This window comes from Ambystoma mexicanum, chromosome 3q, assembly GCF_040938575.1.
Source record: "Ambystoma mexicanum isolate Mex_15411 chromosome 3q, UKY_AmexF1_1, whole genome shotgun sequence".
NCBI classification, from domain to species: Eukaryota; Metazoa; Chordata; class Amphibia; order Caudata; family Ambystomatidae; genus Ambystoma; species Ambystoma mexicanum.
In genome coordinates, this window is record NC_090926.1 from 1,102,397,596 (window position 1) to 1,102,541,774 (window position 144,179).

Below are 144,179 nucleotides of genomic sequence, written 5' to 3' on the forward strand. Positions count from 1 at the left end.
TGTTCACCTATCTTTATGTCAACCTCGGTGACGCCTATAATAGGCAGCTCCTCCCCGTTAAAATTATGCACTGGACCTTGATTTTCCTTCACTGTGATCTGATTCTGTGGGGATCTCCCTTCATTGATACTCTTTACCAATTCTTTAGACATAATTGTGGCCTGTGCGCCAGTGTCAATCATTGCAAATGTATTGCATTTTTCTTCTACAGTGATGGGAGCATGGGTCTTCAACTTCCTCTAACACACATAAGAAGTGTGAATTCTTACTTATTTCACGGCTCACCTTTCTCAGGCCTTTTTCACTTTTGGCTAAGCACATCAGTAAATGGAATGACATTTTTTCCTCCTTTTTGCCCATTTCTGTGTGGGAGACTTTATCCTTTTCTCTATGTTCAGAGGTTTTTTGGAGTGTGGCCACTGTTCGCCCGTCCATCCAGGTATCATCAGAGGTCACACTACAATCCTCCAACTGAACATGTGTAACAACATCATTTAGCAATTTGTCATTGTCTAATTCTGTGCATTTGTGATCATTTAGTGTGGTACCAGCCCTTTTAACCTCTTCAATAGTATGTGGCTGAAAGAATTCTTGAGGTGATTGACATGTACCCTCCTTTTGAGTATTTCTTTTTTCTGCCTGTGTTTGGTTATTGCCCAGGGAAAAAGTTATAGCATCCCAACTCACTCCCTGCTCACTAGTATTCCCCATATATGAGTCATTTTTCTTAAATCTGTCTCTTTGTTCCATTGGAATTTCAGGTTTTCCTTTTTTATTTGTACAAATCTCCAATGTTGATTTAGCTCTAGGTTAAACCGAACTTCTTTCATAAGGGTATTTGCACTTTCTGTCACATGTTCATTTACCGGTATCTTTATTTTTGAATCTTTATACATCTCAGAGTCATTATGGAAAATCACATCTTGGCACTGCAGGTATCATAAGTACTTAGTCACTTTTCAGAAACGCCCCGGTCATTGCTATGGCTTTCTGCCCCCTCCTTTGATGACTGTTTTTGTGCTGTACAGAGCTTTCCTATTTGCTCAACTAACATTTTCACTTGGGCCTCGAGGCACTGGAATCTTTCCATCTGTCAAGAATCCTCTCTCTGTGGCCTAGATCGATATTGGTTGTTTTCTCCCTGATTGGATCTATTCTGATACCTCTCAGGAGAATTATTTCTATTGGGATGGTTCCTGAACTCTTGATTCATTTGCGGAGGGGAGCGGGGTGCACCCATCCTATGGTTGTAATCCCCTGGTGGGGAATCATTGTACTGACATGGAGCATAATTCATATTCTGCCTCATGTCCTGTCTCTCATGTTGTGGGTATTGACCCCTATGTTGATTCCCATTATCAGCAAATCGATCCACATATCGGGGTCTATCTTGATTACCATATATCATGGTATTGGGATCAAATCTGCTCTGTGTCCCCAATGTCTGGTAGGGACCATCATTTCTTTGATCCTGATTTTGTCTCTGGCTATTGTTCATACCTGACATATCAGGCCGATATCCTGCCCGGGGCCTATCTCCTAAGTACCTGGGGCTAATGTAGCTCTCCCTATTACTAGGGTCATGTGATTGAAACATTGCTACAGGAAGTGATGATCTTTGTTTATTACCTCTTTGTTCAGGTGTCAAATTATTTTTACCTGGACTTTGAGCAGACTTAAGGGGCATTTTGGCTGACCTGATTTCCATCACTGTTGCTGAGGGTTCTTTAGATTTTGGTCTAGTGTGTTTCATTTTATCACTTTCTCTACCCTGACAATAGAGTACTTCATATAATTTTGTACTTTGGTGTACACTCCACTCAAGGGACTTGTCACGATCAAATTCACGGACCAGTTGTGATATAATGTCTTTCTGTAGCCCATAGAAGTAGGCAGTTTTAAACTCATTAGAATTGGGGTCAAAAGATACATCAAAACGAGAAAATGCCCTTTTTAAGTCTTGTAAGAACTGGTGAGGGGATGTATTAGGCCCAGCAGTGATTGTGTAAGCAACTTTCTTTGCCTCCTGCAATGACTGGAAAGGAGAAAAATGACGCCTAATCTCTTTTTCAAACTCTGCCCATGTCATATTCTGCTGCTCATTCAATCCCCTTATGATACTGGCTGTGGGAGCATCTAAAGTTAAATTAAAATACTGCCTGTATTGTTCCTTAGGTATCTGGAGGGCTTTAAAAATGTCATGAACCGCTTCTAATTGATCCTCTATGCAGCATTCCCCTCCCTTTTTAAATAGTTTGATCAGGGCCTTGATAGATTTCATTATCTTTATGGGGCTACTTGTTGCAATGCATGGAATTGCACTACTTGGTGATTCAACCCTGGTTCCAGGTGCATGGGATTGGTGGCGGCCCCCACTGGGAGTATCAAATCCCCCAAAGGCGCTGCAAGCAAGTTCAGTCACCGGCCCAGTCACTGGGGCACTAGCTCTTTGGGTAGAAATAGAATTCACCTCAACTCCATTGAATGTGGTGCTCTGCCGTCTATCCTGGGACCTGGGAATGCACATTTGTTGTTCCAAATCCTTACACTTCTTAAGGAGCCTGTCTGCCTTGTTTTGCAAGTAATTGTTTGCATCACTCATTTTATTAATAACCTCCTGCATGTCGCACATTTGCATTTGGCATTCATTGAATTCTTTGTTTCTCTTGTCTCTTTCTTGAAACATTTTAATAATTTCCTGTTCTGCATTTTGAAGATCACTTTCCTTTTCATAATGTTCTTTTTGTAAAATCTGCATCTCTGACACAACCTCATCTTTATCTTGTCTAATGTGATCCACCAATGCTTTTAAGTGTACAAATTCTTGTTCACTGTCCTCAAACTGTTTCTTGCTTTTGGACAATTGAATATCAAAATCTCTGCATTTGAACTGCATGTCTTTTTGACATCCTTCTAATTCTGCTCTTAACATTTCCTCCTTTTTACTTGCCCCATCTAGGTCAGCTTTTAACCTGTTAATCAGTTTAGCATCATTTTCTTGCATTCGCAGGGACCTATTCAAAATGAACCAGATCTTGGCGCATAGCCGTATCAGACAATCTTTCTCTGCCTGTTTATCAGCTGCATTTAATAACCTCAGGAGAGAGACCTGAATTATGCTGCCTTCTGCAAAAATATTGTCTAATTTTTCTTTCTGCACTTCACCATGAATGCGGTCATGCCATTCTGTGGCACTGTTCGATGACCACGTCCCACGTGCATATAACTTTGCCTCTAAATATTGCACTAGTTCTAAGAATGGGGCTTCCATTTGACACATTATGAAATTCGTTTTTAGTGATACACTGCTATTATGAAATGGATTCCCTTTAATGTACAGATGGCAGTGTGAGACATGCTTGCCACGCCCAGTAGGTGCTCTATGATCACTTTCCCGGCCTGCAACGCACCATTAATATGTAGGGTATTTTGTGTAGATTTGGGGCCTAGCGGTATCTTCTGTTTGCACCCTCCCTGTCTAACACATGTAAAATAAATAAGACAGACACTCCCTGGACAGGGAATAAGGCACAAAAGCGCAGGCTGCGAGAGTTCCAAGGAAGGTTTATATAGATCTCTGAGAGCGCTCTGCCACATACAAGTTACAACACACTTATATAGTGTTTCTACAAGTTTGACATTTGATGCTACGTTGGACCAGGATTGGTCAGCATTGGTGGTGACTTAGGTGTGGGCATCATCTCTTCCTCCAGGTTGGTTGCTGGGTTGGCAGGAGGATTGACGTCAGACATTGTGCTCCGGATGGGTGAAGGTCAGGTCGCTGTGAAACACGGTGGTCACTATCTAAGCTAAAAAAATACATTCTGAATAATGCATGCACTAAATAACAGTTGATCAAAAGACTCTTAGTAGTATCTCATGTCGTTATACAAATCACTCAAGGGTTTACACCATCTACACATTTGGGTTACACAGGTCACAAGTTTAAGGGCCTTGACCACTATAATACTGTCATTGAACTATAGGGTTAGTCTCACAAGAATCTCAGGTATGTGGCACTTGTTAGTATTGGGCACGATATACTGCACAAGGGTCTGATGTTAGTTGGGGGGGTCTGTTGGGTGGGCTTCATAGCAGGTTGGCAGTCTGGCACATGAAAGGGATGCCTTGCAAGGACACAGGGTTAGAACGGCAATAAGTTTCAACTGGCGAGGGTAAGAGGGCAAGGACACTTTTGTGGAGATGGACGAACTATGTGCTTGGCTCATGTTGGTTCACAGGCAGGACAGTGATGTCAGAGGAAAAGGGATGTGTTACATTTATTATTTGTTGCAAGCAGCTCCGGCATCAGCGTGAGAATGGAGCCGCAGAGTTTTCCAGTTGGAGTGGGGACGAGGGTGGGGGCCATGTGCTCCGAGCTACAGCGGCAGGCAAAAGGGAGAGATGCATTTTGTACTATCGCAGTGAGGCCTAGTTACCAAGATGGAGTCGAAACGGGGTACAGAAAATGGATGCCCTGTGTCCTGCTCGGTGGTCCCATCTACGCAAATATAACCAAAAGTTAATATCGCATAAGGGCGAGGAGCGTACCCACCACTAGAGGCACTCAGTCCAAGTTTTGTACTGAGAAGTGATGGTAGAGAGGGGCCCATTGGCCCCTCGCTCCCACACATTCCCCCCTTTCGTTACATCTAAAGTACCGAATACTTCTACTTTTTATTCTTTTCATTCTCCCTTCGTTAGAACTCAACCTCTACCACCGCCTCGTCCCATGCGGGGGTACCTTTTATGGGCATCCAAGCTCCGCAAACACTTCTAAGGCTGTTCACTCTTCTGGCATATTCATCTGGGGTACACGTTAAGTAAATACCTCCGTCCCCATCTAGATCTACCCATACTTCTTGGTACCATTGCAACTCTCTTGGCTCCTTTATTGTCGTATAATGCAAATTATCCACTATGTCCCCATATTGCCTGTAAATTGCTGTCATCCTGTACTGTGTTGTACTCCCCTGTTTGCATTTGTGCATCTATCATGGTAGCTACCGTTGTCGTTCGGCCCATTGTCACCATCATCATAGCCGAGGTTGGCATGCTTTTCTCACAACACCGTAGTCCCAGTTGGCACACACAAAAGAACAGGAGCACAAAAACGATGATGGGGATCAGTATTTTCATTGCCACATTTACCCATGATGGTATCCAGCTGAACAAATTGTCAAACCATGTACTTTCCTCTGCTCCTCCTTCCACTCTCATCCTCTCCCTTAGGTTGTGTACTGCACTTATCACATGGGAGAGTGTCCCGTTATCAGCGTCTTCAGTTGGCACGAATGTGCAAAACGCCCCCCCCCCCAATTTTTCAGCAAACACCACCATCCATCGCCGTGAGGAGATCAAGGACATATTGATTTTACATTGTCATTAGGCGCAGTGCCCGGAGTTCTATCTTTATCACGTTGAACCCCTCTTCAGTGTCGTTAGCCAGTTGAATGAGCTCCCAGCACACGATCTGTAATCATTTGATGTTTGCTCGTGCTTGTAGTCTAGGGGCGAGAAGTGAGGCAAAGAATGTCTCTGCTGATGAAAAGAGCTTGTATTTCTGCGGGATCTCAGCAAGTAGTTTCGATGATTCGGATGAGATGTGATTGGAGGATCTTTTACTTAATGTCAATCTTTTCTTGAGTTCATATTCTGACAATAGTTCATATGCTGGACCTTCTGTTAGCGTTAGTTGGGGCGCTGTCGATGGTTCAGCCGATTGCCTTGCTGCCGATATGCCAGCTGATTGCTCTGCTGCCGATATGCCAGCCGATTGCTCTGCTGCCCCTTGGATGCTGCTCTCCAGTATTACCACCAGGGCTGTGTGTAGGGTCGCTAAAGCACAACTTCCTTTCCACGATGCGGGGAGGTGCAGGTAAGCTTGTTTGCCGCAAACCCAATACATGTCCATTAATGCAGCTGTGCCTTTCTTCATGTCGGGATTATTACCGTATTGTTACATCTCCTTGCTTCTCCCATGTTTACCTTTCCTTCCCCGCGGAAACACAGTTCATGTGGCATTTCTTTTTGTATTTTGATAGGTTTTTCTAGTGCTGTGACCCATGTTAGCTTTGCGACGTGTTGTCACCAGATGTGGTTACATGCCCCTTTTATCCATTGGAAAGTGTCATTTGGTAGGCCTCGAAGCGCTTCTGCTTTGCATTGTATTGTTTCTTCGTGCTATTTATTGTCTGCAAATCGTGTCCCCTTGATGACAAGAAATGGTTCTTCGAGGCAAACTACTCCTTGGCGTCAGCTTGTGCATGTTTTCTCGTTCTCCAGCTTTTCCAATGTGACAGCGTTCGCCTGGAATGTGCTCCTTATTCTGCATAGAACCAGATGAATCAGACATTGGGCCTCCGACAAGGGCACTTCCTGCCGTACTAACATTTTAGGTGTTCCTGATGCGTACGGGATGAGTGAGCAGACGCAGCAACTCTCATTTGTTGCTTTCTTCGCCGTGGTACTCATGTCAGAATACCATTTATTCGATTGATCATGGTGGCGGGGATCTTCTATTTCATCTAATCCCAAATCGTGATAAATGTCGTATCGTTTCCCTCCCACCCCCCTTTTTCTCCTCCTCCTCCCTTCCTGATCATTGTTTTTCACCCTTTTGTAATGTATCGGAAACATCCCAGCCCATGTTGTATCATTATTATTCAATATGGCATATGTATCATCATTGGTAGCAGCAATTTTGTGCGAGGCAGAGTGTATGGTTGTTGGTGCATTAATACTAGTGTTAATTAAATCATTCGTCCAATAATAATCTCCATCATATTCGTTATATCCATAAGCATTGCTCGTATTTACATTGAAATGTGACATTGACACACTTGTTGATTCCACAGTTATGTATTCTGAAGGGTGCATTCCATCTGTTTGGTTAACATTAAGTCCATGTGACTCCTGCCATATTGTCCTTACCCCAGTCCATATCATTTGTGATCCTTCTCTTATCAAGTTAGCCACGCTCCCTCCCCTTTGCATGTCATCAACAAGAGACAAAAGGGTGTAGTACCATGCTGCAAAGAACAACATTACCAACATAAAAATTGCAGCATATTTCTAAATGCATTCAACATCACTGAACCTTTTAGCCCTAGTGGCGACCCTATCGCTATCTAACATTAATTCGCTCTCTCCGATAATGGGTCGTTGGGCCATTGTTTACCTGGAGGGGCGATACAAATTTGTTAAGTCAAGATAATATATACAATTATTTACAGTCTTCCTCAACTTCACATTTAATCATTATTTTCAGTCAGGCTTGTTCTGTTACTCTGTTGTTCATGTTCTTTTACTGTAGAGACAGCCATTAGAAAATGAAGGTTGGAGATAGAGGGGGTGAGGTATAAATAATATGCTCGGCCAATTGAAGAAGAGAGTGGGGAAGAGGAAGGAAAGAAGGAAGGAGGAAGTAAGTTGTGCAGAATAAAATACATATCATCATTTTTATCTCTGCATGTTCTTTTAATGACTCTTTTGTTATTTTCCTACGACCTTGTTTGTGGTCCCAGTGGCGCTGTCTTGCTCCTCTGGGGGGATTGTACTACTGTGTGCCCTCCTCACATCAGATAAGTGCACCCAATACTTCAATCCCTTAACTTTCACCACGGTGGGGGTACTATAAATGACTTCGTAGGGGCCATGAAACCTGGGTGAATTCCACCTTCTCACAAAGCTGCGGACATACACATGTGCCCCCAACATTAGTGGCCCGCTGGAATTATCTGTGGCGGGTGTAGTAGTGTCAGTCATCACATTTTTAGTAAAGGGTGGTGCTATTTGTCGAGATATGCTGCATACTGCACATGTTAACTGAGTTAGGTATTCCTTGAACTCTTCCCCCAGCACTGTGGCAGCCCTGTGCGTATCCAAGGCTTTCCTGATTGGGGATACTGGTGTATGTATTTGCCTCCCAGTAACAATTTCGTGGGGGCTTAGGTGGTGGTCTTTGCACGGCTGTGTCCTGAGTTGGTTCTAGGGGCAAGCAATAAACCCAGTTCTTCCACTATGTGTTACAAAATTTAGACAACTTACTCTTCAGTAACCCGGTGATCTTTTCTACCATCCCATTCACCATTGGGTGATAAATCGAGCATCATTTGTGCTTTACCCCCAAAAGTGATGTCACTTCCTTAAAGAGTGCCATTATCTGATCTGATCACATCGCATATCCCCCATCGTGAAAACACCTCCCACAAAAGGAATTTGGCCACACATTTAGCGTCTGGGTGGGGACAGGGGCCTGCACCACCCACCTTGAAAAGGGACACACCACCACAATCAGATATCTCACTCCGTTACACTGCTCTCCCATATCAGCATAGTCTATGTGGAGCTCTCTAAACGGTCCTGTTGGGCGCGGCAAAGTGCCACGCAGTGTTCTTAATGTCATTCCAGAATTATATGTTTGGCATGTTATACATTCTACAATGAATTTTGACAGGTGCTCTTGTAAGTTGGGAACGAACCAGTGTTCTTGGATATCTGCAGCAATGTGTTGTTTTGCTATGTGGCCGGGGAACTGCAACTGATGGAATGCTATTTCCAGTAACTCTATGGGCATTACAACTTTCCCTGTCGTCTCTTGTCTCCAAATGAGATAGGATGCACGTTTTTGTAACTCTATTATCTGTGCTATTGAGGTATTAGTGTATGTTGCTTCTTGTGGCTCTACTGTAGTTGCTTTTGTGATACACTCAAGTGTTGGTGTCATATCGAAATGCGAGGCCTCCTTCGCAGCTGCGTCGGCTGCCGCGTTTCCCAAGGAGATTGCGTCTATGTTGCTGGTATGGGCTTGGCACATCACCACTGCCACTACTGATTGTACTGCTAATGCATCTATCAGCTCATTTAACAATTTTGCATGCTGTACTGGGGAACAATCTGCCCTCCTGAATCCCCTTCTACGCCACTGTGACAGTCCTGAGTGCACTGTGGAAGTTGCATAGGCTGAGTCTGAGTATATTGTTACTGCACAGCCTTTAGCAGTGCGCAGTGCTTCAATCAGTGCAGTTAATTCTGCCGCCTGGGCTGAATAATGGGATGGAAGGCGCTTTCGCACAATTGGTTCATATTCATCTTCATCCATGCGCACTACCACCATTCCAACGTGTTTTTCTTCTGTCTCGGGGTCTATTGATGCTGACCCATCTATGAAGTATATTTCTCCCTCCTGTAGGGCATTCTCACTTGCTTTAGGGATATCGTCACCTTCCCCCTCATACGTGGCACAATCGTGTTCTTGTATGTCCTCTGTCGTGCATGGCTCTGTAATAAATGTTGCGGGGTTTACTGTCTTGCACCTCACTACGTGTACGTTGGGGCTTGTTATTATTACTTCATACGCTGTTGCTCATTGGGTTGTTAGTGTTGATTTTGTTCGCTCAAGGATGGCAAACAAGGAACGCTCCGCATATAGCGTTACCGAACATCCCATGACAATGGTGGCGCGTTTTTCAATCGCAAAGGCTGAAGCTGCGAGGGCCTGTTCGCACGCAAAATGACCTTGCATTACTGGATCTAGTGTCCCACTGTAGTAAGTCAAGGGTTTGTGACCCAGTGATGTCTTCTGTGTTAGTACTGCTGTCATCAGTGTCCCATTGCAGTGTGAAAATAAGAAAAACTCCCACTCATAATCTGGGTTCGCGAGGACTGGGGCGTCTGCGATAAGGTCTTTTAATCTCAAATACTGGGTTATCTTTTCCTGCGACCATTTTATTGCGGCCCTACTTTCCTGTGCCTCTTTTAATGCTTGCAGTAAGGGGCGTGTGTATGCCGCATAATCAAGGATCCAAGCTTGGCAATAATTACAAATGCCAAGACATTTTTGCATGTCTTTCACAGTTTTTGGCATGATTATGTTGCGTATAGCAGCTGCTCTGTCTGGGATTATTCGCTTCCCATATTTTGATATTAGCTGTCCAAGATATACAACCTCGGCGAGGAAGTATTGCAATTTCCCTTTGTCCACCTTGTATCCTTTGGCTGCTAGCACATTCAATAGTGTTATCAAGTCTTCTCCACACCTTTCTTATGTATGGCCACAAACGAGCAAATCGTCTACATATTGAATGATGATACTTTCTAGGTCTATGTTTCCAATGTCTTCCCGCAATACCCTGTTAAAAATGCTGGGGCTTTCGCAGTATCCCTGTGTGAGTCTGCAGTGTTCATACCTGTTGCTCCCTAATGTGAATGCTGTCAGATATCGGGATCCTGGGTCAAGGGGTATTGAGAAGAAGGCATTTTTCAAATCAATTACAGTAAAACATGTTGATTCTTTTGGCACACTGCACAGTTTTGATGCCGGGTTAGGGACTAGAGGGAACTCTTTTTGAATGGCGTCATTGAGTGGGCGGAGATCCTGGATCATTGTCCACGCCCCTCCCTTTGCTTTTTTGATCAGAAAAATCGCTGTATTACATGGGGAGGTTGATGGCACTATAATGCCTTGTTTCAGGAGTGCATTTATCGTTTCTTTAATTCCCTCCTCTGCTTCCTTTGATATGGGATATTGTTTTACTCTCGGCAGCATAGCACCTGGTTTGAGTTTTATTTTTATTGGTGTCACCTCATGTAGCAGCCCTACATCGTGGGGCCCAGTAGTCCAAATTTCAGGTGCTACTTTTGTCATGTCTTCCTCAAATATAGTCAGTGACGCTTTAACGCTAGCCATCAATGGGTTGTGTACCTCTCTGTATTGGACCATAATATCACATGGCATGCTTATTTCCATTATTATTTCTCCATCATCCTCACCATCAGTGAACAATTCCTCATCTGTTATGTCTTGTAGCCTTACATTTGGGTCTATGCATAACACAGTCCTCCACTCGCACCCCTGCGCGTCCAGACCTATGACCACAATGTGTTTACTGGATACTTAAACTGCCTCAATGTCTATGGACATTATCGTGCCTGGTACAATGTCTGTGTGTGCAATTGGGCGGAATATGAAATCTGATGGTGTTCTCCATTCTTTAATCGTTATTTCTGGCACCACCCGTGCCAACACCTTGATACCATATATGAACATGCTTGTATCAATGGGTACCCCTCGCACCACAACTTCATTCATCACTGTGCTGATCATCAACATTGCTCGTACTGGGCACACTTCCGGTGTTGAGCACACTATTCCTCGTTCTCGTCATATTCAACTTACTTAACAAATCTCTACCCAACGGATTTATTGGCGAATATTCGTGGTACAGTAAGGGTGCACGCACGGTTTTACCCCCCACCATTATATCAAGATCTTTAGTGTAAGGAACTTTTAAAATAGCCCCAGAGAACTCCTGCATCTCTAAATTCCTGCCTGAGAGTGGAAACCGGCCTTCCAAAAGGCATGATTTCTCTGCTCCAGAGTCTACCATGAAGATGAACTGCTTATTTCCTATCTCTGCCCCCACTAGTGGTTCCTCTTCTGCACATAGGGTGGTAGATAGGACTGGACACGCAAGTTTTCCCTGTGGGCTGTCCTAATCTGATTTCTTTCTTGGCCTGGCATGGAGAAGACATTATCTCAGATCACTGTTACGCCGCGGTATGGTGCAGGTGCACCGTTTGCAGACGTTGCATAACAATTACTGGTCGCGCTTCCCACTGCATTTTTCCTTACCATTTGTTGTGGTGGTGGTTGCTGTCCTTGCTGTACCTGAGGTTCGCTAAAGCAGTAGTCTTGTTGTCTCCCACTTCCCATTGGTAGCCGATAGGGGCTACCTGGGTGCGGACATCCCCAACCTTGTTCGTTCTCCAAGGGCTGTTGCCCCTGGAAATACCCTGAAGGCCACATTCTACAATCTCTAGAATAGTGTCCCCATCTCCCACAGTTCCAGCATGACCCTTGTGATCCGCCTCTCATTCCTTGGCCGCCAAATCCCCTATTTCCCATACCTCCAAACCCCCCTCTCTGTCCGCAGTACCCACCTCTTCCTCTTGCTGGTCGGTCTTGCCACTGTTGTCCACCGTATTGCTCTTCTCCGTTCCACTGTCCTGGCCCTCCTGTAGCCCGTAGTGCTGCTATTGTGGCTGGTCTGTTCCCTGCTCCTTCGTCCCCCTCATTTTTTCGGTCTGTGGTTGCACTGGCGTTGATGGTGGCGACCTTCACTAATTTGATCTGTACCAGCTTCGCCTCGTCTGCCAACCTTTTTTGTGCTATCTCCTTTTCTCTTTCTTTGATCCTCCTGCAGTGGTGCACAATTATACTCTGTATCTCAGGCCAGCCCTTGGCTTCTATCCCAGCTATTTTGTCCAAGGCCTTCTGCACCTCCTTCGGGAGCCCCTTCTTGATGATAAAATAAAACAAGGCGGTGGACTGGTTCCACGCCATGTCAGTTTCACTTCTCCATAAATCTTGCACCCGTAGTATGAATTGCATAGGATCCTCGTTCTCCTCCATTGTACACTGCATCACTAAATGTAAATCCGGAATATCGGGAAACTTGCGCCTCAATGCATCCAATACTTGTGCTCGAACATTATTGAACGCTGATCCATCGTGGCTATCACAACTCATCGTTACTCCAGGGAATCCGGCTCTTTCCCATACTGCGTCTGCTTGGTCACCTATTGCTGACACTAATAAGCTCTTCACATCCCCTATTGCTAGCGGCACTCCCGCTGTGTTTTTCTCAAAGGCATGAATCCATTTTCCAGCCCCTCCCGAAAGTGGGGGGAGGACCTTGAGCAAGTTGTTTTTGTCCATTTGTGCCCACCGAATGTAGTGTGGCCTACCTGCTCCTTTATGTATCAATGGCATTTGCAACTTGTGTTTCTTCCCTATCTTACTTACCGCACCTTTCTTTGTCTTACTTATCATCATATTTCCCTCTCGCTGTCTTAACCTACCCTGCCATAGTGGTGGCGATGGTGTGTCTGGGTACCAGCGGTTTGGCAGTGGGGACCCTGTCTCGGCAGCTGCCTCTTCATACTCGTCTAAGTCACTCCACACTTCTTCTATTTATGATACCTGTTCATTGTTCCCTTCACATCCTTCTCCCCTCTCACTTTCTGGGGTAGGTGGGCATATAATTCTCACTGGCTTGTCATTCAGATGGAAAAGGAACTCCCCCGACCGCCACTCCTTCTCTTGCCCTTATGGTGTGCGTGTTTCTTGTGATGCTACTGACCGTGTTGGCTCTGAGATTGCTTGCACCACTTCTCCTGCTGTGCTTAATGTTGGTGTTAGATCCGCTATAGATAATGATGGTACCTCTCCTCCTCCTGGAAGCATCTGGCTCCTATCGCATAATGCTCGTATCCCCTTTATCTCTATCTGTGCATGCGCTAGCTGGCGGTCTAATTCTCCAGTGATATGTGCTAAATTCACGGGGGGTGCGCTTGTTGGGCCATACAAACCTCCTTTATCATAAGGGGGTGGTGCTGTGGCAACTGCTCCTGTTGTAGGTGTAGGAGTTGGACAGGCTGGTACGTACAGGGGCTCACTATATCTTACTGCTGGTCTGGACATTAGAGGGTATATTTTAGTTGTATCACCTTCTGCTGTAGTAGTTGTACACTCACCCTTTGGCGTTCCACTTACCTCTTCCTGTGTTTTCTGTGTTTCATTCCCCTTCTCCTTGCTTACATCTGCTGCAGGTGCAACTTCCTCAAACATTCGCCATAGGTCTAGTACTTCCCTTCTGTTTTGCAGTTGTTTCCCCTTATACCTTGCTAACAAGTGTGTAGATACTAGATCCAATACTCTCTTGTCGAATGGCCCACCCTCTGGCCATATTGGCGTCACACTGTCCCCTTTTATCTCCGTCAACCATTGATCATGATATTTTTGTATTTTCTCACTGTATAACGGAAGGTGCTGACAAATATGTTCTAGTGGTGTTATTCCTCCCATGTTAATATGTTTCCTTCCCCCTCTGGCTGTATTTACCTTTTAACCTGCCTTTCCACTCAATCACTTCTTCACCAGTTGAATAATATATCACAAACTTTGCCACTTACTGGTAAATTGTATGTATATATGTGTATCAGGATATATATATCACCCCCCCTTTCAATCGTTAACTCTTTAATTATTGCATGTTCAAATTCAACAGTTCATTTTGCATATTTTGCCACTTTAACCATAAATCAACCACAGTACTTGGATTTCCTTGACAAAAAATGGACAGAACACAAAAGCACATATAACACTTATCATGCACATGCACTGCCTGTGTGCGTTTTCTTCCCCATTGCTCCCCTTTTTCCCACTCCTTTTCCCGTTTTACCTACACTTATCATTCACTCCCCACCTCTTCCACTCTCTTACTCTTCTCCAAGAATCCTTTCGTACCCAGAAAAAGAATATTCTAAATAACTACTCCGAGTCTACTCAATATACAAGACTCCTACTATTTTCTCTGTAACTTCACTTATTTATTCTGCACTGGACGAGACAATGCTACGCGGCGCCGCCTTCTACCCCGTTCGGGGTAGGATACCACTTCTCTTTTTTCTCTTCACTTCTTAGCAAAACCTAATGGCGATATAAAGGATAGATCTGAAAAGCCTCATCACCACTCACACAGGCCCTACTCTTTCCCTGCTACCCGTTACCACCTGTCCCCCCTATTTCCCCCTTACCTTTCCTTCGTAACCTTCGCAACCGGCACTCACGTGTTCAGTCAGGTGACCCAAGGATCGCCGCTCGCAGTCTGACCCCAGTCAGGCTCGCACCCCAACCAAGCCGTGGCCCGCCTCAGCGAGCAGTTTTTCAGTCGGGCATTCGTCAACTGGGAACCCTTGACCCTTCTTCGTAGTGCGCACAGGCTGGTCGACCGTGGAGGCGATGGCTTTGCTGGGGGCGTCCCGGATCTCGCCGCTCAACGCCAGCCTCGAGGCACCTCGCTGATCACGTCACAGGGGGTCACCAAATGTTAGCGCCCTCCCTGTCTAACACGTGTAAAATAAATAAGACAGACACTCCCTGGACAGGGAATAAGGCACAAAAGCGCAGGCTGCGAGAGTTCCAAGGAAGGTTTGAATAGATCTCTGAGAGCGCTCTGCCACATACAAGTTACAACACACTTATATAGTGTTTCTACAAGTTTGACATATGATGCTACGTTGGACCAGGATTGGTCAGCCCTGGTGGTGACTTAGGTGTGGGCATCATCTCTTCCTCCGGGTTGGTTGCTGGGTTGGCAGGAGGATTGATGTCAGACATTGTGCTCCGGATGTGTGAAGGTCAGGTTGCTGTGAAACACGGTGGTCACTATCTAAGCTAAGAAAATACATTCTGAATAATGCATGCACTTAATAACAGTTGATCAAAAGACTCTTAGTAGTATCTCATGTTGTTATACAAATCACTCAAGGGTTTACACCATCTACACATTTGGGTTACACAGGTCACAGGTTTAAGGGCCTTGACCACTATAATACTGTCATTGAACTATAGGGTTAGTCTCACAAGAATCTCAGGTATGTGGCACTTGTTAGTATTGGGCACGATATACTGAACAAGGGTCTGATGTTAGTTGGGGGGGTCTGTTGGGTGGGCTTCATAGCGAGGTTGGCAGTCTGGCACATGAAAGGGATGCCTTGCAAGGACACAGGGTTAGAACGGCAATACATTTCAACTGGCGAGGGTAAGAGGGCAAGGACACTTTTGTGAAGATGGCCGAGCTATGTGCTTGGCTCATTTTGGTTCACATGTAGGACAGTGATCTCAGAGGAAAAGGGATGTGTTACATTTATTATTTGTTGCAAGCAGCTTCAGCCTCAGCGTGAGAATGGAGCCGCAGAGTTTTCCAGTTGGAGTGGGGACGAGGGTGGGGGCCATGTGCTCCGAGCTACAGCGGCAGGCAAAAGGGAGAGATGCATTTTGTACTATCGCAGTGAGGCCTAGTTACCAAGATGGAGTCGAAAGGGGGTACAGAAAATGGATGCCCTGTATCCTGCTCGGTGGTCCCATCTACGCAAATATAACCAAAAGTTAGTATTGCATAAGGGTGAGGGGCGTACCCACCACTAGAGGCACTTGGTCCAAGTTTTGTACTGAGAAGTGATGGTAGAGAGGGGCCCATTGGCCCCTCGCTCCCACACACTTCTTACAGTCAAAAATAAAGGTAATTTAGCAATGGCTACTCCTTGCATTTAGATTGGGTTTGGCTTCATAGTGGTATAGTGGCTATGCATTATTTCAGTACACAGATACATTTTGTTGGTATGCATTTTGTTGGTGGTATTCTGGTGAGCATACTTTTCTGATCTATTTGTGGCCCCAATATACCAACCCCCTTCTTTTTGCTTACACTGTTCGTATGATCACTAGAGGCCTCGGACCTGCATTCACGGATACCACAATTTTCACAAATAGCATTCACAAATCCCTGTGGTATTATCACTAATTTATTTACATTATTGAGATTATGTTTCCAGAGGCCTCTCTTTGCTGATTCATGTACGCTCAGCAGGAACTATTGTATTATATTCCACTCAGAAGCCACACACACACATATACTGAGTGGAAGCACGCCCACAGCTATTTATAATTGCTAATGGCATTGCTTCATCTGTATAGAAAACTTGGCACAGGTATTATTTAAATATCATTCCCTTCCCTGTTGGATATTATTTAGATGCACCAAAAAAAAACAGAAGCAAAAACACCCTTACACAGGCTGTGTGTTATAATAGTTTCATTTCAAAATAATACATTACCATTCTGGTAAAACAGTTCTTTCTGAAATAAACAGAAGAGAAACAAATGCAATAATACAACGAATTTCACTTTACATTTGCAACAAGAAAAATGAAAGTTACATCGATATGACAGCATTTGGATTGCAACATTATAACGTAGCAGTTAAACACAGTGATTCCCTATCACTATCTTTCCTGCCTGAAAAAGAAAGACTTTATCCACACTGCATTCCCTCAATTTTACGTGATAATTACCAGTTATTTGTAGCTCCCCAGCACGCGAAATCTCCTGGCTTGCCGCTTCCGAGATGTGACCCAGGGCTGCCCTCGTAAGCTTGCACTTTGAAGAGCACGGCAGAAACACACAGTGTTCCCAGCCTGTGCCAAGTGTGACCAAAATAGCCAGTCTCTGAAGGGCAGCAGTCGGGCTCCTCAGAGCAGCCCAGCAAATGCCACCTCACTGCAGCTCCGCAAAATGATTTCTCCCCTCAATTCTGTCCCAGCTCGCCCAGAAAGCCTCTGTTACCTCCCCTAGGCTTACGTGTCACCAATCAAATTCACAATATCATATCCTCCTTCCTCAACAATAGCTCACTTTTACAGTAAGCAACTGTATCTAACTAATAACTAGTTAGTAACTAGTAACTAACTAGTATGCAGATTCTGCTTCCTGCAAAGACAGTGAACAGAGAGCAAAGAAAAAATAAATAAATCTAAATGCACGTTTAAAAATGAATCTCAGCCTGCCTCCTTTTTCTACATGGAGAGCACATTATAATGTTAATAAGTTAGAATCAGTGTTAGTATTTGTTAATTAAGTCAGTCAATTAGATAACCAATGTGGTCTCCTGTGAATGAGGCATTTCAAGTGAGAGAAAAAAAGGGTGTACTTTTAAAATCTGTAGCCTGTCTTCATTTGCATATCCATATGTTAAACTGGCGACATCTGGCTGGCTATGTGTGCCACATTATAGCAATAATGTAATCCCATGCAGTTGCGCTGCACTCCAAAACACACTTAATTATGCTACAGGCCCCAGAAAGCCTTGTGGACAATGCAGAGGGTTTTGAATTTAATCCTTGCATCCACTGGGAGCCAATGGAGAGATTTCAAAGCTGGAGAGATACGATCCCAGGGCTTGAGGCCAAGGACAAGTCTTGCAGTCCTGTTCTGGATGAGTTGCAGAAGGCGAAGAGTAGAGGCAGGTAGATTTAGAAAGAGGCTGTTACAATAGTCCAACCTGGAGAGAACCAGAGCTTGGGATACCATGAGCTTCTGGGGGAAGGGAAGGAAAGGCAGAGTACCTCTGAGGAGGTTGTAGGGTATTTTGTGGAGATTTGGGGCCTGACGGTATTTTATTACCGCCGAAAAATAACTTAGCAATAATCACTCTTTGTATTCAGATTTGGCCATGTGCAACAATAATACAATGGACATGCATTATTTCAGCACCCAGACCTGCATATTTGGTATACGTGGTTGGTGGTATTTTGGTGAGCATAATTCCCTTGTTTTATTTGTGGCCCCAATGTCCAGAATCCCTTATCTTTGCTTAGATTTTTCGTGTGATCACTAGAGAGACCTCAGACCTGCATTCTAGGAAGACCACATTTTCCTGTGATAGTGTTGGTGTGCCACCATGGGCGAACTCACTGACTTATTTACGACAGAGAGCTATATGTGGTAGTCTTGTAGTAATTTCCACTACCTTATATACGGTAGGGAGCTATGTTCAGAGAGTCTCTCTTCCCGTTGGCTCATGTACCTCCAACAAGCTATGCTACAGTCACTCACAATTATTCATACTGATTCTGACATGCACACATCTGTCTTAAAATGACCATTGCACTGTTTAAAAATCTCCCCACATCATTGGCATTGTAATGGTAAATAGAAAATAAACCACCCGTCTGTTTTCAAATATTTTCTGTATTATAAAAGTTGCATTTAGACATGATCTCATTCTTTACAGAAATAAATAAAATGGTACAGTAAAAGCATTTTCTATGTCACACTGCAAAGAGCGTGGCGGAGAACAGAACTCAAATTGCAACACTGGTATTTGATTAAGACACGCACAGGAATCCTACACTGACTGCATATTTTCGTGCACACACCCGGCTCCCACGCTTAGGTAATTACCTTATCTGAGTGTTCTTCAGTTGTTCTCTTTGTGAATGTGGCTCTCTTGGATTAACTCCAGCAAAAAGGAACGCTTGCCTTCTCAAGCCGGGGTCATTGCCTGGAATTCTCAGCTTTTTCAGATAGGAATGCCTCAGCCAGTGGAAAGGTTTTTCTTTCAGCTCTCCCCAGTCTCGACTGCAGCAGGACACAGGAATCTGCATTCAGTCAGGACCCCACAGCCAGGTCTTCTCCCCAGTAGTGCAGAAAGATGTCTCCCTGTCTTTTTCCCTGATACTGCCCACTAAAACTTTCCTCTCAGCCCTCTGTATGACGTGTCCCAATGAAATCCATCATCTCTCATCCGCCTACTCTTCAACAATAGCTTCGCTTATACATTTGCAATTGTTGCAAATCTGACTTCCTTCTTCCTGCAGTTTACTGTGCACAAAAACACGGAGAATCAGGCAGAGAAGAGAAGAGAAAAAAAAATCTGCACACACATTTAAATGGTTTTCAGAGTATGCCTAATTCTGCAGTGGAGAACACATTTTATTAGTGGGTTATATTAAATAAGGTTTTATTAGTCAGGTTAATTGTTAATAGGTTAGCTGTTAATTTTCAAATGTGTCTCTAGCAATATAGGCATTTCAGGTGAAAAATAGTGTGCATTTTTAAATGAACACGTGTGCTTTTAACTGTAAAAATAGATTTGCATCTTATATGTTAAAATCGTTTTTGACTGAATAGCCTGTCTTTCCTTGTTAATCTGCTAACCCATATAGCAATGCACCGCACCCTTGTGGTGGTGGTGCTGCAAAAAAATGTGCTACTTGTGCAGTATTACTGTACTCTGTACTGTAACACGCCAAATATCCTTACATATACCCTCCTTTTGTTTTTAGAACTTGGCTATAATCCAAGCCAATTCCTAAAAACAACTTGTTCTATTTTTTTTACAATATAGCAATCCAACAAAATGAATATTCATGTGCATCAATGAAAATTTGCAATCAACATTTCATCTGAGTCCATCAGTTCATAAAATGTTCCACATTTGCCTTCTCAGTGGAAGTGGCATTACTTTAAGTTTAAATTTTCCAAGTCAATCAAAAACAATGAAATAAAACAACTAACTAAAACAAATAAGTAATATAACAAGTTAAAATAAATAATTAAAATAATAAATACGTGGAACTTCATATGCCGGAACTTTTGTTTTGTCTCTTTTGGTATGTCCCGACCAGCGATGTTATTCGGTTCATTCGAGTACTCTTTCATCTTGGCAATCTTGAATCCACAGTAGTCATCTCTTTTGGCATTCCGGTTACTTTGTCTTCACCTCCACCTGGAGGCAGGCATCTTTTGGTCTTCATCCAGGGGACTCCAGGACTCCATCGTCTCCCGTGGCCTCTGATCCCGGAACCTCCGACCAAATAATGTTAATTGTCTAAATCAAAATAGAAAATAAACAGATTAAGTACATAGCACAATACTAACTTCATCCTTTTGCCAAAAATAAAACATGCTTGGTAAAAATATTTCGTTTTTTTTTTTTCTTTCTTCTGAAATTAAACACAAGTTAAAAGAGAACAAACACATATAAAACAGCATTCAATATTTAATACACTTTCTCTCTGCACACCAACCATGAGCTTCCATTATATGTGCATTTATTTATTTATTTATTTATTTATTTATTTATTTATATTTATTTTATATTATATTTTACATATACTACAGTGTTTATGTGCCATCATAACAATCAACTTTTTAACTTCTTTGTCACTGCCTCCTGATTACACCCATTTATTTTCTCAAGGGACTCTATCTGTTTCTACATGCTCAAGCTGCCTGATCTCATGCCTGGGATGGCATGGTTTGATTTGATTTACATGGACAAACTGCTCTATTGCTGTTTCACCTTCATTTTTCAAAATTTTATACACTACAGGAGAAACCTTATCTATAATTCGAAATGGCCCCTGCCAGGCTGCTAGAAATTTAGAATTTTTCTGTTTACTTTTTCCAAAATGAAACTTGTACACCTGATCCCCTACATTGTATTCCTTTACTGATGTCTTTTTGTCATAATATGACTTAGCACTGTCAGCAGCCCTTTCCAGATTTCTCTGCACAAAAGCAAATGCATGTTGCAAATGCCTCCTCAGTTCATCAATATATTCATGAACCGTGGATGCACTCACTAGAGTTTGCTCATGTGTTCTGTATAGTAGGTGTTGTGGTAACACCATTTTCCTACCTGTTAAGACCTCATGGGGGCTAACACCTGTTGCTTTGGCAGGAGTCGACCTGATTGCCATCAGAACCAACGGTAAACGTAAATCCCAGCTGGAACCTGCTTCTGCCACAAATTTCTTTAAAATATCCACAACAGACCTATTGCTTCTTTCAACTGTACCTGAAGACGCCGCCCGATATGCGATATGTAGTTTCCTTTTCACACCTAGTATTTGCCATACCTTGCTCATTAGAGTACTTGTGAAATGACTTCCTCTGTCTGACTCAATTCTTTGCGGCAACCCAAACCTTGAGAACACATGGTTCACCAGCAATGTGGCTGCTGTTTGCACACTACAATCTGGTGCAGGAATGCACTCAATCCACTTTGACATCAAACATACCACACTCAAAATATAACGGTGTCCCCTGCTCGACCTTTTTAAAGGACCTACATAGTCTATTTGCAAATCTGACCATGGGAGAGTTAGGCCTCTTTTCATCAATGGTGCTCTATGCATTGGTGAAGCAGGTTTAAATTGGGCGCATACTAGACATCCTCTAGTATATAATTCCACATCTTGGGACATATGAGGCCAGTAAGCATAATCTTTTAGTATTTCTAATGTTTTTTGTGAACCTCTATGGCCTGCAGTTATGGCATCATGTGCATGGTGTAGCATTAGTCCTCTGAATGAAAGGGGTACTACCCACTGTATTTGCCCTGTTATGGACTCTCTAATCATGAGTCCATCCTGTAATCTGATTCGTGTTTTGTTCTTTAATAACACCCTCAACTCTTCTTTTCCCATGCAATATTTTTCTGTTAAAGGATTTTGTTCAGGATCTATCAAATGATTATAATAGATTCCCAAAATTTGATCATTCTTTTGTGCCTCAATCAAATCTTGGTCTGGCGTGTCATGACTCCACTGCACCACCGGTTGATCTACCTCCTTTGGTGCTTTAGAACGTGTGACTGCATCAATTTGTATTTCACCCATTAAATAATCAATATGTAGCAATTCTCCCATCACAGCCCCAATCTTAGCCAGATGGTCTGCCTTATCATTTCCCTCCTTATCCTCTCCTGGTGTTTTTAAATGCCCACGAATTTTTCTCCAGTATATTGTTAAATTATTTTCTGACACCAATTTGTCTATGGCTTGTATCATTTTTCCATGTTTAAGTGGCTTTTTGTTGTATGTAACCATGCCTCTTGCTTTCCAACCAGGCAAATACTCCACAAAGCTATTCCGTGCATAGTCAGAATCAGTCACCAGGACAATTTCACTGAACTTTTTATCAACTGCAGTAGCAATTGCTTTATAGATGGCTGCCAATTCCGCCACCTGACTGCTCCTATCTCCAATCCTCATCCCTATACTAGGAACGCCTTCACATTTCAACCAGACATTTCCTATTCCTGCCACTAATTGTTTATTACTGTCATTTTCAATGTGAAAAGCACAACCGTCCACATATACAGTTGGCAAATCCTTGCATGTTTTTTCATCAAAAGCTTTGTGTGGTGATTGTTCAAATTCCTGTAAACTAGCTTCCACTTCCATTTCATTTGGTATTTGTTCAGCTGCACAGTCATGTAAGTCAGCTAACCCTTGAGCAATTGGGCTCTTTTTATTTTGTCCATATCTCACTTCTACGGGAAAACCTTGTAATGCCAGCGTCCATGAAGTGATTCTGGATTGCGCTAGATTGCCTGATCTAATTCTTTTACTCTCTAAAAATTGCAACGGTTGATGATTTGTTTCAATAATCACCTTTTCTCCCTGAACAATGGGGCGGAAATGTTGTAGCGCCCACACAGTGGTTAATAGGGCCTTTTCACATTCATTAAATTTCATTTCAACTTGGGAAAATGCCTTACTTGCATATGCAATGGTTTTGTGATTCAAATCGTGTTTTTGTGATAACACTGCTGACATACAATGTTCAGAAAAGCCTATTTCTATAAAGAAATCCCTGTCCTTTATGGGGTATGCTAAACATGGTGCCTTTACAAGACATTCCTTCAATCTAGCCACTGCAACAGACTGCTCTCTTTCCCATCTCCAGGGAGTATTTAGTTTAAGCAGTTTAGTCAATGGTTGAGTGATTTTTGCATAATTCTCAATGAACTTTCTGTTATAGCCTGTCATCCCTAATAAACTTTTTACTCCTTTCACATTTTTAGGATCTTTTAATCTTTGTATGGCCTCTATTTTCTTCCTTTGTGGATTTAGCCCATGTTCAGTCACTTCATGCCCTAGAAAGTTCACTTTTTTCTTGCACCATTGTGCTTTTTGCAAAGATACTTTGGCGCCTGCTTTCTGCAATTGGCCAAGCACATGTCTTATTTCATCAAAATGACTTTTAAGGTTTTCATTTTTTATCAGGACATCATCCACATAAACTATTGTTCCTCTTTCCGCTGCATCTGGCATGGCCTTTCTCAAAAATATGCCAAATTCACTCCCACTATTGATGTACCCGAACGGAGCTCTAAGCCAGGCATATTGAGTCCTGTCAAATGTAAAGGAAAATAGGTGTTGTATCTCCTCTGCCAATGGCACACACCAATATCCAGATGTGAGATCTAATGTGGTAAATACATTTGAACCATGTATCTGAGCTAGGCCCTGATCAATGAATGGTAGTGGCCATCTAGATACTGGTACTCTTTTATTTAACTCTCTTAAGTCTGCACACAGCCGCCATTGACCATTTGGCTTTAACACACCTAAAATAGGCGTATTGGATGTGCTATGAATGGGCCTAATTATTCCCCGTGATTCCAAATTTTTAATAATCTCTGCCAATGATTCTAAACATGCCAGCGGTAGTCTAAACTGGCGTACAAACACTGGATTTCTGCTACAACCTTCTGGTAGTGTGGCCACATGTAAATCAGTTAAACCACAATCATAAGCATCTTTTGCAAATACATCCTTAAACTCCATAAATATTTCCCTCAGGTCGTTTCGATCCCCATCGCTGTCACATGCATCCGCTAAGGAGATCTGCTCTTCTACCATTCTGGAAAATTCTGGAAACTCTTCTGGTAAAGGAATCTCAGCGCTTTCCTCTAACTGTGTGGCTGTGTCTTTTTGTAGAGCTGCCACTTTTAAATATTTTGGCATATCAGCTTCCACTTCAATGGGCTGATTTCCTGTTTCATTTTCATTTAAATTAAATATTATGCAATCCTCTTGATGGCAGCACACTGTCTCATTTGAATCATAAGGATACACAGAATGAATTTTAAATATTCCTTTGGGCTGAGAGTCCAGGTGTTCTGGCAACTCGCCCTTGGCATCTACATATTTTTCAGGAATATTCCCAATCACCATGTTATTTAAATCTGCCGTATAATGTGATTTTTGTATGGCCATTCCTAATGGGGAGTTTTCCTCTAAATGAATATCCTGACAACCTTTATTATTTACCATGATTTTTACAGATCCCTCACCAATGTCTACCAATTGAATGTATTCATAATCCAGGCCTTGCTGTTTTATGGATTCATTCAGGCATACAAATGCATCAGAGCCTTTCATCTGCTGTCCATTTTTGCATTTCAGTGTTATTGCAAACTGTTTTGTAAATGCAGGAACAATAGTATTTTTCCTCATTTGTAATTCGACTGCATAAGGAACTAGTTGTGCACAATGATAAGCCCTTCTTTTGTCTTCAAATTCAGGTGCCGGACCACCTAGGCGTGACCATATTTTTTGATTAAGGAAATCTAACACCATACACATTCTGTGCATGATGTCATTGCCCATGTAAAATTCATTTTGTGCTCCACTCACTATCCATACATTATGGTAAATTATTTTCTGCCCAATGCTAATTTTAAGCATGCATCTGCCTGCAATTCGGTTTTCAAAGTCTGGACTGTCCAACCCAGAAACATATTGGTTTTTAATCCTAAATTTCGGGATTTCTTCCCTCTCCATAATTTTTTGCAACAATTTCTCATTAATGAAACTCCTTTCATGTTCAAGCGCTAAAGTGGCTTTTATTGTTTTAAGATAATCATTTATACCAACGTGAACCCATGGTTGCTCATCTTCCATGTGTATTTCTGCCAGAGTGGTAATGTGTTTTTCTGAATCTGTTTTAGGAACAATATTCTGTTTGCATGTATTCTCTTTTAAGTAAAAACGTAATGTGTGCTCATCTATAGCAGTCTGCCAATCTTTCCTTGGGTCCAAGTATATTTGTACAGGTAGTTTTTCATTGTCGCTCTGATCTTTGTCTTGACACATTAATATAACAGTGACACTAGGTATGCAGCTATTCTGGAGATATACCTCCACAGCATCATTTGTTTTGGCAACGGTGTGACATTCATTTATATTGCTGTTTTGTGATTTTAGTTTCTTAGGCCTCAATGGTTTTTTGGTTAAGGACCACAGCACTCCATTCACCCCATCTATGAGAGGAGACAATCTTTTCAGGCAATCTGTCCCCATCAGAAATGGAATTTCACAAATAGATGTGATCAATACCTCTTGTTTCATTCTGTGCTTTCCTATTTTTATGTCAACCTCAGTTACACCTATGATGGGCACCTCCTCCCCATTAAAGTTATGCACTGGGCCTTGATTTGCCTTCACTGTGATCTGACTCTGTGGAGGCCTCCCTTCATTGATACTCTTTACCAGCTCCTTGGACATAATTGTGGCCTGTGCGCCAGTGTCAATCATAGCGAAGGTGTGGCATTTTTCTTCTACAGTGATGGGTGCATAATATCTGTCCTCAACTTCCTCTAATACACATAAGAAATGTGAATTCTTACTGATTTCAGGGCTCACCTTTCTCAGGTCTTTTTCACTTTTGGCTAAGCACATTGGTAAATGAAAAGACATTTTTCCCTCCTTTTTACCCATTTCTGTGCGAGATATTTTATTAATTTCTCCATGATTAGAAGTTTTTTGGAGTGTGGCCACTGTTCGCCCATCCATCTGGGTAACATCAGAGACCACATTACAACCTTCCAACTGAACATGTGTAACAACATCATTCAGCAATTTGTCATTTTTTAATTCTGTGCATTTGTGATCATTTAGTGTAATACCAGCCCTTGCAGCCTTTTCAAGAATATGTGGCTCAAAGAATTCTTCAGGTGATTGACTTGTACCCTCCTTGTGAGTATTTCCTTTTTCTGTCTGTGTTTGGTCATTGTTTTGCTTGCCCAGGGAAGGAGCTATGGCATCCCCACTTACTCCCTGTTCACTGGTATTCCCCATGCATGAGTCATTTTTCTTAAATCTGTCCCTTTGTTCTTTTGGAATTCCTAATGTTTCTTTTTCATTTGTGCAAATCTTTACTGTTTTATTTAGCTCTAAGTTAAACCGTACCTCTTTTTTAGAAGTATTTGCACTTTCTATCACAATTTCATTTACTGGTACTTTCATTTTTAATCCATTAGGCATCTCAGAGTTGTCATGCAAAATTATATCAGAGCAATCTGTCATTTTGGCACTGCGATTATCATGAGTACTTAGTCACTTTTCGGAAGCCCCCCGGTCATTGCTATGGCCATCAGCCCCCTCTTTGGAAGGTTGTTTTTGCGCTGTATAGAGCTTTCCTATTTGCTCAGCTAACATTTTCACTTGGGCCTCAAGGCACTGGAACCTTTCCATCTCTCTAGGATCCTCTTTCTGTGGCCTAGGTCGATATTGGTTGTTTTCCCCCTGATTGGATCTATTCTGATACCTCTCAGGTGATTGATGCCGGTTGGGATGGTTTCTGAACTCTTGATTCATTTGTGGAGGGGAGCGGGTTGCACCCATCCTTTGATTATAGTCCCCTGGTGGGGAATCATTGTACTGGCGTGGACTGTAGTTCACGTTTTGCCTCATGTCCTGTCTCTCAGATTGTGGGTACTGGCCCCTATGTTGATTTCCATTATCAGTAAATCGATCCACATATCGGGGCCTATCCTGATTACCATATATCATGGTGTTGGGATCAAATCTACTCTGTGTCCCCAATGACTGGTAGGGACCATCATTTCTTTGATCTTGATTTTGTCTCTGGTTATTGTTCATACCTGCCATATCAGGCCGATATCTTACCCGGGGTCTATCCCCTAAATATCGAGGGCTGATGTAGCTCTCTCTATTACTAGGATCATGTGTTTGGAACATTGGTACAGGAAATGGCGATCTTTGTTGATTACCCCTTTGTTCAGGTGTCACATTATTTTTACCTTGGCTTTGAGCAGACTCAAGGGACATTTTGGCTGACCTGATTTCCATTACTGTGGCTGAGGGTTCTTTAGATTTAGGCCTAGTATCTTTCATTTTATCACTTTCTCTACCCTGACAATAGAGTACCTCATATAGCTTTGTGCTTTGATGTACAATCCATTCAAGGGACTTGTCACGGTCAAATTCACGGACCAATTGGGATATGATGTCTTTCTGTAGCCCATAGAAGTATGCAGTTTTAAACTCATTGGAATTTGAGTCAAAAGATACATCAAAGCGAGAGAATGCTCTTTTTAAGTCTTGTAAAAATTGGCGAGGGGATGTATTAGGTCCAGCAGTAATTGTGTACGCGACTTTCTTTGCCTCCTGCAATGACTGAAAAGGAGAAAAATGACGCCTAATTTCTTTTTCAAACTCCAGCCATGTCATATTCTGCTGTTCATTTAATCCCCTTATGATGCTGGCCGTCGGGGCGTCTAAAGTTAAATGAAAATATTGTCTGTACTGTTCCCTAGGTATCTGGAGTGCTTTAAAAATGTCATGTACCGCTTCTAAGTGATCCTCAATGCAGCATTCACCTCCCTTTTTAAATGGTTTGATCAGGGCTTTAATGGATTTCATTATTTTTATGGGGCTACTTGTTGTAATGCATGGAATTGCACTATTTTGTGATTCAATCCTGTTTTCAGGTGTATGAGATTGGTGGCTGCCCCCAATGGGAGTATCAAATCCCCCAAGGGCGCTGCAACCAAGTTCAGTCACCGGCCCAGTCACTGGGGCACTAGCTCTTTGGGCAGAGCTAGAATTCACCTCCACTCCATTGAATGTGGTACCCTGCCGCCTCTCCTGGGACCTGGGAATGCACATTTGCTGTTCTAAGTCCTTACACTTTTTAAGGAGTCTGTTGGCTTCATCATGCAAATAATTATTTTCATCGCTCATTTTATTAATCGCCTCCTGCATGTCGCACATTTGCATTTGGCATTCATTGAACTCTTTATTTCTTTTGTCTCTTTCTTGAATCATTTTAATCATTTCTTGTTCTGCACTCTGGAGATCACCTTCTTTTTCACAATGTTCTTTTTGTAAAATCTGCATTTCTGAAACAACCTCATCTTTATCCTGCGTAATGTGATCCACTAAGGCTTTTAAGTGTGTCAATTCTTGCTCACTATCTTCAAATTGTTTCTTGCTTTTGGATAACTGAGTATCAAAGTCTCTGCATTTTAATTGCATGTCTTTTTGGCATACATCCAATTCTGCTCTCAACATTTCCTGATTTTTACTTGCCCCATCTAATTCAGTCTTTAACCTGTTAATTAGCTGAGTATCATTCTCTTGCATTCGCAGGGACTTGTTTAAAATAAACCATATTTTGCCGCATAGCCGTATTAAACAGTCTTTCTCTGCACTTTTATCGGCTGCATTCAATAATCTTGTAAGGCAGACCTGAATTATGCTGCCTTCTGCAAAAATATTGTCTAGTTTTTCTTACTGCACCTCACCCTGAATGCGGTTACTCCATTCTAACGTACTATTCGAAGACCAATTCCCATGTGCAAATAACTTTGCCTCTAAATATTGCACTAGATCTGAGAATGTGGTTTCCCTTTGTGACATTCTGAAATTCGTTTTTAGTGGCACACTGCTATTATAAAATGGGTTCCCTTTAATGTGCAAATGGCAGTGTGAGACACGCTTGCCACGCCCAGTAGGTACTCTGTGATCACTTTCCCGGCCTGCAACGCACCATAAATATGTAGGGTATTTTGTGGAGATTTGGGGCCTGACGGTATTTTATTACCGCCGAAAAATAACTTAGCAATAATCACTCTTTGTATTCAGATTTGGCCATGTGCAACAATAATACAATGGACATGCATTATTTCAGCACCCAGACCTGCATATTTGGTATACGTGGTTGGTGGTATTTTGGTGAGCATAATTCCCTTGTTTTATTTGTGGCCCCAATGTCCAGAATCCCTTATCTTTGCTTAGATTTTTCGTGTGATCACTAGAGAGACCTCAGACCTGCATTCTAGGAAGACCACATTTTCCTGTGATAGTGTTGGTGTGCCACCATGGGCGAACTCACTGACTTATTTACGACAGAGAGCTATATGTGGTAGTCTTGTAGTAATTTCCACTACCTTATATACGGTAGGGAGCTATGTTCAGAGAGTCTCTCTTCCCGTTGGCTCATGTACCTCCAACAAGCTATGCTACAGTCACTCACAATTATTCATACTGATTCTGACATGCACAAAACTGTCTTAAAATGACCATTGCACTGTTTAAAAATCTCCCCACATCATTGGCATTGTAATGGTAAATAGAAAATAAACCACCCGTCTGTTTTCAAATATTTTCTGTATTATAAAAGTTGCATTTAGACATGATCTCATTCTTTACAGAAATAAATAAAATGGTACAGTAAAAGCATTTTCTATGTCACACTGCAAAGAGCGTGGCGGAGAACAGAACTCAAATTGCAACATTGGTATTTGATTAAGACACGCACAGGAATCCTACACTGACTGCATATTTTCGTGCACACACCCGGCTCCCACGCTTAGGTAATTACCTTATCTGAGTGTTCTTCAGTTGTTCTCTTTGTGAATGTGGCTCTCTTGGATTAACTCCAGCAAAAAGGAACGCTTGCCTTCTCAAGCCGGGGTCATTGCCTGGAATTCTCAGCTTTTTCAGATAGGAATGCCTCAGCCAGTGGAAAGGTTTTTCTTTCAGCTCTCCCCAGTCTCGACTGCAGCAGGACACAGGAATCTGCATTCAGTCAGGACACCACAGCCAGGTCTTCTCCCCAGTAGTGCAGAAAGATGTCTCCCTGTCTTTTTCCCTGATACTGCCCACTAAAACTTTCCTCTCAGCCCTCTGTATGACGTGTCCCAATGAAATCCATCATCTCTCATCCTCCTACTCTTCAACAATAGCTTCGCTTATACATTTGCAATTGTTGCAAATCTGACTTCCTTCTTCCTGCAGTTTACTGTGCACAAAAACACGGAGAATCAGGCAGAGAAGAGAAGAGAAAAAAAAATCTGCACACACATTTAAATGGTTTTCAGAGTATGCCTAATTCTGCAGTGGAGAACACATTTTATTAGTGGGTTATATTAAATAAGGTTTTATTAGTCAGGTTAATTGTTAATAGGTTAGCTGTTAATTTTCAAATGTGTCTCTAGCAATATAGGCATTTCAGGTGAAAAATAGTGTGCATTTTTAAATGAACACGTGTGCTTTTAACTGTAAAAATAGATTTGCATCTTATATGTTAAAATCGTTTTTGACTGAATAGCCTGTCTTTCCTTGTTAATCTGCTAACCCATATAGCAATGCACCGCACCCTTGTGGTGGTGGTGCTGCAAAAAAATGTGCTACTTGTGCAGTATTACTGTACTCTGTACTGTAACACGCCAAATATCCTTACAAGGTGCAGTAGGAAGTTTGACTTTTTAGAGACCTCTGAGATGTGGGCGGGGAAGGAAATGGTGGAGTCAAAGATGACCCAGAGGTTCTTAGCCTTGCAGGTGGGGGTAGGAGGAGGGCCAAGGGAAGCCGGCCAGAGAGTGAGGGTAAAGGATGGTGAAGGTGTGCCAATGAGGAGCATCTCCGTCTTGCTGGCATTCAGACAAAGATCATTGGCGGCACACCAATCTTGAATGGCAATTAGGCAATCAGAGATGAAAGAGGGAGAGGAGGTGGTTGAGGGCAGCCTGAAATTGAGTTGAGTGTCATCAGCATAGCACTGGAAATTTGAGCAGAAAATGGCAATGCAGTGGGCGAGAGTTGCCAGGTATTGGTTGAAAAGCCAGGGCGAGAGGTTAGACCCCTGGGGTACACCACATGTAGAGAGGAAGATAGATGATAGGAAGGACCCAAATTGGACCTGGGAGGGTTGGAACAGATGGAGTGGATGGAATGGATGGAGTGGATAGAAAGGATAGAGTGGATGAAATGGGTGGAATGGGTGGAGTGGATGGAACGGATGGAGTGGATGGAACGGATGGAACGGATGGAATGGATGGAACGGATGGAGTGGATGGAATGGGTGAGTGGATAGAACAGATGGACTTGATGGAACAGATGGAGTGGATGGATCAGACGGAGTGGAAGGAACAGACGGAGTAGATGGTAGGGATGGAATGGATAGAAAGGATGAGTAGATCGAACGGATGAGACAAACGAGCAGATTGAACGGATGGAAGGATGAGTAGATTTAACAAAGGGAACAGATGAAAAGGATGGAATAGATGGAACGAATCGAGTGGATGGAACAGATGCAGTGGATGAAATGGATACAGTAGACGGAACAGATGGAGTTGACGAATGAAATTGAGTGTATGGAACAGGAGACGTGGATGGAACAGATGGAGTGGTTGGAACAGATTGAATGGATGGAACAGATAGAGTGGGTGGAATAGATGGAGTGGATGAAACAGAAACAGATGCAGTGGATAGAACAGATGGAGTGGAGGGAACACATTGAGTGGATGGAACACATTGAGTGGATGGAACAGTTGGAGTCGATGGAACAGATGGAGTGGGATGGTACAGATGGAATGGATGGAACAGATGGAGTGGATGGAACAGGTGGAGTGGATGAAACAGATGGAGTGGATGGAATGGATAGAACGGATGGAACGGACTGAGTGGTTGGAACAAATGGAGTGGGGGAAACACACTGAGCGGATCGAATGAAAAGGAAGGATGGAATGGATAGAACACATTATACGGATGGGAAGGATGAAATGGGTCTACGGAATGGATGGAGTAGATCATGTGGATGAAGGATCGAGTGGATGGAATGGATCGAAGGACTAGTAGATTCAATGGATGTAACAGACGAAATGGATGAACAGACAAAGTGGAATGAAGGACAGAGTAAATAAAACAGATAGAATAGTTGGTACAGACGGAGTGCTCGATCTCAAGCGCTTTACTGATAACCACCATATCACACTACCACACTTACTCTCTCCTATACTCCACCACTCAACTAGAACACAGCGATACTATGACACATTTGGTATAGCTGTTCTCATACTAACACCCGCCACATACTCCTCATCATCCTAATTAAACACAGCAAGCTGAGCACACACGGCTAGCTTAAACATCTCCTCATGCCAAATGCCGCCAGAATCCAGTGTGGGTGTCCATCCTCCAGAATGAACACACACAACTGACCTCCCCACCACCACACCTACCGCTAAGAAGCAGCTATCATGCAACTGCCACACCGGCTGCACACAGATCCCATGCACCCACGCACCCTATGACTCTCTCTCTCTCTACTCACTTGAACTATGGTTCCCGAGGGCGTTCAACCTACCAGCGCTTTGAGATCATACTAATGATACATAAGGCGCTATATAAATGCCAAGTAACATAACATAACACACTCAGATATCTGGGTCACCAATTTGTCCCACCGTCTCTATCCACGGCCATTTTCTCTTCATCTCCCTTCTCCATTTTCTAACTCTTCTAGGTAAGAAGATACTAGAACACTACACATCTCTCTTCCTTGGAATATCCCATATAGATATTATAAGAGCTGATCCTAATAAAAGTGATATGCGATTAGTTTCTAAATTTGACAGATCTCACCGATTATACCTGACCAAATAATAAAGGTGGATTTAAACCAAATTGAGTAATGTACAAAATAGGGAAGCATGAAACTGAACAATTTAACTGGATTGTGAATAATACTAAGGAGGGTTAACAACAAACTAAAACAGATTGGCACATTCATGTTAGGGTACCTATGTACATTGGCGTGACACTTTAGAATGTAATTATTATTCATGATATTTAGGCTTATTTGCAGACCTTTTGGTTCTCATAGTTGCAACACTTTTGGCATTTGCTCTATATGTTTCCTTTTTATCTTCAGGGATATGTCTGTTTCTGGCTGTGTTCTTCTCACTCCAACTTTCCGTGGCCCTAGTCCTAGTTCCCTTCACACTTGCACAATCACATTTTGAGGATGGTGAAGGTTCATGCCATTTACACACCTCTTGGTGTTGTATATTTTGCTGTCAGTTGTCCTTACTGACCCAGGGAGGACCTCTTGTACCTGAATGATCTTAGTCTGTTTTGTGAGAACGTCTGCAAATTTCAGGGAAGCTTCAGTCGCACCCATTCACCCTTTTTGAACGTTCTCTCACACACAGCTTTGCATATACAAAAGTACAATTGAAGATAAACAAAGAAGTAACAAGTTGATACTTATTAATTCTTTGCTTATCTTCAATTCTCTTATATATTCCCAATCAATTCCTGATCTATGTTTTGTTATGTTATGCTAATCGTATTTGTAATGGGCACTTTCACCCGACGGCATCTTGGCGCGAGGAAAAACAGCACACAACCTGTCCCCCATGCTACTAAAAAAGAAAAGGTCTTCAGCGCCCGCCAAAACTGAAAATGATTGATGGTGCCTCAAGGTCAAAAGGTAAGCCATTCCACAATTTGCTAGCTGCATATGAAAAGGCTTGTCCACCCACACGGGCCAGGCGAACCCTCGGAATTGCCACCAAATTGCATTGTGTGAATGAAGTGGCCATCCCTGGATGTAGGGGTGAAATTTGTCCTGGAGATACTCAGCCCCTGCCGATAAAAGGCCCGGTGGACCGAGGACAGAGATTTAAATTTAATCCTCTGGGCAACCGGGAGCCAATGAAGGGCCCAAAGCACTGGACTTATGTGGAATCCATAGGGGAAATTAGTTGCCACCCTAGCTGATAAGTTTTTCAGCAGTTGTAGCCGGTGTATGGAACCGAGGGGCTGTGCCAGGTAGAGGGCGTTGCAATAGTCAATACACCTGGTAATTAGTGATGCTACCACCCATGGTCATAGGTGTACAGACAGAAAGGGAAGTACTTTCTGCAGCACTATAAGGAGCAAATGTCCAGTCTTGCACACAATGCTAACTTGCGGTGTCATCGATAAGGAAGGCGACATGTGCTCTATCTGCTCTACCTAACCATGGAAGGCACAATTATGTGTTGGGTTTTCTCCCTCACAAAAATCTTGTAACAGGTGACTCCTGCCGTTGTGTGAGTTGTGAACCTATGTGCAACTAATGTATTAGTGACGGCCTCTTGCCAATTTCAACCCTCTATATTTATTTATTTGTATTAATTTAATTTAATGTGTTTAGCTCTAATAAATACAATTAATCTTGACATTATTCAGCAATTTTTCATTGTATAACAAATTTACTTAAAAATGTATAAAAAGCTGTGTTCACATATATCACATTGATGTCCATATAGAGGTAAAATAAAAATGAAATACATTACACTACATTCTGACTTTAAAAAGATCATTATCTTTCACCACCTATGATAGAGGGCTATGTGCCGCAGTTTATTTTCTGTGTTCAAGCAGTTAGTCCAGAAGGCATAGCTCTTAATAGCCAAATATTTACTTACATATTTCCCCAATAAGCTCATATATAGTGGGCCATTCACTCCACATTCAGCCCAGACATTCAGTCCATTCAGTCCAGACAATTTGCGCTGTTTCCATTTCATCTTTAATGCCACACATCCAACAAAATCTTCTCTCTTGATTGATACTTCCGGGCCTATACAAGCCAGCACTGGTCATTTATTGATTCTTAACCTATATCTAATGTATAGTAGGCATCTTCTTTTGATCGCCTGAGCAGGCAGTGAAATTAGGCCTAGTTCTAGCCTTAGTAGTTCAACTGGCACACTCGGGCCTAACCCCATGATGCTCCTCCAGAATGTACCTTCTATAAGCTTTGACCATGTAAAATCTTGCATACGCAGGGCCTCAAGACCGTACAACATGGTTGGACAGAAACACTGCTTATATGACAGAATTATTCCTAAGGGAGGAAAGCCTGAGCTCACTCTAGTACATTTTGTAAGCATAGCTGTTAGCATAACAGCCTTTCTTTTGTTTGCTCCAATAATCTCTCCATAGTCTCCAACCAGTAGTTAGGTCAAGTTCTAAGTGGCTGTAACTTCTCACCTTCTCAATAACCTTACCCATTATCATAATTTTGGGAATGCTCTGTACTTTAAATGCAAAATGAATGCATAACTTTTATTTCCACACTGTATAAACACATTTTGTGCTTATTTGCGCAAATCTTGTAACAATCTTTTGATTCCCGAATAAGTACGATTACGTATTACCAGATGGTCTGCATAAGAGATGCATGTCACCCTTTCCCCATTGATCTTAGAGGGGCAGTTGTTCACTTTTATCAACTTCTTCGGTAGGTTTGCTAAATAGATGTTAAAAAGCAGGGGCTCCAACACGCAACCCTGCTTTACCCCCTTACAAATAAAAATAGGTGACATGAAGGAACCTCTACTGTCTAGTCTCTGATCACTCTTAATAGGTACTCAGGGCAACTAAAGGCACGCCCCTGAACGCTCACACCATAGAGAATACAACCCGCTAGGGATCAAAGGCCCAAGTCGATCTTGAAAGGATAACAAGTTTAATCTCAAACGCAGATGAGAGCAACAGCAAAGAACTCTGCTGCCAAGAACGTTCTGCCAAAAAGAGGTACTAGTAGAAACTTTTAAAGGTACACAGCGTCATAGTAACGTAACAACATACAGTAAATACCCGCACGGCTGAGTGGATGGACCCTATACAGGTACTGCCTTTATCCATATGGGATGGCAGCTTATTGCTCCCAGTCCGTCTGTCTTCCATCACGTGGGTGCTGCGAGGCTCATCTTCTCACATTGAAGGCCAGAAAACAAATTAATTAAACTCCTACTATAGCGCTTGTTTTATCACTCATACTGTGCACTTGGCAGGCCTTAAGACGGACACACAGGAAGTTCTGAGGCACTCTAACATTCACAACACAAATTTCACTCACTCCCGCTGCGCAATCCGGCTCCAAGGTCTACGCCCTCGTTTTGAACTATAATTTATCCCTCTCAGCACCTCGCAATACAAATCACATGATTGCCGCTTCAGCGATATACCCTGTTCCTCCTCTGTGAACATTTCAGAATTCGGGGATTTTAGGGTTCAGTCAGTTATATGGGCTATAACTCGTGGTCACTTGGGAATTGGGTGGGTCATGCTATGGCCAAAGTGAAATAACATGCACACCAGGCGCCGGTCTCTGATCACGGCCTTGTAGGGCACATCATTTTTGGGTGAAAGACACATTTTTGCAACACTTTCAAGAACAATGAATAAACCGTGTGGTTGGTGGGGGTGCGAACGGTCCTCATGGGAGCTTGTGCATGACAGGAGATTTGTGCGGCCTCGTGGATTTGGGCCTAGTGCATGTAATGATGCATTTACTGCGCAAACCTTCTCTTCTACCTCTGATTAATAATATCTACACAACATAGTGATGCCGCCCAAACCTTGGGCCACACCATATGGTTACATTATAATTGGCTATATTAGCATGGGGTGCTGCTGGACGGGAAGGCGTCCCTTTCACTGTCCCACCTACCCCTGGCTCATCACAGTGCCTCAAATGCATCTCTCCCTTTAAAGCGCCTAGGGGGCCAGCCCCCTTCCCAACACAACCATAAGTAAATAAGGGCCATTGTTTGTCCTAGACTGCGTTAGTAGTCTATCCATCAGTCTAAGACAATGAACAGTGCCAAACCTGCCCTGAAAACCATTTGGAATGTATCCAATATGCTGTTAGAAGTGAGCCATTTTGTCAGAAGTTGTAAATCTAGTGAGCAAAGATTTTCCCCGTACGTCTACCATTGTTTGGATCTCTTTTTAATACTATGTTAGCAAGTCTGTTGGGGTCTGGCACTCTAGAATCTTTAAGTTTTCTAATTACATTTTCTATTTTTTCAATGTCATATTGCAATTTAAGATCTTTTATATTAAACTTATCAAATTGCGTCCCAACGTCTGGAAATCCGAAAGTGTGACTGATGTATTGAGACCATTTGTTCGCTCCAATGATTCTGGTTAACTGTTTTGTTTTAGAGGCTTTGTAACTGCCAACAAGGTGCAACATTTTTCTCGAGTTCTTAGACATTACAGCCAATATTAATCACTGCCATTGGGCGTTCCTATGGTGGCAACGCCACCACTTGATCCATCTGTGAAATTTATTTCTGATGGTATGAATTACTTTATCTTTTTTTTTTTCTGGATTCATTGTTTTCTAGCCGCAAGCAGCTTTTTACAATCAGATGACACATTATTTAATACAAGTCTATTACAACTTTAACAGTAAAAAAAAGGAATAGAATGATTTCATTGTTAAAATACATTACATTGTTGTTTGTAGTTATTTACATCCTTTTTGCTCAATAGACCATATGTTAGCCATATCTGATTTAAATTTACAATCTACATAAAATGTAATCAGCCAGTTTAACTTCAGAGAAAGTTCATTTTTGGCTCTTCTCCTGTATATTTCTTTCAGGAAATAGATTCAGTTCTCTGAGAATCTTCACAATTTTTTATCGTCAGCTTTGACTCCTGTCCTGACACTAGTCTTTCCCAAAAGGAGTGAGTTGTCAGCGACCAACTACTATGCACAAATCTGGTCAACCTCAAAGTTCTGAGTGTCGCTGTTCCTGAACACTCCATCAATACATGTTTCAACGTTTGAACTCTTTGTGTCGTGCACCAGGGGCAGATGTTACCTGGATAAACCGCTTTATGCCTTATATGTAATATCTCTTGTGTCGGTAAAAGTTTAAGGCGGAATCTTCCGAAGTCCATTCTCCATTGTGGATTGGGAAACTGTCTCATGTACCTAGCACGCCAACCTCTGGGCTTATCTGGAGAGTATAGAGGGTGGTATATATTCATTCCCCTCACCATGTCAATAGTTTTGATCCAGTCAGATCTTTTTAGAGCTTCTTTAACATTCAGAGGGTTCTGTATCAAATCCATGACATCTGAGTCACATTTTAGAAGGATGAGGGAAACTTGTAGCTTGAGCTTTTTAGAAACGGGTTGACACAATCCATTAGCTTTTCATTGATATTCTCAAATAGTGAGTTTTTCCGCAGATCTACTATCTGTCTGAAGAGGGACAACACTTTCCACTCAATCTTTGACTTCAATGACTCTAAACCCACCTCGTATCGAAGTACTGTAATTGGTAGCGATTGGGGCAAAACTCCTTTCCACAGTTTATACTCTAATCTGTTCCAGTCAATACTCTCTCTCATTGGATTTATGCCAGTTCCATAGGTGATAGATGGTATATCTTACCTGTATAGAATTTCACCAATGGAGTCAGGGAAAATGTGCAATAGGAGTTGAGCATCTTTTTAATTTGTGCCCCCAAATGTAGTAGTTTGGACTCTAGATCTTGCCTCAAGAGCCCCAAGAGCCCCAATGTGGTAAAGCTTCTTAGTTTAAAGCTCAAGTATATCACATCAGTGACTACTGAAATTGGCTATAGATCCAGGTACCATCTGAAGTTTACTTCCCGTTTTCTAAGATCTTTACATTTTATGATGTTAGATTTAGTGGGGTTAATCTGCAGGTCATTTTGTTTAGCGTATTTCCCCAAAGCCCATAGTAGGCGTTGTAGCCCTATCAGCGTATGGTCTAGCAAGACAATGTCGTCAACATAGGCCATCCATGAAAGTCTCTCCTTCGCCACTTTTGGACTTGTCAGTCCCATACCATCCAAGCTTCTCGACAAATCCGCTACATAAAAAGTTGAAGAGACAGGAAGCCAACATGCAACCCTGCTTGACTCCTCTTGCAGTCTCAATGTTTTTGCTCAATCTTCCAGCCTTGTCCAGTCTAATTTGTAATGTAGTGTCTTTATGGAGTTGAACCACTATTGCTGGCAGAGCACTTAGTATTCCCCAATTTTTTAACTTGTTCCATAGTAGATTTCCATTGACAGTGTCAAAAGCTTTGGAAAAATCGTTCCATGCTGCATATTATTACCACCCTTTTGGAAGGACTTGCTAGTTACTCGACTCATTAAAACGCTGTTAAGTGTCATTGATAAACAACTCTGAAATCCAATGTGTTGCTATAACAAGAAGCACTTATCTTCTGGCCTGATTTCAAGTTCTTTCAGCACCATCCCCGTAAAGATTTTACTGTCTGCATCTAATAGGGAGATTGGGCAATAATTCTTTGGATGTTCCTGATCACCCTTCTTATAGATGGGAATTATAAGTTATTTTCTCCAGGAGTCTAGAATTTGCTTTCATTTTATTACTTCACCAAATAAGACTGTGAGAGCTGCTGACCATACGAAAACATTGGACTTTAATATTGAGTTGGTCAGGCCATTTGACCCAGCAGCCCTTGATGGTGATGAATTTTAAATTATTTCTGCTATTGTGTTTTTGTCAATGGCTAACTCCCAGTCTCCGTTATGTGAGATCTCTTCCACTATATTGCCAGCCAGACTTGTAGTTTTTTGTTTAATGATTCCTCAGGTAAGTCTGCCACACTTCTTAATGGATTACATTACTTTGAACATGGCTTTTCTCAGTTGACATTGAGTTGATTATAGACCAGAATGTCTTGAATTGGTTTGATTTACTGCCTGCAGCATGTGTTTCCGACCGTTCAGTAGACGCATTTGTTTGTTCGCCTTCAACCAGTGTTTTGTATTCATTTTTCAATTTCTGAAGCGCATACTCATGCTGTGTTCTGTTGAGATTCATTTCTGTGAGTTCACTCCTCGCTCTTTTCATTTTTCTTTTCCTTGCCCATGTCGCTTCATCAAAGTCCCACAAAAAGTCTACAAAGTTCTGAGGATTGCATAGTTTAGTGATCTCCTCGTCACATAGCAGATCAATGCAGTTTCCTAGTTTCTTGTTTAATGTGGCCCCCCTTTTACTGAATATGGCCAATCTGTCTTTCCCATTGTTTACCTGCATCTGTGGGCTCTTCTATGCCACCAGATAGCATATTGTGATCACTATTTACATCTTCCTTGATTTTGAAGGGCTGACATTTATCAAACAATTATTTTGTACAAACTCATTTAATGACGACGTCGCAGGATTCCACATCAAGTTCATAACTGTTATGATTTGTAAATGTCTATTATTTTTTGTCTCCATTTTTGCATCTAATATTCCATTTATATCGTTACTCAACAACCAAACATTTTTGAAGGTTGAGTTTTGACATACAATTAGTAGACCTCCTGCAGGTCACCCCTCTCCCTTTCTTGTTGAAGTTTGTTCTACGATTGAGTATCCATCAACCTTGAAGCATGACATTAACCACGTCTGCTAAAATATGATCAAGTCATACAGATTAAATATCACCTCCTTGGTAGATTTGATTTTGAACAAGCCGGACCCCCTTGTGTTTCATCCAACAAATTCCAAGTTTATTTGCTAGAGTGTGTCTTCCGTTAGATCCAGCTTCTTGAAGATTTGTGAGAGGATTTCTGGGAGCAAGGCTCATGCTTTCGTTTTCTGATTAGGTGGTTGATTTTTAATTAATATCCAGTCTTCCTCTTTTCTACCGTTATCACTTCTCTCAAGGTTTTTTATTTTGCTCCCCTCATCACTCGCACATCTATTATCTGTCATTTCCGATTAATTCAGCATCTGATCCAAGACAATGTATCCCAGCTTCTTTAGTTCTAAATTTGCTGCCAGTATTGCACTGGCTCCCACTCTAAATTTCAATCCTATCTCCATGACATCCATAAAGCTGTGAATAGGGAATTTGACATATTCAATGTCTGAAGATGAGAAGAGAAATAAGTCTGTGACATCTTTGAATATTTGGTGAATTGTACTTCTGTTGAGGGCTTTCTCACCTCTGCCTTTCCTATTTGTTCGCTTCATCCATACTTTTGGCAATGCGAATAGGGAGGAGTTGATTAACTTTTCATCCTGCTTTTGCATTGACGTCTCTTCTTGTGCCTCCTGCAGATGCAGTTTTGGTTCTTTTGTTGGTTTTGACACTCCAATACTACAGGTTGAGCACAAGAAACTGGCGCCAGAGTACCTGGCTCCTCTGTTGTTTCTCCATTTTTCTTCAGTCGGTTCACCTACTGTAGAACTTTTCGGCTGTGAGGACTTATCTCCATTTAATTTAGTTCTTTGTAGGAAAATAGGTGCTATTTTTTGTGGCACTAGATGGAAATCTGTCTGAATTCCTATGGTGAGGGCCCCTTTATCTGGTTTCCTTTTGCCCTGTCCTCATGTGTAGTAGTAAGATTCTGCGTATTTCTCAGGATCATCAATCACCTCAATTACAGTAGTATCCTTGTTGTTATGTTTTATCTTGCTTTTCTGTCCCTTTTCCAAACTCTTTGTTGATGGTATTTTTAGTGTTTTAATAAATTCTGCTGTATCAGTGTAACGCTCACCTGGTATCCACGAGGACGTCACTCAGCCTGTTCTGACCTCTTACAACCTCAAACCCTCCCCTGGAGTCTACTCGACTGGGGACTGGGCCTTGTTTTCTTGGAAAGTGTGCTCTCTGTCCTGCTTTCAGCACAGGGGCACGTTGATTGATGCGGGCTTGTTGCTGCCTAGTTACTTCACTGGCAAGAGTCCGACAGGTAAGTATAATGAGTCTTTTGAACAGTTCTCTAACTTCGCTCCTTTCCTTCTTTAGATGATGGCCGGCGTCCGGGGATGGCGACGTGCTGCTGAAATGAGAAGCACTGAAGGTGAGTGAGAGCGCGATGCGACCCTTTCGTATTTGTATTGAACTGAGTTCTTTTTCTGTGTCTTTTAGGTGCCGCGACGTTTTCAGCGTGGATGCCTGTTATGAAGAAGAAATGCAGTGAGTAAGCGCGGTATGCAGCGCCTCTAGATGTTTCCACGCTAACCTGGAGTGTCTTTTCCCTCTTGCAGATGGATGAGAAGTTCCGGAGACAGAATTCCTCCAAAGCGGCTAAGATTCAGGTAAGCGTTTGAAGCTTGTACAGTCTTTAAAAATAAGCGAAGATTTGCTGAATGCTTACTAATGCCTTTTTTCTGTTCTTTTCCCTTTTCCTTAGGAAGTGGTGTGCCGGAATGGGAATGACACCACCGAAGATGCCCGCAGAACAGAAGAAGCGATGAATGATGGGCAGAAGCGCCGCAAGGTAAGGCTGTTCCTAACGGTGTTCTTGTTCTTGCAGGAGCTGAGCGCAGAAGAAAGATGCAGGCCTACTGGAGACCGATCCGAACACGGTGAGTGTCACGCTGCAGGTGCAGAAAACACAAAGCATGTTTTTCAGCCTGGGCGTGGCTTAAATAGTCTCTGGGTATCCTAGGTGTCTCTGGGCTGAACCACACCCAAAAGACTAGACTGCATATGCAGTTCTGGGAACCGAAATATGTGGGGGCATCCATCTTGTCCCCATCAAAGCACTACAGGTCCAATCCCCAATGTTATCCTATGGGAGCTAGTGAGTCTGGTGCCACAAGCGCCAAGTCTGACTCCAAGTGGGTCTTTGGGGGGATGGAGAAGCCCTTGAGAGCCATGTAGGTGATCGTGGCCTGGCTCCAGCCTGACATCTTCGAGGGCTGGGGACATGAGGGGCAGGAATCATGACAATCAGTGTTGTGTATTTTCCTTTATTTTCAGATTTTTAGTTTTCTGTTCATGTATGCCCTTTTGAATTGTTTCCATTTCATGTGTTTGTTTCTTTTTTGATTCTCTAACTAGGTTGGAACATCCTTGCTAACTTGCTTAACTTTTCAAGTAATCCTTCACCTGATGAAGCCAGATAATTTCCGAAACATGTGTCACGCAGTCTCATGGTCATGACACTTGACACAATGTCCATCTTGAGCACCAGACTTTTTGAGATTGGAATCCGAAGTGGCTGTTTGTCAGTGCGGCTTGATTCCTGCTTGATTCGATGTGCACTGGGTGTTCTCTGGGTACTACGTGCAGGTCCTTTCCTCTAGTTAGGGAGTGTGGATTTGGTCGCAGCTGCTGAGGAAGACTGCTGATGAAGACAGACATATGCCGGACACACGCCGGTGGAGTTTTTTTTTACCCGTTTTTGACCCGTTTTGACCCGTTCTTTGGGTTTGCCCTTGCATTACTCTGAGGTGCCTGAGGTGCCTGACATGGTGAATCGTGGGTGAAATCGCGGTGCCTCGATCAGAGCAGCTGGAGCGGCTGGAGCGGCTGCCGAGTGCTGTGGCCGATGATCCGGTGTTCGCTTGGCGCCCTGAGATTTTGCTGATACTGATGCTAACCTTCCCATAGCCGCCTCGTGGAGTGGGGAAGAGAAGTGGGTATCGTTTGCTCTTCCATCCGCATTCACGGAAGGGTTGGTAACGGCTGGTCGTTGCATGTCGTTCCTAGTGGGAGACTGCAGAGTTGAGTCTCTTTGATCCAGTGCATCCAGTGCAGCTGTTACTGCCGCCGTCGGTAAAGTGAGAGCGGCTGTGAGCAGCGTGCTGTTCCTTGTGGGAGACTGTGTCTCTTTGATGCTGCATAACTGCTTTCGCCTTGATATAAGCCGACAGCAGCTGCCCTGTTTGTTACATTTATCCCCTCGTCTGCTTCAATTATATGCCGGTTGAGAAATAAGGAAATAAGAGTAGCCCCTGATTAGACAATCTGATCTGTACACTCGTCCCCGAGTACAAGGCCTTGATCGCCTCTACTAGGTCCATGCGGCAGCCCCAGGCTAACAGTTTTCCCCACAACCTCTGCCTGCTGACACTATCAAAGGCCTGCTCTAGGTTGATGAATGCCAAATATAATCTTGATATCGCTTTAAATGTTCTAGCCTTTAATGCATTCAGCAGGAAGAGGTTAAGGCTAGTCCCTATCCCTCGAACAAATCCAGTCCGTCTCAAGTCCAGATGCCCACCATCTAAGCAGATGCCGCAACAGAATGCAGGCAAAGATCTTTCCCAGTGTGTCCAGAAGGACGATCGGTCTATAGTTTTTAGCATCTTCTCGGTCCCCCTTAAACACTGGGAAAAGCAAGGTGGATTTCCAGGACTCTGGAACATCCTTGGTCCTTAGAACTTGGTTAAACAATAGAAGACATAATTCTGCCCACATTACATAGTTCTGCTTCAGTATGTTGTTATTTAGACTATCAGGTCCAGCCCCATGCGCGGTATTTAACTTCTTTATCAAATCAATGATGTCTTCCTTATCAAATTCAATGGACCATTTCACACCTCGATTATCAATTTTGAGCTTTCTCTACCGTCCCCACTTGCAAAGAGCTGGGTAAAGTGCCTAAGCCAATTGGCTTCCGTTACTGCCGGTATAATACTTGCCATTTGATATGCTTCATTATTGTTTAGTAAGGCCCATAGATCTCTCTGATTTTCTTTTTTATCAATTTCGTTATTTCCTGTGCATCATATTGTAACCTTTGGGCTTTAGTAACCATATGCCTATCCTCCCCATCCAGGAGGTTGAGCCTTCTTAAACCAGCACGAAAGATTTTCCTTTCCTCTACGAGCTCTTTACTATAATGGAGTAGTCTTTTTGCCCCATGAAGGGGGTGAAGACTAGGCTTTATTTGAAACTGCAATAATACCCTGGCATAGTTAAATGTAACCCCCGTAGCTAGTACTGAGTGTCTCCGTCCCTACGGAATATCAGGTACATCCCCAGGTTGACTTCTAAGCCTATTACTGCCCTGTTTAACCTGAATATTCTCCACTCTCAACCTAAACTATGAATCCCTACCCTGGCTCCATTTTAGCTCCAAATGTTCGTGATCGCTATTCCCCATCGGTCTCACACACAACGTATTAATACATTTACTTGCATTAAGGGATATAAAGTAGTAATCTAAGCAGGACTGCTGTTGGCCTCTAGACCACGTATTCTGAGCTGGGATGTCCCCCTTTGTTTGTCCATTTAACATAAAAATGTCACGCTCTTTCAATTCATTTGTCCATAATAAGGCTTTTTCTCCCAATCTCGCCAAGGGTAATATCATCCCCTCAGCGTCAATGCATTTAGGTTAAGGTCACCACAAATTACAATATGGGAATTGGTATTCTTCATATACACCTTGTCAATCAAGGATGCAATCATGTTGACAAAAGAGGCATCCCCCATAGATACTGGATTCCAGTATAAATTGAATATCATCTGAGACACTTCTGGTTCGCCCACAGATCTTTCCCACATCACACTAACAATTTGCTCATAAGGATTAGGATTTAAGGTTTCCAGGATTTGTAGGCCCCTATCCAATTTTACCAGGGTTAATAGCCCAGATGACGGGCGTCCCACTGCATTATATTGGGCCGGATCACAGCTGACCTCAAAGCCATCACAAATGGGGGGAACACAAAGCCAGGTCTCTTGCATACAAAGAATGTCGTACGTTTTTAGATACCAACCCTCCTTGTTAAAAGATGCTTGTGACCCCTCGTGTTCCAGCAGTCCCAAAGACGGGGCACTGGATACTCCTTTTTTTAATATTAATTCTCCCCCCCTCCCATTGAGCCAATGCCGCCGCCAGCCATGACCAGTCTTGTCCAATCATTTCTTGCATTTTCCAATCACAGTCTATCCTTATCTTCCACTTTCCTTGTATAGAGCAATCCATTGTAATTTTTATCCATGGAAAATCTCTTTCCCCAATAGCTGTGGGTGATTCTTTTCTGTTGGGCCTCCACATAGTCGGAACTGGATCGAAGTGAATCTTCCCCTTATGGAATTTGACTTCCACTCCCAGCCTCTCCTTTCCAGCTTGGGCACCCCCAGCCACCTCTTTGATGGGTGAGCCTAAAAAGGGACTCTCAGATTTCTCAAATCCCAGAGGGAGCAGATCCACCACTGCTTCCAGCAGGATATTTCGCACTAGGCCAGAATGTAGAAGGAGGATAACCCAATCCAGCTGATTTTCATTAACAAACTGGACTATCTTCAGTTCGTCAGATGTAATGTTCCTTAGCTTCGGGGCCCAATGTAAGAGTCTGAAAATATTTTCACGGTTTAAAATTAAACCATATTTAGTGGAACTTATTTGTTTGATTATCACTGATAATAGGTGAGTTTCTTTATTGCCTAGAGACTTCATAGATGTTTCTTTAACATATTTTTCACTTAAAGGTAATAGTTTCTTTCCATAATGAAACCTCTATTCTGATCTAACTTTTGCCGTCATCTTTTGCATTCTTTCCTCTAACGTACAGAAGTCTCGGCAGTCTATTTCACTTTATATTCGTTTTTGGAAGAGATGTACGAGGTCCTGCGTGAAGTTAGAATATTTTCCATCGTCTGAGGCTCTTCAATCCACCTCACTGACATAATTTATTGCTTCTAAATAATTCAATAGATCCAAACAGTGGAGAGTCTCCTCATCCAGATCAATAATTGAGTGGGTCTTAGCTCCTCTCTTTGAATGTCCAACAGGTTCTTCTCTTTCACCTGTCTGACCTGCTTTGTTTTTCACCCTTGATCCATTAGATTTGGTTTTATTGGAGCATTGTTGATCGTTTCTCTTCTTCTGTAAAGTTCCATCCACCTTTTATGTTATTTCTTTCCTTTTTGCTTTCTCAAATATCTCAAAGGTTTTTGAACAGGTGACAGTGTCATTTAACCCATTAATGAGATCACTCCTAGTCATCTCTTCAGCCATCACGCCATCCCCAATCATCCAAATTGTTGGTTATTCTCAGATGACAGTGTAATCTGTGGATTTAAGTTAAAATCCTTGGGCTCTGGGCAGGGATTTACCTCTGCGTGCTGCAATCTCAAGGGGAGATTCCTTGGGTTCACATCTCCATCATCACGGGTAGTATCTTTCTGTATCTGGTCTTTCCCAGGAACAGTCGCCTCACCCGGTGGTCTGCACGTGTACTGCTGGAACTCTGTTGGCTCAATCCGGGGAAGCTTCTGCATCATAGGTCATTCTTTAGTCAGCCAAACCTTCTCATTGGCCACTCTCACCCATTTCAGAGTCTCGAGGAGAGAAGTCATCAGGATGGTTTTATCAGCTACCTCCCCTCTTGTGAGATCAAACAGTCTCCCGTGTCATTGGGATGATAATTCAGCTTCTTTATCCAGTCGACACCGGACAGCTTCTGAAAAGGACTCTAGAAATATGAGTTTCGTATGAACCATGGACAACAGGGTCGCTTGATCTTTAACTGTTTCATTCATAGTCTCATATAGTTTGATGAAAGGTTTTAGCAAGGTTTGGATGTGTTTGACCGAATTTCTTTTGTTCACAGGAAAATTACCATAATTTATCTGGTCGGGCCCAAGTTAAACGCACCCTTGAAATTGCAAAATATCAAACATTGAGTGCAGGGAGCACCCCCGCATCCCCTGCTCTCTAGGGTTGGTATTTTGCAAAATATGCAACCAAATTGCTGAAGGCTAAATCACCCATGAAAAAAACAATCAAATTGGTCATTTGGTCAAATGTTGTAGGTCAAATATGCTAATACTGTTTAGCGCCACTGTTATACCAGACATTAGAATATTATGTATATTTTCCAAGGGCGTGGTCGCCTGTTGATAGTCCATCAAAGCCCTATTATGCAAGTGCACTGAACGACTCATGGATTCGGATCCCGAAGATGACGAAGAGAATAACCTCTGTGAGCATGGACCCCTTCCCTCCATTGTCTCTTGGAGTTTAGGAGTATAATAATCACGCATTTCCAATGCAGCCTCACAATCTTCCACATTCATTAGAGGGGTAGGGTTAGGTTCGACCTGTATAGAGAGCGACTTATCTTTAAACCAAGATGCTGTCGTTCTTCTTTCACTTTAGCTTTCATCTTCCGTAGTTTTGTTCTTTATTTCTGGGGTCAATGAGATATTGTTGTTAGCATCACTAAGCCTTCTCTGCCATTCCATTGTGGTCTTAATATATGCAATACCTCGTGAAAGTCTGGCGGCTATAGCAGAATGTTGCCACTCTAGGCTACTCCTGTTTAAATTCACTGACATCCCTACACCTTGGGTTTTCAGGAGAATTCATGTGTGCATAATCTGGAGAGTCTGGATGTGTTGACAGCTCCTCCAGCAATGCATAATAGTCCTCATAACAAGAAACGTCCTGCCGCAATGGGAACGTTTGTTTGTTCTCCTCATCTTCAATCTCATTAAAGCCCTCATTAACAGGGCATGTCTCCGTCCGCTCCAAAATTGGTGGAAATGTCTGAGGATTCCCTGTATTTCCCATGAAACCAGTGATGCCTGACATCCCCGCAACACCCCCGCCCCCCACTCGCCTCCGGCTACTTTTTCCCAAGTTCGAGCCTCTCTTCAATTGGTGGATTTGAATCAACACATACTGTTGCATCCGTAGTATCCATTACGTCTGGAGTCTCATAAAGCTTGGTAGCGTTTTTTTACACCCCCAAAAGCAGCCGAATCAGAACCAGAAATGGATGCGGGCGGGTGAGGTTCCAGAAGTGGGGTGAAAAACTCTGGGGGAATAGGTGGCTCTTCCTAGTGCTAGTTTCCCTGCTGACAGGTACAAGGACCTTAACCCGCCCTCACCACCTCTTTACGGCCAAATATCCTATTAATAGGGTAATGTCTATTGGATGTACACACGTGTTCATTGTTTTCAGTTGCACTTGAATTACTCATGAATGTGTTCAATGAAATGTCCATATGAATTAAAATAGATCATGTAAATAAACAGCAAAGACAATGTGCTTAGAATATGCATTCAGCATAAAATGTGCTTTGAATTGTGAAGACGTGAGGTATGCATTATGCTTCAACTTCTGTATTTCTACTCTTCACAGCAGATTTAAATCTTTTTATTTGCTTTCATTTTTTTCAACACAACAATAAATAAATCAAACTGAAAACTACACATCCCGTGAACCCCAAGGTCTCTTGTAGTCCCTTGCAATGCTTCCAGCCACTGGGTCTCACTAGTCACTTCCTGCACAGGACCCTTCCTTTCTTTTTCTGCACTTCCTTCAGATAAGTACCTCTTCACCTCAGCTCTCCATTTTGAGCATATTACATACGTGTGTTTTACATTTAAAGTAACCGTACAGGGTACATACAAATTGTTAATGAGTAATGCGAACGCAGAGTCTTTTTGTAACATCTTCGTAGTTAGACCAGCGTTCGCATTACTCCAGGATGGGCAGTGTTAGCATTTTGTGGGTGGCGCAGCCAGACCCGTGAGAAGCTAGCTCACATCTAGGCATCCGGCTGAGCACCTCAAATCTTACATGCAGCAGAGCATGAGTGAGCAGAGTAGGCCTCAGACCTCTCCTTGCGTCTGCGTTTTTGGACGTTGCACAGTGCACAAGCTGCTGGTAGGTTCATGCACGCATGTGGGTAGCTGATCACGAGATAGCAGCTGCTTCCTCATGCAGCGGCAGACGGGAAGAGAGCTCCAGAGCCGCTAGCGTGGAACAAATAGTGCCAGCACAATCTCATTAATATCGGACAGTCCAGGAAATTAACGGTTCTTAACCGCTGGCACAGTGCATGCATCACGCACTGATAAACCAGTACAACTCGAGTTCCATGCACTGCTTAAGTGCAACAAGATAACAGAGTGCAGAAACTACATGCCCTACATGGGCCCACACTTGATACTCTCTACAAGGATCAGGTGACAGCCCAAGAGGTGATCTGTATCAGGCCAAGACCAGTAACATCCACCTCCTTTTGATTTTTCCTCATCTAAGAGGACGTGCCATTCAGCCTGCCTTTTTCAGGCACCCAAGCACTTTGATTTATATTGATGGAGACTGGCATCATGGAGTTTGATGGCGGTAGTGAGGGAAATCAGGACCAGGTGATGCTGGAAGAAGACACAGACTTAACTCATCTCTTCAAAAGAGTTTTGGGGGAATCCCTGGTAGATGCAGTGGCCCAAGGTGTGCAACCACTCCAGGAAAGATTGGAGGCACTTGAAGGCCTAATTGGGGATGGCCTTAAGAGAAAGGAACATGATGTAAATGGTAGTACATCCTCTAGCCAACCTCATCAGGAGGAGTCATGTAAGGGGAGAGAGCAGACCCAGAAGAGAACAATCTCTTCGACTCCCCCAGTGAAGTAGGGAAAAAGAAAGCCTCCCGAGGCTGTCGATGCATTCGAAAAGCTTTAAGGGGCTTTCATGAAGCAACCGACCGTGCCGAGCCTTCTAACCCCTTCCTCAGGGGCACACAATAAAGGGGATGGTGACTCCTCATCAGAGTCAGATGTGCCAGACTCAAGATCCTCACTGAGATCAAAGATTGGGAAAACTAAGTGTAAAGAGAAGTGCCCAAAGAAGAGCTGACAGACATGTTCGACCCCGAGTCCATCGTTTACCTCCAGGTTGAACGACTGCTTGCTTGAGTAGCAGCGTACATGATCTAAAGACTAAATTAACCGATCAAGAAAGAAGTAAGGCTGTGTATGCGATCGGAGTGCCCCCACATGGAACACCAGGGAAGGTGGCAGAGATCACAGAGATGGACCCCAATATGAATACCTTCATACATAAGGCCTGCAGAGAACTTGGAAGGGGCATGGACCAAGAAAAGGCTCTAGAATTGGCGGGCCGAAAGCAAAGATCATGGATCTGACTGAAAGGTTCAGGGACATCGGAGAGCTGGTGGATCCCAGGACCCTAGTTAACTGGGTTCAAAGAGTGGTGTGCCTTTTAGGGAATGCAAACTGTGCCCTGTCGTCCGAGAGAGGGAGAGGCCTGCTGTTAAAGATTGACTCTAAACTCGGAGACCTAGCATTTTACAGGGCAGGTAAAGCTGCCCAAAGCCTTCTTTTTGGTGAGGCTTTTGCTAAAGAGATGGGCAGATTTGTAGGCAAGTACACGGCCCTCTAGAAGGCTCAGAACTCTGAAGACATGGGCCCAACACCCTTCTTGATGGCATCTCTGGATCAAGCATGCATAGTCTGGACACAACAGGCAGAGAGGGAAAGAGGAACGTGGACTGATTTTCAAACATCTGCTTTATTCAGACATCAGAAATAACAGCACTGAGTTCTCAAATTCATTGCCTTTTTTTTCCAACATCAATATTTTATTAGTTTTTTAATAAGTAAACAGTCGACATCAGCATTAGAAAATCATAATACAGCACAGTTCATTAGCTGCATCATGGCGCTTGGATTATTCAGGGATTAGGGGAGTAGGGATGTCCCTTCTGAGGGCAGTGCAATCCCTGTGTGGCAACAGTCCCTCATCTCGAAGGTCAGTCCATCCAACGGGTCATTGGGGGCCTGTGTGTAAGTCAGGGAAAGTGCTCTGTGTGGTCCATGAAGGGAGCCCATATGTTCCGGAAAAGGTTTAGGTTACCCATAGGGCTGTAATCCAGAGTCTGGCGAGGGCTATCTTGGCCGCTGTTAGCAGTTGAGTACACAGACGGGCCATATTGCCCGACAAGGGCAGGTCCCCATCCCCTGTGTCCCCCAGCAGAATAACTCTGGGGTCCCATGGGATGGAGAGACCAGTGATTGATTGAATATGGTTCAAAACACCTCTCCAGTAGTGTGCTGCTTTCGGACATTCACAGAGGAGGTGGAATAGCGACCCCTCTCAGGGACATCTTCTTCAGCATTTCGGGTAGGGGTGGAGACAGATTTATGCAGCTGAGCCTTCATGATGTAGTACCTGTAGCATACCTGTACCCTCCCTCCCTGTTGGTGATGCATTTGGGTACTTTTGTGAAGCCTTGCCCATATTCTATTCCATGCCGCTACGTCCAGAGGGCGCTCCAGGTCTTCTTCCCAGCTAGTCATAGATCTTTCCTTGGTATTACCCAAATTGTTGGTTTACAATTGTTCGAATGAACAATTGACTGAATTTAAAGGGTCAAAATTGACCTTTTCACAATTGACCGTATATATATATATATATATATCGCTTTGGTATATATGGGGTTTTGGGCGGGTGTGGGTTGGGTGGGGGGTTGCGGGGGGTTTCCCCCCGCATATATGTTACAATTGACCTTCACAATTCGGTCAATTGTGAAAAGGTCAATTGTCATTCGAACAGTTGTAATACGAACAATTCATATACAACCCTTTCCTTTACTTCTGCGTTCGATTTTTCCAGGAGTTTGTAGAGGGCGAAGGTTTTCACCCTCTGAGGAGTTGTTAGTGTGTGCTCTAGGGGTGTTATGTTTCTGGAGGCTCGTTCTTTAATGACTCGCTGGGAGATCCAATGGCGGATCTGTGAGTACTGAAATCTTTGCTCCTCATGGATTTTAAATTTTACTTTGCAGTCCTCGAGCGAGAGGGGATGGCCTCCCTCAAGGAAGTCCGAAATCATCCGTAGGCCGCCAGCCTTCCAGATGGCAAAGCTGTGGTTACAGAGGCCTGGGGAGAATCCTGGGTTGTCCCATATTAGTCTCAGTTGGCCCAATGAGCTCGTAATTCCCCATTTCCTCGCAGCTGCTTTCCATCTTTACACCGTATTACATGATGCTGGTAGTGGGTTTAGGGCGGGGGGGCTTTCCAGGTTTGGATGTGTGGTAAATCGGACAGGGGTGGCTTACACCATGCTTCCTCTAGTTGCAGCCAAAATGGGCGGTTCACGGGGCAGGACCAGGCGAAGGCGTGCGATAATTGGGCCGCTCGCCTGTATCGGGATATATCTGGGGGTCATAGGACACACAGGTGTCGGCTTCGGGTCATCATTTTCTTGGCAATGCAAGGTCTTTTTCCCCTCCATATAAACTTCATGATTTCCCGCTGTAGGGAGTTGAGGTCTACCTCTGGAATGTGGGTTGGGAGTGCCAGGCATTGATAAAGTAGCCTGGGGAGCAGGTCCATCTTTTCTGCTGCTACTCGGCCCAGCACTTCAGGTCTGCCCAGAGATCTTTGAATAATTGTTGAAAATTGTGTTTATAGATCTGGGCGCTGGCTTTAGGGATGTGGACACCCAGGTATTCAATCGCGGCCCCGGCCCATGGGATGGGAAGTTCAGGGCTGAGGATGTCCCTTTGACGCTTCGTTAGATTGATCGGCAAGGACTTATCATAGTTCACCCTAAACCCAGAGGCTGCCCCAAATTCTTTCAGCTCCTCTAACAGGGGTTACAGGCATGTGTCCGGATTGGTGATGGTTAGCAGCACATCGTCCGCATAAAGTGCGGTTTTATATTCTGTCCCTCCCACAGTGATCCCTTTGATGTTTGGGTTTTGTCGGACACTCTTGGTGAACGGTTCCATAGACAGAGCGAACACCAGGGGGGATAGCGGGCAGCCCTGGCATGTGCCCCTAAATATGGGAATGGCCTCTGATTTTATACCATTGATTCAAAGCTGTGTAGATGGGATTGTGTAATTCGCCATAGTCCATTTTATGAAATTGTGGACCAGCCCCATACGTGTAGTAGCTCTACCCCCATTCTATTGGCAGATTCTATAAGATTTAGTGTTCTCCTGATATTATCGTGTGTGCCTCTGCCCGGTATAAAGCCTGTCTGATCTTTAGATATTAGTTCCGGGAGAACCCCTCCGAGTCTGGCTGCCAGCACCTTGGAATACATTTTTCCCTCTGTATTCATGAGTGTTATTGGCCTGTATGAGGTTGCTTGCTCAGGGTCCTTCCCTGGTTCTAGATTAGGATGGTAGTTGATTCGGCCATAGATTTTGTTACACTCCCAGTGTTCAGGAAGGAGTTGAATAGCAGTGTTAGCTGGGAAGTTAGGACGTGTGCAAATGTTTTATAGAATTTAGTCATCAGCCCGTCCGGGCCTGGGGCGGTATTCTTTAAGGATTTTATGGCTTCTACGATCTCCTCTGAGGGGATAGGGGATAGGGGTTGTAGATAGTGGCGCTGGTGGGCTATCTCTTCTGGAGACGAGGGCAGGCCTTGCATAATGGATCTGTTATGTCTGGGGTGGTATATTTGACTTTCCCGTCCAGCCCTCTAAGGCAAGCGATATTGTTCCTGCTGTGTGTCTTCTGTAGTTTATATGCCAGTATCCGGTTTGCCTTATTACTTTTGTGATAATAAAATTGCTTTGTATATGCAAGCTCCTTAGTGGTGCGGTCGGCTGAGTGCATCTCCAGGGCCCTCGTGACCATTTTTAGTTCCCTAGCCACCCTCCTGGAATACTGGGCCTTTAGTTCCTTTTCTAGTGTGGAGACTTTGGATTCCAGGGCCGATGTGTGGAGCTTGGAAATCCTGAATTGTTTGGCGGCAGAGCTGATGAGCACTCCTCTTATTACCGGCTTCATAGCCTCCCATACTATCCTTACTATAGTTTTGGGGTTGGCGTTCTCCTTGAAAAAGTTGATCTAGGTGTTTCCACCTCGCCCCTAATCAACTGGTCTAATAGGAGGGAATCATTAAGCTTCCAGTATTTAGGGGGTGGGTTGGGGCCTCCCAAGATCGAGAGGTCGGCTGAGACTGGTGCGTGGTTAGATAACATGCACGTGTGAATCTCGGCTTTACTTAAGCAGGGGAATAGTGTGCTCATGGTTAATAGGAGGTCAATTCGGGGGTGTCCCCCATGTACGTTTGAGTAGTAGGTGTAATCGCCCTCTCTGGGTTCGACACTCTCCAGGCCTCAACCGTGCCTGATTCCCTTAATAATCTACCTAAGGCCAGCACCCGGGTGAAGTCCGAATTGGACGGGGGCAGCGTCTTATCCCACAGAGGGTCAGGAACTGTGTTAAAATCACCCCCAATGAAGAAGAGGTATCCCGTAGTGAATGTTAGCAGTGTCGGGAGTAGCTCCAATAGAAACTTGTCCTGGCTTGTATTTGGGGCATAAATCTCTGCAATAGTGATTGGTTGCTTCGCGATTTGCCCTCAGAAGAGGAGGTAACTGCCTGTTGTGTCCTTTTTGAATGAGGGATTGTTTAGAGCGAACTTATCGCTTAAGAGGTCACCCCTTGCTTTTTCTCACCACTGGAGAAGAAAGCCTGTTTAAAGTGTTTAAATTTGATTTGGTGCTCATCAGTTGCCAAGAGGTGAGTTTCTTGAAGGATTACTATGTCCCCATTTAGTGCTGCTAACCTATTCTCCCCCAATTTGCGCTTCCTAGGAGAGTTAAGACCCTGGACGTTCCAGTTCAGGGTACAGACATCCCTAGCGTTGTCCGGGCTCATGAGCTATGGGAGATAGCTTAACTCGGAGCGTCAGAGCTGTGCGGTTGGGGAGGGACCTTAGAGGAGTTCCCTCATATACATGTCGGTGTGCTGTGTCTGATGATGTCTGTGTGCAAAACTTAATTATTAACTGGGAGATCCAGGATTCTGAACTGTTCCTGGTCCCCTTAACTATGCCTCCTCCCCCTCCTAAAACAATAGGAATGAGACCATAAAGCTCATCCATGGGGTTGCTGGCCAACCCTGCTGTCTACTAATTGCGGTTTGAGAGTAATGAAAATTACACCTGGAACCCCAATGGGGACGAGAGATAGCTTGGACTGTGCCCGGGGCTTAGGGAGTGCTTGGTTAAGGTTAGTGTGATTTCATGCTCCCAAATGCGTGCATAAGGGGCCCTCTCGTGGGTATATGATTGCCCCCCCCATACTGGGTCAGGGCTCTGAGGACTGTAGGAGAAGTACTCAAATGTCCAGTGGACGCGCAGACAGGTGTGACACTAACCTTCCATATGGAAAGAGAATTGATCATCAGGTCTAGCGGAGTCAGCTTGGGTCAGGACGCTTCTGGGGGCCACGGAGCCTGCGGAATCTGCTGGCCTGTGACCAAGGGCCGGATGATGGTGATCTGGTTTGTGACTGAGATTGTGTGTCTGGCTCAGAGCTCTCGTCGCAAGATCCTTTTCCCAGGAAGCGGTCCACCTTTTTTGGGTTGCGTATATGCCTACGGGTCTGCAACTGTGGGGAAGCTCCATCGATATTGCACTTTACGTTCTTGCAGCCATTTTGTTAGGTTTGGGAGGACTCTGCATTTCTGGAGCGTTGTGCTCGCTCAGTCATGATATATGGAGATGGTTGCTCCTCTGAAAATGATTTACTTTGAGGATCTAGCCTCCCTCACAATCTCCTCCTTGACTTTGAAGAAATGAATTCGGACAAGGACGTCCAGCGGTGATGTTGTTGCTTGTCTCGGTGCAGTGCGATGGACTCTGTCAATTTCTAAGGGGGCGCTGCCCGGTAGTGTTATTATAAACCTGAGCAGGTCTTTGGTGAAGCTCTCGAGCTCAGGGACGGTTATCGCGGTGGGGATCCCGCAAAGGCGGATATTATTTTGTTGTGAACGATTCTTTGCATCCTCCTGCTTGGCTTCGAGTGCATCATATCTGGCTTCTAAGGCTTTAATCTTGTCCAGCAGGCGCTCCAGCTCCAATGTGTTGTTGCATGAGCTGTTCTCGACCCCTTTGGTGTGCTTTTCCAAATCCTCTACTCATTTGTCCAATGATGAGATTTTTATGGTTACCTCGTCCGTGCCTTTTTCGATTTATTTGGTGAGCGCCAGTAATAGGTCTTTGAGATCTGATTTAGTGGCAAATTGGCCAGCCTCTGGCTCCTTCATGGCTTGGGTGCTCCCTAGCGTCGATCCTGCTGTTTGATCAGACTTTCCAGCTTTTCCCTGATTGGAATTGTTCATCATTGTTGCAATGTCCGCTTGCTTTGCAGCTTTACCACTTTTTGCCATGGTGCCCTCTGTGGTAAGGTGAATCAACTGTGACGGGACAGAGCTCCCAAGTGGTGTGCAGGGTTCAGGGCCACCTAGACAGGGTGTATCCTCGGGTGATGATAGTTGCAATTCGCACGGAGGGGCTCTCCCGGTTCAGCCCCAGATAATGCTCCAGCCAGGGTGGGAGGAAGGGGCTTATGTACGTACCGGGTCCACCCGGCTTTCGGAGGTGGCGTGGGTGCTGCTTTCTGTGCGTGCTGGTTTGGCCTCTGTGTCTCCTGACGAGGGGCTGGCCGCTCCCTGGGGTCTTTGGCTCACTAAGAGGGCTGGAGGTGCTGCAGGAGGTGGGTCCGCACAGGGCGCAGGCTGTGGTCCGGGAGCTCCCACCCGCTCCAATGGCCCCACCCCTGGGCCCCGAACCACCCCCAGCTGAAGCTGCTGACTTCACGTGTCATGTCTTGGTGATAGGAATCTGCAGCCGCCTCTAATAGCGGATCAGAGTTGCTCCATCTTTGTGCTTGCGTGGCTGTGATATGCCCCAGGTAATAGTCAATTCTGCGAGCATATTAGGGATGCTCCCCAATGCATGTCATCAAGGATTTGTGCTTATTCCCCTGCTGGTCTGGTTGGGTGTAGGCCTCACTCTGGGCTGGCTGTGCAGACCACTGCGTCACAGGCGTGATCAAGTTATGGCACTGTACATCAGTATTTCAGCCTCGTGTCACGTGTGCCTGCAGCACCGTAGCCCTCCCTGCCTCGGGGTTGTGTCATAGCCGGGTCGGTGGAGCTGCTGGCTGTTGGTGCTCCCAGACCCAGCTCCGCAGGATGACAATGCAGGCTGGTAGTGCAGGTGCCGGGGCGGAAGGGGCGGCCACAACCCCTCGGCGAGTGGCGCCGTGCCCCTCAAGCCTCTGTCCGGCCTTGGGTACTGCAGGGGTGAACTTTTTGCGAATGGCAGGAAGGGAGGTCAAGTGTGTCCCCAGGGAGTCCCAGGCCAGAGCGGCATATACCAGGATGTTGAAGTGCACCGCCCAGGGGTCGCCGCAGCTCCAAGCGACACGGCCAGCTTTTACAGCCCAGGGGGTCCTGCCTCAGTGCACTGCTTTCTTTCTTGTGCCACCAACCAGGAACCCAGGGGCGTATGAATAGATGGCATGCACCAGCCAATGGAGAGATGGCCCCGGAGGGGGTGCTGGTCTTGCGATGTTGGGAGCGCTGTGCGGGCCGGCATGGTCCACGAGCGTGGCAGCGGGTGACTCACCAGCTGGGGGTGATCTTCAGCCTCTGGGCTGCTGGGCACTCGTGGGGAGCGGAACGGGTTCTGTTGTGAGCTACATACAGGGCAGGCAGCGAGTGGTCCCCTCCTGGGCGCTCGCTTCAGCAGTGTCAGGTATGGAAGAACCTGCAGCATGCCCGTCAGTTCACCACAAATATGGGCAATTTAGCAGAGGTTCGGGCTGCAAAGGAGAGCGTGCCCTCCCTCCGCAGCCGCAAGCGTTCTGATCAGCCGGTCGCCATCTTGGTTTCTCATTCACAGGTCAGGCTCAGATTTTCGGTGTGAATATTGACTCGGGGACCACATTTTTCCATTCCATTCCCAGTGAGTCAGAGGTAGCAAGTGTTCATAACTCAGTTGGTAGGTGTACAGGGTTCATTGTGGGCTCCAGCTTGCAAAGGTTTGCTTCAACGGCGAGGTTGACCAGGAGCGTTCACTGAGCCATGCCAGTCAGTCGGCTCATGGCCACGCCTCCACACTGCCTTTTATACATTAAGCAGTTGGCACAACATCTCATTTTATGATGCAATACATTTTGATTGGGCCTGACAATTAAGGACACGCTCTCATGTGCCTGTGATTTGCTGGCTTAACTGTCACTCACCAGATTCCTATGATATCACTTGCCATACAGGTTAATTCAATTTGTTTGAGATCCTTCTGACCTTTATTATAAATCCTTTGATGTCTAGAGAAAGAAAAGCCTTGGCAGCCTCTTCAGGGTCCTTTTGGCAAGCTATACCTTGTTCTTCTGCCAAAAAGTCTACAGTTGCAGTGGACTGCCCATGAACCCAACACAACTGTTTTTAGTTTAACAGCTGTCTGCTCTAGTTGCCACCTTCCCGGAACACTACCTGGCCTCCCTCAGCTCATCAATGTCAGAATTGCTTCCAAGAAGTCTAAAAAAAAGTGTTCCAGACATGTCCTTCTTCAATTAACTTTTAATGAACTTCTATGAGAGAATTATTTAATTATTTCATCATGACTATATAAAATTCGACCATTTTGTATTTCTAGAAGCCATTTTAAAATCTGCCTGACCTTATCTCAATCAAAATGCCTGACCACTCTGCTTTTTAAGAAGAACTCATTTTCTACTCAGTTTTCAGCCTAGGGTTTTGAAATTCATAATATATGTATAGTACCTGAGATACCCTCCACTGAGTGGGGCATTCTGACCCTAAAAATATATATATCGCCTTCAAATGTACTTTTTGCTTTCAATGCGCTACAATTCTAATTTTTGCAATACTGGAACTATTGATCAGCCTGGTAAGTGGTCAGTATTCAGTTTGTCAGTTTGAGGGGGGTGGGTCTAACACCTTCTCTACACCTCCATTTAGAAAATGTTCCCCGTCAACGTTGTTGCATGGACTAGCCGCGGTAGAGGTTGTGTGTCCAGTTGTTTCCACTCACAGAGGATGCCTCAAAACCTGAGATAGCACAAGTGGGAGTCTCACCAGCGAGATGCCTTTTTCCCAAGTGCGAGGGCACAGCGTTAGAAGACCTAGAGGGTGAGGCTACTACCAGCACCAAGAAGCCCAACCAGCTGAGGAGTGTGGCACACTATCCTCCAGTGGGAGGCAATACGCTGTTATGCTTAGAGGTCTGGTAGAAGCTTTCCAGCGATGCATGACTGCTGCAAGTAGTAGCAGGGTTCCGGCTGGTCATTACAGCAAATTCAGTTCAACAAGGCAAACCGCAGCAGTTAGTGCAAGCGCAAAGTAACACAAGCTCTTAGAGAAGGATCTGCATCAGCTGGAGAGCAAGGACGTGATAGAACACAGCGACAGCATAGCAGAAGTATTCATAAGCAGCATGTTTCTGGTACACAGGAAAGAGAAGACGAGACCAGTTATCAACCTGAAGGAGCTCAATGGGTTGCTGGTTTACATACACTTAAAGATGGAGGGAGTACACCTCCTCAGGGACATTCTCTGGAAAGGAGATTGGCTAGTGAGTGGATCCGAAGGGCACTTACCTAACCATCCCAGTGGCCAAGGAGCACCGCAGGTTTTTGAGCTTCCGGTGGAACCAGCGAGTGTGGCAGTTGAGATGCCTCCCCTTAAGTCTTGCCTCAGCGCCATAGGCGTTCACGAAGAACATGAGACCGGTGGCTGCTGCCTTGAGGGAGTACCAGATCCGTATGATAATTTACCTGGACATCATTCTCATGCTAGTAGACGACAGACAAGCTCTCATGGAGCCTATGCAGTGGGCATTGTATCTCCTGGCATTGCTAGGTTTTCTCATGAACAGAGAGAAGTCTGAATTCATCCCTAGGCAGCACATGGAGTTTCTGGGGTTCATCATGGTTTCTACGAAAGCCACCCTAGGACCTCCAGCTCTCAAGATAGAGTTGAGAGCAAGCCTAGTGAAGACCGTTATATGATAGGTTATTCATAACGTGCTTAATACCCAGAGGTTTATAAGCGCAGATCGAACTTGTGGTGCTCCGTGTCGTCTTGCTTCCAAAGCGAGTATTTTGCCCCTGAGCTACCCTCCTGAGACTTATCCTTGTGAACTCTAGCGAGGATCGTAGGTCTCTTAGCAGCCTCAATTCAGGCGATCTTTCCCGGCCATAGCACTACAGGGCCCTGCAGAGGCTGATGATTCAGCACTTGCGAGAGGCCCTAGGGTACCACAAACTAATTCCCCTGGATCAAGAGGGGAGGTTGGAACTGGAATGGTGGCTCCAGAATATGGAAGCCTGGAACAGGTGGGCGATCTTCTGAGACACCCAGGAACAAGTCATAGAGTCTCACGTAAGCAGAGCAGGCTGGGGAGCAAGATACGGCCACCCGGAGACATGCGGCAAGTGGTCACCAGAGGAGCTGTGTCTCCACATCAACTGCAAGGAATTACTGGCAGGATTATTCACGATAAAGGCATTCACAAGAGACAGAGCAGAGTGTTGCATTCTCTTCAGGATGGACAACATTTCAGCAGTGCGCTACATAAACCACCTAAGAGGTATCCGGTCAAGGATGCTAGTGGAACTAGCAAAGCACTTCTGGCACTACTGCCTAGACCAGAGGATATCGGTGACAGCGGATTACCTTCCGGGGTCCAGAACATAGTGATGGATTGGAACTCCCACTACTTGCATGACTCCAGCAACTGGATGCTGCAAACAGAAGTCTTTGCCCAGCTAGAAGCCCCCTGGTGTCCTCTAGACACTGACCAGTTTGAGACCAGGTTGAACAGACAGTTAAGTAAGTTCTTCAGTTGGAGACTGGACCCAGAAGCATAAGGTGGGATGTTTTCCTACAGTCGTGGTCCGGTGTGATACACTGTGCCTTCCCCCCTTTCATGATGTGGGTCTGAACTAAATAAAAAATAAAAAAATGAAAGTTGTGAACTAGAAATCGCAAGCGTAGAAAAAATGTCAGATTTACAGCAAGTGATTCCTCACAGGCAGGATCCCCTGTCAAATCTGTCAGGAAATTACCATGACGACGGGGCAACAACAGCTGCTAGCATGCAGGGTGTCCGCAGCAGATAGAGTCTGCCAGGCATTTCGGGACAAGCTGCAGAATTCATAAATAAATCTTGGGCCCCCTCTACCCACAGGAACATTAATGCAGCATTGGAGAGATGGTGCCTATGGTGCAGCCAGCACAGTAATCATCTCATTTCAGCCCCTCTAGTGCAAGTTCTGAATTTTTTGGCCTCCCTACCAAAGGGAGGCAAGGCTGTTAGAACGATAGCAATATACAAGTCTGCAGTTTCAGTGGATCACAAGTCGGTAGATGGGGCTAAAGTGGGGGAACAACCAGCAGTAGTAAGATTACTGTGAGGGGTAAAGATTTGCAAGCCCCCATGCCTAAATATGCACAGATGTGGGATGTCAATGCAGTGTTGCAGATATTCTGGAGCTGGCTGAGAACCAAGACTTATCGGACCAGCTGCTGTCTGGGAAGCTAGCCATGCTACTGTGCCGAGTGCCCTGTAGAAGAGTGACAAACATAAAGGCTCTTGAGGTCGACAGGAAGACTTTCTGTCTGGAGGGTGTATCTTTTGTGAAGAGGACAAAGTGCCATTCTAAGATTATCTCTTATTCCAATTTTCAGAGACAGACATAATTGTGTGTAGCAAACTTTACAAAGGTGTACGAGGCTAGGACAAGCAAGTTCGGTCCTTCAGGAGTTTCCGAACTACTCATTATGCGCAGGACACTGTTTAAGGCGGTAGCGGCAGCCACCTTAGCCAGATGGGTGCAGGAAGTCATGACTCTAGCAGCCATAGATGTGACACGTTTTGGGGCACATTGGGTGAGGGTGTCATGGCATCCAAGGCACAGGTGCTGTGATTATGAATGTCAGCTACTTTTGTTGTACAGTGCGTCTTCATACCTTGCCTAATGTGTTATCTGGCAGGTGAGGACCAAAAGGAGGAAAGAACACCGGAAAGCAGGAGTGGCCAGTGTCTTTTGATGGAGTGAGCAGCACATGGTGAGGGAGTTTTTGTGCGGTCCTGTTTCGATTCCATCTCAGCTTGTGCGCCACAGGAGAGTGGTTTGTTTTTCATGTGCCGGATGTCAGTTGGAGGGCATCAAAAGAAGAGGAAGGGACCTGAGCAGGAAGTTACTAGTGAGACCAAGTGGCAGTACGTACAATGGACTACCAGAGACCCTGGGGTTCATGGAATGTGTAGTTTTCAGTTTGATTTCTTTTTGGTTGCTTTGAGAAAAAAATGAATGAAAATATAAAGATTTAAATCTGCTGCAAAGAGTAGAAATAAAGAGGTAGAAGCATAATACTCACCTCCGTGTCTTTAATAGAATCAAGACTTGCTGTGCTATAGCAGGGTTAATCTTTATTAACATGCTTACATATCCACTAACACACACCACCAACACAACAAACACACACACACACACACAATAGATGCTAAATTGTTAGGGACTCTGAATAATAGCCCTCCTTTCAGTCAATCCAAAGGTCCTTTAGAAGGTGGTCTATAAATCACACCACAAGGGTTTCATGAGCCACGTCTCGTAAATTTAAAAGATGGCTAGTTTTGTCGACTGCTGTCTAACAATCTAATTTCACAATAAGTTTGATTGTCTCCTGGAATTACAATACAACAGTTGTAATTTTTCAGTCACCTTATCGGGGAGGGTCTTTTCCCTATATCTCCAACTCTTTGGCAGTGCCAATATGTTAGACTCTTGTTATTGGGCTTTTAGGCAGGGTGCACAGCTTTCTTTTCCCTTAATCTATATGCTTAGCGGGTAATCTGAATATTCAAAGAGACAGCACAGGGCTTTTCAAGCATACTTAGGTAGTAATCCCCTATCTAGATATCAGGATACCATCCAGTCTTAACCAAAATCGGAGACCGGCTTTTTCAAATCAAATAAACTGATTTTTTTACTGTTCTGTTTATGAAATTTCAGATTGTTTGGATTTTGAAAAATTATGTAGAACATGTAATACTTGAAAAATGCAAATATTATTTATGTTGAATCGTTTTGTAAATATGATGTAAAGCACTTTTTTCATTGGTGAATATAATTACTAATGATGAATATTATTCAAACTCTCATGCAAATTCTTTTTGAACATTTTTGATAGCTTATTTAGTTGTTTAAGCTGTGCCCCTGTTTGTACCTCGAGGAGTTTGCGGTACCACTCTTTTTTTCTCATATGTTCGATCTGGTAGCACAGATCCAACAGGGAGCACCACAGAATTGATTTATTTTGGGTCTAATTATACCTACCATTTAACTCTTTAGGCGAATAACGAGTGCACCTCTACAACCAAACATTTCTAGTTGGAAGATGTAAGCCTGGGTGGTGGGAGCCAGTGGGCTCTTGTCCTGATTTCCTCTTAAAATCCTTTTAACTGATGGTATCTGATTGTAACTGAAGAGATAATAAAAGTAACCGTGAAGAGTACCTGACAGTGTATCCAGAGTATCCTTTATGTGTGAACCCAATGACTGAGAAGCAGTGATAACAAGTGGCGACAAGGATGGATCAAGGAGGACCCTGGAGTGAGCAACCAGTGAGCAGGTACCTGTGTGATGTTGAAGAGGGGAGAGTACAGACACTGCTACGGGGGTGGGGGGGTGCAGCCAAGAGGAAACAGAGTGACTGCTGCAAGAGAGGGAGAGCCCACTGCCCCCCATTGACTGTGTAGCGCCCACTACCCAGGGCTGTGTGAGGCAGCCTGCCCCAGTAGTCTACCTGGGAGAACGGAAGAGGGTGACCTGCCAGTGCCCAAGCAGGGTTATAAGAGGCTGCCCAGGAGTGAAGGAGAACTGAAGTACCCAGGACTGAGTGAGGCAGCCTGTTCCAGGGTTATGCTAGGGCATGAGTGGCCTGCTGGTGCCCAGGCAGGACCAGAAGAGGCTGCCAGGATCAAAGGAGGCTGCCCATCATAGCGGGCTGTTGTGCTAGACAACCTGCTGGCTGCAACCATCCAGGGCAGATCAAAGCAGCCTGGTAGAGACCCGGGGAAAAATGAAAGTGAAGTGAGAGACTAGTAATATATCAGCCCCCATTGGTAGCGCGAAGAGTGACAGCCTGCTATGCTTGGATTCAGCGTTGGGGGATGACGTTTGAAGCTGTCATTTAAAGGAATCATTTGACTGGGCACATCATGAGCATTTCATTTGCATGAATACACTGTATGCTGTGGCGTCGTCCAACTGTTGTGACAGTTAGCCAGGAGTGCTCTTGGCTGTTGGTGCTCAAGCGAGTCTGGTGACGTCACGCACGCCTGTTGTAGAGTAGAGCACCTTTAAGTCATGTGACGTGATGAGGTTTGGGTCATCGGAAGAAAAGAAGTCATTGATTGCTGGAAATCGTTTCGGAGGCATGAAGTGAGCGCGGTTTGGGGCAAAGAGAAAGTGGTGGTCAGAAACAAGTGACTCTTCTGCCGAATTGGAAGCCGCATGTCACCGTGAGCAGCATGCCACCACCATCCACGTGAAGTAAGTGCGGTTGGGAGTGAAGCCAAAGTGGCCATCATGTAGGTGTTTTCATGTCTAAATGGGTTAGGAGCATGCCAAGTGGACTTTCATTGAAGCGATGCTGCATTGGAGAAGGGTCACTGTACTTGTCATCACATATTGCCATTGTTGTTCTTGTTGCAATTTCGACGTGGTTTGGGCCATAGTTTTGTGGATGCTATGCTTTTGGATGAGCATGTAACTATTTCAATGCATGTTTCAGTTGTTGTATGCTTTTGCTGGGCACCTTTTGTAGATTTTCAGTACAACAAATGTCTTGGGTATGTTTACTTGGTGTTGGCTAGATGAGTGAGTTCGCATGGGTTTCGGCGTTGTACTGAGAACCTGGAGTAGTCGTTAGATATTACATTGATGCTTATGAAGTTAGATGTAACAGCCTTTAAGCTTTACAGCTTTTAGAGTTGCTTCCAATGGGACAACATGGACTTTTAGGTGGAGCTAAAGTTGGTTACCACTCTAGCATGTCGAAATATTTTGCTTGAGTGTGAGTGGTTCGTGTGAACTATGTGGCTTTTTTGCACTATTAAGGTGACGTGATCCAGATTTTGTTTAGTATAACTATTTTGAAGGCATTGCAGTATTTAGAGTTGGCCTTTTACAGGCAATACAGACTTTTACAAAATGTGAACTGCAATTTACAATGTATTAATGTATCTTTCAATGCTTTGTATGACAACTTTGCAACTTTGAGGTATTGTGGGATTGGTATGTTGCATGTTGTTTTTATTACTGTCGCCCCAAGATTTCTGTCGGCGCGACTGCAGCGCTGATTAGCATTTTGACATTCTATGTAGTGGTTCAGTGTGTTTTGTGTCGTAGTGTATCTTTTGAGAAGTATTTGGTGCATAACCAAGGGATTTGTGCGAGTCATGTGGTGTGAATTGATCAGTGTGTCTGGTCTGGTGGTCATGAAACTCTGTAGAGTTTGGATGTGTTTTGTGTTACAACTCTGTTGAGTCAAGTTCTGGAGCAACTGGTAGGAGACTAGTTGTTGAAACTCTGCAGAGTTTTCAGGGGTTTCGCTTTATGGTATGGATTAAGGTTTGGAGCAACTAGTGGCAGGCTAATTGTTTGAAACTCTGCCATGTTTTGAGGTGTTTGTTTTTACGGCTCAGCTGAGTCAGGTTTTATATAACGGGTGGAAGGCTAGTTAGGTAGCTCTGCAGAGTTGTGCATGGTCAGGGATCTCTGAGGAGGACCTGAAGATGCAGGTGCACTTCGTTGATTGTTGAGTTTGGCAACATAGCATTTTTGGCTGTTTCACTCGGTTGTGTAAGTTTAATATTGATGGGCTGAAGTGTCTGGCCAACACTTTCAGCTATGTGCTGGTGGTTTGGGAGACTGGCGTGACAGTTGGTTGCAGTTTTATTATTGGTGTGTTTGTGTGAGTGATTGTCCAGTTTAACTGTGTTTGTTTGAGGATCTGTTTGGGATGAAGTGGTGTGTGTGTGTGGGTGCATCGTTCCGTTGTTTCGGTCAGATCTGCCTGAGTAGATTGTTAGGTAGTTAGGTAGTTTCCTCGCTCAGTTGCGACAGGATCTGTGCCAGTCCCGATGTGGGGAGTTTGTACTTGGGGGCGGCAGCCCCATGATTCACCCGTGGCAGGGGTGGATAAAAGGAGGTCAGAGTGTTTTGCGGGTTGTGGTTGTCTTGTTTGTTTGCCCAAAGTGGGGCTGGAGGTGCTCGATGGTGGCACTGTTGAGGTTCCCTGGTGGCAGGGGGGAGCGGAAGGAGGCATGTGTTTATGTTGGTTAGGAGTGTAGTTGTGGTGGTCAGGTCCTGTCCGCGTGTATGTTGGTTACGCTTGATTGTACAATTTGTCTGGGTGTTTGAAACTGGGGAGAGTGTGTGTTCTGGTGAGGATGGGTCTTGTTGTGGTATGTGGGTGTGTTTGTTGTAGTAAGAGAAGGAGGTGTTAGGGTTGGTCTTCCTTCCTGCTTGTATGAATGGACTGATGTCTCCTCTTGGAATGTATGTGGTGAGCTTGGAATGGTGAGTGTGAAATGTTTGTGGATGAATAGGTTCCAACCCAGGCAGTTGGAAGATGTAAGCCTGGGTGGTGGGAGCCAGTGAGCTCTTGTCCTGATTTCCTCTTAATCTCCTTTTAACTGATGACATCTGATTGTAACTTAAGAGATAATAAATGTAACCACGAAGAGTACCTGACAGTGTATCCAGAGTATCGTTTATGTCTGAACCCAATGACTGAGAAGCAGTCATAAAACTCTGTTTACTTGAAGTACAGAGGATGAGTAAGGGCCGCGTTGATGCCAGCAAAGATCAGACATCTGTAAGGTGCGCATATCTGTTGACAGAATACCATGGGAACATGAACAGTCCACCAATCTCTTTCTGATATTTTCCTCTGAAAAATCTGTACATCCGCCAGTTGTGGCCAGCTCGCCTAACCAGATGGCCAATATTGACAATAACAATTCTCTGTTGAACATGTACCTGAATCTTAGATGCGCATCACTGTCAAGAATGGCCTGTATCAACGGATTTCCTACAACACCACACCCTAAGAATGTGTCTGCAAAGCCTGATCTTGAAGATATAGTAAATAGGCACGTGCCTGATGCAGTTCATTCAAGCCTTGATAGTTCATCAATAACAGGACAACGACAGCATGGACCACTCTAGCTTCAGGCCTAGCTTGAATACCATTGCAGTCACAATGGACCCTATCTTTGAACTATGTTCCATGCTGGCCAAAGAAAAGAGAGCAATTATCGACAGGGTAGTGGATGTGATACTATCTGATAGTGTGGCCGAAAGGGTCCCTCCTGGGAAAATAGTTAGTGGATGTGACTATTGGAGAAGGTATGGGCAAAGTCATACCACAGCCTACACAGGCCAAAGCAGCTTCTAATGCCTCATCAATGGCAGTGATTACCAATGTACCCAGAATTGTGCCACTGTCGAATAACACAAATGTAAATCATGGTCAATCAAGTAAACCTAAATTGCCCAGTTGCAGGTGTGGCACTTTGGATAAATAGCTACAATATCCTGAGGAAGATAAACCATCCATTGAAGCAATGCCATCTGCGTAAGGAGGTAAAGACCAGCCCATGGAAGTTCTCCAAATATACAGCCTGATTCATGGAATTATGTGCGTGAAAAATGCTGATTTGCGCGCCTTTCTGCCCGAAAATTGCTGTTTGAAGTATGGGGATTTTCGGGCAGAAAGTCGTGCAAATCTGCATTTTTCACACAAATAATTCCATGAATCAGGCAGAAAATCTGACAGGGGTATTCAATGTAGGCTGAATTTGCCGACTGAATCCTCTCAGAACATTGCAGACAAATCGGTTGTGAGGGCTGCCCCCTTGACAGAGAGTAGTATGGCCCATGCATCAACTGACCAAATGGGGACAATTGCAGAACAACTAGGCTCTAAACAAATGCATCTATTGGATAGTCCTTGCATGGGGAATCAACCGGCAAGAAGATAAACAAGAAGCAGCAAGAAGATAAACCACCAAAAGCTTCATTACGTTATCCACATTGTGTGTGCAGTGAGGAAATTGAGCCTACCAGATACAGCCCATTTCTAAACAGAGGAAATATAATGACATTGTTTAAATAGACTGAAGAGTTATCCATCATGACGCCTCAAGACATCGAAAGGGTGGGATTCACCATCTTTTATAGACAAACTAACTGGGTATTGGTTCCATTTGTCAGCTGTATGGTTGTTGGAAGCCATGATATTTGTCAATTAATTTTACACTACGGACTATCATGTTCAGCTCTATCATGGCTTAGTTAATGAGGAGCGCTTTAGATTCCCTCTGTAAACCAAGGAGGGAAAAGTAATTGCCAAATCTACATGGAGAAAAAAAGAGGCCAGGCAAACAATCCCTACAGCCTCGACTCGGGCCAGCAACTCTAACCCAATGAGTATTGGAGACCATTTGTTGACAAACAAGTATATTGACCGTTGGTACAACATGCACTGTGACCGATCCTATCATGGAATACAAGGGGATTTAGATAATTTACCTGACAGATAGCCGGCCATGTTTCTCTGACTAACTCAGACATATTTCTCATGCAAGAGACTTGGTTGACGACAACCCTAATTATAGACAGTTACCAAACAATTGTCCAACCAGCAACTAGAGACCAGAAGGGGAGACCTAAGGGTGGCTTATGCATTGGCCTTTGCCTTGGTTATGAGGTGGTGGTTTACAGCATAGGAGTAGAGTGTTCAAATGGACTAGCAATTGAAATTAAGAATTTCCCGAAGAGGGACTATAGCCCCTTGAAACTCAACATATATGATCCCCGAGATAGATCACAAACTGATCTGCTGTTGAAATGGGTGTTAGAGTTGCTGCATGGGTGGAAGCTAACCAACCCTAAGGGAAATATAATTCTAGCTGGTGATTTTAATGCACTATGTGTATTAACTGACGATCAGTGGAGTTCATTAATGGAAAACACTTGAGTACTAATACAGAAGGGTCTGAGGTGGTCAAAAGCACTGTTTGAATTTGACATCATACCTTTGTTGCCTTGTAAGCATGAATCGATACTGCAGGTTGTTATATGGACTAACGGCACCAGTGCCTCATGCTTGGATTGTATCTTTGTAACTGATATGCTGCACTGTAAAAAAAACTGAAGCATGAAGTTGAATTTTCATCACTTAGCGACCATGCAATGCTGAAGGTTATGCTCCAAGTGTCCAATCAGAAGAATAGGCAGAAGATTTGGCAGAATGTTTTGTATTGATAAAGCCCACGCTTCATATGGCAGGCAAAACGTCAGTAGAAGGAAGGGACAATTTCATAACTTTTTATTATAAAATCCATACAGAAAAGTGTGAGTTTCGTAGGAAAGTGAGGGTCATTAAGACTAGCAAGATTTTGACCTATCAAGAAAAATAAATGGAGATTGGGATGATGTACTAAACACGAGAACTGGTTACACAACCATAAATCCATTCTAGAATCAGGTATCTGGAAAATGGTATACGGTATACGGACTGATCCACACACATGATTATCAGAAATGTTGATACCTTTATCAAACTTATTTGGCAGCAACTGTCTCTAAGGAAATTAGTGCCATTCCAGAAGCAGACTGGAAGGTACATGTAAAGGGTCTATATTGGGTCCATAATAGCCACCTTCAGGAATTCGTTACCGTGTATCCTGCAGGCTCTGATGAGCTTCACCGCTTGAATTCTGCTGCCTGCTTCTAAAATGGCGACCTCCCGCGTTGCCTAGCAACCATCCCGCATTTACAGGAAGCCGTCTAACCGGCAGGCGGAAGCCGGGCCGTTGGTGCAAAGGCCCGTGGGGTTAAGGCCCTGTTCTGCGCCTGTTTGGCGCATGGAGGCGCGGTGCGGCCCACCTACTAGGCACTATTAACTTATCCACTTTGAGCCATCACGAAGGAGCAACTATACTAAGACTAACTCATACACAGTACTTGGATGTATACCACATGATCTTTGCACCCATCAACTCCAAGGTGCGAACGTGGGACTGCACTGTAAGTACTCTATCTGCTTGACATGACTCACTACCAATATAAACCAACGTGCTGGAACAACACTTCATATTAATGCCATGCTTAACTAAATTATCCCTCTTTGCGTCATATACGTTGGATTAGGAACAGTTAACTCTAGATGGCACGTATGCATTTTAGTGTACTGTGCTTTAGAATTGTCAAATCTAGATAGCAATTGCATTTAGGTTGCCTGTCCTAGTAACTGCATTTAGGTTGCCTGTCCTAGTAATTGCATTCAGGTTGCCTGTCCTAGTAATTGCATTTAGGTGGCCTGTCAAAGTAACTGCATTTAGGTTGCCTGTCCTAGTAATTGCATCTAGGTTGCCTGTCCTAGTAATTGCATTTAGGTTGCCCGTCCTAGTAACTGCATTTAGGTTGCCCGTCCTAGTAATTGCATCTAGGTTGCCTGTCCTAGTAATTGCATTTAGGTTGCCTGTCCTAGTAACTGCATTTAGGTTGCCTGTCCTAGTAATTGCATTTAGGTTGCCTGTCCTAGTAAATGCATTTAGGTGGCCAGTGCCCCAAGCCAACTACAACTGCCTACTATGTATCTACCACTACTCTTCACAGTTCTACCCAGAACCATCCTCTATTTGACCACCCTTCAGATCTTGTTTTTATCCCAGCCACAGACCCAGCTACCTCACGGAAGTGCAACCCAGGAGCAAACCAACATGGCCACCATTCCTTGTAGCCTCCAACAGCGTAACCTAAGACTCCGCGCCAGACTCCCAAGAATGTATGACCCGCTATCTAAGACCAAACCCATCTCCAATCACAATAGGCACACCACCAATACCCCACTATACTTAGATACATTGGCCAACACTGACTACAACTCAACAGTCGAATCTTCAGAGATCCCATCTCCCTCCCAAAATGCCAACACAAAATCCAGCCCCCTTCTATCCCAACCACCTTACCTGGATTAAAAGCCACCCTAATAAACGCCCGCTCCATGGTAGCCCATGCCACTGAAATAGCGGACATCATCCAAAATGAGAACCTAGATCTCTTGGCCATCACAGAATCCTGGCTGCATCCCGCAGCTGGTCCAGCTATCATGCTAGCCATCCCAGATAATTACACTCTTATTCGCATGGATCGCACCACGTCTAGAGGCTCCTTTGAATCCCTCACAACTAAACTCACTATTGCCAACAACCAAACCATTACTATTCACATCATATACCACCCACCAGGCCCTTAGGTTCCTTTGAGGAAGACCTTATGAACCTATTATCTGACAATCTAAAAATTTCTACCCAATGTCTCACCTTAGGCGACTTCAACCTCGGATTCAATGACCCACGTGACCCCAATGCACTACAAATTAACAGCACCCTCGAGGAACTAGGATTTTCCCAAAAGATTACTGATCCTACACACATCAAAGGAAGGACCCTCGATTGGATTGCCGCACATAACTGCCCAATCACCATCACTTCTATAGTGCCTTTGTCTTGGTCCGACCACCACATGGTATCTTTTACCTTAGATGCCACCACCAACAACAGTATCCTAGCCCCCACTGCGCCCACTAGAAACAAGAAAAATATTACCCCTGAAAACCTCATCCCCCTTATTCTACCCACCCTAAATTCCATCTCAGATCAGTCTGACCCTGCCTCCATGGTAGAAAAATACAACAAAGTGATGCTGGCCTCTCTGGACACCATCGCACCACTGAAAATTAGGAAGAGCAAACCTCGCCAACATTTAAACACCTGGTTCACTCCCCTACTGAAAGACATCAGACAAAAGAAACGCCAAAGTGAAAAAACCTGGAGATCAAACCCATCCGACATCAATAAAAAGAACTTGAAGAAATTAGCCAACCTCTACAAAAAAGAAATCATCCTTGCAAAACAAACATCCTACAACACCCCTATCACTCAAGACAAATCCAATACCAAAGAATTATTCGCCATCCTAAAAGAAGTAGAATCCCCTATCCAAGCTCCCGATTCCTGCCTCAAGGATAAAGACTGGTAAACAGGCATACAAAATGCCCTTGCTAATAAGATCACTATGCTTCAGGCGAAGATTCACAACAAAAAAGCTTCCATAACCATCCCCAATACTGTCAACATAGGCACCCCCCTCAAGACTACCACGAATCCATTACCAACTCCGAAATCCACTTCTCCTCCACCTACATCTGCCACCCCGCCCTTCCATTTCCGCAAAGTTTCCACCAAAGAAGTCAAGAAAGTCATCCTCATGCTCAAACCCTCTAACTGCCAGGGCGACCCATGTCCAGCCCAAATCATAAAAGACGCTGCTTGTGAACTCTCACCCTTCATCACAAAACTCATTAACGCCTCCTTCACTTCAGGTACCATACCTAGTAATCTGAAACATTCCTGGGTCCTCCCCCTCCTCAAAAAACAAACCCTGGACTCCTCCATCCCCACCAATTACCACCCCATAACCACTGTACTGTTCCTACTGAAAATCCTGGATAAGGTAGCCTATCTACAAATTCAGCACCGCTTGGAACTTAACCACCTCCTTGGAGTCCGACAGTCCGGCTTCAGACCACAGCATGGCACTGAGACTGCAATTCTAGACCTCAAGGCACAAATAGACACTCTAAGAGATAAAGGCACGACCTCACTCTTACTACTCCTCGACCTCTCTGCTGCATTTGACCTGGTGGACCACGCAATACTTTGCAACCACCTGGTCACGGCAGCCTGCTTCTCCCACGAAGCAGTCGCATGGATCCAGTCCTTCCTAGACAACAGGACAATGCGAGTTTTCTCCCCTCTAGCAGCTGCAGACCCTGCACCTATCTCATGTGGCGTACCCCAAGGATCATGTGTATCTCCTACCCTCTACAATATTTTCACAAAGCCCCTTTTCGATGATCTAGACGGTCTTGGTATCACCTACACTAACTATGCAGATGATACACAGATCCTCATCCCGCTGATGGGAGATTATGACAAGGATTTGGCCTTTGTGAGTCTACCTCATCATCCAGGCATGGATGGCCTCCCACGGTCTATGCCTGAATGATGACAAAACTGAACTCCTCATTCTAGGCACTTCTTCCAACATTAAAAAACTAGGCCCCAACTACGACGCCTTCACAATTGACAATAACATCATCACTGTGGCCAAAGTAGTTAAATACTCTTGGGTTCTATATAGACTCTACCCTCACCTTTGGCAAACAAGTGAATGCCATGGCCTCAGTTACTTCCTACACCTGCAAGCTAATCAGAGCAGCCAAGCCTTTCCTCTCAGCTAACAACTGTGTCATTCTAGCAAGAGCACTAATCCTATCAAAACTAGATTATTGCAACGCCCTCTATATAGGCAGTAACAAATACATCACCGCCAAAATACAAACACTCCAAAACAATGCCCTGAGAGCCGCCCTAAACTTCCCTAAGAGTGCCCATATATCAGACCTCAGCAGATCTACTAACTGGCTCACAACTAAAGACAAAATCCTCCTCAAAACAGCTTCACTGACACACAAATGTCTCAACCACGCAGCCCCGCAATACCTCATAGATAGATTCACCAGACAAACAGCCTCTCGCCCCTTAAGAAAAGTTAACTCCAACCTTCTGCTAGTACCCAGATTCAAACTTACCAAATCTGGTGGGAGCAGCTTTGCTGTCAAAGCAGCTCAATTTTGGAACTCCCTTCCCCCTGCTCTAAGGGAAGATCTCCCCTACCGGCAATTCAGATACAATTTGATTCAATGGCTAAAAGATCATGATGTCTAATTCTCACCTTATTGACTTCCAGGATCTTACGCATATTTTGTATACTTGTTCTGCCTTATTTATGCCATACCTGCACTATTGTAACTTACTGTATATACCTTTGTGAATCTGTAATAATACCTGTATTTTTAAACTCGCTGTATATAGACATGTGACTCTCCGACAATACATACCCACAGCAATGTAACCACCGCTGTACCCCCATTTCTAATCTGTAACCTGTAACCTAAGCTGAACAACCCTCTTTTGCCTTCGCGCCTGAATACCCCTGGGTCTCGTGCGCAATATAAATAAAATAAACAAACAAACAAACATAATAATGTGAAACAAGAACCCCTTTTTACAAACATGGGTGTGCCGGTTTTGATTCTCTAATTTAGGGACATATTGGACATCTTGGAAAGACCAAAGCCGTCCAGGACGCCTGGACAAGACGATTTGGCCAACATTGTACTGAAATTCAATTCTCAGTTTTGGGCTGGAATATTGTATGAAATGTATACTAAAATATGCACCTTCAGTATTCTTCGGTTTATAGTCAATAAGTCGAATGCAATAATTTCGAATGCCTTAATGTCGGATGCAAAATGTTAATTTTTCTTTTTCTTTTTTTTTTTTTTTAATGGGGGGGTTGCCCGAAGAATTCGATGAAAAAAAATCGATATTTTTATTTTCAACATTAATGCATTCGAAATTATGCATTCGAAATTATGACTGCACACCGTATTCTTCCCCCTACCTGGCTAAATTCAATACTGGTCCTGATCCATAAAAGTGGGCACTCACTCATCCCGATAAATATAGGTTACCAGCTATGCTAGATGCACGTAGTAAAATCTTTGCAACAATACTATTAAAATTGTTGAACAAGTGGTCTACTGGCAATCAGCTGCTTAAACCCCACCAGCTAGGATTTAGGGAGGATCACGATACAGGCCATGTGGACATTGCGCCTGCTAACAGCTGACATGTTAGATTGGTCCGATGGAAATCTTTATCTAGTTTTTGACGATTATATGACAGCATTTGACTGTGTTGATCGGATAATATCTATATGTATCACCTGAAAATTGACCTGCAATAATCTATTCCTAAAAATGGAAAGGGTCTGCCCCACTACCGCCATACATATATTCGATTTGCAAAGCACACGCCAATCCCAGAGGAAAAATACAGCACATCTCAAACTGGAAGTGTCAGTACAAGAATATTTGGAGAATATCAGGTTAACTCTGACTGGGGCAGCCGATACTGATTACTATTTGCATACATTCAAGTATATAAAGCAGGAATGGGACAGAGTAAGAAGCATTCAGATTCTTGAGAAAATGCAACACTGTGAAGAGTATGTAAAGCAAAGTTTTCTCTACCTTAAGCCATGTAGTTATTTGACTAAGGCATGTACCAATGATTTAAGGCGTTATATTATGTATTTACGCCTATCTTGCCGTCATGGAGCATCTTGATGCCTGTCAGAATATCTCACGTGAAAAAAGATGATGTCACCTGTGTGCAAAATCTATAGTATCCAGTAGACACTTACTGACTACATGTGAAAAGCTAATGAAACTTTATGGGCGCTTTTGCACGCACCCAGGCAGTATTGCAATAGACCTCTCTTGTGATTACTCCTGAAGCAATGCATATTTGGGAAACTATTCAATGCACTTTACTAACCAAGAGCACTGGACCTGTACCAAAAGTTATAATTAGTTGAAATGTCTCAGGAGGATTGCTCAGTGGCAACTTGCTTGTCTTGGAAACAAGACGACACTGAGCAACTCACGTTTGATCCCTGGGTCTGTGCTTAGAAACCTCTGGGTATTAAGCGCATTATAAATAACCAATTACAATGTGCAATGCTTTTTAATGAATTGGATAAACATTGAAGAGGATAATTGCCAAATCTGCATATAGCGATGGGATCTTGTGTGGACATTTTTATCTTAATATTTAAAAAATAATTAAACAGGCAAGCATGCGAAAACGTGCGATTCGCAGTGAAAGAGCGAAAATCGCAGTGCAAGTGCGATTATCGCACAGAAAACAGTGCACATCTATTCATGGAAGTCCGTGCACGTGCAAAATGTGGGATGTGCGCTGAAAAAGTGCGCGGCGCATGCTGGCGCACGCTGGCGCACAGGAGATCGAACGCCGTGCGATAAGGCCACAGCAAATTCGCACATAGCGCGGCGCACATAACAAAAGTAGGCGTAACACGGGGCGTTACATGCAGAATGGGGAACAACTCGTGAAAATGTGGGCGTCATGGGGGAAGTACATGAGGCAAGTGCGCGGAACGCCCTCACGCTCGCCTACAACACGTATTCATGGAATGGAATAGGGAAAAACAGCGCATGGCCAAAGACGCGCACAGGCCCATACATGTCCGCCACACGAAAGCAGGCAGTAGCGTCCCTGCGCAGGCAAAAAATGTGCGCCAAAGTTCTACACGCGCGAGAAGTTCCACACGCGATCGGGCCTGGCGGAGCGTGTGTGTGTATTTCAGGGGTGCGCGAGAAGTTTCACACGCGATCGGGCCTGGGGGAGTGTGTGCGTGTATTTCAGGGGTGCGCGAGAAGTTCCACACGCGATCGGGCCTGGTGGAGCGGGGTACGTGTATTTCAGGGGCTCGCGGGTGGTTTTACATGCGATCGGGCCTGGGGGAGCGGGATACGTGTATTTTAGGGGCTCGCGGGTGGTTTTACACACGATCGGGCCTGTGGGAGCGGGGTACGTGTATTTCAGGGGCTCACGGGTGTTTTTACACGCGATCGGGCCTGGGGGAGCGGGGTACGTGTTTTTCAGGGGCTCGCGGGTGGTTTTACACACGATCGGGCCTGGGGGAGCAGGGTACCACTCACCGTCTGCCTTGCGTGTAGAAGAACGCGTAGCCAACACCCACCTGCTGTGAAGTAATAGCGTGTGAACCCCAACGCCTGCAAAACACACGCACCGCACCCCACGAAAAGCAACGACGTGCGCGATACGTCACAGACGTGCATACGCGCTAAGGGCCTTTGGTCCAATGGAATCGCGTATGCGTGCTGACACGCTTACGTGCTAAGGGCCTTTCCTCGATTTACACGCTGACGTGCAGAATTTTCACGTGCCAAATCACTCCGTATCAAGCTGGCCACGCGTAAGCACACGGAAGACCACGCTCCTGCCCAAAAGGCCGAATTACTGCCCCCCAGAGCCCCGAGCAGCCTCCCACGAGCCATGTGCTGCTGCCTGCCTGCCTGCTGCCACCGTGCCCTGCCATTTGGTGCCTGCACATCAGCCATCTGCAGGGGTCCAGTTGCTGTGTCCACCCCTGCTGGAACAGAACACTCCCGACTGGGATACCATCGCTCCACAGCCCAGCCCCAGGACCCAGTTGCCTCGGGGGTCGCCATGTCGGGTCAAACACCATCCGAGACCACTGGCGACCCCCAGCCAGAGGGGCAGAGGGCCACCAGCTTCAGTCAGAAGGAAGTTGGTGTCCTGGTGGAGCTTGTCCTGGGGCATTATGATGCCCTCTTCGGATCACCACGCGCCGACAAGGAAGGAAGGGACAGGATCTGGGACGACTTTGTGGTTGCCATCAATGCGGAGGGGGTGGCAACCCGCAACATCAAGCAAGTCAAGAAGTGCTGGGAGGACTTCAGGTCCAGGACCCTCATAAAGGCCCGGCGCCTCGTGGAGGGGGGCTGGGGCAGCATGAGTACCATCCAGCTGAGGGTCCTGGAGCGCGTACGCCCAGCGCTCCATGCCCAGATCCTTGAGAGGCAGACCCGTCTGGAGTCGAGCGGTAAGTGGCCAAGCATTGCTGTGTGAGACAGGGCATGTTGCAGTGTGCTGGTTGTCTGATACTTGCCTGTATGTGTGACATAGGCCATGTACACGTGTGTGTGTGTGCAGGGACGTCATGGTCATGCATGTGAGACCAGTAATGTGTGAAGCACACGGTTGGTGTATGTGTTTAAATACAACATGGGGAGCCCTATGCGGGATGGACACAGGAGAGCATGCCAGTCTCTGTTCCTGGACATGGGTGGCGGTGAGGGATGTGTTTCTGACCTGCGTGTCTGTGACTTGTGAATGCCATGGATGCATGACACATGTCTGTGACAATGTTCAGAATCATGATGCAGCCTAGTTATCCTTGCATCCACTGTGTCTGGGGTGTACGAGTCCAGATGGATGAAAGTACGTTGAAGTGTGTGCATGTGATAGGCATGACCCATGATGCATGTGAGTCCAAAAACAACATTGTATGCTTCAAGAGTCCCTTGGACATGTTTGCTTATGTCCATAGCATGCGCCATGCCTGTTACTGCATGTGTTTTGCCTGCACTGACCCATGTGTTGTGGAGGGACATGATGGAAGTGATCTTTGACAGTGCCACTCATCTACTGTTGCTTCCTGTCTAGGGGACCATTGTACAGTACGCTGATGCTTGTGTTCTATGTCTCCCTCTACACAGCGCAAAGTGAAGAAGAGGGCAGAGACGGCGCTGTGGAGGTAAGCGGCGGGGATGCCCCCACGGCTGCAGCGGAAGGGGTGGGTGAGCCCCCACATGGGCTTGCAATGGCGGAAGACGGTGTGGAGCCATCCAGGTTGGTGGTTTCCGCAGAGGAGGAGGAGGCCGCTACTGAGCCGCACATGGGGCCTGGTGGGGGCATCCCTGCTGGTGCAAGTGGTGCAGTCCAGGGGCAGGGGCAGGAGGCAGCCAGGTCGCCGTGGAGGTGCCTGTGCATGTCACTGTCCCTGACACTGTGACTGCACCACCATGCACCAGCAGGGATGCCCCATCGCAGGCCCGTCCGCAGGTAGGGGGGATGTCCATGTCATCTGACTCCCCTCCACCTGCGGACGAGAGGACCCCTGGCCGTATGGAGAAGGTCCTGATTGGTGTCACGTTGCGCACGGCTGTCATTCATGATGAGGTGCGTGCTTCCCGGGGAGAGCATGCACGTCATCACGTAGATGTGGGATGTATTTACCCATGCATCCGAGCCCTACCTCAAAACTGTGCAGTACTGACATGAAAACATCATGATGGCCAGAGCTTCCCAGAAAATGCACAGGGAAATGCATGAAGAATAGGCTGCCACTCATTTTTGCCGATGTTATGGGCACAGAAGGAAACTGCCTAAAACCACCATTGGACTACCCACACAGTAGTCTGAAACCATTGGGAGTGGCAATGCAGATTGCCAAAAGCAAACCCATAACTGTTGGGAATTCATTTTCTTAAATCCCAAAAAGGGGTGCAGTACCAGTACTCACCACTATCCAAAAGCCGGCGTTTTAAAACCACCAGATTTAACTTTTTTGTAGAAAACTGAATAAATGAACCCAAAACATGCCAAAGAAAGACTTACTGAGAGGTGGATCCAATGTAAAGTTATATTCTGAAGTGACTTGAAGGTTTATAACAAGACTGGCTGAGCTGTGGATTTCAGCAGTTTAAGTAAATTTGGACTGAAAGACATTAAAAATCTCAATGTTTAAGAGAAATGAGTGACCTACTTTTGAGTGTCACATAGGTTGCAATTGTTTAAATGTCATAGTTTTAAACTTAGAATCAGCATTCTAGCTGCATATGTGAAATTGTTAGTTTATTTGAATGCAGAAACTGGGGAACAGAAATGACATGTAGCTAAAAACTGGCTTAAAGAGATTCCAATTTGCCTGGCAACTACCCCCATCAGGAGTGAAACTTGAGTCACAGCTGTGTTCCCAGGCCTAGCTGCCCTTTTGCTGCTCACACCAAAAGGGATATGACACTTCCCTGATTGAATTACCTGGGCTCTGCAGGAAATTGAACAAAGCCCTGTCTTGACTCAGGCAAATGTTTTATGGCGGGAGTCGTAAATGGAGATTTCTCCTGGAAGCACAGGGGAGGGGCACTGCCTGTGAGAGCAAGCTGGCTTGGCAGAACTGGAAAAACCAGAAATTCAACCTTGTGCTGGAGGAAAACCACACCCCTTTGGGGCCAGAACATAACTCTAAAAAGATGAATAACTCATAGAGCGGACATGTGAAAATTGTATAAATGACACCATAATTCTTGTGATTTTTCTGCCCACATTTTAAGAGGTTTTTAGAACCGGTGGCATGTTCAGGGGGGTTTTAGCGGAAAAGAGGATATTACTCAAAATGTGTGCATGTGAAAAATCTGACACTTCATCAACTAATGTCCATACTCCTTGCGCACATGTGTGTAAATTTGGGTTAATGTCCGAAATTGCGAAACCAGTTAAAAAGTGAAATTTGTGCCATTTTTGAATGCAAGCCCCCAGGAAGAGCAGATTTGGACAGGGTATACCTCCTGTGATATGTGACATGGGTATGTAATTTCAAACAACTGTGTAACTGTGAAATATGTATTTTGATCATATATAGATTTGGGTGCACAGATGACAGGGGAGTTTTTTCAAGAGATCATAAATGGCTGACATCACTCTGACACAACTTAGCTCCCCCAATCAGGGGAGAAATGAAAGCTGGACCAATGACAAGTGAGAGGGGCAAGTTTAGTTATGACCAACACACACACCCACTTGCAGAACATATAAATGGACCACTGAAACTTAGGTAGACCTTCAAATCCATTTGCAGCTGGAAGCTCTGCCGGGAAAATCCATACTTTACCTCCATCAATCTCCAGAGAAAGCTGTGCAGAAAGATCCAGACTTTAAATCCCTCAATCTTCAGAATCCAGAGAGAGAGCAGACCCAGATCACTGTGAAGTGCAGAGACCAGAGTCCCGTCTAAAACCTGACCAGATCCATGACGAGGCCCATTTCACTCAAGAATATAGTGTGAGTACCTAGAAAACTGTGCAGAACCAATCTCCTAGTTAAAATAATATAATTCAATCTAGTTTAATCTAAGTAGAACTGTCTCCTAACTGTCACCTGTCATTTGTAAAGCTGTCACTTGTGATTTGCTAGTTGCAAGCTGCACTTGTCTTTTTGAACTTTAAAATTTCAAATCTGAAAAACGACCTTTATTCAATCGCTCATATCTCCGTGACCGTTTGTGCTAGAGACTTGCAGTAACTTTCATCTTGAAGCTGAGATCCTAAGCTTTACTAGGACCCCAAAACGATAGTGATAGTCCTTGTAGTTCCTCTGTAATCGCACCAGACGCATTCGCGAATTTTACCGCGAGTTGCAAATTTCTCCACTTGCAAAAAGATAGCTGCTTTTGCTTTCCTCTGAAAGAAATTCGTTTGCCTCATAAAAACCATCCCTGCATCATTGCTAGTGTGAGCCTGGACTAATATTAACTAGATACCACTCACCCTGAACCTCTAGAAGGAATTAAAAGCATTTTAGCATATTTTTTCTTCATTTCCAGCACATTTAAAAGCATTTGGGCCTGTGTTTTCAACTTCTGTAGTCTAAGTTGCTGGGGTGAACTGAATCACATTTGATTGCATTTCTGAGAACTGTGTGCTTCCCTCCATTTCCTTGCATTGCATAAAAGGGGGGGGTGAATTGTCCAAGAAAGTGATTACATTGTCTTTTGCTGAAATCCTATCAAGTTATTTTCTGTATTGCATTTTCATTCCACATTGCATCCATTGGAAACCATAAAAGTATTGTTGCTATCTTATCCATTTCATGTCAACTCCTTAGTGATTATCAAGAAGTGTGCTAGTGCCAGATTCTCCGTGGTTAATCTTTATCATACCAGATTAAGTGTGATATCCAATTATTAATTTATTATAAAGCGTGATATAATATATATTATTTAAGTTATCAAATAAACCTTTAAACTTGCAAAACAGAACTACTTCTTGGCTCCGTGGGGTCAGGAGGATTCCAAGAGAGGGGTGTTATATAGGGGTAGTCATCCAGAACGCATGAACTGGACATAAAGATATATCAATAAGGGTTTTCATTCAGTATTATAGACTAGGCGTTGACTTAGCTGTAGTGTTGAATTGAATCCTCTTACAAATTGGGGGCTCGTGCCGGACGTTTGGATTAGATCTATCACTTGTGCAGATTAATACAGTGTGCTAACTGACGGGATACATACATCCAGTCGGATCACCACGCTGCATTACGCTGTAAAGCACTCTTCAAAGGAACGCTCTAAGAAAAAGGTCTGTTTTGCAAAAATAAAATACAAACTTCTGTAAGTCAGGACAGAGACCAATCTCTAGAATGACGACCTTAGTAGACATGAAAATAGCCAGAGAGCACCTCTTACATAAGCTATTTGTGAGAGGTGAATGGACCGAACAGGGCCAGGAGGCGTGGTTACAGGCAATCACATAACAAGTCACTGAAACAGGGTCAGATATATATAGAGATCAGGGTCCCTTACATGTGGCCCTGAGTGAACTATATATGTCCTCTAAGGCCAAGGATGAGCACAACAAGATTGCCAGGGTAGCGGCATATTTATATTTACTTATGGGAGCCATGCAGGACAAATGTGCTGAAGGCCAAGATCTGGCGAGTAGGCAACTGCTGGCATTACAGAAGGCCCAATCTGAGCTGGACTCTTCTGAGCAGAGGCTGCTCAGGAGCCAGGAGTCAGAAAATGACAGTAGGCAGTATATCATTAAAATAAAAGAGGACATGGATATACTGCAACAGGAAAAGGCTGACCAGGATACTAGATTTCTGGCCCTGCAGAAGGAGCACCGAGACAGTTTGGACTCCTTACTGCAGAGCCAGAAAAAGCTGGAGCAACAATTAGACTTTAACAGGGCATGCACGGAGCAGGTAGCCACCCTGCAAAGTCATCTAGATAGAGTGAAGGTAGAGAGCAACAAGCTGATTTCGAAAGACCTGGATACCCAGGCAGAGTTTGATGAAGAACGCCAGAAAGCTGGTGCCTTTCAAAGGCAGAGGGACGACCTGGCGGCACAAATGCAGGCTCTTAGTCAGGAAAGAGACGCCTTAGGCCAGGAAGTCTGCCATTTAAAAAGAAAAATGGAAGAAAATCACCTGGCCCACCAGGGACTGGGTGACCTCCAAAAAGAACACCAGAACTTGTTAGAGCACACCAGGAGGGTGGAGGATGCTCTAGCAAGAAAGGAGCAGGCCAATAGGGACACAGCTCAGGAGGTAACCCTCCTGCAGCAAAGACTGGCCCAGTGCTCCAGGACCAATCAGGAAACACAGAGAGAGAATGAGGCTCTCTGCCAGCACAATGATAGGCTCCAGCAACAGGTAGCGATGCAGGAGAGACTGATAGAGTCTAGTAAGGCCTTGACTGAGGAACTGAAGGCACAAATGCAGGCTCTTGCATTGCAACAGGGAGCAGGGGCGGATAGAGATGAGGTTCGCTGGGAAAGGGAAGCTCCGGAGCATAACCTCAGGAGCCCTAGTACCAGAGGCCCTCATACCTCTCAGTCCCTGGACTCTGCCACCCCCATGTTCCCTGGCGCACATGAGCACCGGGCCACAGGGATGGCAGACTACTTTCCAGACAAAAGTATGGGGCTCATAGGCCAGTACCACCCAGGTATGGAGGGGCGGGCATCCGGGTATGGGCACCCAAGTACAGTACAGTTCAATGGGGAACCCCAGGAGAGTAGGCCCCTTAAGGGCATCCTGAAAACCTCTGCCCAGTTAGGTCAGTGGGGGGGGTACCCAGCAAATCCTGGCAGCAAGAAGGGATCTGAGGACTCCTCTGAGCACCACAGGAAACAGGAGACCAGGTCCCCACATTCTGCCAGCCATTCCCAGGCTCGCAGAATCCGGGAAAACCTGGAAGAACAGACAGGAACCTCTGGGAGCAGTGCCTCTGAATCAGAGGATGAATGGACAAGGGTTACCCGAACCAAAAAGGCCAATAAGGCAAAAAGGGCCTTGCTTAAGGACCCCTTAAAGCAGATTAAGGCGATCAGGAGCGTCATCACGCCTTACCATAAGAACGCTAAGTATTCTGTTTGGGAGCACTTAGAGTTGTTTGAGCAAATGATGGAGACTTTCCATTTGAAGGACAGCCAAAGCTGTATTCAATATGTAAAGTGGACCTTCTCCCCGGAATACTCCAGTTTCTTTGCGGGGCTGGAGGACCAAAATCATTTAAGATGGTCCACCTATAAGGCGGCCATCTTGAAACATTTTTCCATTCATAGAAATCCTCAAGAGGCTCGCAAGGCAGCCTACAATTTGCAATGTGGGGAGGATCAGGCCCCACAAGAATTTGTGCAAGGACTGAAACGTGCTTTTGCGCAGACCACCAGAAGGGTGCGCACAGACAGTAGAGAATTCATTAATACATTTTTTCATGCCTTGCCCAAATACATAATGACACAGCTCGTGAGGGATTTACACGAGAAAAGATCTTTAGACTGGGTCATTGAACAGGCTACCCGGATCTATGAGGTGCAGAAACCGGTAGATAGCAAAAGTAATGCCCAGAAAAACCCCAAAGCCAACAGCACCCCTGCTGCTGCCAAGGTGGCAGAGGTAAAGGTCACCCCCGTTTTGGATTTGGAGATGGGGGGGCCTAAAAACCTACCTGCACCTAATAATGCTAGGCCCAGAAGGTCCTCGGGCCAGTCACAGACAGGGAGCCAGGGAGGCAGCCCCACAAATGGGGTCCCTCGCTATCCTGATTATGTAAGTCCCCGTTACAAGGGAAATCGACCCATCCTGGGTTATGTGTGGACTCCTCCAGCCCAAGGGGGGGGGGATCCAGCCAAGCACCTAACCGAGGGAACTTCCCTCCTAACTTCCCACAAGAGGGCATAAATTCTCCAAATCCTGGGCAGAACTTTTTCCCCAGGTATCCACCCAACTTTCAGCCCCAAAACCATCCATCCTTCTTTCCCCAATTCCCTGAGCCCAGACCACTGAATCCGGGAGAGGGGAGGCCAAGGGTGGAGGGGTACCCAAATCTTCCCAACCCGGGGTACTACCAAAGAAGGGATAGCTACCCTTCCCGGGATCAGCCCAGGGGAGAAAACAGGGCCCCGTATCAGCCTGAGCGGGTTTCCCAGTTAGAGCGCCAGGTTCAAAACATGGCGCGGGATCTGGGTCACATACTGAGGGCTCAGCAGAACCCTCAGATCGGCATGCCGGCGCAGAACGCACCCAACTCTGGACCTGGTGCCCCAGAACAATGACGGGGGCAGCACCCCGATAACTCACCGGTTCCCAGGGAGGAGGCACAAAGGGAAGGGGGGTGTAAAGCCTTGGAGGAAGCTTCCTTCCTCACTTGTAAACAGCCCCTGGAAACCCAGGAACCGGAAACAAAATCTCTTGCCCCTGAAAGTCTGCCTCCTAAGGAGCAGAGGGGGGGTAGGAGAATCAAAAGACCCAAACAGACTCAGTTTGAGGAGGAGGTACAGGTCTTCCAATTTGAGGGAGAGGGATCCTCAGAGGATCCTGGGAAAAGGATCTTCTCCTTCAGAGAGGGGGGAACTCCTCCCAAAGAAAAATGGGTCCCTAGGGATGCAAATCCAGACTGGGGAGATGTGGAGACTGAGCTACCGCCGCCCACCATCTCATCCCAGAACCAACCGCCAGAAAATCCCCTGGTTCAAACCCATCCTGGTGACTACCTCCAAAAAGGGGGGGGCGGCCCAGAACCGGAGCCAGGGGAACCCACAATGGCTCTGATATCCAGTTGCCAAATTTTTCTTTCAGATTCCCAAGGCTCTCCACAGAATTCTGCCCAAATCTCTTCGCTAGCGATGTCCAAAACCAGAAAGTTAGCCCACCAGTTGTCCAAAAATGTGCATTATCTGTGCCCCCTTGAGGAGAAGGAGGGAAGATACTATGCCCCGGTACAAGTACAGGGGCAGGGTACAATTTTGGCACTGGTGGACACTGGATCTCAAGCTACCCTTCTGTCCAGAAGGGCCTTTGACGAACTGAATGCAGGAAGGGGAGAGAATTACCAAATTCCTCTCACCTCACTTCCTGGACAACTGCAGAACTTTGACGGGAAGGAAATTCCCGTCGAGGGGACTGCAGACTTGGACATTAAAATTGGGCGACACAAGTTGAAACACCCGGTCATAGTTGTGACCCCAGAGGGCACCCCTTGTTTACTAGGGAATGACCTCCTGGGAAGGTTGTCACCCCTAATAGATTGCGTAAACAGGGTCCTCTGGACCCAGACTAGCCGACCAATAAAATTAAAACAGAGTGTCAACCATGTTAGTTTAAACGGCACCTGCCACATGGTTGAACAAAAATCTGACCAAGTAGAAGTTCACTTCCAGAATAGCCAAATTCCAGACGTGACAGTAATAGCAGTAGGACAACAGACTGGTGATGCAGGGTCCTCTCTATTTCTGAAAATCAACCTTCCTTCCAATCTAAAGTGGTATTCCACGCTGGAAGGAAACACTATGAAATTCTATACCAATCCACAATCTGAAACTCCCACTCCTATAGTCCAGAAAGATGTGAAATCAGCTCAGAGCCTGGCTGATATTCAGCAAATTGGAGAGCAGTTGTTCATCCCTGTTCAGTTAAATGATGGGAAGGACCCTGTTCTCGCTCGAGTGTGTGTGAACAACGGTAAGAGCTTCATCAGCGAAGCTATGTTCCGCCAACTCCCAAAAGATCCAGCCATTCCCACATTCAAACTGATAGACAAATGGGAAATGGACCTGGAAGCACCTAATTCCAAACATCTCCTGCCAAGCAGGTGTATGCTCAAAATCTCCATTGGCAACAAGAGCATAGTCCACAATTGTTGAGTCGTGCGAGACGTCCCTGCCGCCTTTTACTTAGGCAGTGACATTCTCAATCGCTTTGCCATTAGTTTGGACCTAATAAACTTCAAAGCTTGGTCCCGATTAGCGGATAATCCCATGGGCTTTGATGATCCAGAAAAAGCATTTAGGTCAGCTCAATTGCTACCTTATGCAGTTGAAATTCAGGTTAAAGAGGAAGTCACCATCCCAGAAAGGACCCGACAATTCTCCCTGGAAGTGAAAGTTAAAAGGGGACAAGAGTTGAAAAACCCTGATGCTTACATACATCTAAATGCTTCTCTCCAACAGCAAGGGTTGGGGGTAAACCCAACTCCATTAGTCAACATAGAACATGACACCATTCCAATAGAGGTGGATAACAGCGACTTAAAGAGTATTACTCTAGCCGCAGGCACCATTATTGGAATGGCGGTTGATGACCGACATTTTTCCATCGACCTAGTAAATGAACTGTTAGGACCAATCCCCAAGGACTGTTTTGACAGTGACAGTGAGGACAAAACAACACCAGACAGGATTTTTACCCGGCATGGGGGGAACTTCCTGGTGTACACTTCCTGCCCCTATGGTAAGGAAGATGTGACTTGTGACTTCAGGAGGGATGAGGTGATTTTCCAGGTCCATGAGGGCTGCCTTTCCCACCTGAAGCCTCCAGTCCAAATCAGCACTCTGACCAGGGACTTCTCCACCCAGATGGAGGAGGCCGCTGAAATAGCCAAACCAGAAGTCTTTCCAGGTTTCAGGCAGATGGTGGAAGAGAGAGTCAACCTAGCTGATGCCTGTGTGACTCTGGAACAAAAGCAAAAGTTGAAACAAGTTTTCTTGGATTTCCAAGATCTCTTTGCGGTAGACTCGTATGACTGTGGTCGCACTGACATTCACACAACAACAATCCCCACGGACCCTGGCATGACTCCTGTGTTTGTGAAGCAATATCGCTTGCCTCTCGCATCAATGGAGTCCCTTACTGAAATAATTAAGAACCTTAAGTCCAGGGGAATAATCCGTCCAGTCCACAGCACCTTCAATAATCCGGTGATGGGAATATTGAAGCCAAACGGCCAGTGGAGACTCTGCGCCGACCTCAGGGAGCTCAACAAACGAGTCCATACTTCCCGATGGCCTCTGCCCTACATTGACCAAGGGCTGGCCCAGATTCAGGGGTCACAGGTATTCACTGCAATAGACCTGACCAATGGATACTGGACTGTGCCTGTCAGTAGGGAGGACCAATACAAGCTGGCTTTTACCTTTGGGGGCCAGCAGTACACATGGACCCGGACTCCCTTCGGATACCTTAACTCCGGTAATGAGTTCAATATTTTCCTACATAAGGCCATGCCCGACCTGGGTGCGAGGGGTAACCTGGCTTATGTAGATGATGTCCTCATCAAAAGTTCATCTGTGGAGGAACACATAGCGGAGATCCGTTATGTTCTGACGCAGTTGAGGGCCGCCGGAGCAAAACTTTCCTTTCAGAAAGCACAGTGGTGTAGAACCCGTGTTAATTTCTTGGGGCATGAGATTACTCCTCAGGGTCTCTGTCCCCAGGAAAAGAAAGTGGAAGCACTTCAGAAACTGAAAGACCCCACAACTCTGCGGGAACTAAGGTGCCTCCTTGGACTGACTAATTACAGCAGAAAGTTCACTGAGGGCTACGCAGAGATCACCAGACCCCTGATTCATCTCCTGAAGGGGGGGGTGAAGTGGGAATGGGGTCCAGAACAAGCCGAGGCAGTAAGACAACTCAAGAGAAGCCTCTCACAAGCGCCTTGCCTAGCTTACCCTGTCAGAAACAAGGAGTTCTTCCTGGAGACGGGGTTCTCTAATACGTGCTTGATGGCAGTATTATACCAAAAGCATGACAAGGTCAATAAAGTAATCTCCTATGCGAGCAAAACTTTATCCTCTGTGGAGGAAAAATTCAACGATTGTTAGAAGGCACTCCTGGCAACGGTGTGGGCATTGAAGAATTACCGCCCGTTTATCCAGGGGGAACACATCATAGTGGAGACTCCACACCAGCCTCTGCAATATCTCCAAAGTGATAGAATCCGGGCCGGAAATGTGAGTAATTCCCGAATTACTTCCTGGATTCTGTCAATGCAAGGCTTTCCTGTGGAGGTCAGATATGGCCAAAACAAGAAGAGTCCCCTCGCGCAAGGTCTGGCTGACTTGCATGATTGTGCCAGAGAAAACTGTCTCGAGGACGAAAGTCCAAAAATAAAGGACAACACGGAGGCATACCTTAATTCCCCACACAAAGTCTTTGAAGAGGACAAGTGTGAGGGAATGCCCACTGTCTATGTGGATGGATGCTCTTACCATGTTGACAACAACGGGGAGAAAGAACTGGTGGCCGGCGTAGGGAATGCATGGGTGAATGAGTCCCCAGAACCCTCCGCTGGATACAAAATTGGTCCCCGAAGTAGTCAGGTGGCAGAATTGATGGCTGTGCATCAGGCCATCCTCACTGCTGTCCAGCATCAACTCCACGAACTGGTCATAATCACGGATTCTGATTATGTACGGAACGGGTTCGTAGAGCACCTGGTTAATTGGAAAACCAGAGGCATGTTATGTGCTAACAACAAACCCTTGAAACATGGGAAGTTGATCCAAAACATTGATGATCTGGTCACCTTGAATGAGATGACCATCTATTGGAAAAAGATCAAGGGTCATTCCAAAGTAGAGGGACCAGACAAAACTGGAAATGACTTAGCTGATCAGCTGGCCAAAACCGGGGCCATCCAAGGGGATCTAATTGAGATTGAGTCCCTATTGGGGGAAATCCAGGTCACTGCTATCACTAGGTCCCAGACAAATGCTCACAACGACCTTTCAATCGCCCAATGGAGTAAGGAGACCCCTGATGCTGATTTGATTACAGCTCAGAAGGGGGATCCCATAATTGGTAAATTTTACCAGCACCTTGAGGACCCTGAGAACTTTCCCCTGACGGATACCGATTACATTGGGAAAGAGGACCTAAGAGTGTTGATGAAATGTCCAAAAATGTTCCGGATCCAAGACGGTTTGTTGGTAAGGAAATCCAAAGCTGGCCACGATCAGTGGGTGGTTCCTACCTCATTCCGAAGCCTGATGTTAAGTCACGCCCATGATGCGGCCACCGCCGGTCATAGGGGGTTTCACACAACACTGGAAATCTTAAGAGAGGTTGCATACTGGCCACACATGGGGCAGGACCTCGACCAATACTTGAAGGGGTGTCTTGTGTGTGCACAATTTCAGCCATCATCCCTCACGCACCGTGCGCCTCTCCAAAAGCGGGGGATGACACTGCCATGGTCAGATTTACAAATCGACTTTGTAGGCCCCGTGATTCGCTCTGCTAGGGGGAATAAGTACATGTTGACTGTGACATGCTTGTTTACCAAGTGGGTGAAATGTCTCCCAGCCCCAAATTGCAAGGCAGAAACGGCAGCTGCCTTGATGATTAACCACATCTTTTCCCGTTTTGGTCTACCTCAAAGGATTGAGTCAGACAGAGGTAGCCACTTCACCAGTGAAGTAATGACAAAGATGTGGGAGATACTGGGGGTCAAAAGGAAGTTGCATATTGCTTACAGGCCAGCTTCTTCTGGGGCAATAGAGAGATATAACCGGACAATTGTGAGCATCTTAAAAAAGTTTGTGGCAGATTCTGGGCCAAGTTGGGATATCCGATTACCTCTGGTCCTAATGGCCATCAGATCTACCCCTTCATCTGCAACCAAAATGTCACCATTTGAGTTGATGACTGGGCGCAAGATGGTGCTTCCTCAGCATTTGCTCTACAGGACCCAAGAGCAGACACTGATAAATGCCTCCACAACTCATGAGTATGTGGAGAATTTAAGGAAACACCTTCAACATGCTTTTGCTTACGCTCAGCGGAATCTAGAAAGATCGGCTGATAGCATGAAGACCCATTATGACCTGAAAACTTCCAGGAAGGAATATCAAGTGGGAGACCGGGTCTATCTATACAACTTCCAAAGGAACCAGGCCAAGCAGCGCAAATTTTTGCCTACATGGAAGGGACCCTTTGAGATCATCGACAAGATCTCCCCTGTGGCCTACAAAATCCACATCCCCAAAGGTCCTTTGGCAGCGGGGGAAGACAAGTGGGTCCACATAAACCAGTTGAAATGTTGCCATCCCAGGCACACTCTGCAACAACTGGAGGAATCCTCTGGAATCCAAGCGGGTACTGTCTCAGACTAATTCAGTTCCAATCATAAAACATACCACATCTAGTCTCTAAAATATTGTGATTTGCATGAAACTGTCTCTTAGTTATACTGTTTTTTTTTCAAAATAAGAATGTAATGTTTCATTATGATGAAATGCATATGCTGCCCCACTATCTCAACAGTGGTGGAAAAATGTCTATGAATAGGTATTGCCGCTCTTCCTTTGTCGTCCTAGGAGAAAGAAAACCTGGAGACGGGACAAGGAGGACGATCCGGAGACCAGGAACGAAGATCCAATGGGCCCGGGGTACCGCCCAATATTCCCATCAGGACCGGCGAGGAGAACCGATCGATCCGACCGGATGGAGGAAAAGATGCTGAACTGTGCCATCTATTGGAAGAAGATGAGGAAACATCCCAGGTCTTGCGAGTCCCATCAGGAAACAGAATGGCCATCGCAAGAGGGGGGCTTGTGGGATGTATTTACCCATGCATCCGAGCCCTACCTCAAAACTGTGCAGTACTGACATGAAAACATCATGATGGCCAGAGCTTCCCAGAAAATGCACAGGGAAATGCATGAAGAATAGGCTGCCACTCATTTTTGCCGATGTTATGGGCACAGAAGGAAACTGCCTAAAACCACCATTGGACTACCCACACAGTAGTCTGAAACCATTGGGAGTGGCAATGCAGATTGCCAAGAGCAAACCCATAACTGTTGGGAATTCATTTTCTTAAATCCCAAAAAGGGGTGCAGTACCAGTACTCACCACTATCCAAAAGCCGGCGTTTTAAAACCACCAGATTTTACTTTTTTGTAGAAAACTGAATAAATGAACCCAAAACATGCCAAAGAAAGACTTACTGAGAGGTGGATCCAATGTAAAGTTATATTCTGAAGTGACTTGAAGGTTTATAACAAGACTGGCTGAGCTGTGGATTTCAGCAGTTTAAGTAAATTTTGACTGAAAGACATTAAAAATCTCAATGTTTAAGAGAAATGAGTGACCTACTTTTGAGTGTCACATAGGTTGCAATTGTTTAAATGTCATAGTTTTAAACTTAGAATCAGCATTCTAGCTGCATATGTGAAATTGTTAGTTTATTTGAATGCAGAAACTGGGGAACAGAAATGACATGTAGCTAAAAACTGGCTTAAAGAGATTCCAATTTGCCTGGCAACTACCCCCATCAGGAGTGAAACTTGAGTCACAGCTGTGTTCCCAGGCCTAGCTGCCCTTTTGCTGCTCACACCAAAAGGGATATGACACTTCCCTGATTGAATTACCTGGGCTCTGCAGGAAATTGAACAAAGCCCTGTCTTGACTCAGGCAAATGTTTTATGGCGGGAGTCGTAAATGGAGATTTCTCCTGGAAGCACAGGGGAGGGGCACTGCCTGTGAGAGCAAGCTGGCTTGGCAGAACTGGAAAAACCAGAAATTCAACCTTGTGCTGGAGGAAAACCACACCCCTTTGGGGCCAGAACATAACTCTAAAAAGATGAATAACTCATAGAGCGGACATGTGAAAATTGTATAAATGACACCATAATTCTTGTGATTTTTCTGCCCACATTTTAAGAGGTTTTTAGAACCGGTGGCATGTTCAGGGGGGTTTTAGCGGAAAAGAGGATATTACTCAAAATGTGTGCATGTGAAAAATCTGACACTTCATCAACTAATGTCCATACTCCTTGCGCACATGTGTGTAAATTTGGGTTAATGTCCGAAATTGCGAAACCAGTTAAAAAGTGAAATATGTGCCATTTTTGAATGCAAGCCCCCAGGAAGAGCAGATTTGGACAGGGTATACCTCCTGTGATATGTGACATGGGTATGTAATTTCAAACAACTGTGTAACTGTGAAATATGTATTTTGATCATATATAGATTTGGGTGCACAGATGACAGGGGAGTTTTTTCAAGAGATTATAAATGGCTGACATCACTCTGACACAACTTAGCTCCCCCAATCAGGGGAGAAATGAAAGCTGGACCAATGACAAGTGAGAGGGGCAAGTTTAGTTATGACCAACACACACACCCACTTGCAGAACATATAAATGGACCACTGAAACTTAGGTAGACCTTCAAATCCATTTGCAGCTGGAAGCTCTGCCGGGAAAATCCATACTTTACCTCCATCAATCTCCAGAGAAAGCTGTGCAGAAAGATCCAGACTTTAAATCCCTCAATCTTCAGAATCCAGAGAGAGAGCAGACCCAGATCACTGTGAAGTGCAGAGACCAGAGTCCCGTCTAAAACCTGACCAGATCCATGACAAGGCCCATTTCACTCAAGAATATAGTGTGAGTACCTAGAAAACTGTGCAGAACCAATCTCCTAGTTAAAATAATATAATTCAATCTAGTTTAATCTAAGTAGAACTGTCTCCTAACTGTCACCTGTCATTTGTAAAGCTGTCACTTGTGATTTGCTAGTTGCAAGCTGCACTTGTCTTTTTGAACTTTAAAATTTCAAATCTGAAAAACGACCTTTATTTAATCGCTCATATCTCCGTGACCGTTTGTGCTAGAGACTTGCAGTAACTTTCATCTGGAAGCTGAGATCCTAGGCTTTACTAGGACCCCAAAACGATAGTGATAGTCCTTGTAGTTCCTCTGTAATCGCACCAGACGCATTCGCGAATTTTACCGCGAGTTGCAAATTTCTCCACTTGCAAAAAGATAGCTGCTTTTGCTTTCCTCTGAAAGAAATTCGTTTGCCTCATAAAAACCATCCCTGCATCATTGCTAGTGTGAGCCTGGACTAATATTAACTAGATACCACTCACCCTGAACCTCTAGAGGGAATTAAAAGCATTTTAGCATAATTTTTCTTCATTTCCAGCACATTTAAAAGCATTTGGGCCTGTGTTTTCAACTTCTGTAGTCTAAGTTGCTGGGGTGAACTGAATCACATTTGATTGCATTTCTGAGAACTGTGTGCTTCTCTCCATTTCCTTGCATTGCATAAAAGGGGGGGTGAATTGTCCAAGAAAGTGATTACATTGTCTTTTGCTGAAATCCTATCAAATTATTTTCTGTATTGCATTTTCATTCCACATTGCATCCATTGGAAACCATAAAAGTATTGTTGCTATCTTATCCATTTCATGTCAACTCCTTAGTGATTATCAAGAAGTGTGCTAGTGCCAGATTCTCCGTGGTTAATCTTTATCATACCAGATTAAGTGTGATATCCAATTATTAATTTATTATAAAGCGTGATATAATATATATTATTTAAGTTATCAAATAAACCTTTAAACTTCCAAAACAGAACTACTTCTTGGCTCCGTGGGGTCAGGAGGATTCCAAGAGAGGGGTGTTATATAGGGGTAGTCATCCCGAACGCATGAACTGGACATAAAGATATATCAATAAGGGTTTTCATTCAGTATTATAGACTAGGCGTTGACTTAGCTGTAGTGTTGAATTGAATCCTCTTACATAGAGCACCGTGGCAACATGGCCCAGTTGGGAGCGGTCATGGTCGGGGGTCTCATGCATGTGTCGGGCACTCTGGCGACCCTCTCCTCCTCTGTGGAGGCTATGCGCCAGTCGTACTCCATGCCGTCTTCCGGCCCAGATGCTACCAGGGCCCCCTGTGGACCTGCCCCGACCAATGCAGCCACCTCGGTGGGGATCCCATCCCTGCCACAGTCGGGAGTCAGAGGTCCAGCAGGGGTGGACACACCAGCAACTGGACCCCAGCAGATGAAGGATGTGACGGCATCATCGGGCAGGGCACGGGCACGACGGCGTCGGTGGATTCCATCAGCCTGGATGCCATTGTGCTGGCACAGGCAGTTGCGTCGGAGGCAGCGGCAGGCTCGACGTGGGAGGCATCATGGCTCGGGGCCATCAACATCTGGGGTGCAGGCATCGGCCGGAGGGCAGGAGAACCCTGGAATGGGAGTCCATGTGGGAGCGGTTGGGCCAGCAGATAGATGCGGAGCGGCAGCGGGCAGAGGAGGAACGGCTCACAATGGTCAGGGCGGAGAACTCCATGCGGAGGGCGCTGAGGCGGGCTGAGTGCCTCGAGGGTCTTCGCAAGGAGTTGGAGCTGGACACTGCATTATCCCTGCGGGACCTCGGGGCCAGGGAACATGCCCGCCTCCAAGCCATTGAACAGGAGTTTGATGATGCCCTGGCCCATGACAACAACCAGTGAGCCGTCGGACTAGCCCACTGCGCCCTTGTAAATAGTTATGTAGTTAGTGTTAGGTTTCCTTTGCTTTTTTATTTATTTTGGACCTTTTGGACAATGGGCCACATTTTTGTATATAGTTTTTTTTTATTAGGTAGTATTTTTATGTAGGTTTCATTTCTTCAGTTGGGATCATGGACCCTGGTTTGTTTATCTGTATATAGTTGACTGTTGGATTTTTTTTTTTTTTGGATTTACCCATGGAGCAATGGTTTTCGGTTTTGTTTTTACCTTGGATTTACTTTCTTGAACTGTGACTTTGGACACCTTTCCTTTGGATTATGATTTGTCGTTTTTCATTATTTTACGGACATGCTGCTTTTGGTTTTTGATTCCCATTGTCATTTGTTTATTTTTAATTCCATTTATGCTGTTTTTAATACTTTTTTTCATCAAACTTCAATGTGTAGTATCATCTCATTGGTATCATGCATATCATGATATGGGTTTTGAGATTCACTGATACCCATTGGGTGTATGTGAGGGCCATGTGTTAATTTCCAAACTTGAAATTGGGGTTCTATCATGTCATTGCCATTTCTAAGTGGGTGGATGCAATACTCGGGTGGGTGTTTGGCATTTGGAGGCTGACCATAAGGGCCAGGGATCTAGATTGTGATGACATGTTGGCTGGGGGACATGTGTGGGGGCCTGCTGGCAGGTGCCCCGCAATGCTGGGGGGTGGGGGTGCAGGGGGACATGAGTGGGACATGAGTGGGGGCCTGCTGGCAGGTGCCCCGCAATGGTGGGGGTGCAGGGGGACATGAGTGGGACATGAGTGGGGGCCTGCTGGCAGGTGCCTCACAATGCTGGGGGGTGGGGGTGCAGTAGGAAATGAGTGGGACATGAGTGGGGGCCTGCTGGCAGGTGCCCCGCAATGCTGGGGGATGGGGGTGCAGGGGGACATGAGTGGGACATGAGTGCGGGCCTGCTGGCAGGTGCCCCGCAATGCTGGGGGGTGGGGGTGCAGGGGGACATGAGTGGGACATGAGTGGGGGCCTGCTGGCAGGTGCCCTGCAATGCTGGGGGGTGGGGGTGCAGGGGGACATGAGTGGGGGCCTGCTGGCAGGTGCCCCGCAATGCTGGGGGGTGGGGGTGCAGGGGGACATGAGTGGGACATGAGTGGGGGCCTGCTGGCAGGTGCCCTGCAATGCTGGGGGATGGGATGCAGGGGGACATGAGTGGGACATGAGTGGGGGCCTGCTGGCAGGTGCCCCGCAATGCTGGGAGGTGGAGGTGCAGGGGGACATGAGTGGGGGCCTGCTGGCAGGTGCCCCGCAATGCTGGGGGTGGGGGTGCAAGGGGACATGAGTTGGTGATCAGTAGTGCAAGGAGACATGTGTCTTTGCTGGGGGGCATGCCCATGTTGGGTGGGCTGCCTGCGGGACATGACCAGGGATGCAGGGTAGTCCCCTGTGGTGTGGGCTGCCTGCAGGGGCCGTGGAGGGTGTACAGGGAACACCTGGGAGGACCCACACTGCCAAATCACATGTAGGACTCCCCGGCACCCCTGAAATACACATACCCTGCTGAAATTGCGTGTGAAAATTCTCGCGCACCCCTCAAATACACGTGCACAGGCCAATCGCGTGTGAAACTTCTCGCGCACCTCTGGAATACACGCGCCCAGGCCAATGGCGTGTGGAACTTCTCGCGCACCCCTGAAATACACGCGCACAGGCCAATCGCGTGTGAAACTTCTTGCGCACCTCTGGAATACACGCACCCAGGCCAATCGCGTGTGGATCTTCTCGCGCACCTCTAAAATACACGCACGCGCTCCCCCAGGCCCGATCGCGTGTGGTACTTCTCGCGCACCCCTGAGATACACGCACACGCTCCCCCAGGCCCGATCGCGTGTGGAACTTCTCGCGCACCTCTGAAATACAAGCGCCCAGGCCAATCGCGTGTGGAACTTCTCGTGCACCCCTGAAATACACGCACACGCTCCCCCAGGCCCGATCGTGTGTGAAACTTCTCGCGCACCTCTGAACTACACGCGCCCAGGCCAATCGCGTGTGGAACTTCTTGCGCACCTCTGAGATACATGCACACGCTCCCCCAGGCCCGATCGCGTGTGGAACTTCTTGCGCACCTCTGAAATACACGCGCCCAGGCCAATCGCGTGTGGAACTTCTTGCGCACCCCTGAAATACACGCACACGCTCCCCAGGCCCGATCGCATGTGAAACTTCTCGCGCACCTCTGAACTACACGCGCCCAGGCCAATCGCGTGTGGAACTTCTCGCGCACCCCTGAAATACACACACACGCTCCCCCAGGCCCGATCACGTGTGAAACTTCTCGCGCACCTCTGAACTACACGCACCCAGGCCAATCGCGTGTGGAACTTCTCGCGCACCCCTGAAATACACGCACACGCTCTCCCAGGCCCGATCGCGTGTGAAACTTCTCGCGCACCTCTGAAATACACGCGCCCAGGCCAATCGCGTGTGGAACTTCTCGCGCACCCCTGAAATACACACACACGCTCCCCCAGGCCTGATCGCGTGTGAAACTTCTCGCGCACCTCTGAAATACACGCGCCCTGGCCAATCGCGTGTGAAACTTCTCGCTCACCCCTGAAATACACGCTCACGCTCCCCCAGGCCCGATCGCATGTGAAACTTCTCCCGCACCTCTGAAATACACACGCCCAGGCCAATCGCGCACCTCTGGAATAAACGCGCCCAGGCCAATCGCGTGTGGAACTTCTCGCGCACCCCTGGAATACACGCACCCAGGCCATTCGCGTGTAATACTTCTTGCGCACCCCTGAAATACACGCACACGCTCCCCCATGCCCGATCGCTTGTGAAACTTCTCGTGCACCTCTGAAATACACGCGCCCAGGCCAATCGCGTGTGGAACTTCTCGCGCACCCCTGAAATACACACACACGCTCCCCCAGGCCTGATCACGTGTGAAACTTCTCGCGCACCTCTGAAATACACGCGCCCAGGCCAATCGCGTGTGAAACTTCTCGCTCACCCCTGAAATACACGCTCACGCTCCCCCAGGCCCGATCGCATGTGAAACTTCTCCCGCACCTCTGAAATACACACGCCCAGGCCAATCGCGCACCTCTGGAATAAACGCGCCCAGGCCAATCGCGTGTGGAACTTCTCACGCACCCCTGGAATACACGCACCCATGCCATTCGCGTGTAATACTTCTCGCGCACCTCTGAAATACACGCGCCCAGCCAATCACGGGTGGTACTTCTCGCGCACCCCTGAAATACACGCACCCAGCCCGTTCGTGTGTGAAACTTCTCGTGCACCTCTGAAATACACACACACGCTCCCCCAGGCCCGATCACGTGTGAAACTTCTCGCGCACCTCTGAACTACACGCACCCAGGCCAATCGCGTGTGGAACTTCTCGCGCACCCCTGAAATACACGCACACGCTCTCCCAGGCCCGATCGCGTGTGAAACTTCTCGCGCACCTCTGAAATACACGCGCCCAGGCCAATCGCGTGTGGAACTTCTTGCGCACCCCTGAAATACACACACACGCTCCCCCAGGCCTGATCGCGTGTGAAACTTCTCGCGCACCTCTGAAATACACGCGCCCTGGCCAATCGCGTGTGAAACTTCTCGCTCACCCCTGAAATACACGCTCACGCTCCCCCAGGCCCGATCGCATGTGAAACTTCTCCCGCACCTCTGAAATACACACGCCCAGGCCAATCGCGCACCTCTGGAATAAACGCGCCCAGGCCAATCGCGTGTGGAACTTCTCGCGCACCCCTGGAATACACGCACCCAGGCCATTCGCGTGTAATACTTCTTGCGCACCCCTGAAATACACGCACACGCTCCCCCATGCCCGATCGCTTGTGAAACTTCTCGTGCACCTCTGAAATACACGCGCCCAGGCCAATCGCGTGTGGAACTTCTCGCGCACCCCTGAAATACACACACACGCTCCCCCAGGCCTGATCACGTGTGAAACTTCTCGCGCACCTCTGAAATACACGCGCCCAGGCCAATCGCGTGTGAAACTTCTCGCTCACCCCTGAAATACACGCTCACGCTCCCCCAGGCCCGATCGCATGTGAAACTTCTCCCGCACCTCTGAAATACACACGCCCAGGCCAATCGCGCACCTCTGGAATAAACGCGCCCAGGCCAATCGCGTGTGGAACTTCTCACGCACCCCTGGAATACACGCACCCAGGCCATTCGCGTGTAATACTTCTCGCGCACCTCTGAAAAACACACGCGCCCAGCCAATCACGGGTGGTACTTCTCGCGCACCCCTGAAATACACGCACCCAGCCCGTTCGTGTGTGAAACTTCTCGTGCACCTCTGAAATACACGCACACGCTCCCCCAGGCCAGATCGCGTGTGAAACTTCTCGCGCACGCATGTTCCCAAAACCCGTAATACACGTTTCCTGCTTTGCGTTTGCTGTTTGCCAGTCCGGTAAACTGGTACAGGGTTGGCGCAGCCCTTTGCGATGGTTTTGCGATCTTGATGGCTTTTCCTTGCGCGAGGGCGTTCTTGGGGGCGTAACTGGCGCTGCTGCAGGGTCGCTGCGCCACTCTGCGCCACGTCTGCTTTTGGAGGCGAGAATCCATGAATACGCTGTGCGCGGAAATTGATTTTAACGCACGCGGCTGACGCAGACATTCGCATGGGCACGCTGTGCGCCAGCCGCGTGCGACACTTTTGTGCGAATTTCCATGAATTACCCTGTAAGTGAATAGGCTATTTTAGATTGAATATATGTCCACTACCAAATGGTAGTAAATTAATTGACTGAGTACTTTTAAATAACAATGATGTTAGTATATATGCATCTCTTCTTTTGTATTGTGGGTGATTTTAAATGTAGAGAATATGTTGCTGTCTTTTAGAACTATAGGATATTTAGTTGTGTATGCAAAAGGCTAAAACTGTTAGCCAAAAGTATTAAATGAAAAAAAAAATAACTCCTGCTAGAATCCTTCAGCCCTCTAGCTACAACTCGCTGCAGATTAGCCGTTTCTCCATGCAGAGAGTGGGAGGAGATCCCTCTTTTTTTGGCAGGAGCCTCCCTTTGCAACGGCCTCCCTGGCCCTCTAGACTGATCCCTTAAGTTCCGGAAGCTTCTCAAGACCTTCTTTTTCATCTCCTCCTCCCTTCTCCCCCTACCCTGCTAGTCACCTCCTGCCACTATGATGGATTGCCTGTGTTTCCTTATCTTACTGGGGTCAGACCCTCCTTTGTCCAGTCTCCCCCTGCCTCCCTTCCTACCAGCACTTTCCCTTGGGCTCCCTTCTCTGACCAACCTTCTGAGGCTGGTCCTCTCCCATCCTCTCACTTGACCTAACCCCATGTTTTATCCCTGGCACTTGCCCTCCTGGGCACCCTTTAGCACTTGCCATGCCCTGGGCTCCCTCCCTCCTGCACCTCTCCCTCTCCCTATCTCATCCCCTCGCCCTGTTCTTCCCCCTTCCCCATTTATACTGCACTTGAACAATCTGAATGACACATGGCCTAGTAGGACCATTATTGTTGTTTTTCTCCTCTGTTCCTCCCAGGCGTCCAGATAAGGTTCCTACCAGGCCTTTTACACATGAAAATCTTGTAAATACGACAGCTTTATTATTTTCCTGTACATATTTCCACACAAGTTTAGAGCAGAGGGCAGTGCAAAGGTCAGGTTTCTTGACAGAAATCTACATGGATGTAATTGCAAGCCATGGATAAACGCCTCTGAAATAAAAATGTATTTCTCTGAAGCCTTTCAAAATAAGAAACTGCACACTTTGATAGAAGGAAGGGTTTCTTTCCATTCAGCTTCTGCTCTGTTGTGTGTAGATGCTCATGGAGCAAACAGAAGCACTGCATATTTAGTTTCCCAGCATTTTTGGATTGTATAATTAATAAGATGGAAAAACTAAGTTGCAATTGAGAATTCATCTTTTGTAACAGTGAAAGCAAACCAGTATTGCACATTTGTATTTTTCAGAGTTTCGTTGCTGTGTGCATAATCATGCAGAGGCATATCAATTTTACACTTATAATTTAATTTACACACTAATTATAAAAACAGTGTGTACAATGATGAGGATGCTCGGTCTAGTTTACATCCATTCAACCTTGCAGTCAATGGGGTACATTACTATAAACGGTTAGTGGCAGTAGAGTCTTGGCTCAATGGTTAGTGATTGTCATAACACTAATCAAAGGTGTTACAGCCTTTCAAATCCTCAAGACTACAATTAAACCATGCAAAACCTGACTCTCCAGGAAGTGCAAGCACTGTTCAAACACAAACAAATGAAAGCTACATTTGTAATTGAAATAGAAACTCAGCAAAGCCTGTCCCTGTGATAATCCAGAAAGGTATTTAACATTATGAAGAGCTTGAAACATGCTTTGTCCAACATCTAGGCACTGTAATTATTACACTTCAGTCGATAGTCAGTTTACTGACCTCGGAAGGATGTCAGCCAATAAGATAGCTCAGCCAGTTGAGCGATTGTTGCTGCAATCTGTGCGTGATATGTAGGTTGCAGGTGCAAATCTTGGCATGGCCAACTCAGCCTTTTATCCTTTGAGGTCGATAAAGGAGTACTGATTTTGGTTTGGTGATAATTATGATAAATATGTTCTGTGTACACCGCTTTGCCATAAGCGCTATATAAATAACCATTTGAATATGAAGTCCTTGCCTCTCCGCACTGTTGTATTATATCATTGGCATACCATTAGGAAGTAATAGCTCCAGGAAATAAGGACTTTCATTAAACATCCAAAGACAATTTTGCTATTGAACCTCAAAACACACAATTCAAGTTTGCTTTACTATGTAATTGGCTAGGTTTTTGTGTTTTCAACATCTGAATGTATACAGGAGAGATCAAATGCCACATGGTAGTGATTTCCATACCGTTTTTTGCATACGTCGGCTGGATGCCACATACATTTTACTCTCTTGCAAAGGAGAAAAGTCATTTTAACTCTCTTGAAATCACATTTACTCTCAAAGTTCAAAAATAGGGAGTAAAATGCTCTCACCTCATAATCTTATCTGGAGCACTGGATCCCCCTCTTTTGTCTTGTAGCACCGTGAAACACTTTCTGCTGGCTAGGCACCATATAAATGTTCAATAAGTAAATACAATTAAAATAAATGAGTATCCGTTTATGACGCTGTAAAGGACATCGACCTACTGGCCTATTGGTATACATACTAAACCATTGTTTGGGCTGGTTATGTATTCTATGCGCATGAGTCCAACACAGGTAATATCACCCTTTCTGTTGATCAACAACCTAATATCATATATGTGCATGACAAGGCTGTCATGCAATTTAGGCCACTCTATGACAGTTGAATGGTGACAGGAGCAAAGCATAATAAAGCATAATAACTGATATTAAGGAGATATTTTTACCAGTTTTGGGTGATTTGTGTGCCATCTTTTCATTATGTGGCATTTTGTTACATGTCACATGCAAATAAGATGCTTCAGAGTGATGTGATCAACAAAGGACAAACAAAGGAACTAGGTTGGGGCGAGGAAAGCAGATAGAGTGGGAGAGACCCAGATGACCCCATGTTTATAGAAATCAGCATAAAACCTAACTATGAGGCCAGATTCTACTAATTGATAGGCTTTCCATACAAACATCTTGGGCACATGTGTGAGAACATATCTCTAGAGTTCATTTATGGTGACCTTTTCAATGGAGAACACCACCCTAAGCCATTCAACAAACTCCATGACCACTTGTTCCCTATATTTCACCTGCTGTTGTTAACCGGGGACAGCCAGTTTAGCAACCATCAGGAGTAAGAGGAAACATTCTCCTGTACGATGACAACATACTGACTGCCTTATCTGCAGGTCTCACCAAACCATAGTCTAACATTGATTGGATCACCAGTCACAGAGGCGGCAGCAACAGTGCTGAGTGGGCGTTTACAGATGTTAATGTCACTGCAGTGGGTTCAAATAGGCTTCAGGCAGAGGCATTTCTGGGGGGGGCTGAAGGGGCAACCGCCCCTAGTTTTTTGATTGTAGCCCCAAATAGAATCTCAGTGGCTACAACCAAAAGGCTAACTAGCCCTGAATCCGACCAGTTCAGACATCAGCATAGCCCCATATTTTTCCAGACCGAGCAACACCCTTGGTTCAGGCCCCACTTGTAAGACAATGCTGGCTACATCTCTGGGTAGCAAGCCACCTCTCTACTTCTTGAAACCTTTGCGGTCTAAATCTTTCAGGCTCCAGTATCCTAAAGCATGTCAAGTTCCCCCATTTCAGAGCAGTGCAGACACAACCTTCCAGAATTCACCCCCAGCCCTCCACAACACTACATCACAGCCACGGCACCCAGAATGGGCCCTGACACTTTGACCAGCAGCACCCCACTTAACCTCATTCCATAGCACCACCTCCCTGACCAGCCTGATTTTGAGTGTGGCCTATCTCCCACCAGTTACCTTTACCATACACTGGAAGAGTGTGTGCATCGCACCTGCTCCTGCTCACATGAAGTCAAACTCTGCAGTGCTGTTTGCTGCTGAGTCCCTCACATCTATGAGTGCACTGATCCATGGCAGAGCTCAGAGTTCCTTACATGATCCTCACAGCTGATTGCCATGAAAAGGGAACCCTTGCGACCTTCATTGTCATGGAATTGTACACCCAACCACCATTTGAATCAAAACTGACAAAAACAAGATTTAAAGAAATCACATTGTCCAGAACCACAAGAGGAATACTTTGCTGACTCGGCCAAAACAGGCCTAACAACAGCAGATCTTCCCTCTGGTACACCCCAACATCACCAATTGTATCTTAAAGTGCATAGGTTCCATGTTGACCTTCAAAAACCACAATATCTGCCTGTATTACACAATCAGCCAAGAAGGCCGCAAGTATCATAAACACTGAGAAGGGTCTGTTGGGTATTTTGTGGATATTTGGGGCTTTGCGGTATTTTCTTACCGCCAAAATACCTTTAGCAATAATCACTCTCTGTATTCATATTGGGTCACACATGACAATAATACATTGCATTATTTCAGAATTCAGACCTATATAGATGATGTGCGCGGTAGTTTGCGTGGTTGGTTGGTATAGTGGTTGGTTTATTTGTGGCCCCAATATCCAACATCCCTTGTTTTTTATCTAGATTGTTCTTGATCACTAGAGAGACCTCAGGCCTACATTCTAGGGATACCACATTTTCAGTGTTAGTGTTGTGTGCCACCATGGGCTATTGTGGTATTTTTGTGGTAATTTCCACTACCTTATATACGGTAGGGAACTATGTCCAGAGAGTCTCTCTTCCCGTTGGCTCATGTACCTCCAACAGGCTATGCTACAAACAGTCACTCACAACTGTCCATACTGAATAGAATCATGCACACATCTGTTTTAAAATGACAATTGCACTGTTTAAAAATCTACCCACGTTTAAACCTTTCCCCATGCAAAATGAAAGAGAAATAATACACACTAGCTATCTGTTTTCAAATATTTTTGTATTATAGAAATTTCTTTTAAACACAGTTTAACTTTTTTTACAGAAATAAATGAAATGGTACAACATTATTTGTGATAAAATGGACAGAGAGCTGCGAGAATATATTCAATTGGTAACATTAAATATGCTGATAAGAGATTGAGACTCCCTCGAATACACTGACTGAACAGTTTCGCACACTTTCACACAGCTCCCACTCGCTTCTATAATTACCTTATCTGTTCAGCATGAGTTTTCTCCGGCTATTCTCTTTCTGAATTTGGCTCCCTTGAAAATCAACCCCAGTGAGAACAAGCGTCTGCCGTTCTCACACCGGGGTTATTGCCTGGAACTCTCAGCTTGTGCAGCAGGAATGCCCCAGCCAGAAAACAGGTCCTTCTCCCAGCTCTGCAAGATCTCGATTGTTCTCCCCCTCCCCTCAAGCTTCTCCAGCAAAGTTCTAATCACAGCCTCTAGCATGATACTTGCTATGACGCTTCTCCAATCAGAATCAATCATGTCATCTCCTCCCTCACTGCACAATGGCTCACTTCTACAGTAAAAATTGTAACAAACTGATTTCCTGTTCCTTCGAGCTCTTTGCTTCCTGTAGTTATGTGGACAGAGCAGCAGAGAAAAAAAATGAATGTGCGTTTAAAAGTTCACTTTCAGAGTAGGCCTAATTCTGCAGTGGAGACACATTTTTATTAGTGGGTTATGTTAAATGAAGTTTTATTAGTCAGGTTAGTTATTAATAAGGTTAGTTATTAATTTTCAAATGTGTCTCTTGCAACATATGCATTTCAGGTGAAAAATAGTGTGCATTTTGAATGTGCACATGTGTGCTTTTAAATGTAAAAATAGATTTGCATCTTATATGTAAAAATCGTTTTTGACTGAATAGCCTGTCTTTACTTATATGTCCATGTTACTCTGGCAACACATATAGCAATGCACCACACCCATGTGGTGGTGCTGCATCAAAAATAAAAATGCTACCTGTGCAGTAGTGCTGTACTCTGTGCTGTAACACGCCAAATATCCTTACAGGTCTGAACACCCACTACCTACCTACCACTACCCTAGAAATACCTCTGCAATCTACACTCAACTTCGAACCACTGAACCTGCAACTGGAGTTCAACAATGCCAGATCCACCATTAAAAATGTATTCTTTTTAATATGCAATAACCAAGTAAAGCTGCCTATCAGTTAGCCCTCATCACTAACGACTATACAATGATATCACAAAATGGCAACTCCTGCCTGCATCCACAAGGAATGTCTTTCCAAACCAGCAGCTACAAAGCTCTATGAAAACCTTGTAATTGATTGCCAGAGACTACTCTGCCCCTGGATACGGCCAAATATTTTAGAGCTAATGTACCAACTACATGACCGAGCTATCCAACAATAACATCACTGCAGGAATCCTTAATATACAGGTTTATCAAACAGACAACAGACCTACCAAAGATCTTCTGCATGTCAGAAATCCACTCTGGGTTTCAATCAGCTTTTTCACAACCCTATACATTGCAAAAGGAAATACCCAATAAGACTGAATAAAAAGTAACATATGACATATTTGACCAAACTTAGGATGTACGAAAATCTTATATAGCCTAGAAATTCAAACAAATATACTATACAAACCAATACAGTGAAGAAGGGTCGCAGAGGTGTCCCCGCACCCTTCTTCCATTTAATGTAAGTGGGGAGTGTGGGGTGTCCCCTGCTCCCGTCTCAATAAAGTAAAAAAAAACGGAAACGCTGACCCTGCGGCTCCGGTTCCCATACACGCAAGTGAAGGAAACCAGCGCTGCAGAGGGATGCTGGAGACAGCAGTACTCAAGGAGGCGTGTCGCCCACAGGTAAGTAAGGGGGTGCGGGGCAAGGGGATAGTCTGAAATGTTCAGGGGAAAGAAACTGAAAGTTATGGTCGGTAAAATAACTTTCGGTCTTTTCTCCTTCGAATATTGCAGCTTCGGGAAAATCACAGGAAATCATTCCAAAAGCCATAGCAGCAACTTGCTATGCATGCCCAGTACCCAGCGAGCCAACATCTCAGTCATGCCAGCCTTATGGTTTGACCATCTCTTCATATTGGGCAAAATCAAATGGACCAGTGTACCCTGAGCCATCACTGAGGAACCCTTGATGGCCAACATCACTTTCAGAAAATAATCCAAATAAAACACTGGAACATGTGCTGAGCTTTCCTGGCTAAGTCATAGTCTAGGCCCCATACCACCGAACCGAAAGCACCACTGGCACGACTTCACAGAAGCATGTCCAGCACTCTTGAAGTACTGGCAGCCATCAGGCTAAATGCACCCACATACCCTAGTAAAGAAACCAACACATGCCACAACATTGGAGTCACCATTGCACCAGTTATTGTGGCACTGGTATTTAATAAAGCATGCACTGGTATAGGAGAGAATAAATAAACACACAGGTGCTGAGGGCACATTACGATGAGGGTGGCATGCAGTAAAATTGGCGGTAACGGAATGACCTCCACTTTTAGCACACCACCGATTTAGGGGAACCTCTAAATGGGTGCTAAAATCTGCCGGCGGAATTACCGCAAGTGGAATTAGCACCGGCATATGGTAGAATTAGCAAAGATGTAAAATGGTATTTCCACTATATTACAAGTAGAAATACTGCTGAAATACCACTGAAAATGGGCAGTAATTCTGTCAAAAGCACAGTGCAGTTACTCCCACATGCATATGGTTGATGAAAATCAAGGCACCGGTCGCAAACAATCCACTCAGAAAGGGTACATAAGGCCCACGCCTGACCCATACTCACTTTCAAACATCATGCAGCCATTACTAGTCTTAAACTGGGATACATAGCACCTTCTGCTCTACATTGAGGTGCAGAGGCAGGAACGGCAGCACCGGGTACATGGAGGAGAGAGGAGGAGGAGATGCCACTGAATGCAAGCACCCATTCCCCAGATCAGACCCTCAACCTGTGCATTAACTGATGTCCAGCTGATACCCTCTACCGGCTGAACAGGGAGACCATTGGAGAGCTACTATCCCAGATCCATGGCGACCTCCAGAGAAGGTTCAACATTAGAACTGCCTTACCCCGCTGCTGAAGCTCGTGTTGGTGCTTCATTTCCTAGCAAGAGGCGCCTACCTGTACACTGTGTGCATGCTTCATGGCATGTCTCAACCCACATTTTCAGTTGTTATTCGGCAGGTCTGGAGACACCCCTGTTATATGCACCAAGGCACATCTTCCTGCCCACCACCCTGGTACAGAAAAATGCCATTATGGGATGTTTTTACTCTGCAGCCTACCTGCCCAACACAACTGCTTCTTTGGACTGCACCCAGTTGTCTTTGGTTGCACCCCCCGCCCCCCCCCCCCCGGGCAGCAGAAGAAGTATACTGCAACAAGAAGCAATATCAGTGAATGAGTGTGATGCTGATCTCATGATCATACACTGCTGCGCCCACTTTCTTGGTCCCACCCACAGCGCCGTGTTACGGCAGAACAGCACACTGCCTGAATGCATGGAGAGCCACAAAGGCCAAAGGACATGGATACTGGGGAAGTGCAAGTGCCATCACACATAATAATTTTGCATCACATGCGAAATGCAATGTGAACAGGAGCATTACAACAACTAATCAATGCATGCCCTGTCAAGGCCCTGTGAATGCAGGACCTGCCCTTTCACCCCTCACATGACACCCACCAACCCTCATGACCATGCCCTCTCAGCGTGTCAGTAATGCATATTGTTACAACAGGTACAAAATCCACAGAGAACTATAGGAACTACAATGCATAGGGAACACACACCTACACAGCCAATAGTACAGGTCAACAATGTATAATTAGTACAGGTCAACAATGTATAATTATAATGCAACACTGGCAGATAATGATGGCATGTAAACTACAAACCATGTATGTGAATCCATCACAGCAATAACACATAAACCTCAAACATGCACAACAACCAAACACCCATCAGGGCACAGGGCCAACACAGACAGCATGGACATTGCAAATCCTAGAAAAGGCCATGTGTTTAACAAATGGTGGCTGGTAGCTGTGTGCACAGGGTTACTCAGAGTGACAATGCATATGTACCCCATGCGATGTAACATGTAATTTAATTACTGGGATAGAAAAGCATGTTGTACAACAATGCACCATATCTTCATCACAAGAGTGTCTATCGACATGCCTTGAAAAATTACACACATCCTCAATGCACTGTGACACTTGTGACCTTTGCCCTTGCACGTACCTGGATACCTCCAGCTCCCATGGCTGATGACACCTATACGCAATCCATGTATGCCACCAAAGGTGGCCCACAATGTGGGACACATCAGGACCAGGATCTGCATAGAGCGGGCCTTTGGCAGACTGAAGAGACGTTTCCAGTGTCTACACCAGACCCTAGGGGCCCTGATATAGAGGCTAGAGAGAGAAGGTTGGGCAAATCTTTATCTGTGCTGTGGTGCGCAACGCTGCTTCAGGTTACATGTTCCTCTGCCTCCTGATGACGACATGCCTCCACCAGAGGTCAACGACTCACTTTCTGCTGGTGAAGTGCTGCCACACAGTGTTAGGAAGGTAGAGACGGACGTCTGGTGTGTCAAGAGCTAATGGGCAATTTTTTCAAGTCACATTTCTTTTCACCTGCTGCACACTTTTGTTCATATACACGTATTAAATATTTCACTGTCACACAAAAAGCATTCTCCTTGCATGTGAACATGTATTTTATTGCGAACTTGCAAAACACCCATTCCCACCCACCACCCTCCTTCCCCAACACCATTCCAACCCACCTCCATTGTGCCTGGTGAAATACTGTCAAGAAAAATAAATATTATTTCTGTGGTCTCTTGCAGTTGCCAGGCTGGTCCAGCTGTGGACGGAAAGCATTTAACATTGAGTCGTGACATAGGCTTCCAGCCAATGACCCCCCTCTGGGGGTGACTGAGTGGATGAGTCAGACTCCTGGGCTGTCCTGGAGGGTCAGAAGCCTATTGGCCTGCATAAATTCAGTAAATAATGAGATGCTCTCTGTGAGCTTCTTCAGCCTATGGACCACAACAGTATGGCATGGACGATTGCTAGCACTCCCTCTCCAAGGGCCTTGCAATACTTGCAAGACGAGCACTGCACTGAGTCACGGATGTTTGCAAATGCTGCACCTGTGTCTCTGCAATGTTCCCAATGTCTATCTGCCGCTACTCCATTGTGTCCAGCCTCCTCCAGATTTCATCACTGGAATGCTGAGGCGTGCACTGTGGGCTATGGAGGGTCCTGGGGCTGAAGCAGGGGGGCCGGAAACCCCTATCACCTGTGCCATGTGGTCCACGGGCATCAGTGTCTCTCCCAGTATCTAGGTCATGCTGCGCATGTGCTTTGTTGCCTGCCTCAGGTGACGAGGGGGGTCAAGGAGCAAATGGATGGGTGCAGCGGTTGAGCCATGGGTGCCAGGGGCTGCATGTGTCTCTTCAGACACAACCACAGGGACTGGCTGTGGAGTGGCAGTTGCAGCTACCAGGGGTACTGCACCTGCAACTGAATGTGTTTTACTGCCATCAGATAATGTGCGAGCAGTGGCATGTGCACTTGGCACACTTGTGGGGACTGTGGCGGTGTCTCCACTTGGTACGGCTGCCATGGCACTGCTGGGGCTTGGCCCTGGTGCATCGCTCCTGCTCTTCCTGCTGATTTTCCCATGGCTGAGCAGTGCAGCGGTGGAGGTGGAGGTGGATGTGACCTGGGATGTACGTGTACCCGCCTTATCGTCCTTAGTTGATTTTGAATCTGTTGGGTGGACAAGTATGCATGTTGCTGTCAGTCATCATGCATATTTGTACGTGGGCTTGCAAGTCACTCATGAAACATGATGGATGGTCATCCTACACACATGTGGTCTTATGGGCAGGGATGGCTAATGCAAGGTGGGAGTAGTGTCTGCTGATGGTGTACACTGCACATGCATGGGCACATTGCCTGTTGGATGGTGCTATGGCTTGCACATAAAGTGACGCAAGGGGTTCACTTTGCCACTTGGCCTTTCACAGCACACATGGGTGCTTCTCATGGTTGCATGGGCTCCCATGCACATCCTCCCTATGGTGTGAATGTATCTGCACAGTCTTCCAGCTTCCCCTGCACAGGCATGTAGTAGGCATGAAGTAGCAGTACCTTTGTACACGCTGCCATGTGTTGGTCCCATCCAATGGATAGGGGAATGTGGTTGCCCATTCCCCTCTCCATTGGACCCATCTAGGCTGGGGGGACACATGCATGGGATTAGCACATTCCCAGTGCATTCTCATGGAAGAGTAAACATTCATACTCATCAGCATCACCTTGGCTACTGGCTCCGACTTCGGTGCTGACAACTCCCTTTGTTCCTTTCTAAATGGAGGATACTGCTGTCTCCCATGAGGTCATGACAAGGGGCTCCACTGTGCTGCCTTCTATGGAAGATGTCTCAACTGGTTTTCAGTAGGAGTCGGCGGGACCTGGCCTAGTGGTCATTCCAAAACTTGCAACAGTACTCACTGTCCCGTGGTACCCTGCCCACTGCCACAAACGTGTCCCTCATGATGGTCCAGTTGGAAGTCTTCCCCTGCACAGATGTCCTCCTGTGCCTTGACCCATGTAGCTCATCGGCATGAGCCACAACCTCATCTGTGAGGACCTGCAGCTCAACCTCACTGAACTTCTAATTTCGCAGCCTCATGTCCGACACCTTGACTTTGCCTTTCTCCTGCAACATCTTCTCAGGTACTCCTGTGTTTGGCTGGCAACCGGAAGTGGGATATTCAGGACTGTAGAACCTGATAAAATGGAGAAGCCTGATTTGTTATCATCACACAACCATTACACATCATTACCTATTGTTAGAGAATCATTACTCTTTGTTACAGAACCATTATTACCCATTTAGGAATCATTGCATCTTGTTTAGTTATCCATCATATATTCTGATTAGTACTCAATAGTAACATTATACTATTCACATTATTTCCATGCATCTGAAGAGAGAAATAGGCCCTGTTATATGAAGAGTTTGCTTAGTTATGTTATTGCCATATATGTCGAAAGAGATGCTTTTAGAATTATGTATTATGCCATTTATGTAGCGCTTAGGCTGAGAGAGAAACGTGCTAGGCACTATAGACAATGAATGAGGCCTGGTATATTCGAAGAGGCATGTAGTTACACATTTAGAGACACATGTTATGTTTTGTAGTTACATGTATACATGTATGCATGTGTAGAGACACGCACTGACTGTGGACTTAGACTATGTTTGTATCAGATAGCACTTGGGTTTTTGAGTGAAAGCGTAAACGCTAGAAAGCATTTAGCTGGCATTATAAAGCCTTTCCATTGAATGTAGACACACAGAAGTGCCAGTGGGCTCTGTGCGAAGATGTTATGGTACACTGTCAAGAAGCGATATGTGAACAGTTTGGTTGATAAGAGGTTGCTTTTGCTTTAGTAGAGACACAGAGAAAGAGGCCTAATCATCCTTGGGCTTGTGTGCCGCAGAGAAAGAAAAGGTGGGAGGCAGTGCCATGGGCTCTGTTGCATGGTGAGAGGGAGAGTGTGCTTTTGCGAGGAGAGACATGTACGAGAGAAGCTAACAGTGGAATGAATGGAGAAATAGAAGAAATAGATGGTGTATTGCAGGCAGATAGCCGGCCATGATAGAGATCTGTTTTGAAATGTCACATTGACAAAGAATACGACAAGAACACGAAGTGAAAGTACATGTAAACACAGACTTTGAGGCATTGCTTAGAAATGCTGACAGAGAAAGAGACATTCTTAGCTTAGGGAACGAAGTAACCATAGGGATTTGTATATGTCATGGAATAGTATAACCAGAGGTGAAGAAAGGGGAGTTTTTAGATGTTGATAGAGTTCGATGAGAGAGAGGTGTCTTGGTGCAGCAGAATCCGATGTCTTTGGGAGATCAAGAGCTTGGGAAAGCATTCTGATGAGGCCTTGATGAGATCGATCTGGCAGAGAGAGACCGAGGCGAGGCCTGGCCCTGACACTGACTGACTGATTGCAGGAGTAGCGGGAGTGGAGAGCTTGCACAGAGCAAGAGGGGAGTATTGCTGAAAAGACATGGATGCATGGGGGAATTAGAACAGACTCACACAAAGAGCTTTGGGTTTGGGAAAGGGGTAATCAGAAAGGGATTGTCTAAGAGAGTGAGTTTGAAGTATGGTGTGGAATGGAGAGGAATGCTGAATGCTGGCACTTGCCATATGTATATTGCATTAGGCATTATATTCATTAGACACTGATAGCTTGCATTAGAAGCCTGTAAGGCTTGTAGTTATTCACTGCATAGTAGATTTGCACCAGAAGCATAAAAGGTGCAAATTTGATATTTGCATAGTTTTAGGCATATTGCCTTGTTATGTATAAATAAATGTATTATATTGTTATAATTGAATCGATTCATGTGTTTTATTTGTGTTTTATGTTATTCTGCCATAGGAGTAAGATAGTAAAATAGGAGTAATCTAGGAGTAACACAGTGCACATAGGCCCTGAGATAGGAAACCAGGGGGGTATAGTGATCCACACACCCCTAGGAGATTGTCTAAGATTGTCTGAGACCGGTACATTCGTTTTTATATTATTTTATTTATTTAAATGTGTATAGCGCACATGCAGCCCTCGGGCATTGTGGCGCTGTTACTTGTAGAGAACTTAGTTACATGGAGGGATAAGAGGGATACATGACAACAATGCTATTTTGATTACATCGCATGAATGAATACTTTCTTAGTTACAGGACAGGAATATTCTGTTAGTTACATAGGGTACTTTCTTAGTTAAAAAACAGGCATACTTTTCTTTTACATTATGATAATACTTAGTTTGTTACATTTACAAGAATACTTTTATAATTGCACGGCAGGCATACTTTCTTAGTTACATCATAGGACAACTTACTTAGTTACATTATGGTAGCACATTTTAGCTATATCACAAGAATCCTGGTTACGTTACAAGAATATTGGTGGTTTGCAAGGCGGCGGCCTTGCCGGAGGAAAATGTGCTCAGGCGGCTGTAGAGTTAATTCCCATAATGGGAGAGTTAGACATTAGTAAGACAGGTGGTAGTATAGTGCGGAATTGCGTAGTGTTTGTGGTATGTCACTAGAGCACACGCTAGTGTAGCAGTAGGGCAGAATTGTTTAGTCCTTTTAGGGTTAGGTCAGGTTCGGAGGTGAACCTTGCCGTTGTGTTTCGAGTCCTCTGTGGTTTAGACTGATGATGTGCTATTGTTGATCAGTCTGAGGTCGGAGGGCCTCTGGTGGGCTCACGATGGCGAACAGGGGCAAACAGGGGGTGATGGCCTTTATCCTGGCCTTGTTCTGCCACCGGCTTCCGCCTGCCGGTGGGGCGGTCCTGCAGATGTTGATTCAGGTTGCCTAGCAACCGAGAGCCTCGCTCTCATGCCGCATTGTGCCGGCCAGTTTGGAAGGTCAGGCACCAACGCTGTCTGCAATCGGGTGCCTGTGGGTGATTGCCTGCACGGAAGAGGTAGCAATTCAATTCAATAGATATGTGTCACAGGCTGCAGGGGCTGTAAGTGTAGATCCTGGTGGATCTTCATGGTAGCTGCAGTCGTCGTGGCTGTGGTCTCGTGTTGTAGGATATTTCTGCAGGAGCACACGAGGGAGATGGCCTCCTGCCCTCACACGAGTGAGATGGGCTCCTGCCCTCTCGACCTGTGGGGGGGCTCACTGGTTGCCCAAGGGAAGCTAGACCGTGATAGGATTTGTTTTAGGACTAATAGGACATATTGGATTTTTAAAAATGGCCACTGAATGACTTCCCCTTCCGGCCATGGCGCTCTTTCCACCCATCGCTAATTCTGCTGGCTGTAATGGTAATTCCATCTGAAGTTGATTTTCAGCAATTATTCTGCCAAATGGAATTACTCTATCGCCAATGGTCTGTGCATCCTCGCGTCACCTTGTAATGTGGCAGTAATTCCGCTGAACTCCACAGCTCTGATGGTCATTCTGTCTCTGGGAATTATCACCAGACACACCGCCCAACACGTAATGAGTCTCAATGTATCCACAGATCCATAGAATTCTGTACTACCCTTTTGTACTACAATTGTATTCAGCTTTCACACAGACTATCTTTGAGTGGCCACATCTGGCCTCCCGGCTTGGCACTCCTGTTTACTATATAGGAGTTTCCCCCGTTTGGAGCCAGGGATAATCACATTTTATTTGATCAATTTTGTCTATCCCACCCCCCTGCGTTTTGTTGCCAACATTCACCTTCTCACATTTGGTAATCTTTGATTAAGCCATTTTAAGGAGTTAGCTTGGCAGTCACAGATTTATTATTCAGGAACTTACCTGTGGTACCATTACTAGGCACTGTAGATACTTCAAGTTTATCTTCTACGATGCCGGAGCATACTAACGAGCCATTCATACACCCAACACTACTTGATCTCTAACCTATAAATCTTCAGAAACTCCTTTTGACTACCAAAGCACATATTAAACCAACACATACGTTTCTGTGTCTTATCTCTATAGGCGATAGTCAGTAATGGACTCTCTTTAATTGCCAGGACATTAAAAAGTGGGACATTGTACAGGAACTGAACGTAAAGGGTGCTGAGAAAGAAAGGAAAGAAAGGATGTTTACTTTAGTGTTTATGTCTCACTCTCTGACCTGACTCCTGGGGGTGGATCTGGAATTCTGCCGCTAACTGTGCCCTCATGGCGTTTGCCCCAGCCCCTTGAGCGTGCTGTCACATGATCCAGAGCAACGCCAGTAGTACAGATTAATTCAAAACCTTCCACCCATCACTTTCTTGTCACAGTTTGTCTCACTATGTGAGAGAGGGTATGCCCAGACGTGGGTACCTTGCTCGCTACGCCATAGGGAACCAAGCTGCACCTCACTGAGGAGGCCTAACAAGGCCGAAACATGTTAGGGGTTGCTTGTGTTTCCGTGCAGAGGAGACCTGGCCTAGCAATTCAGGCTGGGCTGCTACCACATTGGTGGCAGTGCCAGACTGATTTGCATATGGCTGGACCCATTTTGCAATGGTGCAGACGGGTTAAAAATGGTGGTGTGGAAGGTTGCCCAGAGCAACGTCAGTGGTGAAGATTCATTAAAAACCTTCCACCATCACTTTTGTGTCACATGACCTTCAACAGCCTGGTCTGAGGACTACAGGGGCTGTGTTTGCCTGTCACAGATGGCTTACAATCTGTCCTGACTCGTGGTGATGGATCTGGCATTCTGTGGACCCTGCTTCAGCTGCCGCTGACTCTGCCATTACTGAGTGTGACCCTGCCCCCCTCCAGCATGCAGTAATGAGCTCCCAGTATATCAGGTCCCCTACCAGGGCATCCTTCTGCCTTCCCCAAGGGCGGTCCTTTCTAAGGGCAACATTGATCTCCATTTAGTCCTGATCGCACTATTCAACCAGCTGCTTGCATTCTATCCACTGACATGCAGATCCACGTATAGCCTTCGCAATGCATTACTTCACTCATTTATTGGATCTTTACTATGGACATCAATTTTCACATTTCCAAGTCTAGACCTACACAGTCTTTTCATCTTTGTCCCACTCAAATCTTATCTTCCCTACTCTTCCGAACCCTCTCCCTAGGTCTATTAGTTAAGGTTGTTGGAATGCACGTTCAATTATTTCTAAAACTGATCTCGTTCTTGACGTATTGTTTTCCTTTAAATTTTACTTTTTCTGTATCACTGAAACCTGGATTCCCCAACTGCATTCTGCTAATCAAGCAGCCGTAACCTTGCTTTATTCTTCCTGTTTCCCTAAAACTGGTTGCTCTGGCGGTGGGATCGGCCTGATCTTTCATCCTCGCTGGTACCCTGGCAAACTCACTTTTTTTTCCTCCTTCCATCTCATCTTTTGAATTTCATGCTGTCCCCTATTCGTCTCTTTCTCCTATTACTCTGTTGATCACCCTCCTGGCCCTCTTGGGTCTTTCAATGACAGAATTTCTTTTATCTTTATCCTCTACTCCTGCCTCTTCTCTTATTGTTCTTACGACTTTAACATTCACCGTCCCCATGTCGATCCTGACCCTTCCACTTGTCTCCTTATTTTTTCCACTCTCTCTTATAATCTCACTCTGCTCCCCTCGTCTCCTACTCAAATCAAAAGGTGTGATTTTCGACCTTTTTTTTTTTGAAGTCTGACGATTGTAATGTTTTTGATCCCATTCTAACTCCTGGCCTTCCTCCTGCTGATTCTGTTCTTCAGTTCTTTCAATCTATTCACTGCTCCTTTTGCAGGTCCCACTTCTTCCTCTTATTTTCTGCATTAGGATTTTATTTGCAATCTTAATCATTCTTATTAATATCTAACAGGCTCCTAGTCCTCTTCTAAAAAATGATATTGATTCTGCTCTTGATACTTTTCACACTGCCATTGCTGCATCCCATGATTCTCTTTGCCATCTATATCTGTTTCAACCCAAGGGTAAACCTCCCCGCCCTTGGCTTTCTGATTATCTTAAGCAGCATAGGACGCAACTTCGTAGAGCCAAACGTAAATGGCTGAAACTTTGAAACACTGCAAACTACCCATCATTATCACCACTATTGCTTTCCCATTCCTCTCTTCTCAAACAGGCCAAGGCTAACTATTTTCATACAGACTCAGAGTCCTCTCCCAAGCTCCTCCACTCCACTATTAATAAGCTTCTTACAGCCCCACCCCAGATCCCTCTGCTTCATCTTCTCTTACCCCTAATGACTTTGCTAATTTCTTTCGGTCAAAAATTGATAATACTCGCTGCTCATTGAACCCACCATTCAGTCCCCAGTTCTGCAGTCAATTCCATTTACTCTGCCACCGCCTCTATTTCCGATCATCCACCCTTTTCACTCTTTTCTGTCTCAGATTCTGGCATTGTCAACTGCATTTCTCAGTCGCATCACACGTCCACTCCTTCTGAACTTTTACCTGCGTATCTTATCAAACCTATTCTTCCATCTTTTGTCTGTACTCTGTCTTCTATCTCCAATTCTTCTTTCTACTTTCCACTCTTCTTTTAACTCTGCTTTGGTCATCCCCCTTCTTAAAAAACCTTCTTTGAACTCTGCTGATCCTTCAAATTGCTACCCTATTTCCCTTTGCCTTTACCTTTCAAAACTTCTTGAGCGACTTGCTTACTTTCAACTGAGCTTTCACTAATCCAGCTTCCGTTCCAATTTTTCTACTGCAACCACTGTTCTCTCCATTTCATATGCTAATCTTCATGCTCGCGACCGTAAATTGTCTTCTCTTCTTGTTTTACATGACCTCAGCGTGGCTTTTGACACAGTGGATCACTGGGCACATATTTCCATACTCTCATCTTTTTGCTTTTCCAACACTGCTCTTTTGTGGTTCTCTTCCTCTCCATCAGAGCACTTATTTAAAGTTACTTGGAAGAGGCCCCTTTCCAACTCTCTCTCTCTTTCTTATGGCGTCACCCAACTTGGTCCTCTTCTTTTCTCACTCTATACCTCTCCATTAGCATCACCTATTCATCGCTTTGGCTTTCAGGTACACCTGTACGATGATGATACACAAATCTTTACTTCTTTTTCTTCATTTGACAACTCCATTCACCTGCGTTTCTCCTCTTGCCTCACCAAGGTGAAAAACTGGATGGCTTCTCGGTTTCTTTGCCTTAACGATAAAAAAAACAAAATACTATTTTTGCTTGCTTTTTACTCTATCCCTTCTCCTCAACTATTTCTTCTCCTGCTCTTGAGCTTCCCATTGGCCTGAAAACACGTTTTGACTCTTCATTTCACTCCTTCCCCATATTGCATCTATCGGCCAATCTTGCCTGTTTCACCTCTTTAATATTAAGAAGATTCACCATCTTCTAACTTCTTCTTCACTAAACTTCTTCCGTAAACGATTGTTCTTTCTCGGCTTAATGACTGTTTTTCATGATATATTGGTCTCCCTAGCTCTGCCATACTTTCTCTGTGTTCAATCCTCCACACTGCTGTTAGAATTCTGTCCCTCGTCTTCCCGAATCATCTGACCCATCTTCATTGGCTCTCAATTCACCTTCAGTTTGAGTTTCATTTTCTAGAGCTTTCACTGCCTGGCCTAACCTTATCTTTGTTCCCTAGTCTCTCTGCACCAGCCTGTACGCTTGCTTCGACCTTCCTCTCAGTTTATTTTTTCTGTTCCTCGCCCCCCTTGTGCTGCTTCCCATTTTTGTTGTTTCCAAGTCCATGCCCACCTTCTTTGGGATGCGCTCCCTCTGGATAGTTGTTCCTGCCCATCTCTTAATCAATTCAAGAAGTGGCTCAGATCACACAGTCTGTGTCGTCTTAACCTATGTCTGTAGCAGACGTTTACCAAGTGAGATGATCTGCTACTTAGTTTTTCCCTTTTTCTTCATTTTCATTTTGTGTACCTCCTTTTATTATATCCAGTGCTTTGGATACAAGCGCTGTATACGTTTTGTAAATAAATAAAGAAATGTCATCAATATTTCAATTTGCACATTTGAGTATTGTGGAAAGACTGTTAATTTTGTTTTTTAAGGGTTTAGACTGCTCCATGCTTAATACTATTTAATGATTAGGATGTGTTCACTCCAAATTGCTTTAAAACTATTGTACAGTGTCTTTTGAATTATATTTATGGCATTGACATTTCATGCAGTAAAACTGTTATTTGGAGTAAAGTGTGCTATGCCGCTGTTTCAGTTCAATACCAATCTAAAGTCCCAGGGGCTGCATGCATTGTGTGACGTGTTATGACAAGAAATGGGTGCGCTGTATTGAGTAAGTACTGACAAAGGTAAGTGAGGGGGACTTACATGGTATACCGTACTGAGAGAAGGGGTCAATTACCCCTTCCCATTTCTTACATTAAACCAACAATGATGTTGAATAATTAATTAGCACACATGACACAAATGGTTGACACTAGTATATTTCTTTGCAGTTTTCAAGTAAATGTTCCTGAGGAGGACATGCCACAAAGCAATCAGGTTCCAACGTGTCCAAACTAACACCTAGGAAGGGCTCCAGGACCACACATACATGTCTAGATACAGAAAATGGTTACCTCAGCTAGCTGACCCCTCCCTTTTTCTACATAAATGTATGTCTTGCCATGATGTTTTGGCTTCATTAAGGTTTTTTCCCTAATCTTTATCATTTATGTATGGTGATTGATTCCATGTATTTAAGTTAGCATTATTTGCTTGTCAAATTGATTACTCTTGAAGGGTCATTTATTTTTTGCATTATATTCAGTGATTGCTGTATTGCTTTTTTGCAAAGTTAATGTATGTTTTGTGTTCTGTATTTTCGACTGATATTGAAGTAGAGAATGGGCACATCATATATATTATGCTATTTATTTTATTCACCATTTGTTAGGCGCCTTATGCAACAGAATTGTGTTTCAAAGCGCCACAAGGCTAAATGGGAAGGGAACAGGGGAAATAATAGCAATCTCCCTTTGTATACATCTCTCAGTCAGCTTAGTTGTAAAGCATGAGGTTTAATATATGTAACATTTAATGCTTGATGTACATTTCATCTGATAACCATTTAATTAATTTGCTACAGATTCAAATGTTTGTTTTTCTACAAGAATACTCATAATTCCTTGAGCTAGGTGTCATGGTCTAATAAATATAGGACCCTGGCGTTAGGGGGTTAACGGCGCCATAAAAGGTTGCGGCGCCGTTAACCCCTTAACGCCTTACTACGAGGTCCCTTTGCGGCTCCCTACCTTAACGGCTGGTCTGGACCAGCCGTTAAAGTAGGGACCCGCAAAGGGACCTTGAAGGTAATCACGGTACCGCAATTTGCGGTACCGTACTTACCGCCTTACCCATTCCCATTGAGCCCTATGGGGCGAAAATGGGAATGGGGAAGGCCCAATGGTGAATGGGGAATTACCGCCCCACCAACCTTGGAATGGGGTGGTAATTCCCCATTTCACCATGGCGGAGTTGGTAAGTGACCAGCGTTAAACATGGCGCTAATAGCACCATTGGTTAACGCTGGGGTCCTAATGAGGGCCATAGTATATGAGTGAAGACATCCTTTATATACTCAGTAGTACCCTGTCTGTCAGTCCCTCTAAGGTTAAATCCAGAGACCAGATCCCATAAATAGAAACAAGGGATGCATTTACTGTAGGTAAAGTTGTTTTCCCTGGTTGACATATGGTAATTATTCCACCTGTTAGGCTCATTGGAGCCACAAGCATTCTTTTAATTGGCACTTGCTGGGCATATAGGGCCATGCCGTACCAGGTCATAATATGGCTGGTTTGTGCTACATGGTAATAGGGTTCTATATCAAGGATGTGCCTCCCACTTTGTCAATTTTTATGTCTATGTTGCCCAGTAACCTTGTGGGTGACCCCTTGCCAGTATGAATCTTAGCAGGGTGGAGTTGAGCGTTGCAAAGAAAGACAAAGGGAACCAAACTGTAACATTTGTCAAACCATATAATATTTTTTTAGAGTATCGCCATTTTAATGATAGAAGCTCTAGCTATTATCGATAGTGGTAACTTGAATAATGGCTCTACCTTATTCTCTAGTGTTTTCAGCAGGTTGGTTTAGTTATATTGAAGAAGAGTACCCGCGTGCCCAAATATTTCACTTTCCCGAGGCAGGGCCCGAAGCCCCAATGCTCTCCTGACCGATCTGCTGATGGTCTAAATGAGAGGAGTTCAGATTTGTCCCAGTAAATTATTTATATGATATGGCATTATAATACACCTATACACAAGTGTTTATTAGGCCGACCTCTTGCCAAATTCATCTCTGCCTCAATGATCGGGCCAATATGCTACTCAGATTAAGTCATGCATAGCAAAAGATCATCTGCGAAGGGGCAAACAATGACTTGCTGGGTGAACAGCCAAATACCCCTGTCCTGGCGCTTTTCCCTCAATTATCAGGCCAGGGACCCTACTGCTATGGAAAAAAGGACCACACAGTGACAAGACAGTGACAAGAGATGTCAGGTGCAGCCGTTCACCATTAGCCTAGCTTTTGGCTGTAACAGCCTGACCAGTGATAAAAAGCCCTAACCCACACCCATACTCTGCAGAGCCGAGAACAGAAACAGCCACTCCAGGGACTGAAAGCCTTCTCCATGTAGCGTAATATTGCCACAGCACGAATATTGCGGTCTAGCATAGAGAGAGTGCCAAATAATCGCTGCAAATTGAGGATGGTGGACCTTCCTGCCATGAATTCTGATTGATCCTTATTCATAAGAGGCTCCCGCCTCAGGACTAGGTGGTTGGCAAGCCTGTTATTGTCGAAGTTCAATAAGGAGAGAGTGAGATATTAGGCACATTTTAATGTTTACTTTACCCTGCTTGGGTAGTACCACTATCAAGGCTTCTCTTAGTGGGAGGGGACTCTTTTCCAATGCTTCTGCAGAGGCCTCAAGCAGTTATTGGTGCTATTAGATAGCCATATTTTTAGCAACACTTGCCCATCAGGCCATCGGGGCCCGCAGCTTTGCCAGATGCCAGATTCAACACAGCCAATGATAATTTCAGTGACATGGCCACTCACAGCACTCCTGTGCTGATCCACAATCCAAGCCAGAGCAATTTCATTTAGGTCCTCATTAAAACCAATGTGATGGCCTTTTAAGTTGCTTGAATAAATATTTTTATAGTGGTCCGCAAATGCCGAAGTGATATCAAATGGAAAGAACAAATTGGCAGGAAAAGTCATGATCCACAGCGCTTGTAAGTATAAATTAGACAAAGAGCGTCAAGGCTGCAGGTACCTGGGTAGTGTGGATATACTGCCAGTATGATTCTACTGAGGTAAGAACAAATGCAACACATACAAGTCCCAGTTTAACTGCGCCAAGAATAGCAAAATAAAAATCGGGAGTCCAAGTGATCTGTATGAAAGAACAGCCTTTAAAGTCCAAGGATTAGTACAGGCAACAGCCTAACACGTGTTTCGAGCCTTCCACGGCTCTTCATCTGAGGCATTGATTTTTTCAGTCTGTCTAAACATCCGACCAGCTTTAACCGCAATTGCGAAGCCCTCAGAGTACTTTTTGGGCATTGTCCCTTCAGCTTAAATTTCAGGCTCTATCCCTATTAACCCTCAGATGAAGAGCCGTGGAAGGCTCGAAACACGTGTTAGGCTGTTGATCTTATTGATTAAACCTCACACATTTCAAGGGAAGTCATTTACGAGGGGCCTGCCAATGGAGGAACTGATCACCTAATAGAGGTATACGGGCCCGGACCCTACATGCATGTTTGGATTCTGGAAGGGTCCTTTCTGCCGTTCATCCTTACGGTACGACGTTGTTACATCACGAGAATATTTCTCAATTTGTTGTTTGCAGAATCTTTTCAACTAAAAAACGAATTGAAAAATATAGGGCACGGGGGTAATAAGGAGTAAATAATATATTTAATTGTATAAGTGCCTAATAAGTGACCAATACATAAATGAATAAATACATGAATATGAGATGGTGACCGCCCCCACCAAGATAAAAAAAAGGTAGATAAATAGATTTCGTCAAAAAACTCATGGAAAAAATAATTGTGGATGGAACAACATAGATAGAACCTTTCTTACACAGTCCATAAAAATGAAAAACATAATTATGTAATATTAGTACACGGCGAGGCCGCAATCAGAATGAAAGAGCCATTCTGATTGGCCCTCGCCGAGTCATTACCAGGCCGGGAATCCCTCTGTCGGGATTCCACAGCCTTTGTCCCCGGCGCGGGGCGTGGCATCCCCTCCACCAATGAGTATGCTAGAAGCAGGGCCATCCCCGCTCCGAGCCTCCCCGGGGCTGAGATTCTACCTTCGTCCCCCACCGGGGACAGAGGTAAGGCTTTTATTTGTTTCCTCCCCTTTCCTCCCTCCTCCCGGCACTCCCCACCCCACTTACCTTCTATCCCTTGGTCCCCAGTGGGGGACGATGGCAGCCTCCTGCCGTGTGGAGACTAGGAGTGGGGCTATCCCTGCTCCGAGCCTCCACACAGCTGGAGGCTTCCATCGTTCCTCGCCGTGGGATACAGGTACATTTTTTTTTTCCATTTTTTTTTTCCCCTTCCCCTCACAACCGCACTTACCTTCTTTTTTTTTCAGGAGCAGACGTGCTGGAAACACTTCTGTTTCAAGCACGTCCGCTCCCGATGGCCACCATGGAAAGGGAAAATGGACTCTGTTTTCCCTTTCCCGGAGGCCATTTTCCTTGTAGTTTTTTTTTTCTCCCGAAACGCTGCAGCGTGTTGGGACATAAAAAAAGCTTTTAGAGCCCTGTTCACGCCGTTGTTGCAGGCCGGGGTACTAATAGCTATATGCCCCTCACGGTAGGGGCATTACCGACTCTGGTAATGCCCCCAGGCCTTCGTTAAGCATATTGCTTTAGGAGCATCTGTTTTTGGAGAATCAATAGGAATTGGCGAGAGAACTGAAAGAGAGAAAATGAAAACGTAACCTAAGGTGCCACGGGAGCGCAGGTGGATGATGACGCAGACGACGTCGACACGTTAAGCTGGACGCCTGTCCAGGTTTTCAGAGATTCTGATTAGATCTGCAGATTGCCTCTTGTATCCCGTGCTGTCGGGCAGCGCGACTTTATCAACATTATTTTCCAATACAAAAAACATGTTCTGTGGCTCTCAGCTGTGCAGCACAATCTGATGAAAGCGCGTGTTTTCTCTTCTGGGGCTCCGAGGTTTCTCGTTAACATTATCGCGGTAGAACAGATTGTTACAGAACGTGTTTACGTAATAAGAAACGCAGAGGGGAAAAAGCAGCAGGCAATTGTGTTTTCTCCAGTGCAAGAGCAACACGACTACTAGGACATCTCCAATGTTCCCTATAGGCCAGTCCACCCCGTGAGGACACCTGTGCATGTGTGAAAACTGGACCAAACTGTTGTTCTGAAAATATCACTGTTGACCTAAGAGTTTGACGAGGACTTGCTGGCCAACACCTTAGTTGCAGGGGTTGCCCTGTTGTACGTGGTCACACGACCTGACCATGGCTTGGGGGCACCCAGGCCATCACAGCCGGAGTTGCCCAGCAAGGGCACCGGCACACAGCTGCAGAGTTGCCAGGCAGGGGCTCTGCTAGATGTCGGAGACATCAAGGACAGTGTTGCCCTGCATGGGGCACTATCTGGGTAGAGGGCCCTGCGGCGACAGGCCCTCTTCCTGCCACGCAGCACCAGCATCGCGCTGCAACAAAAGACACAGCAGGCAGGAGTCAGTTTACATCGCCTGGCGAGCCAGAACTCGCTCGTCCCTTTTATTCTTTAAGTCACATGGTCACCGACATGTGACCTTGGCCCCAGCCCTGGGAGGGACTCGTTCCCAAAAAAGGGGTTGCACACCACACTGATGTCATAGTGATACTGGCAAGAACCCCCCATTGTCTTTAAACCATTGTCACAGCATATAACAAGTCAATGGGCTCCTTAGACCTGAAAGGGAATGCAGGAAAATCGGCAGTGATCATTTTCAAAGGGGGACATAAAACTAGCCCCGTTCCCCACTATCTACACAGATAAAGATAAATATTTCAAGGGTCTCTGAGTGTGACTATCTGGGTGTACGTTTCAGTACTAGACTCAATGGAAAACCTCATCTGGCTAAACAAGAGGCCAAAATACAGCAGTCCATAGGTGCAGTGTATCGCTCCATGAAGGCATGTAGAGCCCAAATTGTTGGGGTGGCACTTGAGGTGTATACAGCAAAATCGCTGGTGGTGGTGGTGGCGGCAAGATATGTTATTAATTTATGGGGTATGCCAGGTTTACCAGGCACCCTTAGCGGGAGCCGCTAAGGAACCAAGGAGCTAATAACGGGCCCACTATTTGTGGGCCCGTCATTAGCTCCTTCCCCATTCCCATTGAGCCCTATGGGGGCTCGAATGGGAATGGGGAATGGTTTTCAGAAAGGGGACTTACCAGGTCCTCCAAGATTGGAATGACCCGGTAAGTCCCCATTCTGAGAACCCGGACCCGACTTTGGAGGCAGCCATGGCTGCCTCCAAAGTCGTAATGACCCCCTATATATCTGCCTGCCAAATTCTAGGTGACAGCAACAAGGGCCACTTATAAGGGCACACAAAGTCACACTCTTTTGTCCCTAAAATGATTAGACCAGCCAAATGGTCCGTTGTTCTTTACATAGTGGGAACTTAATCTCTTCTACATCATTTCAGCAAAGTCACAGTGAGGTTGAATGATTTCCCCAGGATCACACACTTTGGTTAAGAAGTTAACTCAGGGTTTTAATCCATTCTGCAAATTAAACACTTGACATTTGCTGCGTTGTACTTGTACACATATGTACATTTTGCTTTCAAAGACTACAAAAATATGGTTTTATAGTGATTACTTGCAAAATTCATGAGTCACATAGTGAACTATCCTGACAGTATAGAATCCCAAAACAAACATATTAAGCCAAAAGAATATTATTTCCACATCCTGATTATGCAACTACAAGTCCCAGAATGTAAAATAATGCAAGTGTAAAAGACAGCAATGATTTACATCAGTGTACTTTCAGCACTTTAAGATACACTCTATCAGAAATTGTGTAGTAAGCTCACCTCGGTATTTCAATTGTCACAATCTTTCAGCTTTCTGTTAGCATGATTTATTCTGGGGGAGCAGAGGTCAGAAAGTGGTGCTTAGCTGCCCCTTGCCTCGTGGTTGGTACGCTGCAGGTGGTGTTCACTGACCACATTACACCTTTATTTCTGCAATTCAGGGATTTAAACTTAAATCATAGCATCTTTGAACTGCATGATAGGAAGAAAAAAAATAGAAATATGAATTCATGTGTACAAACAGTTTATAATTCTTAAAAATATGATTATCATAGTCATGATATTGATAAGGACATAATGGGGCAATCCCTATGACGTAGAAACTCCCAGCAATGCCTACTAACTGTGCGCCTACTTAGCCAAAACTGCATAGAAAAACCTTTTACAGTATAAGTTGTGTTTTTTATAAAGGACTTTCCTATTTTTAGGGCAATGCGCAAGTAGGATAGTAAGTCCCATCCTATATGTGGAGTTTACACCATTAGGAAAGCACATGCTGCTGGTCGACAGTGATAGAGGCCAGATTCTCTTAACATTATTTTGAAAGTCTTCCTCCTCATATAAGCATAAGCTGGACAAAGCAATACAAAGTTCTGTAGCTCTACCTTTGGCACCTGGCAGATGGGGCAACCAGTCTGACAATCGTGTCTTGACCAGGCAGCAGTTACAGCTCTTACCAGAATGCAGTCTTGCTCTGGTAATGGGGTACTGGTCCCTTCTGTAACTGCTACAGGCTAAATAGCCATGCACTGTGTTGGCTGATAGCATTATGTAGGTTAAATTGGAGACCTTCTTTAATTTGATAGTTTCTCTCTCAGCTTGAAAAAAATGCATACAATGGGGGTCATTACGACCCTGGCGCTAAAGGATTACCGGTACTGGTAAGGGAAGGGTACCGGTACCGGTAATCCCTTAGCGCCCAATTCCCATAACGGCGGCTTGAACCAGCCGTTATTGCAGGGACCCGCAAAGGGACCGTGGCGATAATTACGGTACCGCAATTTGCGGTACCGTAATTACTGCCTTTGCCCATTCCCATTATGCCCTATGGGGCAAAAATGGGAATGGGGAAGGGCCATGGTGAAATGGGGAAGTACCGCCCCGCCAACCTTGGAATGGGGTGGTACTTCCCCATTTCACCATGGCGGACTCGTTACAATACCGGCAGCAACCATGGTGTGAATAGCGCCATGGTTTAGCGCTGGTGTTGTAATGAGGGCCAATGTGTTTTTAGATTGGTAAAATGTTATGTCCTCAAGGGAGGCAGCGTTACTAAAGTGACTATGTGCATTTGTTCTCTGGAGGAAGGTACTGATATACCGAATCCTCAGGTCCTCAAGGTAACGAGATGTTGTGGTAATAGAGTTAATAATGAAAAGTGTTAACATGGCCTTGCTATTCCTCCAGATTTATATATTGTATTTTATTTATTTATTGTTAGCCTGTTAACATGGCCTTGCTATTCCTCCAGATTTATATATTGTATTTTATTTATTTATTGTTAGCCTGTTAACATGGCCTTGCTATTCCTCCAGATTTATATATTGTATTTTATTTATTGTTGCCTGTTAACATGGCCTTGTTAGCTTGTTAGGCGCTTATACAGGAAGTACATACTGTTGCAAAGCACCCACAGGGCAACAGTGAGGGGACAAGGGGATGTGAAACAATTAAACAATTGATACAATTAAATACATAAACAAATATTAAATACAGTGGGTCGGGGGGAGGTCAAACCTACTATGCCTTGTGAGTGTTCAGAACATGCAAGTGCAGAAAGGAGGGGGAATGGGATAGGTTCTGTGGTGCTCATGGGTGAGCAACAAGTGAAGTGCAATGAAGGGTAAGTGCAAGCCTCCAGGGAGGAGGGTGAGCCGAGACAAGTGCTGAGTATAGACAGAAGCTGGGGGCGATTTGGTGTGAGAGGTCAGGGACCCGAGGATGCATATGGGCCCTGCACACCAAACAAGCAAATGTGAGATTAGCAGAGGAGAGTGGGGGGATGATGGGGTGCTGGAGATGTAGAGGAAAGTCTTGAGGAGCTTTTGGAATTTAGGAAAGTCATCTACTGGATAACCAGTTCCAGGGAGAGGTCGTCTTCTAGCATACCTAAATTCAGCTCAAGGTGCACAGAACAGGTTATCATGCCGAGTTCTTTCCTGCAGCAGGGCGCCCTGACCTCTTTTTGAATGTAGATGGAACCTGGGGTTGGTCACCCTAAGTTACCTAGGGTTATCCAGACGTGGACCCCTTGCTCACTGTGCTCAGAGAAGCACAGCTCCACCTCACTGATGAGGCCTGACTAGGTCGAAACACGTGTCTGGAGTTGCTGCTGGTACTCTTTTTCAAGGGAGGTTTGCCTGGCATTTCGGTGCTGGACTGTTCAAGTGGGTGGCCAAAGACTGATATGCAAATGGATATTCCTTCTTTGTGAAAGGTACAGTGAGCTAAAACATGTGGCTGCGGACTCTGAGTGGGTACATTCCCACAGAACAGGTTATCATGCCAAGTTATTTCTTGCAGAGGGGAGCCCTGATCGCTTTTTGAATCCTAACCTAAATTGTGTAGTTATCTGTGGTGAGTTAGTGTGGTGTATAGGGAAATTTGTGTGCAAATATGTGTCTTCGGGTGATGTTGCTGTGTTGTTTTGGCATTGGAGTTGTGTGTCAAAATGTCGTTTTGGTTCTGGAGATGTGTGTTAAAAATTGAACTTTTAGATTGTGCTTCATGCCGGAGACCAGCCTCTAAGTACATGATCGGTATGCAAATCTGTGCTGCTCTGCAATGTCTTGCATCCAAGACAACCACATTGTCCCTGAGCTATCCTCTCAGCTCCTGTCTGTTGCAGTGGCAGATAGAATGATTTTAGGTGGTTATTGTTTTCATGTCTTGCCTAATAAACTACCCATTAACTGGGGACAATCTTTTTTACTTTGGAAACATCACAGATGGATACAATTATATAATTATATCTATGCACAATATTCTTTCTCCAGTTTCTATCCCTTATTATGCCATGTTATAGGATGTTAGGCTATGTGATCCCATGCCACATGACACTGTGCCATGGCGCAAATCCAGGGCCCACAGTTTCTATTCTGTCATCTGGAACCTCTCTTCTGACTTCCCACTGACACCTCAAAGACATCCCAACTATAGTTGCACAGCGGTCGGGCGCAGTGGAAAAGGGTCCGCCACGCCGAAGTTGCGCCAAAGTCAAATCCATCTGCGTGGCTGGTACACCAGGCAAACTCTGTTAGACTTAGCTCCTCCTGAAACTAGATTTCTTTTGGGATGAGGACCACCGCCGATTCCCATCCCCCTCCCTCGTTGCATGAGATGGCAAGCCTTACCGCCATACTACTCAATACAAGATCTCTGTCAGCCAATGCCGCGCAGGTAAAAGATCTTTTGGATCACTGTGCAGCGGAATTTCTTTGCCTGACTAAGACATGAATAAATGAGTCATCTGCTCCAATACTGGCAAAGGCTCTACCCTCTAATTATAATATTGTACATGTCGATCAATCCACATTGAACCCAGGGGGTGGGGTGGCAATGATTTTGAAATCCAAATTTGCTGTCTCCCAGATTCCACTCAGCCATAAAATAGCTATGGAAGCACTACTGTTGCAATGTATATTCTCGGTAATATATACTTGTCACTTTTTTATCATCTGCCAACCCCTGGGGTCGCATGTCAGGTTTCTCGATCCTCTTGTGGATCTGTTGGCTGAGTCCCACATGAAGCTCACTCACCTTGTTGTCCTCTGTGATTTTAATCTCAAACTTAACGGACAACTCCCACCCATTTTAACTCAATTTCTTGATGGCCTTCTGGACTTGGGCTTTTATCAATGTGTGACTGAACCTACCCATAACTTGGGAAATACACTCGACCTGATACTGGCCGATAAACTTGCTTTATCCATCGCCTTCATTGTAACTGTCCTATGGTCGGATCACTACCTTGTGACCTTTTCCATGAAAGCTCCATGCCCCTCTCCTAAGAGTCTCCTGCCCAGAGCTCGGTGCCGCAGTTGGCGCTCAGCTGATTTGAAAACACTGGTTTCCTCAGTGAGGGTTAACTGTAGCAAATCCCATGAGGTCTATCTTTTTTTCGGACACGCTTGCCGGAGGAGGAAGATGATTTAGTAGCCCCCCCTTAGATGGACCCTTATATTGCCATCTGAACCATGGTTCACTGACCACCTCAAAAAACCCTGCCTTGCACTTAGGCAGGTTGAGTGTCGATGGCGCTGTACTTAACATTCTACTACTGATAGAGCATATTACAGGCAATGCGCAGCAAACTACTGTGCTGCCGTTTTGGAGCTAAGAAGGCCTTTGTGACTCTCTGTCCCAGTTCTTTATCACTAAGATAGATTCTATTCAGGATAACATCTCACTGGCCAACCAGGCTACCATCCCAGTTAGTACTGCTCCAGCCAGTCCTGTGGCCATACAGCTCCCTAAATGGTCATCATTCCCTCTGTTTTCAGAGACAGTGATCAGTGCTGCAATTAATAAGCTTAAATCAGCTGCACCTTCTGATCCGGTGCCATTATCAGTGCCGAAAGATATAACCATTGACCTCTTGGGTGAGATCAACCAGGCTATTAATGGCTCTTGCCAGTCAGGGTACATCCCTAAGGAACTGAAGCAAGCCACTGTTATTCCTCTTCTCCAAAAACCCTCTTTAAAACCCTCACTTCCCTCTAGTTTTCGTCCGATCTCATTGTTGCCCTTCTTTATGAAACTTCAAGAGGCGTTGATCTCTCCACTTCTTTCTTCCTATCTATCTCGAGGCCTCAGGCTTCTTCGATTAATTCCAGTCAGGATTCCGACTGGGCCAGGGCACAGAGAGTGTCCTAGTGTCGGTTCAGGACGATACGGCTAGGCTGGTCGATGCTGTTGCGGTGTGTGCACTGATTCTACTCTATATATCAGCAGCATTTGACACCATCGACAACCCCACCTTGCTGGTGCGGTTTGCCCACAGTGGCATTTCTGGCGTGGTTCACCTCATTCCTGGCCGAGAGAGGCCAAGTACTCTCCCTTCCTCCCTTCTCTTAACATCCTTGTTCCCTTTCTTGTGGGGTCCCTAAGGGCTCTGCCTTTTCCCCGATACGTTTTAACATTCAGCTACTTGTGTGTCTCATCTGCTCTTTAAGCATTAGATGCTACTCTTATGCTGATGACACGCAAATCCTGATACGGTTAGATCTGGATCAGGTTGAAATGTCGTCATGCCTTTTTCAGTGTCTTTCTGCCGTGGGAGATTGGATGTCCTCTTCTTGGCCGCTGCTTGGGTCTCTCTCACTTCCATTGTCAAGAATCTTGGGGTAATGCTTTCTTACAACTTCTCGATGGACTGTCAGGTCTCAGCCATTTGTCAAGTTATGCGGGGTGGTGGATCATGGTGCATGCTCTTTTATAGGATCATACTAAACAAACTGACCAGGATCGCTTTGGATAGACAAATACTACTATTTCTAGTATATCTATTTCCAGTATTTCTAGCCTCAAGTCTTTCTGCAACATGAGGACATTTTGATCTTAAATAATACATGTTTTATGTATACCAATATTTTGTAAAAAAAATATTGCTTGGACTCAAACACAAATATATCTCAGTTCCACTGATTTCATCTCACAAACTCAATAATTTCTACAGTTTCAAACAGTGTTATATCTCTGGACCTTAAAGTGGTGCTATACATAACTAACACATACATACATTCAATGAATTATAAAGACATTTAAATGCAACATATAAACCTAACTCATGACTCAAGGAACAAGAGATAAATAATTGAACTATTAATAATTATTGCCAGGAGGTCCTATGAACTTTACCTCCTTTTTCATCAATTAGCTCCAATGTCGCTTTTACCAAGAACTAGATTACAGTCAGATTCCCATTTGTCTCTGACCCTACTTTGCAACATGGTCTGTTGACACATTGTGTTTCGGTCTCTTTGAGCTACTGATTATGTGCTCCTTTCATAAGTATGTCGGCATTCATCAGTACTGTGTAATTGAGATGTCTCTCATGGGTGTGTTGATATGTTGTCGCACCTATAAGAAATACACAATATTCATGAATCCCTAATATAGTCCAAATGTAGCAGGTCTATCCGAAAATATTTGGTAAGACTAATAGTTAGCCCCTTGATTCTTCTTAACATGTTTAATATGTCTTCTCCAATGACGTGTTGTTATGTAACAGCTTTCCTTACCTTTGTATTCCTTTCCAATGAATCAGCTAAGTGGACATAAAGCTGTCTGGAATGCTACATGTCCCTTCACATCTTATTTTCATCTCCAACACATATAAAACAACTAAGCTTGGAGGACCTATTATTACGTACTCCTTTCTTACTTATTTTCATTGTTTGGTGTTCTATCACTTACCCCACACATGTGCGGTCTGCTGTTTCCATGTGAAAATAATCAGGGCTGTTCTTTCTTGTGGTTTGGTTATCACATGCTCTACAATCAAGTATACAAATGTATCAAGTGCATACTAAAGCATTTATAATGTTTTAGGTATTATTTCAAAAAATCTTTAATGGTTATCTGATGGTATGCCACAGCCATTGTATTTATATATTGATTTATTTTATTTATTTATTGTACAATTGTATGGCTCCTATACAGAAGAAAGTGTTTTCAGGAGCCGCAAGACAGAGAATAATAACAGCAATAAATGGTTCTACTAGCCCTTGTGGCATTCATTTCGTGCAAGTGGAGCTACAGGAAGTGCAAGGGGTGGTGGAGGGGCAGGGCAAATGGGAAGAAAAAAAGAGGGGCAGGGGGTTGCAGGAGGGAAGGGGCACAGGGGTTGGTTAAGTGCTAGGGGAAGCTGTTAGGCAATTGCTGGGTGAGGCCAGGAGGGCAAGTGCAATGGGGATGGGGTGAAGGTAAGGTAGTGCGAGGAGGGGTGTGGAGCAGACTCATTAGTCTGATGAGGCAAGGATGCCCAAAGTCAAGTTCAGGATGCTGAGCCAGGCAGGTTGTGGGGAGCCCTGGCCCCCGTATGGCTCAGAAGGGACCAGGCAGTCAGACGTAGCAGCGGGGGGCATTAGCAAGGAAGGGGGAGAGAGAAGGAGGAGGAGGAGAAGAGGAAGGTCTTGAGAAGCTTTTGGAACTTAAGTAGGTCCTGCTCAAGGCAGAGAGGGGCATGAAGCCATTCCAGAGGGAGGCTCCTGTCGAATAATGAGATCTACCCCCACTCTCTGCTTGGAGAAACATCTGACCTGCAGAGAGTTAGAGCTGGAGGACTGAAGGACTCCAGCAGGGTGATATTTAGTGAGAGAAAGTTGAATGTAGCCTGGACCCAGGCCCCAGAAGTCCTTGTGGATGATGCAGAGGGTCTTGAATTTGATCCTTGCAGTCACCCGGAGCCAGTGGGGAGCTTTTAGACTAGAGAGATGCAATCCCTGGGCTTGAAGCCAAGGATAAGTCTTGCAGTCCTATTCTGGATTAGTTGAAGAGGGCGAATGGAGGAAAGGAGCAGATTAAGGAAGAGGCTGTTACAGTAGTCCAGCCTGTAGAAAACCAGAGCTCTAGAGACGTTTCTGAGGGAAGGTGAGGAAAGTGGTGCTTCTGAGGAGGTGAAGCTGAAAGTGAATCTTCTTGGCAAGGTCAGCAATATGAGGAGATAAGGAGAAAGAGGAGTTGAAGATGACCACCATGTTTTTTGCCTCACAGGATGGTGAGGGGAGGCAGCCTAAGGAGGGGGGCCAGAGAGTTGGGGGAAAGAAGGAGGGGAGTGCCAATGAGAAGAATCTCGGTCTTGCTGAAGTTGACAGAGATCATTAGCAGTGCACCATGCCTGAATAACAGTCAGACAATTGGGAGTGAGAGAGGAAGGAGAGGTGGTAGAGGTGGAAAGTTTAAAGGAGAGTTGAGTGTCATCTGCATACCTTTGGAAGTGAGGAGAGAAGGTGGAGATCAGGTGGGCAAGAGGAGCAAGGTAGATGTTAAAAAGCCACAGCGATAGGCTAGAGCCCTGAGGGCTGCAGCAGGTAGAGAGTGAGGTAGCGGAGAAAAAAAGGCCCATTTGAACCTGGGAGGGGCGATTTGAGAGGAAAGAGGTCGGCACCCAGTCCGTGATGCCCCGAGTATCACAGAGTTAGTTAAGGAGGGTGGCATAATTGACTGTGTCAAAGTCAGAGGATAGATCAAGGAGGATGAGAACAGAGGGAGAGTTGGAGTCGAGTTTTGAGAGCAAGTCTTAACTGGTGTACAGGAGAGCAGCTTACGTGCCTCTGGCTGCTCTGAAGCCAACTGATGTTTGTGAAGACAGCCAACCAATAAGGTGTGGTGGATTAGTTGGGAGTGTGGGGTATATTTACCCACTCAACAGTATTTACCCACATCACCAAGGTGCATTTGCAGAAACAGCAAAATGGCGGCGCTGGCGCCTGTGAGCGCCATGTCCTTAAAGCTGCATTTTGCAGCAACAAAAAGATGGCTGCACCTTCTTGCCAGGCATAGGGTGGGCAGGATGGAACCAGTGGACACACTGACTTATGAAAAAGTTAGAAAGTGAGAAAGTGAAAAGGCAGCACTGCTTTGCTAAAAACCCCAAAATCCCCATTGAAAAATAAACTTTTTCACCTTAAAAAAAATGCTGCTTTGACGCCAACTCCATCTGTTCTTTCTTAAACCACTGTGATCAATAAGGCCCTTCCATGCCCAGGATATCTCATTGTGCTTCAGAAAAATCAGGCATGATTGGAATGACAGGCCCTGTCAAACGAACTTTGAGAAAAATCAACAAGGAGCTTCACTTTTCCTGCACGGGAAAATGTGTTAATTTCTTTACAAATGTCCAAACTCCAGCATACAAGAGAAGAACTATAGCTGCAAGACAGTGTGAGAATCCGATGGAGGTCCAAAACCGAATTTAAAGAGAAATGCTAGCAGCTTGCACCACATGTGTAAAAATGGGCTTGTCTAAAAATGCCCATTTAAAAATAAACTGTTGAATGAAAACCTGCCTTATCTAGCAATGTGAAGCGGTTTTGTTTGTTAAGGGACTTCAATTCAGCACTCCAACTAAGTCAATGCAGAGTCTGGGATGCCCAAGGGAAGCCCTTATTTATATATTTTTATGACTAGTTCATAAATCTGGATGATAAACCCTTGTATAACGCCCCTCTCTTTGAATCCCCATGACCTTACTGAGCCAAGAAGTAGGTTTGTTTTGCAAATTAAAAGATTTATTTTACAAATTAAACTATATATATATATATATCACACTTTTATAAATAAATTAATACTTGATAGCACACTTATGAAGATAATGTTGATCAACAATGGATCCTAGCACACTTTTTTTATCAGTTAGGAGTTGGTACAGAAAGGATAAAATAGCTGAGAATGCTCTTTATGGTTTCAAGGAAAAACAATGATGGAAAGAATGCAGCACAGGAATAACCTTGATATGATTTCAACAAAAGACAATGCAATCACTTTTCCCCTTTGTGGCAATTCACTCCCCCTATGCAATATAAAGAGATGGAAGGAAAGCACACAGTTTTCAGGAATACAATCACAATACAATACGGATTTCAGTCCCCCCCTAGCAAGCTTAGAACACAGGGATGATTTTAAAACACAGGCAAAATACTTAAATGTGATTTGCAAAGAAGTGAAAATATGCTAAAAATGATTTTAATTCCCTATAGGAGATTCAGGGTAGGTGACAGCTACTTTGAATTAGTTCAGGTCAACACTAGCAATGATTCATGAGGGATTAGCGAGTTGAAAACGAATTTCAGCAATGCAAGTAAATGACAGCTATTTTTGACAGGTGAACAAGTTTGAGCTAGTTTTCAATTCGCGGCACTTTTTCCGAATGCGTCGAGCGCGATTACGGAAAAACTATAAGGAGTAGAAATTGTAGGGTGTGTTGGAAGCTGGGGATCTTAGCTTTAAGATGAAAGTTAAATCTCGTTCCTAGCACATACGGTTCCAAAGATATTGACGATTTAGTGGAGGTAGAAGTTTCAGAATGGCAAATGACACTTTCACAGGTTTAAAGTCAGAGAATGGAAACGATTTCTTTGATGCAGTTCTGGACAGGTTAAAATGGTTTGAATCAGATTATTTTAGACTAAGAGATTGGTTCTGGCACAGTTTTCAGGATACTCACTCCTAGTCTTGGAAAGATTTGGGCCTCCGTCACCGATCTGGTCAACAAGTTTAGCTGCGGTTCTCTCGCCACGGACGGTCTCTGGTACCGGTTCTGCTCACAGCGATCTGGGTCAGCTCTGCTCTGCTGGTCTGGATCTCTGGTTCTGGCAAAAGTTCTTGGCACTGCATACAGCTCTGCTTTCTGGGTGTTTCTGGCACAAGGTTCTAGGCCAGAATCAAACAGCTGTTGAATAGTTTGGTTAGGTTGCTGGATTCTGAGGCCTGCTGAGAAGGATTCAGCTTTTGGACTAGGCCTCTCTGCTGCACGTTCTGAAATCTGGAGTCTGGTTTTCTAAGTTCTGGTTCTGGAGTCTTCTGGATATTGTCTTGTCCGGCAAAATGATTCACAAGAAATCAGTTTGAAGTGGAAAGTGAATGTCCCTACCTAGGTCTCACTGACTCCTTTTATGTCTTTTGAAAATGGGTGTGTGCATGGGCATAACTAAGCCTGCCCCTCACAGCTTATCATTGGCCAAGTTCTCCTCTCTCCCTTGATTGGGGGAAGGAAATAGAGTGTCATCGTGATGAGGTAAGTTTATGGGTCAGAGGATCCTCCCCTTGTCAATTTGCACACAAATCTATTTTTGATCCAAATACATATTTCCCAGATACACAAGTTGTTGAAAATACATGTACACATGATGGATGAATTACGACAGGTCTCTGATCAAGCCCCATGTTCCTGCGAGCTTGGGTTCAGAAATGACAACATTTTGCGCTTTTTAGTAGCTTTTGCACCATAGGTTTTTCCTCAAAATTTACACAGAAGTGCACCCCCTCCCTGAGCACAATACAATACGTTTTCAATTCTCCAGTGTAAGCACAGTGTCTGCAATATTAATAAATAGCAGGGTTCGGCCTCAGAACATCGTATGGAGTCCCAATACCTCTTGAAATGTGCACAGAAAAATCACAGGAATCATGATATTAATTGTATAATTTTGACACTTTCGTACTATGAATTAACCATCTTTTTAAAATTATGCTCTGGCCCAGATGGGTGTGGTTTAGGTTCCAAAGCACACGGGGGGATTTCTGTCTGTCCCCGCCTCCAGCTCAGGTGGCTCCCAGAAGCACTGCTCCTCCCAGTTTCTTCCAAGAGGAAGCCATTTACGACCCCCCCTAATTTAACATTTGCCTGAGCCAAGGAAAGCTCATTGTTCTGTTTCCTGCAGCCCCAGGTACCCCACCCCTAATTCAATCAGAGAGGTGTGATCTCCTTTTGGTGGTGCAGCAGAAGGCAGCCAGGCCTGTGAATGCAGTTGCTGGGCAAGTTTCAACTCCTGTCGGGGTAGTTGTCAGGCAGAATTCAATCTCTTTAAGCCAGGCTTCAGCTAAATGTCGCTTTTGTTCCCAGTTTCTTTCATGCAAATCAAACTTACAATGTTGACACATGCAGCTAGAACGCTGATTCTAAGTTCAATACTATGACATTTAAGCAGTTGCAACCTATGTGACACTCCAAAGTAAATCACTCATTTATTTTAAACATTTCGATTTTAGTGGCTTTAAGTCCAAATTCACTTGAGCTGCTGACATCCACAGCTCAGCCAGTTTTGTTATCAACATTATTTTAGGCTCTTCATCTTTCCAGATTTTGTATGCACACAAGACTACATTCTGCCAAATGTCTGCTGGTGTTCAATGAGATGTTTGAATATCTTGCAATGTTTAAAATAGGCATTTTTAGCTTGTATTTCAGAGAAACAAAGGTGATTTCAAGGCGCTTTTTTGAGCTAACAGGCACTGCTGTTTTTCCTTTGGTACCACGTTTCACTCATGTGCTTTCGGCCCATCACGCTCGCACTGGCGGGTGGCAGGTTAGGCAACCATTTTGTTGTGCAAAAAACTGCGCGGTTTTCCTGGATTCTGGCGCAAATGTGGGCTTTTCGGCCATCTTGGATTTTCTAAGCCCACAGCACCAAATGTTGCAGCATAATAACTTGAACATGGGTCAAGACACCTGACCAGCCCCCCCACCCGACTGCACTTTGATTTCGAGTCGAGGCAGAGTCGGGTGCAAAGGATGTTTTCATCCACGCGCTGGGATGTCCGCATCATCTTCTTCCGAATCCGCAGATGGCAAAGTTCAGCATCTTTTCCTCCATCAGGGTGGATCGATCGGTTCTCCTTGCCGGTCGTGATGGGAGTTTCGGGCGGTACCCTGGGCCCGTCGAATCTTTGCTCTCGGTCCCCGGGTCATCCTCCTTGGTCAGTCTCCATGGTTTCATCTCTCCTAGGATGACAAAGCAAAGCGGAAGAAACATATTCGTAGACATTTCTCCCCCACTATTAATGGTGGGGCGAACATATACATTTTATACATCAGGAGACATTTGCATTCAAGAATCATGGAATTTTATAGGCTATATGTGGAATATTTTAGGGTTGGAACTGTATTACTCTGGAACGGCCACCTCTGGGATTGCAGAGGACTCCTCCAGTTGCTGCACAGTGTGCCTGGGATGGCAACACTTTAGCTGATTTATATGGACCCACTTGTCTTCCCCTTCCGCCAAACTACCCTTGGGGATGTGGATCTTGTAGGCGACTGGGGAGATTTTGTCTACAATTTCAAAAGGTCCCTTCCACGTAGCCCGAAACTTTCGCTGTTTGACCTGGTTCCTCTGGAAATTGTATAGATAGACCTGGTCTCCCACATTCTATTCTTTCATGGTAGTCTTCAGGTCATAGTGAGTTTTCATACTCTCGGCTGATCTTTCTAGATTCCGCTGAGCATAGGCAAAAGCATGTTGGAGGTGTTTCCTTAAATTCTCAACGTATTTGTGAGTTGTGGAGGTATTTATAAATGTCTGCTCTTGGGTCCTGTAGAGCAAATGCTGGGGAAGCACCATCTTGTGTCCAGTCATCAGCTCAAACAGTGACATTTTAGTTGCAGATGAAGGTGTAGATCTGATGGCCATTAGGACCAGAGGTAATCGGATGTCCGAACTTGGGCCAGAATCTGCCACAAATATTTTTAATATGCTCACAATGGTTCTGTTGTATCTCTCCACTGCACCAGAAGAGGCTGGCCGGTAAGCAGTATGTAGCTTCCTTTTAACCCCCAGTTTCTCCCACATCTTAGTCATTACTTCGCTGGTAAAATGGCTACCTCTGTCTGACTCAATCGTTTGTGGTAGACCAAAACGTGAAAAGATGTGGTTGATCATCAGGGCAGCTGATGTTTCTGCCTTGCAGTTTGGGGCCGGGAGACATTCCACCCATTTAGTAAATAAGCAGGTCACCGTCAACATGTACTTATTTCCCCTAGAGGAGCGAATCACGGGGCCTATGAAGTCGACTTGCAAATCTGACCATGGCATTGTCATCCCCCTCTTTTGGAGAGGCGCACGGTGTGTGAGGGATGTTGGCTGAAATTGTGCACACACAAGACACCCCTTCAAGTATTGGCCGAGGTCCTGCCCCATGTGTGGCCAGTATGCAACCTCTCTTAAGAGCTCAAGGGTTGTATGAAACCCCCTATGACCGGCTGTGGCTGCATCATGGGCGTGACTTAACATCAGGCTTCGGAATGAGGTAGGGACCACCCACTGATCATGGCCAGCTTGGGATTTTCTTACCAACAAACCGTCTTGGATTCGGAACATTTTTGGACATTTCATCAACACTCTAAGGTCCTCTTTCCCAATGTAATCGGTATCCGTCAGGGGAAAGTTCTCAGGGTCCTCAATGTGTCGGTAAAACTTACCAATTATTGGATCACCCTTCTGAGCCGTAATCAAATCAGAATCTCGGGTCTCCTTACTCCATTGTGCAGTTGAATGATTATTGTGAGCATTTGTCTGGGACCTTGTGATAGCAGTGACCTGGATTTCCCCAACAGGGACTAAATCTCTATTAGATTACCTTGGATGGCCCCCGTTTTGGCCAGCTGATCAGCTAAGTCATTTCCAGTCTTGTCTGGTCCCTCTACTTTGGAATGACCCTTGATCTTTTTCCAGTAGATGGTCATCCCGTTCGAGGTGACCAGATCATCAATGTTTTGGATTAACTTCCCATGTTTCAAGGGTTTGTTGTTAGCACATAATATGCCTCTGGTTTTCCAATTAACCAAGTGCTCCACGAACCCATTCCGTACATAATCCAAGTCTGCGATTATGACCAGTTCGTGGAGTTGATGTTGGACAGCGGTGAGGATGGCCTGATGCATAGCCATCAATCTGCCACCTGACTACTTCGGGGACCGATTTTGTATCCAGCGGAGGGTTCTGGGGACTCATTCACCCATGCATTCACTACACCAGCCACAAGTTCTTTTTCCCCGTTTTTGTCAACATGGTAAGAGCATCCATCCACATAGACAGTGGGCATTCCCTCACACTTGTCTTCCTCAAAGACTTTGTGTGGGGAATTAAGGTATGCCTTCATGTTGTGTTTGATTTTTAGACTTTCGTCCTCGAGACAGTTTTCTCTGGCACAATCGTGCAAGTCAGCCAGACCTTGCGTGAGGGGACTCTTCTTGTTTTGGCCATATCTGACCTCCACAGGAAAGCCTTGCATTGACAGAATCCAGGAAGTAATTTGGGAATTACTCACATTTCCGGCTCGGATTCTGTCACTTTGGAGATATTGCAAAGGCTGGTGTGGAGTCTCCACTATGATGTGTTGCCCCTGGATAAAGGGGCGGTAATTCTTCAATGCCCACACCATTGCCAGGAGTGCCTTCTCACAGTCGTTGAATTTTTCATCCACAGAGGATAAAGTTTTGCTCGCATAGGAGATTACCTTATTGACCTTGTCATGCTTTCGATATAATACTGCAGTCAAACATGTATTAGAGAACCCTGTCTCCAAGAAAAACTCCTTGTTTCTGACAGGGTAAGCTAGGCAAGGTGCTTGTGAGAGGCTTCTTTTGAGCTGTCTTACTGCCTCAGATTGTTCTGGACCCCATTCCCACTTGACCCCCCCTTCAAGAGATGAATCAGGGGTCTAGTGATCTCTGCGTAGCCCTCAATGAACTTTCTGCTGTAATTAGTCAGTCCAAGGAGGCTCCTTAGTTCCTACAGAGTTGTGGGGTCTTTCAGTTTCTGGAGTGCTTCCACTTTCTTTTCCTGGGGACAGAGACCCTGAGGAGTAATCTCATGCCCCAAGAAATTAACACGGGTTCTACACCACTGTGCTTTCTGAAAGGAAAGTTTTGCTCCGGCGGCCCTCAACTGTGCCAGAACATAACGGAATCTGCTATGTGTTCCTCCACAGATGAACTTTTGATGAGGACATCATCTACATAAGCCAGGTTACCCCTCGCACCCAGGTCGGGCATGGCCTTGTGTAGGAAAATGTTGAATTCATTGCTGGAGTTGAGGTATCCGAAGGGAGTTCAGGTCCATGTGTACTGCTCGCCCCCAAAGGTAAAAGCCAGTTTGTATTGGTCCTCCCTACTGACAGGCACGGTCCAGTATCCATTGGTCAGGTCTATTGCAGTGAATACCTGTGACCCCTGGATCTGGGCCAGCCCTTGGTCAATTTAGGGAAGAGGCCATCAGGAAGTATGGACCCGTTTGTTGTGCTCCCTAAGGTCAGCACAGTCTCCACTGGCCGTTTGGCTTCAATATTCCCAGTACCGGATTATTGAAGGTGCTGTGAACTGGACGGATTATCCCCCGGGACTCAAGGTTCTTAATTATTTCAGTAAGGGACTCCATGGATGCGAGAGGCAAGCGACATTGCTTCACAAACCCTGGAGTCATGCCAGGGTCCGTGGGAATTGTTGTTGTGTGGATGTCGGTGCGACCACAGTCATATGAGTCTACCGCAAAGAGATCTTGGAAATCCAAGAAAACTTGTTTCAACTTTTGCTTCTGTTCCAGAGTCACACAGGTATCAGCTAGGTTGACTCTCTTCCACCATCTGCCTGAAGCCTGTAAAGACTTCTGGTTTTGCTATCTCAGCGGCCTCCTCCAGCTGGGTGGAGAAGTCCCTGGTCAGGCTGCTGATTTGGACTGGAGGCTTCAGGTGGGAAAGGCAGCCCTCATGGACTGTCACCACATCCCTTCTGAAGTCACAAGTAACATCTCCCTTACTATAAGGGCAGGAAGTGTACACCAGGAAGTTCCCCCCATGCCAGGTAAAGATCCTGTCTGGTGTTGGGTTGTCATCACTGTCACTGTCAAAACAGTCATTGGGGATTGGTCCTAACAGTTCATTTCCTAAATCAATGGAAAAATGTCGGTCATCAACCGCAATTCCAATAATGGTGCCTGCGGCTAGAGTAATACTCTTTAAGTCGCTGTTATCCACCTCTATTGGAATGGTGTCATGTTCTATGTTGACTACTGGTGTTGGGTTTACCCCCAACCCTTGCTGTGGAGAGAAGCATTTAGATGAATATAAGCATCAGGGTTTTTCAATTTTCATCCTCTTTTAACTTTCACTTCCAGGGAGAATTGTCGGGTCCTTTCTGGGATGGTGACTTCCTCTTTAATCTGAATTTCAACTGCATAAGGTAGCAATTGAGCTGACCTAAATGCTTTTTCTGGATCATCAAAGCCCATGGGATTATCCGCTAATCGGGACCAAGCTTTGAAGTTTATTAGGTCCAACCTAATGGTGAAGCGATTGAGAATGTCACTGTCTAAGTAAAAGGCGGCAGTGATGTCTCGCACGACCCAACAATTATGGACTATGTTCTTGTTGCCAATGGAGATTTTGAGCATACACCTGCTTGGCAGGAGATGTTTGGAATTGGGTGCTTCCAGGTCCATTTCCCATTTGTCTATCAGTTTGAATGTGGGAATGGCTGGATCTTTTGGGAGTTGGTGGAACACGGCTTCGCTGATAAAGCTCTTACCGTTGTTCACACACACTCGGGCGAGATCAGAGTCCTTCCCTTCATTCAACTGAACGGGGATGAAAAACTGCTCTCCAATTTTCTGAATATCAGCCAGGCTCTGAGCTGAATTCACATCTTTCTGGGCTATCGGAGTGGGAATGTCCGATTGTGGATTAGTAAAGAATTTCAGAGTGTTTCCTTCCAGTGTGGAATACCACCTTAAACTGGAAGGAAGGTTGATTTTCAGAAATAGAGAGGACCCCCCATCACCAGTCTGTTGCCCTACTGCTATTACCGTCACGTCTGGAATTTGGTTGTTCTGGAAGTGAAATTCTACTTGGTCAGATTTTTGTTCAATCATGTGGCAGGTGCCGTTTAAACTGACATGGTTTACGCTGTGTTTAAATTTTATTGGTCGGCTAGTCTGGGTCCAGAGGACCTTGTTTACGCAATCTATTAGGGGTGACAACCTTCTCAGGAGGTCATTCCCTAGTAAACAAGGGGTGCCCTCTGGAGTCACGACTAGGACCGGGTGTTTCACCTTGTGTCGCCCAATTTTGATGTCCAAATCTGCAGTCCCCTTGACAGGAATTTCCTTCCCGTCAAAGTTCTGAAGTTGTCCAGGAAGAGAGGTGAGAGGAATTCGGTAACTCTCCCCCCATCCTGCATTTAGTT